The sequence below is a fragment of the Trifolium pratense genome, linkage group LG3, assembly GCF_020283565.1.
Source record: "Trifolium pratense cultivar HEN17-A07 linkage group LG3, ARS_RC_1.1, whole genome shotgun sequence".
NCBI lineage: Eukaryota > Viridiplantae > Streptophyta > Magnoliopsida > Fabales > Fabaceae > Trifolium > Trifolium pratense.
Genome location: NC_060061.1, coordinates 13,972,857 through 14,079,531, shown reverse-complemented (window position 1 = coordinate 14,079,531; position 106,675 = coordinate 13,972,857). Strand labels below are relative to the sequence as shown.

The 106,675-nt window shown below is 33.3% G+C and overlaps 17 protein-coding genes and 1 long non-coding RNA gene across 23 annotated transcripts; 15 read left to right on the top strand and 3 right to left on the bottom strand.

Moving 5' to 3' along the window:
• Positions 1 to 1,201: 1,201 nt before the first annotated feature.
• LOC123917769 lies at positions 1,202 to 2,215 on the top strand. The gene is made up of 2 exons (XM_045969591.1): positions 1,202 to 1,747; positions 1,861 to 2,215. The coding sequence occupies exons 1-2, from the start codon at positions 1,208 to 1,210 to the stop codon at positions 1,915 to 1,917; spliced, it is 597 nt and encodes a 198-aa protein (XP_045825547.1). The 5' UTR covers positions 1,202 to 1,207; the 3' UTR covers positions 1,918 to 2,215.
• A 5,140-nt stretch (positions 2,216 to 7,355) lies between these two features.
• On the top strand, positions 7,356 to 10,379 carry LOC123916198 (probable WRKY transcription factor 9). Its single transcript, XM_045967586.1, has 5 exons — positions 7,356 to 7,660; positions 8,159 to 8,299; positions 8,403 to 8,780; positions 9,106 to 9,219; positions 9,393 to 10,379. Exons 1-5 carry the CDS (start codon positions 7,448 to 7,450, stop codon positions 10,011 to 10,013), a joined length of 1,467 nt encoding a protein of 488 aa, XP_045823542.1. The 5' UTR covers positions 7,356 to 7,447; the 3' UTR covers positions 10,014 to 10,379.
• A 7,422-nt stretch (positions 10,380 to 17,801) lies between these two features.
• Positions 17,802 to 23,431, top strand: LOC123917412 (phenylacetaldehyde reductase-like). Of its 3 annotated transcripts, none has more exons than XM_045969115.1 (7): positions 17,806 to 17,990; positions 19,098 to 19,228; positions 19,355 to 19,524; positions 20,114 to 20,305; positions 20,936 to 21,098; positions 21,886 to 22,069; positions 22,863 to 23,431. In XM_045969115.1, the coding sequence occupies exons 2-7, from the start codon at positions 19,111 to 19,113 to the stop codon at positions 23,005 to 23,007; spliced, it is 972 nt and encodes a 323-aa protein (XP_045825071.1). In that variant the 5' UTR covers positions 17,806 to 17,990; positions 19,098 to 19,110; the 3' UTR covers positions 23,008 to 23,431. The 3 variants fall into 3 exon arrangements, with proteins under 3 accessions (XP_045825072.1, XP_045825071.1, XP_045825070.1); XM_045969114.1 differs by having other exon boundaries at positions 17,807 to 17,990; positions 19,082 to 19,228; XM_045969116.1 differs by lacking the exon at positions 21,886 to 22,069 and having other exon boundaries at positions 17,802 to 17,990; positions 19,082 to 19,228.
• An 11,453-nt stretch (positions 23,432 to 34,884) lies between these two features.
• LOC123914066 (mitogen-activated protein kinase kinase kinase 1-like) lies at positions 34,885 to 40,322 on the top strand. Its single transcript, XM_045965042.1, has 8 exons — positions 34,885 to 35,617; positions 36,555 to 36,639; positions 36,734 to 36,796; positions 37,451 to 37,608; positions 38,416 to 38,488; positions 38,602 to 38,661; positions 38,849 to 38,959; positions 39,062 to 40,322. Exons 1-8 carry the CDS (start codon positions 35,055 to 35,057, stop codon positions 39,263 to 39,265), a joined length of 1,317 nt encoding a protein of 438 aa, XP_045820998.1. The 5' UTR covers positions 34,885 to 35,054; the 3' UTR covers positions 39,266 to 40,322.
• A 42-nt stretch (positions 40,323 to 40,364) lies between these two features.
• On the top strand, positions 40,365 to 43,514 carry LOC123914065 (berberine bridge enzyme-like 18). Its single transcript, XM_045965041.1, has 3 exons — positions 40,365 to 42,762; positions 42,852 to 42,959; positions 43,380 to 43,514. The coding sequence occupies exons 1-2, from the start codon at positions 41,378 to 41,380 to the stop codon at positions 42,868 to 42,870; spliced, it is 1,404 nt and encodes a 467-aa protein (XP_045820997.1). The 5' UTR covers positions 40,365 to 41,377; the 3' UTR covers positions 42,871 to 42,959; positions 43,380 to 43,514.
• Positions 43,043 to 43,937, top strand: LOC123914067 (germin-like protein 9-3). The gene has a single exon (XM_045965043.1). The coding sequence runs from the start codon at positions 43,320 to 43,322 to the stop codon at positions 43,935 to 43,937; it is 618 nt and encodes a 205-aa protein (XP_045820999.1). The 5' UTR covers positions 43,043 to 43,319.
• A 5,161-nt stretch (positions 43,938 to 49,098) lies between these two features.
• On the top strand, positions 49,099 to 53,034 carry LOC123915887. Of its 2 annotated transcripts, none has more exons than XM_045967162.1 (3): positions 49,099 to 49,377; positions 49,961 to 50,016; positions 51,522 to 53,034. In XM_045967162.1, the coding sequence occupies exon 3, from the start codon at positions 51,542 to 51,544 to the stop codon at positions 52,658 to 52,660; it is 1,119 nt and encodes a 372-aa protein (XP_045823118.1). In that variant the 5' UTR covers positions 49,099 to 49,377; positions 49,961 to 50,016; positions 51,522 to 51,541; the 3' UTR covers positions 52,661 to 53,034. The 2 variants fall into 2 exon arrangements, with proteins under 2 accessions (XP_045823118.1, XP_045823119.1); XM_045967163.1 differs by having other exon boundaries at positions 49,104 to 49,514.
• A 7,053-nt stretch (positions 53,035 to 60,087) lies between these two features.
• On the top strand, positions 60,088 to 61,880 carry LOC123914432 (protein LIGHT-DEPENDENT SHORT HYPOCOTYLS 4-like). Its single transcript, XM_045965581.1, has one exon. It carries the CDS (start codon positions 60,863 to 60,865, stop codon positions 61,520 to 61,522), a length of 660 nt encoding a protein of 219 aa, XP_045821537.1. The 5' UTR covers positions 60,088 to 60,862; the 3' UTR covers positions 61,523 to 61,880.
• Positions 61,881 to 63,359: 1,479 nt separating this feature from the next.
• LOC123914431 (cell division control protein 2 homolog 2) lies at positions 63,360 to 68,893 on the bottom strand. 3 transcript variants are annotated; one of them, XM_045965578.1, is made up of 9 exons: positions 68,756 to 68,892; positions 68,638 to 68,680; positions 68,359 to 68,543; positions 67,568 to 67,688; positions 66,644 to 66,817; positions 65,436 to 65,599; positions 64,449 to 64,536; positions 64,315 to 64,368; positions 63,360 to 63,843 (listed from the first exon to the last, which is right to left on the bottom strand). In XM_045965578.1, the coding sequence occupies exons 2-9, from the start codon at positions 68,644 to 68,646 to the stop codon at positions 63,763 to 63,765; spliced, it is 876 nt and encodes a 291-aa protein (XP_045821534.1). In that variant the 5' UTR covers positions 68,647 to 68,680; positions 68,756 to 68,892; the 3' UTR covers positions 63,360 to 63,762. The 3 variants fall into 3 exon arrangements, with proteins under 3 accessions (XP_045821534.1, XP_045821535.1, XP_045821533.1); XM_045965579.1 differs by lacking the exon at positions 68,638 to 68,680 and having other exon boundaries at positions 68,756 to 68,893; XM_045965577.1 differs by having other exon boundaries at positions 68,638 to 68,891.
• A 1,021-nt stretch (positions 68,894 to 69,914) lies between these two features.
• On the top strand, positions 69,915 to 71,276 carry LOC123916130 (polygalacturonase inhibitor 2-like). The gene has a single exon (XM_045967509.1). The coding sequence runs from the start codon at positions 69,994 to 69,996 to the stop codon at positions 71,011 to 71,013; it is 1,020 nt and encodes a 339-aa protein (XP_045823465.1). The 5' UTR covers positions 69,915 to 69,993; the 3' UTR covers positions 71,014 to 71,276.
• A 1,706-nt stretch (positions 71,277 to 72,982) lies between these two features.
• Positions 72,983 to 74,237, top strand: LOC123916464 (polygalacturonase inhibitor 2-like). Its single transcript, XM_045967927.1, has one exon. It carries the CDS (start codon positions 73,068 to 73,070, stop codon positions 74,088 to 74,090), a length of 1,023 nt encoding a protein of 340 aa, XP_045823883.1. The 5' UTR covers positions 72,983 to 73,067; the 3' UTR covers positions 74,091 to 74,237.
• Positions 74,238 to 76,175: 1,938 nt separating this feature from the next.
• On the top strand, positions 76,176 to 77,415 carry LOC123917083 (polygalacturonase inhibitor 2-like). Its single transcript, XM_045968704.1, has one exon. It carries the CDS (start codon positions 76,207 to 76,209, stop codon positions 77,236 to 77,238), a length of 1,032 nt encoding a protein of 343 aa, XP_045824660.1. The 5' UTR covers positions 76,176 to 76,206; the 3' UTR covers positions 77,239 to 77,415.
• A 419-nt stretch (positions 77,416 to 77,834) lies between these two features.
• Positions 77,835 to 79,186, top strand: LOC123914613 (polygalacturonase inhibitor 2-like). Its single transcript, XM_045965810.1, has 2 exons — positions 77,835 to 77,889; positions 77,985 to 79,186. The coding sequence occupies exons 1-2, from the start codon at positions 77,835 to 77,837 to the stop codon at positions 79,019 to 79,021; spliced, it is 1,092 nt and encodes a 363-aa protein (XP_045821766.1). The 3' UTR covers positions 79,022 to 79,186.
• Positions 79,187 to 80,000: 814 nt separating this feature from the next.
• LOC123916316 (polygalacturonase inhibitor 2-like) lies at positions 80,001 to 81,198 on the top strand. The gene has a single exon (XM_045967750.1). It carries the CDS (start codon positions 80,032 to 80,034, stop codon positions 81,058 to 81,060), a length of 1,029 nt encoding a protein of 342 aa, XP_045823706.1. The 5' UTR covers positions 80,001 to 80,031; the 3' UTR covers positions 81,061 to 81,198.
• Positions 81,199 to 83,049: 1,851 nt separating this feature from the next.
• On the bottom strand, positions 83,050 to 94,534 carry LOC123916345 (alpha N-terminal protein methyltransferase 1). Its single transcript, XM_045967783.1, has 8 exons — positions 94,241 to 94,534; positions 93,996 to 94,140; positions 93,833 to 93,891; positions 92,236 to 92,355; positions 90,167 to 90,268; positions 89,269 to 89,323; positions 87,637 to 87,734; positions 83,050 to 83,578 (listed from the first exon to the last, which is right to left on the bottom strand). Exons 1-8 carry the CDS (start codon positions 94,478 to 94,480, stop codon positions 83,462 to 83,464), a joined length of 936 nt encoding a protein of 311 aa, XP_045823739.1. The 5' UTR covers positions 94,481 to 94,534; the 3' UTR covers positions 83,050 to 83,461.
• Positions 94,535 to 97,246: 2,712 nt separating this feature from the next.
• Positions 97,247 to 97,833, top strand: LOC123917086. Its single transcript, XR_006812353.1, has 2 exons — positions 97,247 to 97,535; positions 97,618 to 97,833. It is a non-coding gene; the product is annotated as an uncharacterized LOC123917086 (long non-coding RNA).
• Positions 97,834 to 98,530: 697 nt separating this feature from the next.
• LOC123918179 (probable serine/threonine-protein kinase PBL28) lies at positions 98,531 to 100,880 on the bottom strand. The gene is made up of 2 exons (XM_045970153.1): positions 99,623 to 100,880; positions 98,531 to 98,923 (listed from the first exon to the last, which is right to left on the bottom strand). The coding sequence occupies exons 1-2, from the start codon at positions 100,878 to 100,880 to the stop codon at positions 98,607 to 98,609; spliced, it is 1,575 nt and encodes a 524-aa protein (XP_045826109.1). The 3' UTR covers positions 98,531 to 98,606.
• Positions 100,881 to 102,785: 1,905 nt separating this feature from the next.
• Positions 102,786 to 103,547, top strand: LOC123916215 (DNA polymerase delta subunit 4). The gene is made up of 2 exons (XM_045967617.1): positions 102,786 to 103,035; positions 103,125 to 103,547. The coding sequence occupies exons 1-2, from the start codon at positions 102,873 to 102,875 to the stop codon at positions 103,316 to 103,318; spliced, it is 357 nt and encodes a 118-aa protein (XP_045823573.1). The 5' UTR covers positions 102,786 to 102,872; the 3' UTR covers positions 103,319 to 103,547.
• The last annotated feature ends 3,128 nt before the right edge of the window (positions 103,548 to 106,675 follow it).

Here is a 106,675-nt window from a genome sequence, read left to right as displayed (position 1 = left end):
CATGCCACAATCAATATACAATATATGTTTCAAATTTTCAATGTGTGATGATAGTATTTATTTATCTCAAAGTTGAATTAATGTCAAATAGTGTGTTTTTCAATTTCTAGGTTTGATGGAAAATCACTATGAACTCTTGTGATATTTTGGTAGAGATTGGAAAAAAGGCTAAGGAAAACTTGTTTAACAAGGATAAACTGTATCTTAGTGATGAGTGTAACAATCACAATTCTGAATATGTAGACAATACATTGTCCAATAGATTTGAGAATGAAGTTTTAACAATGAATTGTGCGATATTGAGGGAGAATTGGTTTGATGTAAGCAATCCACAATCACAAATAATCAATGGAAAGAGTGTTGTTGATATAAAGCATACAAATTTTCTTGATGAGGAATTTCTCTTACTTGAAGCTGATGATAATTTCGACGATTTTGAATTCGAAAGAGTGTTCATTGCTAGCTCAAATACTTCAGCTGTGACTGTTAGCAACGGCTATCCCTCGGCATCGCACGAGGTACCTGTGACTGTCACGATTGGTACAAGTACTTCTATTGCTCCTTCACAAGTGAGTTTGATTACTTTGCATTCTATTACCTATGTATGTTTTGCTGTGCAGTTATCTGTTAGTACTCAGAAGCTTGAAGAGTTAGCTCTTAAGAAATCTAGCTAGGTTATTAATCCCCGTGACACCGTCTATGCCAAGATGCTGGTATTAATGTTTCTTTATTTCTTGTGCTTTTAATGTAATGTAGTCATGGAAAATTTCTTCTTGATTAGATTAATTTAGTGTGTTCGAAATTATGTGTCGCCGTGCATATGTACACACTCGATGATCTTATCTCCCATTTGAGAGTATACACTGGTTTTGAGTGCTATAGATTATTTTGGCATGGCAGTGGAGAAAACTCTCACTCAAATATTTTGTGAAGAGGGTCAAATTTCATAATTAAATCTTAAGGCAATACAATTAATGAGATATGCTGCAAATTTTTAGTATAAGGCTTGCAAGATTTATGAACTCACGTTTAACCAAAACTTAATCATAGTCTCGTAAAGGTTGGTTAAAAAGAAGTTTTTCTTCGAATATTGTTAAGATATGTATATGATTTGAATTGTTCAATGAATCTAAAAATGTAAAGTGTCTCTTATAAAGAGGATCGGAAGGAGTAATTGTTTTGGTATATCTTGTAGGCTGCTAGCCTGATGGAGAAATCAAAGGTCAAGACAGAGTCGCTTTGGTATCCCTTTTCACATATTGATAATTCCCATGATATCATCACTTTGCGAGAGTTGAATGGTGTCTCTCCAGCATCCACCCCTATTTCCACTCCCTCTAGTACAAGTGATTCAACCAAGAGTAGGAGTGATTTCCTTAAGAATCTCTTAAGGAAGAGTTCCTCAACAGGCCCGTCATGTGCATTGAAGAAATCTAAAGAAGCCAGCACAAGGAATGACACTAGTCGTAACACTACAAAATCTAGAGACGCCCCTTTGGTGGATATCTCGGATGCAAACTCTTTGACTGAGCACAGGTCCAATATAACTAATCAAAATGGCAATTTTACTGGTGAACCGTTGAAACTTTCAAGCAATGTAGAGCATAAACATAAAACTAAGCCAATTATCCATTCAGAGGAGGAAGAGATTGCATTCTTGCGTTCACTTGGGTGGGAGAAAAATAGTGAAGAAGATTATGATGATGGAGGCCTTACTCTAGAGGAGGTACTAGACTTCTATGACAAGGTTTGGAATTGTTGATTTTTCTGTAATTATTTCGAGTAATGCTTATATTTGATTTAATTTTTGAATGATTGCTTCTTAAGTTCTATGCATTGATTTGATTGTTTTGTCTGCAGCATGCGAAAAATTGCAGCTATGATCAAATATTCTCCAAACTATGCATCAAAACATGATTGCATTGCCACTTGACTTAGATACTAGGGGATGCGATGGAGCAGAATCGGGCGGGCCTGAGATCATATTTAGAATTGTTTTTAGATCAAAGAGTTATATTTGTTCTCCAATTCTTACTGATATTTGCTAAAGAGCCACAGTTTCAAGTCAAGTTAGACCGTAGAGGTTGCTTCCAATCTTTATTGTCATAAGATAAGATAAAGAACAAAGAAAAATAGTTTTGATAATTTCCTTACCTTTATCTGTTCATCTTTGTTTTTGTTGTGGCAATTCACTTATTGGTATCGTATCAGTAAGTATTCATGATGACATTACATTATTCCTTCTAATTCTGTTTTATTCATTTTTGTCTATTTTATAAACAATATGTCATGCACTACCTTCTCATAATTTTCCTACAATTACCATAAAACAAGTTTTCATGGTGGTTAATTTTTTTTGCTTACAATCAGTTAATTATTTTTCGAGTCAAAGTTCAACAATTTTACATGATAAGTGATTATGATAGATCAGAGTTGTGAAAAAGGGTATAATGAATGGTTTAGGGACAACTTCATCTGGTATTTAGAGGCTCATACTTTTGAAGGTTCACTTGTTGATAGTATGTATAGATGACGATCTTGGGAATGGGGGAGGTGTCAGGAACCCATATTTAACCCTTCAGTCATAGACTTAGAGCCGGGCATCATGGATTTGGCCCCGGGCGAAGAAGATCGTCCCCACCTTAGGGTCGGTCTTCACCAAGTGGGAAGGGGATTCATCCGTGGTTCCGTGACCAGTACTATTTGGTGGTACCTTGGAGTCCCTCTGCACACCGACATTTATGTGCCCTTGTTGGTGTAAATGATGATGAAGCTTTCCCTAGCTCTTTTGAGAGTTCCATGATTGTGTAAAGTTAAATCTAAACTTGAATAGCCTAGAGATAGAGTCCTACTGAGGTCCGATCTTTAGTTGTTACAGATGTTATGAGAATTTCTACTCTGTGTTTGATCTTAGTTTAATATTCTCTCGAGTCTTTAGGTCCCTTTAATTTAAAAATAAAAAATAAAACTAAGACAGTTGATGAGATTGACAGTTGGACAAAATGAGTATTAGAGGCCCCATTATTCCCCCATAAATCAATTAGGAAAAATTGAAATGAAGAAAAATGTGAGCATGGAAAACGGAAAGTGGTGGACTTATTTTTTTGTAAGTAAATAGGTTTACATTACAATGACATGTGAGGCATTTATCATCGTTCATCACCACAGCTCACCACCTCGTGCATGCGTGGACTTATAGCCAGCAACCGGCGCCGCAGCCATTTCTCATGTTTTGCATTATTCATTCATGAATCATATATTTAGCTAGCTACTCATATATAAATCAATTAATTAAAATCAAACAAATCGGAGGGGTATATGTTTATAAAATCATGTAAATTAAAAAAATAAATAAACAAGAAGAAGCAATCCTATATTTATCTATTACTCATGTCATGACAGACCATATATTAGTTAATTATCTTACAGATTCCAGATATATAGACATATATAAATCTAAAAATTCCTATCTTATTTCATTTTTTCAACAATGTATTTTACTATCTTATTTTGACCAGTACTCTTCATAGTTGAGTATATAATTTTTCACTAGTACTCTTCATGGTTGAATATATATATATATATATATATATATATATATATATATATATATATATATATATATATATATATATATATATATATATGGGGAGGGATCAAATTACACCGGTGTAATATTTGAGTAATGTTACACCACTCAATAACGCTTTAACGAATACAAATTTTACAAAATCCACCGTTTGATTGAAAGTTTATATCATATAGATCATCTATGTTAGAATTTATAAAAATCTAAAATCGTTTGATATGTTATTGAGATCGATCAAGATGAATGGTATTCAATAAAAACGCATAATCCATTAATCTTGATTGGTTTCAATAACATACCAAACGATTTTAGATTTTTGTAAAAATTAATATGGATGATCTATACGATATAAGCTTTCAATCCAACGGTGGATTTTGTAAAATTTGTATTCGTTAAAGCGTTATTGAGCGGTGTAACATTACTCAAATGTTACACCGGTGTAATTTGATCCCTCCCCTATATATATATATATATATATATATATATATATATATATATATATATATATATATATATATATATATATATATATATATATATATATATATATATATATATAGGAGGGATCAAATTACACCAGTGTAACATTTGAGTAATGTTATACCGCTCAATAACGCTTTAACGAATACAAATTTTACAAAATTCACCGTTGAATTGAAAATTTATATCGTATAGATCATCCATATTAATTTTTACAAAAATCTAAAATCGTTTGGTATGTTATTGAGATCAATCAAGATTAATGGTTTATGCGTTTTTATTGAATACCGTTCATCTTGATCGATCTCAATAACATATCAAACGATTTTATATCTTTATAAATTCTAACATAGATGATCTATATAATATAAACTTTCAATCAAACGGTGGATTTTGTAAAATTTGTATTCGTTAAAGCGTTATTGAGCGGTGTAACATTACTCAAAATGTTACACCGGTGTAATTTGATCCCTCCTATATATATATATATATATATTCCATCTCAAAAAAATACTCGACCAAAAAAATAATATACTCCATCTCAAAAATTTCATTCACTATTAAGAACGTACCACTAATAAGTGAAAATTCCGAATTCAAATTGTGATCATTGCAGATAAAAATGTGATATCTCTGTCGTCATGAAAATAATTTGTATTTTATTACAATAGAGTCTAATTAATTTACAATGAAGAATATGTCCAATCTTGTACCAAAAACAATAAAAGAAAATGTCAGATCTATTTTTATTTTTTTTTTATTATTTTGCACATAAAAGGGGCCTAAGCAACAAAAAAAGAAACTACACAAAAATAACACACAATGTAGAAACTCTAAGCATATTAGTAAGACACAACTGCTCAATCTCAAATGAGAAATTTTCCATGAAGAGAACCCCGTCAAACTCACACCCTAATTAAAGAAGTCAAAGCAACAACAACTTTGTTTGATTCACGCTAAATGTGATGAGTTCCAACATTCCAATCTTCCTGCAGCACACAACCAATCTTCTAAATCAAACTCCTACCCTTAACACTCCAAATACCCTTCCCCTTGAGACTCTAAGCCATACCAACAAAAAAAAAACAAACCACCAAACCAATATTATTACCTGGATTTAAGTGTAGCTCTCTTTTGGGTTCGGACCCTCTTTAACAAAAAAAAAGTATATATATTGTTAGTGTAAAATTATTTTACACATATATACAATACTATATTGACACATAATGTATTGTATTAAAAAATACATGATATATTATATTCATTAAATGATGTGACAGTATATCTTATTTTATGCACATAAATAAAACTAACAAAAAACCTACCAAACCAATATTATTACTAGTATTATCCCAATTTAATTTCTTCCTTTGATTTGTTCAAACGGTACGGGGGTACGGTGGGAGTGGGGGTGTATAGTAATCCCTTCAATTACACTCAACTTATAGGGATCAATCCATTGCAAGAAAATGGGAGAGATAATAAAAGCTAGTTAGCTCATAACTATTGTGTAGTAAAAATTTGTTATTACATAATAGTTTTCTATATAATAATTTTCATTGTCAATGAATATTAAACTATAACGTGAGAGGTAGTATAGTAATAGTAAATGATAAAATAAAAAGTAGGAGTTGAGAGATGCGTGGGCTTTTGTGGTCTTGCAGTTGACATATTCAAGATCTGATCCCAATGTATTCTCTTCTTCATATGGGATTTCGTACGGGGTTCATATTCCATTGTAATACATGATGTCACATTATCTATATATTACTATTATAATCACCTAAGCATGTTAATCCTTCTTGGAATTTTTATATAAAAATTCGAATGAATCTTGTCGAATTGTTCTCCATTAGTAGGCACATGTAGCACGAGTGCTTTCATTTAATTTTCAACAACAAAAGTGTTCTCTTTCTAAGCAAAATGACAATATTACTCATTAGTCTTGTAAAGAGAAAAGAAAAAGAGAAGCATGCATGCATTTTGTATGTGCTAGCCTATGAAACAATGTGCAACAATTAAGAGTTTGCATTATTATCTAACAAGTGTGCGGGAACGAAGCATTAAACTAAGTTGTTAGACGGCCTAATTAGTAATTATGTACTCTAAGAGGATAAAAAAGCCTCCCCTATTTATACTATTTTTTTCATAAATTTTCTCTACTACAAATTATCCTATCGGTTAAAAAATATTATCCTTTGTGAAATAATTTTGATTTTTGATTTTGAAAATTTGTGTTAATTTTACTTGCTATCAATTACATAATAGACTTTTAACTGTGTACATTTTTCAAAAACAATGAAAATATCATACAAAAAATAATGAAAATATCATTGAAAATATTTCTTCCGTAATTAACATTTCATGTTATCTACTACATCACATCATGTCATGAGACTCACATTTCCTATTAGCTAGTTAAAATAAAACATTTTTTTTAAAAAAAAAAATTTCACAAAATAAACAAAATTAGAAATATCTCTCAATCAAAATTCAAACAAATAACCCATATATCGTGAGAGTTTAACCTCTTCTGTCAAACCTAACACCGTTCTTAAAAAGCCTCCATATCTTACTATGCATATTTCAAACTATTGAAGATGATGATGTGATGTTTTTGCGGCTCATTTTCTTTGTAAAACCCTTATTTATTTTTTTAATGATAAATATAATATTATATATATTCGAAAGAGATAAGAAATACTACGGAGTAAAAATATGTACCAGAAGTATTCACAACTAGAATCCACCATATCTAAACCAGGCAGATACACAAACAACAGTCAAGAAAAAAACAAACGCACCAAAACCATCACATGAAAGAAATTAACATGCATAAAAACTTCAAAAAAGAAAAAAGAAAAACACCCATCACCTCAACCACGAAGAGACTCGTTCCTCCCAAAAAAGAAAGGATCGGCCACTACGACGAGATAAACAATAAAAGGGCTTCCAACCGGCCAGAATCATCGAGACCCATCTCCACACCAAAAAAAATACCCTTATTTATTTGTTACTTACACAAGGGGTAATTAAAGAGGTCAATGGCCTATGATGAAATTGACTTGTACTAATGGTCATTTTTGTCTTTTTCCATGACGAGAGGGCCAAAATAATCAAATAGTATAGGGTGCCCACTGCCCTCCCTACACTTGTTAATTTTAAAATAGATATTTGTAGACTCTAATTTATTTAATTAGGAGTTTATTAAGAAGCTAAATAAAGTCAAACCTTAGATGCGTCCAAGTGTGTCCAAGATAAGAAATAGAAAACGTCTTTAGGTTTAGGACGAATGCATTGACTTTGGTGCCTTAAAAGTAGCATACTTTTATTTATATATCACAAAAGAGGACAAAGGAAAGAGATTTTTTGTTCACAATGGGGAGAGAAGAAGAATCCAAAAATATGGAAATTAATCTCTCTTTGAAGATAGATAGTGATGATGATGAGCAAGGAGAAGAAGTAGAAGATCATGATCAAGTGAAAGAGGATGATGAGAAGGAAGAAGTTCATGAAGCTACAGCTGGTGAAATTGAAGATGATTCATCGGTGATTCAACTTTCTTTGCAAGATAACACAAAAACAAAAGAGGTATATATAGTATAATTAAGTTTTCATTTACATCAAGTAGATCCAAAATCATCACCATTAATTGATATTGATATTTATCCACAATTGCAATCGGGAGGAGTCTGAAACCACTTGATGTCAGAACTGACTCCTGAACCAGATTAGGAAGGTCAATGGGCCAAATACTGGTGGTGGTGAAAACCCAAAAAATAAATTATACTACAAAAAATAAAATCTGCTACGAAAATTGGTGACCGGTCGATAGAGATGAATTTCATGTTTTTTCTTTCTAATTTTTGTTTTTTCACTAGATCTACCAATTTTTCACACTTTTTTCTCTAACATTTGTGCAATCTTGTGCAGATCCTAATTTGTATTATTTCATTGAATCCATGATCTTCTCTTTCTTGATCATAATTTTTTTGTGTGTGCTTATATATGTATGCATGCATGTATAACTCTTAAAGTCTCTTGATAATTTAACTTGCTTGTGAAATGATCTATGTGTATGCTCTACAGTTAAGTGCCTTAGAAATGGAGATGGAGAGTATGAAAGAAGAAAACAAAGTTTTAAGGAAAGTGGTGGAACAAACAATGAAAGACTACTATGATCTACAAACCAAATTTTCAGTCATCCAAGAAAATAATATTAAAAGAAAGGTAAATTAAATTTGAATTTAATCTAATTTATATATATAGCATCATGATTCATTGACTATTTTTTTTTTTATATAATTAATAATTGATGGAGGATCTCACTCAGGATCATACACTTTCTCTCTCACTACAAGACAATAATGCAACAAGTGGTGAAGGACCATCAAGATTAATTCATGAAATCTTTAGTGAAAAATTTGAAAGAACTCCTTCTCCATTACCACTAAACAATATTGATCATGATAGTATTAGTGATAGTGATTTGGGTTTATCACTAAGGTTGCAAACAAGAACATGTGAGAAAGATATTGAAGAAAATAAAGAAGCTGGCAAAAGAGAACAATTGGCAAGTTTTGAAACAGTGCAGAATAAATTTCAAAGAGTACATGAGTTGCCAGCTGGTATTACTACTCATGCAGCTGCTTATACCCCTCCTAATAGAAAGGCTAGGGTTTCTGTTAGAGCAAGATGTGAAACTGCCACAGTGAGTTCAAAACTCTCTATCTCTAGTAATACTCTGGATTTAAATATAAATAAATAAGTATATGTATCTGATCTATATTTAATCTATGTTTGGTACAATGAGTATGTCAGAATAAGGTAATTCACTGTAATTTTCAAAAACTACATAGTGTAGGTTTTGAAAAATCACAATGGACCACCATGATTTTGATATATTTATCGTATTACTAAACATATACTTAGATACATGTATTTTTTTTTATTTATATTTAAATTTAGACGAAATGTTAAGTATGATTTGATTGAGATTTTTTATGATAAAACTAAATTTCGTGATTTTGTGATAGATGAATGACGGATGTCAATGGAGAAAATATGGACAAAAAATTGCAAAAGGAAATCCATGTCCACGAGCTTATTATCGTTGCACCGTAGCTACAGGTTGTCCCGTTAGAAAACAGGTATATATCAATTCAATTGAATCTTCTGCTGCGACCGCAAAAATTTTGAATCAAAATGCAAGTAACTAATCTTGCACTCTGATCCAACAATCTTGTGGTTGTTGCAGTTTATTTCTTTATTAATTAATTCAATATAAATTAAACATTTTTTAATTTCTTGTTTGTATATATAGGTGCAAAGATGTATAGATGACATGTCTATACTAATTACAACCTATGAAGGAACACATAACCATCCACTACCTGTTGGTGCAACTGCTATGGCATCAACAGCATCAGCAGCAACATCATTTATGTTACTAGATTCAAGCAATCCTAATTCGGATTATGGTTACACAACTCAACAAACCTTTAATAATCCTTACATTAATAATACCTTCCACCACCCATTAAACCAATCTTCAAATATTAGAAACATAAACCCTAATGATCCATCACAAGGCATTGTTCTTGACCTCACCAATAACAATAATCTCCACGAACCGCGACGTTTTTCGACTGCAGGTAGCTCTAGCTCAACTTCAACTGATCAACATCAGTTTTCTTGGATGCAAAACAAATACAATCAACAAAGTAGTACTAGTAGTAGTGCTAATATTGCAATGAACAGTTTTTACAAACCATTGGAAATTCATGATAGGAGTTGGAAACGTGATCAAGAAAGTAACAACAATAACAACAATGTGACTGCAATTGCATCAGATCCTAAGTTTAGGCTTGCTGTTGCAGCTGCAATTTCATCACTCATGAATAAAGAAAGCAACAACACTACTACTAATGGTAGCAACAATTGAATCATTGATCAATCTTTTTGGGAATGGTAAGCCCAATATTTGATTTTTTATTTTATTCGCTTTACAAATTAGAAGTTAAATAATATTAATAAGTTTGTTTTGAGGACAAAAGAAGAGTGAATTTTAGTGATTATTGGTTAACTAAGTGATAAAGCATTAGATTTTCCCGTCTTCATATATAAATAATCATAATATATATTCCTATATAGAGGGGGGCTAATTACTAGCTAATTCTGTTTTACTTGTAATTTTTTTTTTGTATACTGTTGTGAAGAGAAGTTTGTGTCTTTGTAATGTATTCATTAGAGTCAAGTTGATAATCATGCAAAGAAGAAATATATATTAGTAGTTTATTTTCTTTTTGTATACTATTTCTTCATAGGAATTCGATTTACTTTATAATACATGATTATGCATTTATTTTCTTGAAAAAGAAAAATAAACAAATAGAAACTAATTCAAGCACAAGACGTGCAAATATTAGATTATGTTGTGATTCAGAAGATAACCACATCAATAAATCATTACGTGGAGTAAATAAATAAGCAACTAAATTAAAATGAATGAGCAATTAAACACAAAAGTTAAAACAAGTAAAAGTGATAAAGAACACGATGAAAATTGTTTACTCAGTTCGGTGAAAACCAACCTACTCTAGGGGAGAGAACCATCTCCGTTCCGCTATCAAACTTTGTGTTGGGGTTGATTGCAATGTAAGTCCCACTTTACTAATGAAAGAAAAAAGGTCAAGAAAATTATAGTGGAGAAGTCCCACATCGCTTAGAGAAGTGAAGCAAGGGGAAGCTCAAAGCTATATATAGAGACCTCAAGTTCCTTGTTTCAATGCACCAAGTGGTAGTACTTGTAAACACTTTAAGTTTATATTTGTGTTTTTTTTCTTTTCTGTTGTGCTCTTGTTTAAGAGTATTTGAGATTTGAGATGTAGTTCAAATATTTACTTTAGAGAGTGTGGGTGTATTGGGTCATGTGGGTTGTTGAGAGTGAAGTCTATGTGTTATAACAATTTCCACATAGTGTTTTTTCTCTGGTTGTTGGTTTTGACAATGACCGTGGTTTTTTCTCCGGTTTTGGAGTTTCCATGTTATATTCTTGTGTTGTTGGTGTTGAGACAAAATCCTATTTTGATGTTTTAAAGATAACAACCCTTAATTAAATTTTAATTTGATTCTGATCATTTTGTGATCTAACAAGTGTTCTTGAGTGATTTAATTTAAGAACAGATGCAATGGATTAAATTAACCTTGTTTCACTCATAAGAAAAGAATCAAACACGTTTTAGACAAATCTGCCTCAGAGAATGATCTCAGATTGGTCTCCAGACTCACATGTTCAAAAGCATAAGCACTTATTCAAGTCAACTTGGTACAAGACAAGAATGAACTTTTAAGTTGGACTTATTAAAAGATCATAACAGTGCAAATAAGTCATTTAAGACAAGGAATTGATTTTGGTTATTGAACTTACTTGAATAAGCTTCTTTAAGGAATAATAAATTCACATCTTGCAACAAGGCTCTATGTTCATTCTTGCAAGGAAGCTTATCTAGACTAATGAGAACTCAACAACAAGTACATCATTAAAGAACATCATTAAAGAAGATAATCTAGACTAATGAGAATTCAACAACAAGTACTAACAGCTTGCAAGGAAGCTTCACATCTGATCCAAGTACAAGTTTATGACATGGGTAGCTATATTCTCCCATAAAAGAGTACTCATTTCACTATTCATGTGTCCTTTGAAGGACAAGTGAACAGTTGCTACTCTATGCTTTTGTTGAGTGTTTACAGTTGTTTGACAACTTGCAACAACTCATAAATTCGTTGGACCTTATCCACACCACTTCAGAGAATGGTCTCAAACATCCTGGAGAATGATCTCCCAGGTTTTTGCACTTAGGTGACAATCTTATCCAAATGCATTCAAATCTTATTTCCACACATGGGAAATACATTTGCAACGGATATACACTCAGAGACAACTCATTGACAGTTGGTTAAAGAATATTTCTAACCAACAAGTACAATATGACAGTCAGAGACCATTAGAAGAATTATCTCCTAGAGCATCTAAAGGACAAAATCACATGGACTGTTTTGTTTCTCTCACAACGGTTATTTCTCCACTCACAACGTATATGTGTGATGTCCAAGCAACATATATGTTTCTCTCACTACGTTGATTTCTCCACTCACATTGTTTTTTAAAATCTCATTTTAAAAGATATTTTATAATTTTAATAATATATACAAAATAATTACTAGGTTTTGTAGGGGTTTGGGTAGTATGTTATAAATCCTGGGTTCGATTCCCAGTTCATTGTAAACAAAAAAAAAATTACTAGTTTTTTCCATAAATATTTTTTTTACTAAAATTAAACGATATTCATTCATTCAAATTTAAAGAGTACATCGATGCAGTACAAATTCAAATTCGCTAAAAACAAAAGGGATGAATCTGCGAACAAACTCGCATCATCCATGTTAATAGCATAAAATGGCGAATTACATAAGCCTACGAATATGCCTATATTGAAGTGTCTGGAATGTTCATGCCTCCAGATCTGTAGCGTTGATAACACAAAAGTCCACATTTAAATATGGATTTGCACCTGGTCGAAACTAATCCTTCAACCTGAAACAAATGAACACCGCACAAAGACGAGATGACAAAATACATCGCACAACGATGGGACAACACCACACAAAGACGGAACAACAAAATACACAAAAACAAACAAATATGTGAAAATCACATCTTTTATATTATAAGCTTGTATACACAAGCAAACCCTAAACCGTATTTTGTTTTTCCTGTTTTCCCTCCATTTTATCTTACAATTTTTATTAAAAAATAATACAATTTTATCTTTACTAGGATTCGAACCCGCAACCCTTCGGTGCAAGGTGCAATATTTCCAACCACTATGGCAAGTATACCAATTGTGATTAAAATTATGTGCAATAATTGATAAATACCATCAATTTTAAAAGTATATCATATCAAAATTATTGTTGACTATATTATTCATCACGAAATATTTTTATGTCTTTCCTGATCAATGATTTTTTTTTACCAGATCATAAATTTAGAGAATAATTATCATGTGAGATTTGGAAAGTTATTATCAAACTCAATTCTACTAAATCAATTTTTTTTGCAATACAACCAAACACAACCATAGTCATGTCACTAATCACATTCATTATTTTGATTTTAACATTGCAGATTTAATATTAACCGATGATCAATTGATACAATATGCACTAGCAGATATTGAGATGATGTTACGTAGTTGTGGGAAGAGTTTAAAAGATTATCCTCCAATGCCTAGAGCAGACACATCATTAGTTTCTGATATACAAAATAGTTTAATACACGACGAATTGAATTATAACAGACAATCATTAGCTGAGGAACATGTTAGATTGATGTCAACTATGACTTCAGAGCAACGTAAAGTATATGACACAATCATGACAAGAATTAACGAAAACAAACCTGGTGTGTTTTTTCTTTATGGTTATGGCGGTACAGGGAAGACATTTATCTGGAGGGTCATGTCAGCTGCATTACGCTCAAAATGTGAGATAGTTTTAACAGTTGCCTCAAGTGGGATCGCTGCATTGCTTATACCTAGTGGTAGAACAACACATTCAAGGTTTTGTATTTCTCTAAATGTTGACGAGTTTTCAACATGTACCATAGTTCCTAAAATCCCTTTGGCGCTATTAATACAAAAAGCAAAGCTCATTATATGGGATGAAGCACCAATGATGCACACTGTTTCGAAACTGTTGATCGAACTTTAAAAGATATTCTCAAGTCTGTTGATGAAAAAAATAAACACATTCCCTTCTGTGGAAAAGTTGTTGTTTTTGGTGGAGACTTTAGACAAATTCTACCAGAAATACCCAAAGGTACAAGCTCAGAAGTTGTTCATGCTACTATTAATTCTTTGGTTCTTTGGAATTTTTGTGAAGTTTTAACATTGATTAAAAACATGAGGCTTCTTGGTGGTGCTTCGAGTGCAGACGTTGAACAAAAAAGGTTGTTTTCTGAATTGGTTTTGGGTGTTGGCGATGGAGAAATTGGAGATGACAACGACGATGATCTAGAACTTGACATTCCATCAGATTTATTGATTCCAAATTCAGGTGATCCTCTTGCTTCTATCGTTGAAAGCACCTATCCCCAACTTTTACAAAACATGAACGATATAACGTATTTCCAAAATAGAGCTATACTAGCTCCTAAAAATTCAATAGTCGACACAATAAATGATTATACGTTGGATTTAATTCCTGGTGAAGAAAATACATATTTGAGGTATGATACTCCACTCACACAAAATGTAGACGGTCAAACAGTGGATGATGTTCATACTCCCGAATTTTTGAACACGATTTCTACGTCGGAACTTCCAAATCACAAGTTGAGACTTAAAGTTGGAGTTCCAGTTATGCTATTAAGGAATTTGAATCAAAAATTAGGATTATGCAATGGAACAAGACTTATTATTACGAGATTGGGAAAACGTGCTCTTGAAGGAAAAATTATTCCAGGAAGTAATATTGGTGATCAGGTTTTCATACCTAGATTTTCTCTGACACAATCTGACGTGAGAATTCCTTTTAAATTTCAACAGAGACAATTTCCTATAATGATTTCTTTTGCGATGACTATTAATAAGACTCAGGGACAATCTTTAAAGCATGTTGGGATATATCTTCCGTCGCCAGTGTTTTCACATGGTCAGTTGTATGTTGCAATTTCAAGAGTTACTTCTTGAAAAGGATTAAAAATATTGATGATCGATGACAACGGTGAAAATACGACTAAGACTTCGAATGTGGTCTATAAGGAAGTCTTCCGTAATATAACATAATTTTCTTTGTATGAATATTTATCCAAAATTATTGTTGAACTACCGTTTAATGTTACTCCACTTTTTTCATATACCTTACATTATTGGAATTATCATATTTTATTTAATCATTATATATCTTAGAGCTAATCAGACCTGTGCACCGCACGGGTCGATGTTCTAGTTTATTTAATATAACGAGAAAGAAAAACAATTTGGAGGGGTGATTTTAGGTCAAGATTTGACCTGAAATCACCCATCTTTGATAAACTAAGAAGAAGAAACGGAAAAAGTGATGACGGCTAGAGTTTGAAAATGAGAGGAAAAGAGAGGAAGGAGATATGATAACTATTAGTTTTTTCCATAAATAAAATCACTCTATGTTTGTATTTTTTTTTACAAGAAATCACTCTATGTTAGCAACTGGTCTATTAGACAACAAAAAAAAAACTCTATAATTTATACTATATAAATTCACTACTTTGTAACCAATTTAAATAAATAATTTTTTTTAAATGTATTTTTTATTAGGAGCCTATTTTTATTATTTGTCCCGATCTCCAAAATCCCGAGACCGGCCCTTGTAACATGAGTATTCAACGGAAGAACATCATTGGTACACTTAGAGGAAAGAAACCATCATCAACGTTGTCACCAATATATCCATGGCATGCTAATAATAACCATATCCCCATTATTCAATCCTTAGCTTTTAGGAGGTGATTTATAATATTGAAAAAGGGGCTGCGGCCATTATTATTATTTTGGGAACATGGAGTTCCATTTTTGCACCCGTCACATACTTGCTAATTTAGGTTTATTTTCACTTGAGTCAATATAGCTCCTTAATTCCACTGAATTTATGATAAAACATAACTGACCCAAACTCAGTGAGGGTAACGGCTTTTTTTTTTTTTTTATTTAAGAAAAGTCAAATTGGAAACATTGGGCCTTAGAGTTCATATGTATGATGTAAATTTTTACGAAATTATTAAATAATCACGTTAACTTGTGCTTTAAGGGCACGCGATAAAGTATCTAAATATATAAATTTTGTATTAAACACTATAGTAAAAAAAATTAATTTTAAAAAAGTTGAATACACAAATTTCAAAATATTATTTCTACTTTTGGCTTAGAGGCATATGGTATATAGGTGTATGAGTCAAATATTGCATTTCAAATTATGTATAAGTCGTTTTGACCATTCCATACAAATTAAAAAAATGTAATTAATTTTGTATGGAAAAGAAAAATTACGAGTTTATTTGACAAGATTATTGTTCCCTTATGATATAAGAAAGATGAATTAAATAATTGAAAGAAGATGAAGTAAATTAAACATAGGATAGGCGTTTTTTAATTCATCTTTCGAAACTCTTGATGTAAATGAGATACTTATAAGAAGATATGTCTTTTACACTATGTTTGGATGCCAAATAGATAGTGAAGAGGGAAATAGTGAAGAGAGAAATAGAAAAGAAGAGAGATAGAAGAGAAATTGGATAGAAATTTTATATGGTTTGGATGAATAGAAAAGTGAGAAGAGAGAAATTAATAAAAATGGGAAAATAACAAATTTACCCTTTTTACAAGAAAATAAACTAGTTAAATGAGGGTATTGTTGTAAAATTATTTATTTCACTTCTTGACACACAAATCTCTCCTAATATGGAGAGATTTGTTTTTGGCAGTTACTAACTGTTACATTTCTCTCTTTCCTGATTTATCTCCTCATCCAAACTATAGAAATAGCCTATTTCTTTGCTATCTCTCTCTTTCTTATTTCTCTCTTTTGTAAATCAACCTAAACAAACACAGTGTAACACACATGTAAATCTTCTCTCAGTAAGTTTAAAAGACTTTTCTTTTACAATCAGGAATGATAAATCAATATAAACAAAAGTCATGATTGAATACCACAAGATTTTATCATATAAACAAAAAGTCTTTTAAAATCTCTTAAAATTCTAACCAAGTCCCTTATTTTGCTTTTATAAAAGTCATAATCGAATACCACAAGATTTTTTTAACGCAAAAAAAAATCTTTTAAAATTAGTTAAAGAAACATATTTTCACATTTGGTTTAGACACAAAAATAAAACTTTGATCTTTTTATTCTAAAAACTAATCTTTGAGTAGTAAATTATTTATTTTTGGAATTTTGAATCATTTTTAATGATACAAAATGACATTTTTTTATTGGTATGGATATCCAGCGTTACTTATTATTCATATTTTATGTGATAATTTTTAATTTTGTAAAAAAAATGTTTATTTTTAGTCACATATTTTACCCGTGCCTCGGATACTAGTTTAAGAAAAGTCAAATAGGAAACATTGGGTCTTAAGCAAAATCTCACTCACAATAAAAATGACAATTAATCAATAGTAAAAAATAAAGTGTGCTCAGCGAGTGAAACTTAATTTATTTATTTTCTCAAATTACTAACCAATATATTACAACACACTAAGGACCCGGAATGAAGCTCAATTTTATTTTCAATTCACACACAAATGTGAATTTTGTTCTAACAATTACTCCCTCCGTTCTTTTTTACTTGCCGTTTGATGATCGTGTAACACTGTTCATATAATTCACTTTAATCGTAATTTTTTATTAATATATAAAAATAAATATTAGCATATAAGATGTTCAATTTATCTCGACAAGTATTTCCAAAATATAAAATTTTCATAATTTTTAATAATAAATAATTAAAAATATTAGTAATCAAAGTCGTGAATTGATCATCTGTGCATAAATGTAAAATCATACTTCCTCCTAATACAATTATAAGCAAAAATTACTTTTTAAATTCATCGTAAAATAATGCATGGGAAGGAGTAATTTTGTGAGTGAGTGTTCTAGTAGACAAAACTTAGTTGTACTTGAAGTTGAAAATCTGTATTATAAAAATGGAACTAATTTGTCTTCTCCATTTGTTTTGTGAGTTATAAAAATGGAATTTCCCAAGAAAAAGATCATCGTAACAAACGGGTAGCATCTTCCTTTGTTTCATGTTCTTGTTCTTGCTTTGACTCACTCTCAGAGACACCAAATTTTCTCTTGCGACACTTGACATAAGGTAAAACAATTTTTTTTGAAGCAAGGTAAAACAATTTATAAGTTTAGTTTTCATCTAAAAATAAACACCTGTTTAATTTTATCTAAATAATTTTGATGTATTGACAATTATGAGATTTTCTGGTTATTAATTTTGTATTTATTTATGGCTTCACAATACACTAATGAACCAAAACTTATCTTGTATTTTCACTTTAAGTTTATTAGGAATTTTGTATTTTTAAATGTGTTGATTCCTTTTGTAGATCATAATGAATAATTTCGTATGAATTCCTTGTTTATGCTCACTTTTTTAGTGTTTTTAGTTGTTTTCCAACTTAATTAGTAGCTTCAGGACGTAGATATGTAGTGGCTCACCCCCGTGAGCTTTAGCTTAGTTGGTAGGGATATTGCATTATATATGCAGGACCTTTTAAGGTGAGATTTCTAACCACTGGGCTACTCGACAAAAAAAAATGTAGTTGGCTCAGATTCGAACCTGGGATTTCACACTCCTCCATATTTAAAATTTATGAGTAGTGAGTCTAATATTTCTCACTACTTTTAAGCGAAATAAATAATACTAGTACTCTCTACGGCCTCATGTATAAGCAAATTTTCACTTTTTAGATTCATTCAATTATTAATTTATGTGGTCATAATATTGATCAGATACATTAATAATTGAATGAACCTAAAAAGTGAAAATTTGTGAGACTGGAGGGAGTAGAAGAAAACTGAATCATTGATACATAATGTTGCAAAATGTATTACATTGTCTTGTAAAGTATGTTACTACTTACTAATACTTGAATCAATAAAAGTTTTATTTTCTTTTTTGTATTAGATAAGATTAAGGCAACTAATTATAGTTGAATCACCTACCTTATTACTGCCATTGTTTATAGGCCCAATTCCAATTACAAGTAGTTGTAGAAGCTAAGTAAACGGTCCTTTTGAGCTTAGCTCAGTTGGTAGGGACATCACATTATATATGCAAGAGTTGATGTTCGAATCCCGGACAATCCATTTATAAAATTCTAGCCACTAGACTACTTGACAAAAACACAATCATATTATTAACCAATCTCTTAATATAACATTCAAGTTCAGACCAAATTTTTTGAAGGAGGACAAGGAAGATGAGTGGGGAAGGAAAGGTGGTGTGTGTGACAGGAGCTGCTGGTTTCATTGCTTCTTGGATTGTTAAGTTCCTCCTCCAACGTGGTTACACTGTCAGAGGCACTGTTCGTGACCCAAGTAAGTGCTTCTTTTTTCTTTCAACTTCTTTCTCCTTATATTATAAATTCATCAACACTCTTGTCCTTTTAGTTTCAGTTATTTGGTTTCCCTAATTATGAATATTGGTTTTGACTGTGTAAGCAGGTAATCCAAAAAAGGTGGACCATTTGCGTAAGCTTGATGGTGCAAAGGAGAGGTTGCAGCTCTTTAAGGCAGATCTTTTGGAAGAAGGTTCCTTTGACTCTGTTGTTGAGGGTTGTGATGGTGTCTTTCATACTGCTTCACCTGTTCGTTTTGTCGTAAATTTTCCACAGGTTTGTTCCATTCTATTGTTTATATAAATAATTCAATGTGGTGTGCTTGCTGTGATTAGGTTTTATTTTAGGCCTAACTCGTCCTTAGACTCTGATACCATATTAGACTTAAGTCATTCTTACAAAATGTGCGACTTGAGTTTAACTCATCCTTAGACTCTGATACCATATTAGATTTCATATTGGACTTAACTCATTCTTACAACATGTTAGGCCAACTCCCGTGTCTGCATAATGTAACATGATGGATATATTTTTTTTTTGAAGCAATGATTGATATACTGAAGCAATGATGGATATATTGTTAAAATTGCAATTTATCTATTTCCTTGCGAGGGTTCGTCTTTTACTTCTGAGAAAGTTTAATTGGCTTAGTGACAACTACACTTTCTAATTGAAGTTCCATTCCTTTGGTGCCTGTTATTGGTGATTATATAGTTGACAACTCATGTGATTAAGGATAAGCATACCTGCACTTTTTTTGAGATGGTTGCTCTTTTTTGAAAAGTTAACATTACGTTTTGTTGTCTTTGCAAAGCAGGTCAGTTGCTAGTGTATGCACTGTTAACTTTTGATTTCTTTATTTCAGGCTGAGTTGATTGATCCCGCACTGAAGGGAACTCTTAATGTTCTTAAATCATGTGCGAAATCACCATCTGTGAAACGAGTTATCTTGACTTCTTCTGTTTCTGCAGTTGTATTTAATACAAGGCCGAAAAATCCCGAAGTCGTTGTTGACGAGACATGGTTTTCAGATCCAGATTTCTGTAGGGAATCAAAGGTCAGTACTGTTTTTCTAAAAAGTTAGTGAGACTTAAACTTGAAACTCGTGAAGCTATGATGTGCAATATAGATAAAGCCTTGGATGATATTACAAAAGATAAAATACCAAACCTTATTTATTCTAATACCAGACTCTTGATCCTAACTAAATAAGGAAACAATCATAATATATAAGGAAATATGGAACTCAATCCAAAGGAACAACCTATGATACCCTATGGGTGCGTTTGATCGCTAAAAAAATAAGGGACTGGACATGATAATTTCATCTGTACTGTGTTTGATTTTAAAACTGTTCGTGAGACCGGACAAAGTGGGGGCCAAGAGACTAGACAAAAACTGAAATTCTTGTCCCCCACTGAACCACGAGACAACTTTTTGTCCTTTGCACAAGTTGTTTAAAATACCAAAATAACCTTTTGCGTACCAAACATCGTACAAGACAAAATTTGTTCAATACCTTAAACTTTGTCATGTGATGTTTTGTCCTGTATTGTTCTGTCCATTACTTATATTTTGCAGATCAAACGGACCCTAAATGACTCTAAGATACAATTAATTAATATCATAAGATACTTTTTTATAAATCAATGCTAATTTTGTTACCAACTTCTATTTCTGTTTTCAGTTATGGTACACACTTTCAAAGACTTTGGCTGAGGCTGCTGCCTGGAAATTTGCAAATGAAAACAATATTGATATGGTTGTTATTAACCCAACAATGGTGGTAGGATCTCTCTTGCAACCGGAGGTTAATGAAAGTGTTGAACCAATTTTAAGGCTAATAAATGGTAATTCTTTCAAAGACTTGCTAACATTTTTAGTTAAAGCTTAAGGTATGTGCATTTTTATAATCGTTACACTTCTTGTCATGCCTAATTGATTAGTAGTGTTTTGTTGTTATTCATTTGATGTGTGCAAGACAAGATACAATATATTAGCAAATATGTTTTTATTAGTTTTCATTGATATTATTAGATAAGATTAAGGCAGTTAATGACTAATGAATCTTCTGATGCATTTTTACTGCTATTGTTCATAGACTTGGATTCCCTTTGGGTTTGTTTGCATTTGGAATTGTATATAAGAGAACCAAAACATGAACAGATCCTTATGGCTAATAGAGAAAGCCCTAATTTTTTTTACATTTTTCTTGGGGGTTGGGGATTCAAATTATAGACAAGGGCTTTCTCAATGTGATCTTTATGGTTAATTGCATTCGATAATTTAGTGTATGTTTTGTTTCAAGGAAGATGTACGCCTCCCGTTTAATGTGATACAAAGTACAGTCTTTAACATTAGGTTGAAAAATTTACTCTAAGTTATACGTCAAACATGCTTTTAGAATAAAAACATCTAAACATAAATCACTTTACTTCAAGCTCAATTTCATTGGAAATCACTTCTGTCAAATTTTCACCCAAACACATACTAAATATGCTTACGAAAACATGGTTTCCAGAAAAGAATTTACTGTGAACTTTTGCAATGTGTGACATATTAAGTAATGTCGCATGTATTCCAGAAAAGAATTGTCCTGTTGCATAATAGAAGACCTCTTCGAATTTTTAAACACAGGTATACCTTTTCCAAATAAAGCTTTTGGATGGGTCGATGTGAAAGATGTTGCTCACGCCCATGTTAACGCATACGAGATTGCTTCTGCTAGTGGAAGATATTGTTTGGCAGATAGAGTGGTACACTATTCAGAAATTGCTCGGATTTTACGTGATTTGTACCCAAAATTACAAATTTCAGACAAGTAAGTTCATTGCCATGCCTTCAAGAATGCATATAAATAGTGAATTATTCAATGTATGTTGGAATTGAAACTAAGAAGATTTTTCCATTTTCACAAGTATGTCTATTGATTAAAATTAAGACCCACATTTGCTAGAGATATGACCAAAATAGAGCTTATAAAGCGTAGACAATCCTCTAGTTTCCTTGAATTGTCGACCCAAATAACAAATTGTGAAGTTTTAACCCTTTAAATTATGAGGACTTAACTTTAAGACTGCAATTTAATACATCTCTCAAAGCCCTTCAAACAAACTTGGTAGCGAAGTTTAAACCTTTAACAAAATTTCTGAACAATGAGTTTAATTTCGATACAGTCAACAAATCACAATCAATCATATGTGTGACTCGTGAAGTTAGAAGTAGTTATGATTTAAGTCAAACATTTTTAATGGTCTGACGTTTAGGACTGATTGATAGTATAAAAGATCTTTACACCGACGGTGTATTAAATCCTTAAACTATTTAAGAGTAATTCATCTATTAATTTGTCCCTGCACATTGTTGAGTTGGGGCTTACTCTACTTATTCGCATTGCCTTGCCCTTAAAGTTCTGGAATCAATTAGACTCTAGTATTCCTCATTTGATTCTACAGAGTACAGTGGAGTCATAACTCATGTTACTTCAATCATATATTAATATAGACACAATTTTATGAATAATTTTGTTACATTTTCATGTGCTCTGGTTTTAAATGGTTATTTTTTTTTATTTTTTTTTTTATTAACATATGTACTCTCTACAATTTTATAAGGTGTGAAGATGATGGATCATATATGCTACCATATCAGATTTCCAAGGAAAAGGCTAAAAGCTTGGGAATCGAGTTTACGCCTTTGGAAGTCAGCCTCAAGGAGACTGTGGAAAGCTTCAGAGAGAAAAAGATTCTCGACTTTTAATCTGTCGTGATATCCCATTTAATCAATAAATTCATGACAATATATTACTGTCATTTCTTCCATGAAGTGAAAGTGAACCCCATTTGGTAGAATAACATTTCTGATTGTTGTTGAAAAAATAAATGATGACAACATCAGTGTTCACTTTGTGATTATTACTTAGTTTTTATTATTTAAAGAATGATAAACTTAGTTGAAAAATCAATAGAAGTGAAACATCACAAGTAGACAAGACTGACTCTCACTCCTGCCGTAGTGGAGTCGCATAACGTGGAAAAATGTCCATGTGCAAGCCCTAATGTGGCTACGACCACCACTAGTCCTGGGCTACGGCTGTAGCCACTCGTCTAATCAATTTTCGTCAGTATGCTTCTTGAATGCTAGTGGTTTCATGTAATAATCAATATTGATTTCTTAGTGGTCATTGAATGCACATAATTATTCCTATTAGAGGCTATATAAGATGCTTGTAAGCTTTAAGTTTATGATCATCCATCAATATTCTAACTATCTAAGATGTCTTGTTATTTTAAAAACGCCTCCAAAGATTGCCACTCTTTGTAGCCAATTCTTATTCCCATCATCCTTCAAGAAGAAATCATCTGCTATATAAAGCATAGGTGGAATAATATTTTCAAATGGAATAGGAAAATAAAGAAATTCTTTCAATCTCAAAAGTTTTACGAAGATCCTAAAACAAGAAAAATTTCAAAGATTGATTGATAAACACAGTTAAACATAGCTAGCTACCGAGTAAACAACAAATACAATGGAAGGGTGCATTTTCATTTTCATAAAGCAGGTTAGTGACAAAAGGCTATAATCAATCAATTGACACCTACACCAACTTGAACTAAACAATGCATATCTACATAGTACATGGAGATCCAGTTGCAAGAAGTGTATATGTTTGTTTCAGAAGGTGCGCATTGTTCTAAACCTAACAAGGTTTGCAAGCTCTCCTCAAATCATTGTATGGTCTAGAGCAAGCTAGTAGGAAGTGGTATGAGAAGTTGACATCCACACTTTTAGCTCAAGGTTATACTCGAGTTCAATCTCATCATTCCTTGTTCACCAAGCAAGGTACCAACACCTTCACAGTTCTACTAGTTTATGTTCTAATACAAGAAGGTCAATAGTAGGCATGTGTTGTTTAGGTTCATCACTCATTTCATGGAGGACAAAGAAACAAAACCACAATCTCAAGATCCTCTAGCGAAACTGAATATAGCTATAATTGATATAAGAAAGGGAACAATAATATTTGTAATTGAAAATATGAAGAAATACATATTTGACATGACAGATCTACCCTGCTGATTGTGATCTACCCTGCTGCTTAGCATTGCTCACCGTCTACATATATAGTACGTTGCAATAACCCGCCAAATCAACACAACAAATGCAATTAAGCCGATAGTAATGTCAACAAACATGGTGTTTCCAAATGTAGGGGATATATATATATATACCTCATCGAGATTAGTAAAGCTTATGACCGGGTAGATTGGCGGTACCTAGTTAGAGTAATGGAAAAAATGGGTTTTTGTGATATGTGGGTGAAGTGGATTAAAATGTGCCTCGAGTCAGTCCAATATTCTGTCTTGGTTAATGGTGAAAATGTAGGACCAATAATACCAGGGAGAGGCCTCCGCCAGGGTGATCCATTATCGCTGTACTTATTTATTTTATGTGCTGAAGGATTATCTGCATTAATTAAAAAATATGAGGGACGAGGCGATATTCATGGTGTAAAGGTATGCAGATGATTGTTTTTTGTTCTTCAGAGAAGATGTGCGAGAAGCCCAATATATGAAGAAGATCCTCAACGTTTATGAGAAAGCCTCTGGACAAGCAATTAACTATGCAAAGTATGAGGTGTATTTTAGTAGAAACACTCCTAGTAACATTAAGGAAAGTATATATGATATTCTAGGTGTTACAGAAGTATTGGGAACCGGGCGATATCTTGGGAAAATACGGGAAGAGGTATTCACTAGTTACGATGGGAAAAGTTAACTATGAGGAAAGAACATGGAGGTATGGGATTCCGTCATATGTATGGGTTTAATTTGGCAATGCTAGGAAAGCAAAGTTGGAAACTTGTTTCCAACCATGACAATATATTATCTCAAGTCTTCAAAGCTAAATACTATCCTTAAGAGAGATTTCTTGATGCTAAATTGGGTCATAATCCAAGCTATGTGTGGCGTAGTATCAATGCTTCACAGGTGATTGTTAAAAGAGGCCTACGATGGAAATTTGGTAGTGGTGCGAAAGTTCATGTTTGGAAACAACCTTGGTTACGTGAACGTGATGACATAAATGCTTTTGTTACAACTGCGATCATTGAAAATAGAGCATATATGAGAGTAGCTGATCTCATAGATTATAATACGGGGATGTGGACGAATGAATTTATTCAACAAGCCTCTAGTTCAAGAGATGCTGATGAGATCATGAAAATTTCACTTAATTTGCTATAGAATGATGATATTCCTATATGGAGATTTAGTAAGAATGATGTTTACTCGATTCGATCTGCATATTATCAGCTCATGCAAAATATTATAGACAACAATCATCTTAAAGTGGAAGGTAATTGGAAGAAACTTTGGCAATTGCAGGTACCGAACAAAGTCAAATTATTTTTGTGGCGAGCACTGCGTGGTTGTCTTTCGGTTCAGGGCCGTTTAGTGAAGAAAGGAATACCATGTAATAATAAATGTCCTCATTGTGATAGCTATGAAGAGAATGAATGGCATTGCTTTTTCGGTTGTTTCACAGCCTATGAAGTGTGGCTGGAAACTGATGAAAGGCAGCAGATAAATTACTTCATGACTGACACGAGAGGATTTGTACCAATGATGTTTGAGATGATTGAAAAGATTGAACTTGAAACCATGTCGAAAATTGCTATGATGCTTTGGACAATTTGGTGGAGAAGAAATAAAAAATGTTGGAAAGATAGAAGTCCAACAATCTTTGAGGTTAGGAGAAGAGCAAAAGAGAATCTGCATGATTGGTTGAAGGTACAACAACAGAAAAATACGAGTTATAGAAACATAGCACCGGAGGATTATAAGTGGACAAAACCATCTCGAGGCACGCTTAAGTGTAACATAGACTCTGCGTGTTATATGGAGCAAAATATCTACAGTGTTGGATGTAACAGCCCCTGATGTAGGAGGATTTCTTGTGTATATTATTATTTTAGTTAGATTTAGTTTTATTATATTTTAGGTAGATTTCTTATTTTTATTTAGTTAGGTTTGTTATTTTCTTTTACAATCTTTTAGGAGATTTGTTATTTTTATTTCTCACTCCTATTTAAACTAAATTATTGTAGCCTTGAAGGCAACCTTTTGATTCAATATAAATATTCGAGTTTTATCTCAACTTTCGGTGGACTCCGAAACCCTATTTTGACAAGTTTGTGCTTGCGGCTTGTCTTTATCAATTAGGTTTAGCGTTTTGCTAACCTAGCGCTTCCGTACTGCGTCAGCCCCCGGGCCCCATCATGGCGATCCCGGTGCTTTACCTAACGACCTTCTCCACCCCCCTCTCTAGTGGAGTTTTTGCCTTCCGTGGGAATCGAACCATGTACCCTGGGGTTCAAGTACATGTTCAATCCATTCCCACTACCAATTGAGCTACGTGTTACAAAAAAAGGCGCCTTTTTTGTAACAGTCCGGGCCCCTTTTCTACGTATTTAGTAGGCAATCCCGGCTCTCACCTCACGATCTTCTCCACCCCCCTCACTAGTGGAGTTTTTGCCTTCCGTGGGAATCGAACCACGTACCCTGGGGTTCAAATACGTGTTCAATCCATTCCCACTACCAATTGGGCTGTAGCCCAATTGGTAGTGGGAATGGATTGAACACGTATTTGAACCCCAGGGTACGTGGTTCGATTCCCACAGAAGGCAAAAACTCCACTAGTGAGGGGGGTGGAGAAGATCGTGAGGTGACAGCCGGGATTGCCTACTAAATACGTAGAAAAGGGGCCCGGGCTGTTACATTGGAGCATGTATTCGTGATGAACAAGGACAATTTGTACAAGCTTACGCAAAGCAATCTGCAGGCTGCCCAAATATTGCAGAAGCTGAAGCCATGGGTCTGCTGGAAGTATTACACTGGCTGAAGAGTACAAATAGAACAAGTACACCAATTGTCATTGAAACAGATTGTATGCAAGTAGCAAAAGCGATTCTAGCAAAACTAGTAAACAAGACTGAATTTGGTAGCATAATTGAGTTGTGTCTTAGAATATTAATTGAGTTTGATAACTGTAATGTCAATTTTGTTAGGCGAGAAGCCAATCGAGTAGCTCATGAACTCAGGCGACTCGTATTTTAGCTAGTCGCCAAGTTTATATGTTCTGGTGAAGAACATAAGGGGGTTATATTATTGATTAACTGGTGTGATTACACTTGGTTCAATTCCAACAACCCTGGGAGTTTTATAAGTCAGATGAAGATGATCAGAACATAGGGGGTTTGTATTATTCAAGATTGATAACTGATACATGTATGTCAGAGAAAAAATTGATTCTCTTTGCAAGAATGAAGAAATTGTGTAGAATGAATCAACTGTCTATGTAGAATCAGTGAAAAATTATTGTCCTCTTCTTCTCTTGAAACAGACCTTATTTATAGGCAAAAAATCTCCCTCTTGTTGCTTGATAACCGCCTTGCTTGGAGAGGAATTCATGGGTAGTGGGCGGTTTCTTTTCCTTCTTCTCCAAGCTTCTTCCTTCTTCTCCAAGTTTCTTCCTTCTTCTCCAAGTCATGGTGGATCATGCTTTATCATGTGTTTTTCATGGTTATTTTCATGCTTCTCCTTTAGATGCTCCCATTGGGCTTTTTCGTATTAGGCCTTAACAAATCACACCCTGGTCCATGGCCCGGTACACAGCCCCCCAAGCACGAGGCTTCAAGAAGGCGAAGTGCTTTTGAATGAAGTAACTTGGCGATTATTATGTCTCGGCGTGGTTCTATGTCGCCTATTTGTTGCTGACTCATACTATTTGTTTGCTTGTCGCCTTGTCCTTCCTTTTGTTGTTTGCATTTCTTAGATGATGTATATCCCTTTGTGGCTTTTGCATTTTTCTGTGCCTTTAAGTACTTTTATCCTTCTCGCTTTTGAAAATTTATCATTAACTTTATACCTGCAATAACTTGTTGGTTTTGGGTGGATTTGAACGAGTTGGCGTTTGTTGGGCCTCGCCTTTTCTTTTGTTTTTGCATTTTCACGTTAGCGTTGACAACAATCTCGCCCTTTCGTCTTTCGCGGTTCGCCTTTCCTTCTTGAAAACAAATTGAAACTTTGTGGCTAGTACCTTTGTTAGTCTGTACTTCTGCTTCTTCTACTCAACGTGAGTTTCTTATTTTCTTTTGACATTCTATATTTGAAAATTGTAAGTAGTCTGACGTAACCTGTCTCGCCACTTCTTTGTTGTAGTTGATTTTTGTACTGTCAGGCTTGCACGCCTTATTTTGTAACTTCTTGGCGATTTAAAAAGAATTGGCGCTGTCCGGAGTCGCCCTTCCACTATATTTTGTGTCTGGTGTTGAAAATAATCTCGTCTTTGAAAATTTTTAACTTTGCACCTGCAATGTCTTTAGCTCTTTTTAAATATAATTATATATCCTTTATGAATAACTTTATACCTGTTGCCTTTTGGCGATTGTAGCTGGTATGGCGATATGTCGCCTAGTTTCGCTGCATGACGAACGGTTTGGTTGTGTCCTTCTTGCTTTTAGAATCTTATGGCTTGACGTTATGGTGAATCGCCTTGTTTTGACTGTGTGTAAGCTTTTCCTGTTGGTGGTGTTGATAATCCTGCCTTTCTTCGCTGTATATTTTCTTTTTCTGGCGCCCCCTACTCGTAAGGTTTACAGGTAGCGCCAAGGCCTTTCAACCTTGTTTTGTTTTCTGTTTCTGACGCCCCCTACTCGTAAGGTTTACAGGTAACGCCAAGGCCTCTCAACCTTGTTTTATTTTCTGTTTCTGACGCACCCTACTCGTAAGGTTTACAGGTAACGCCAAGGCCTCTCAACCTTGTTTTATTTTCTGTTTCTGACGTCCCCTACTCGTAAGGTTTACAGGTAACGCCAAGGCCTCTCAACCTTGTTTTATTTTCTGTTTCTGACGCACCCTACTCGTAAGGTTTACAGGTAACGCCAAGGCCTCTCAACCTTGTTTTATTTTCTGTTTCTGACGCACCCTACTCGTAAGGTTTACAGGTAACGCCAAGGCCTCTCAACCTTGTTTTATTTTCTGTTTCTGACGCACCCTACTCGTAAGGTTTACAGGTAACGCCAAGGCCTCTCAACCTTGTTTTATTTTCTGTTTCTAACGCACCCTACTCGTAAGGTTTACAGGTAACGCCAATGCCTCTCAACCTTGTTTTATTTTCTGTTTCTGACGCACCCTACTCGTGAGGTTTACAGGTAACGCCAAGGCCTCTCAACCTTGTTTCTTCTTTTTATTCAGAGCCCGTAACTTAATCAGGTTGACCTTTATTGACGCAAATATTTTGACTGTGAAAGTAAACATGTGTAAAAAATAAAAAACTACTGAAATTTTGAAATTCAATGAGCCTCGATAAAAACCCCTGTTTGCACAGGGGAAAAGAGTGTCTCATTGCTCCTTTATTTTCTGCAAACAAACTTTGATACATTAAAAGTTCAACAATAATAATATATGAAAAATAAGACAAACAAAAATGATACCGCCATGGGCGGTTTGTTGCGGCGCTCCTCGCCTAGCGAGAAAAGCAATTATGTTTTGGCGTGGCGAGACTGAGTTCCATTGCGGTAGTCATCGCGGAATATGCTTCAACCTGAAATATTAGTCGGCGACTTCTTTCTCACCGAGTGACATCAATATTAGTTGGCGACTTCTATCTCGCCGAGTGACATCAATGATCAATTGCTTGTATTTTAAGCTCACCTCTCAAAAAGGCGTTGCGCTCAAAGTACTTCAAACTTATGTAAGAAAAGTACAAAAACAGTTATGAGAAATGGCTTTAGAGATATATAAGTATCCTAACTATAATTGAAAATTCAATATCAGGGTGCGACTTCCAGAATTAGTTCATTCAATAATAACAGGATTATCAAATGAAAAAAGAAAAACGAGCACATCTACACATTCAAAGACATGGTTCTATGTTGCCAAATATAAGTAAACTATCTGCTAATAAAATTGATTCTCAAATATACTTTTCAACATAAAAAGAAAACACAGATACCAAATAACCTCTCTCCAATTATGCCGATTTAGTAAGACACAAAATGATTTTTTAATTAAAGATCCAATTCCTGTAATCTTGATTTAATACTTATTCAGATAGTTTGAAATTAGTAAAACGTAACTCACACCTTCTAGATATATTTGATAATAGTCTACTTGTAATAATCAAATGCACAACACTCAAAGTCATCACCAAAAAATATGTAACTGTTTATTGCACATAGTTGTATAGGAAATAGTTTTTCGTGAGTTAACTGGTTTATAACTTATTTAGCAGTTTCTTTGTACTTACCAGTAATTACTGTTATTAAACTCCATTGTGCATGTGCTACAATATTGTAGCAAACTATCAGCGCTTAACACATGGTTAGTAGTATTTCAAACTAATGAAAAAGATTAATTAACTTCTATTTAGATGAGATATGTTTTGTTGCTTTAGCTTTATGTTATAACACTCTCTATTATTTGAAGTAACAGTGATAATCATCCTATTTGAACAGGCAGACTAGTAGTCCAACAACAATTTCAGACACCGACTGCCCTATACACTAATTTCAGTCAATAAAATTATGAGTAGCTAATCTACCACTAAAATCGATTACCTTTAGATACATATATAATAAAAGGGTACTTTTATATAAATGAATTATACAACTTATGCATTAACTGTTGGGAAATCGCTTCATAAAACACTTTTATAAACGCAGCGGAATTTTAAAATTGAAATTTCCCATCAACGGATTCTTGTGAATGAGCATGATCAGGTCTAGAATATTACCTTTGAAGAACAAATTTGTGGCCGCCTTTCTTGATCACAAGCACCGCACTTGCAGCACCTCCACTTAGTCCACACGAACAGGAACCTTCGATCTCACAGTGCTAGCTATTCTTGGATGAAGGCTGAGGGAATTTTGTGCGGTTTAGGGTTTAGAGAAATTCAGAATTTCTCTAAATTCGGTTAGGGTTTTTAAAAACATGACTTCTGAACTTCATAAGGCTCTATTTATAGAGTTTCTTATGAGGTCTTTAGTTTACACGAAATTGGGCTTCTCAAGCCCAATAACCGTTTGTCACTAACTGCACCCCGCAATAAGTCTTACTTATTTTTCCCTTCTTAACTGTCCTTATGTGTGTGACCCTGTAGGTTCTTATGACGTTGGCAATAATATTAATCGTAATATTATAAACAGTGAGCGGTATCTAGCAACACATCACTGTTACCCAAGTCACAGAAATGTCACGTGATCTGACTAACCTTTTCGTGATAAATATCTTGTGCATAATTACCCTTTTGCCCTCATGTCTATATTGAACACAAGGCATAGTATGTCATCCTTGTCTAGTTCAATATTGGGCCCATAGACATATCTCCCGTTATGTAGGAGGGACAAATTTCATCTAGGTCACTCATGTCCCTCAGCATGATTCGTGGGATACCCATCAACCAACTTTATAATTATCCAGTTACGGATAACGTTTGAATGGCAACAAGGTATTACACTCCTGCATCTAGGGTACATAGTGGTTTCAGGTCGAAGGGTGGAATACACCTTTTATCACTATGAGAAAACTTATGACATTTCATAACACTCTATGTAGTATTCTCATGGTGGGTCAATCCGATATAAAGTTACCCTTAACATTTATATCTATGTGAAGACTTGATAACTCATTATCCATGATCAGTGAGATATGATCATCAGTCTACCAACATAATAGTCTTTATGCTTTATCGTTATCCCATTTCACAATAAAACTTGACTATGGATATGTTTAAGAATAGTGTTCTTATATTTAATGGAATCTCACGATTAAGTCATACTTAACGTTCCATAAGTGAACTGACTATTCTAGGGATTTTATCATTTTAACATATATATAAAATTAATAAAGAAAAGCCTTTTATTTGATAAGTAAATTATTCAATACATTTATTATGCAATTATAAATAATTGGCCTCTAGGGCTTACACCAACATTAACACATATCACTCAGTAACATTAAATTCAAAGAACCCACGTCTTATCTAAATAGAAGTATGTGGTTTTATTTTATCATCACTGAACACGACCTTTCTGCAAAGTTCGAACTTACGGTTATCCTTATCAAAATTCCGATTTACTTTCCAATTCATTATTACGTGCACCACCGACTCTGTTAAAAATCTTAATCATAAGTTCACTGCACAACTTTCATTTAAAAGTGAACAAACAAGCAGATGTAAAACCAAATTTTATTTGAATAATTCAAAAACGATTTTGACAGCAGCAACAAACAGGGGCAGTGATTTTTAGTAGTCAATCTTAAAAACATAAGTACTAGTTGGTTCTCTTCTCGTTTACTCGTTAATGAAATTAATTTCTTGGGTATCGATGGCCATAAAACATGATTCATAAACTATAAATCAATCATGTTGAAACCGACAATATATACACATGTACAAATAGCATGTTTGTTAAAATAGAACTAGTGAAAACTATATGATTAAATAGTAGGTTAAAAGAAAAGAATGTTAACACCTGATCGAGACAAACAGAACGACCGACGGTGAGATGGCGATTCCTCCATAACCGACCGCGGCGATGACAATTTCTCCACAACTGACGTCGGAGGCGATTTCTTAACGAATATAACGGCGGTGATAGCGACTTCATTGTTTCCGCCTGGAGCTTGGCCAACAGCGACAACAACGAAAACGTATGAATAAAGCCTTCTATCTCAGTGATGCACAACGTTGGTGCTGCAGAGGACGCGTGAGTTTTGGAACAAAACACGACCTGGCGATGCGAAGACGAAGACGCGATGCGATTCTCTGTATACACGCTTCTTTCTTTATTGATGAGTGGAGCCAAACAAAATCCGGATCCAAACTATAATAATAATAATAATAATAAGAACATAGAGATATATCCAAAAGAGATGTCAAGTTTGTAACGTCTGCTTCTTTCTCATCTGCCTCCCAAGATCGTCCGCCATGGATGAAAAACTTGAGGCCTGGGAATCGTTTTACCGAGGCCCCACGGTGGGCGCCAAAATGTTCCGGTGAAGAACATAAGGGGGTTATATTATTGATTAACTGGTGTGATTACACTTGGTTCAATTCCAACAACCCTGGGAGTTTTATAAGTCAGATGAAGATGATCAGAACATAGGGGGTTTGTATTATTCAAGATTGATAACTGATACATGTATGTCAGAGAAAAAATTGATTCTCTTTGCAAGAATGAAGAAATTGTGTAGAATGAATCAACTGTCTATGTAGAATCAGTGAAAAATTATTGTCCTCTTCTTCTCTTGAAACAGACCTTATTTATAGGCAAAAAATCTCCCTCTTGTTGCTTGATAACCGCCTTGCTTGGAGAGGAATTCATGGGTAGTGGGCGGTTTCTTTTCCTTCTTCTCCAAGCTTCTTCCTTCTTCTCCAAGTTTCTTCCTTCTTCTCCAAGTCATGGTGGATCATGCGTTATCATGTGTTTTTCATGGTTGTTTTCATGCTTCTCCTTTAGATGCTCCCATTGGGCTTTTTCGTATTGGGCCTTAACAAATCACACCCTGGTCCATGGCCCGGTACAATAATTTTTGTCCACCTTGTATTGAACCTATTATTATGAATGAAATGCACTAAATTTGTTTGCGAAAAAAAAAAAGTCAGTTATTCTTTGTGAGTTGAGATCATAGTTTTAAAAACCGGACCGGACCGGCCGGTCTGACCGGTCCGGCCGGGAACCGGTAGCATGAGCGGTCTGGATAAGCTGCAGAACCGGTTCTGCAAATGACCCGCGGTAACCCGCCTTGAACCGGTCAGTTCATCGGTTGAACCGGGAACCGTTGAAACCCGCACGCGAACCGAACCGGTTTTGGGGAGAGAATAAACATTAATTTCAAAAATATTTCAAATATGTTGCACAAGGGAATCGAACCCAAGCCTTTTACATAGGAAAACATAACTAGAACCACTTGGCCACATGAATTTATGTGATAATTTATATTATTGAATTATATTTAATATTATTTAAGAAACACCATGACATGTATTAATAAATGCATTGATCATTTTTTTCCTTGTTATTTTAAATTTGATTTTCATACATATATATATATATATATATATATATATATATATTCATCATTTTATTTTAACCTAATATATTATGTTGTTCTAACAAAATTATGATATAATAATATTTTAATTTACTCAATAAAATATTTTAATTTATTTAAAATATTATTATAGCATAATCGTGTTTTTTCTTTTAAATACATGAAATTTTATTGAAAACAAGTTTCAAAGGAAATGTTTTTTATTAAATTTTATTTTATGAAATTGAAGTCAATATATTTAAATTTTTATTATAAGCCGGGCCAATAGTCATGCGGTCTGACCAGTGACCCACTGGTCCGACCAGTAAACCAGTGACTCAGTGTCTTGGCCGGGTCGATCACCGGTTCTGGTTTTAAAACATTAGTTGAGATCCTCTCTATTTTCTATCATTTCCATAAAAAAAATAATTATGTCGATGAAAAAAAAAAGGAAAAAAGAAATTATGCAATGATTATCACTCCTTTAAAAAAAATGGCAATGATTACCAGAAATAGCAAGTAAATAGAAAAAAACAATAATCTGACAATTAATCCAAATGGCAATAGCACAGACAAACAAACTAGCTGTAAAACAAACGCAAAGATAAAATAAAACCAATAATCATAATTTCTTCGATTTTGCTTCCTCCAGCAGCCACAAAAAACACTGACAACAAAAGAAACTGCAAGGAAACAGCACCAACAACAATGGAGTGGATGCGAAAGACCAAGACCAAAAAACCGCCACGATTGGAGCGATTGAACGCCAAAAAAAACATCAATTACCAACCCACCACCGTCGCCGCCGCCGTTACTTCTCCATCTCCAATTCCATCTTCCTCCGACGAAGAAACCAGTCTCCGTGTATTAGGCATCGATGGCGAATTCGATCGAATTTTTCAAAGTTTGGGTCTTTCTGGACCTGAAGATTTTGCTATCCCAACTCAAGATTGGGAAGCTAGAAAGGTTCGCTCTGTTTCTACAATTTCGGTTGCTGATGATGTTGCTGTTGTTGCTGTTAGAGATTCTCCTTCTTCTTCGGGTGAACATGGTGTTAGGGTTGTTGTTGATCCACTCATAAATGGTGAAAGGAGTGTGCTTTTTACTGATTCTGGTTCTTTTACTACTTCTCATGATTATGATAGTGATGGTGTTGCTGAGAGGAATTTGTTTCCTCCTTCTGGATGGATTAAACCCACTTTTTCTTCTTGGCAAAAAGGTGCCATTTTGGGAAAGGGTTCTTTTGGAACTGTTTATGAATGCTTCACTGAGTCAGTATTCTTTCCTTTTTTGGTTCAGTTACACAATTTATTTAGTTTTTTGTAGTATGTTTAATGCATAATTTAATTTATCTCGCTGTTTGAAAGGAAACATTGATCATCTGATGAAAAGTATGCCCATTTGGCAAATCTTTATAAGGATGGTTTTAGAGCTGTTTAATTTAGGGTCTGTTTCTATTATAGCTCATTTGAGCTTATCTATTAGCACAAACACTTGCGAGACTGTTTGGGAGAGCTTGTAGAAACAACATGTGACATGTTCATAAGCTGTTTTCAGCTTATTTCCATAAGCCTTCCGGATAACTTATGAAAACAACTTATTGCTTATATGAAAACAAATTGGCTTATTTTATCTTTTGTTATAGAAATAACTTATACCTAAGCACTTATCCAACACTTAATTAAGTTGTTTATCCAAACAAAGCCTTAATCGGTAGGATCTTTGAAAATTGTTTGTGTGTACCACATGGACTCGGGTTGTTAGTTTCATTATGTGTTCTATAACAATGAGCTTGGAGAGTTTCTCCTCAATAGATTAGTTGTAACTTGGAAAAATCTCTCTAGTTCTGCTAGTGGTTTATTCCATTTTGTTTTTGAGAGACGGAAATGATCTGCTAGAGTGACCTTTTATAGTTGGTATTAAGATGGGATTATTTAGAATATAGCATTGGAGTTTAAAATATTGGGAAGTTGATTTAATTGTATCTTCCTTATCTAAGTATTGGTCGTCGGTTGGCTTTGATTTTCTAGTTTTATTTTTGAAATCTACAGTAATGGAAGTCGTTTCTATGTATCCATAGCTGATAAAACATAACATCCAATTGTTTTATATCAATCTTATTCTAATGACCATTAAGTCAACCAATTTTTTAACCTTTATAATATTCCTTGTTTTGACTGACGAAATATGCTTTTTCTTTTCTTACAGCGATGGATTCTTTTTTGCGGTCAAGGAGGTGTCTTTGCTGGATGATGGTAGCCAGGGAAAGCAGAGCATTTTCCAACTTCAGCAGGTGGGACTTACTCTTCCAATTCAATCTTATGATTTGTTCATTCCATCTTATGTTAGTATTTTTTTATGTATAATCTTTCTGAACTTCCTTTCAGGAAATATCTCTTTTGAGTCGGTTTCAACATGATAACATAGTTCGATATTATGGCTCAGACAAGGTATGTTCTTATCTAGTGTACAAGCATATTTTATTCTGCCAGAGTTTCATTGCATTTTTATTACTGAGGCATTTGAATTAAGCATTTTCCAAGTTTGATGGTATTTTCTTTGCTGAAAAATCACTTTCGTCATTTAGAACCTTGGAAATTATGGTAGGCGTTATATCACATTATCTTTTGTTTACTGTGATGGGAAGGTGAAATGATATATCTTTGTATTATTGAATGGATGTAACGAGATACCAGAGGGCTACTGGAATAAGATAGCATTTAGTTATATATTTTTCCTTTAGTTACACATTTTTCCTGTTTGTATTGCAAATTGTGCTTATTGAATAATACACAAGTCTTTGTTTTGCTATCCACTCTTTAATATAGAGTAAATTCCGGTTTTAGTCCTCAAATAACAAATTTTTGACATCGAAATAACTCAAAAGTTATAGTTTTAAGATGTCATGCTATGATCAAAATTCGTTTGAGGACCAATTTGATGTCACTAATCTTTTGTAGACCAAATTGATATCGAAGTATCTGAGGACCAAATTAAGGATTTACTCAGTCAAATTATCATTTTTGTCTAGTTCTGATCAAAATTTGTGCTTTCTTATATATATATTTTTTGTTATTTATATATTTATATTTTGGATTTCTCAGACTGAAAGCACACTGTATATATTCCTCGAGCTTGTGTCAAAAGGGTCGTTGGCCAGTCTTTATCAAAGCTATCACCTAAATGATTCTCAAGTTTCTGCATACACAAGACAAATTTTAAATGGCTTGAAGTATCTTCATGAACGTGATGTGGTCCATAGGTAACATGAGAGATTTTGTTATCATGATGCAATTTAATGACTATGTCTATGTCTACAACAATAGCAATTTTATTTCTCAGTATTCCACTAAGTTAGTCAGTTTGGTTTATGTTGTTAGTTGTTACAATTAATTGTGGTAGAGGAGGTTCTTTACAAGTTTTTTAGAATCGTATTCCAGGTAGAATCTGGATGTCAGGGGATATCTTACAGGTTTATGTTAGGATATAGAATTAAGGAAAATTTGAGTAGTTAAGTAGTTATGAGTTGTTATAGAAGTTAGTGAGGTATTTGTTTAGTTAGAGAGTTAGTGAGGTATTTGTTTAGTTAGAGAATCTGTATAAATAGGGGAATACAATGATAGAGAGGAGATTTTGAATATCGTAATTGTGAATAGAGTATTCTCTCCTATTTCTTAAATTAAGCGTTCTTTCTATTCCAGCTTCTATAATTTGTTTGTACCTTATTAAACTTTGTGTTGCTCATGATTTTCAAAGTATATTTATATGTAGAAATTTTGGTCTTGTGAATCCTCTTTCTTTTTTTTTTTTAAAATTTTTTTTATAAGCATTCTTGTGTATCCATTTGAATTTAAAACTACAACAGTAAATCTTTTTACCAAATAATTTGCATCCAGTAAATCTTTCTGCAGTGATTTTTTATTACAATATGAAAAGTGCGCCACTTTGAACCACTGCAAAAAAAGATGAAATTTGGATGCGGTGTTTGTTAATTGATTTCTGATTTATGTTGAGTTTGTATTGACTTGCTGCGCTCTAATCTTTTTAATTCAAATATTTCATTTTAAAGGGATATCAAGTGTGCCAATATACTGGTTGATGTAAATGGGTCGGTCAAGCTTGCAGATTTTGGATTGGCAAAGGTAATCTTCGACAAAACTGAATTTCTCTTTTTCGGCATCTTACCAGTACACAGTCCAAATGCTGGCTGCTCAAAATCATATAATTCATAATTCTAGTTCTTATACATTCTCAGGCAACAAAGTTGAATGATGTTAAATCAAGCAAAGGCTCCCCATACTGGATGGCCCCTGAGGTATACCTCTGCCCTTGTACAATCTTTTCTATAATGCCTTCAAAATGATGAACTAGAATGAAATAATATGCCTATCTAATTCATTTACTGTAGTATGTACTTCCATTTATTTTCATGATAAACGAATTTTTATGCAAGTGAGTTTTTAAATTTTGACTCGTTTAACTTCAATTTTTTTTGACATTAGGTTGTTAACTTAAGGAACCAAGGTTACGGGCTAGCAGCTGATATATGGAGCTTAGGGTGTACGGTTTTAGAGATGCTGACAAGGAAGCCACCTTACTTTGATTTGGAAGGAGTATGTAACACTTATTATAATCTTCTTGATTTGATACTTCTCAAATTGGACAATGGGTGGTAATACTAATAATATGCACATTATATTTTTATGTCACTACAGATGCAAGCAATATTTCGGATTGGCAGGGGTGAACCCCCACCCATTCCTGAATATCTATCTAAAGATGCCCGAGATTTCATTCTTAAATGCTTACAAGTTAACCCAAGTAAACGCCCAACTGCAGCTCAGCTATCGGATCATCCATTTCTAAGGAGACGATCAAGTTCAGGTTCTCCACGTATTAATATTATTATTCGGCCTTAAATGCTGTTGATCACTTCCTATATTGGCACTGAGAAGGTCAAATTTATCCTCTATTTCTCAAGTTAATACATACACATCTTGGGTTTAGACTGGTGGAAAATATATCCATGAAAAGCAATGTTTGTTTGCATATATGTACTGGAGTTGAACCTCACTGGTTTGTTTATATCTATCACCTCCTGTATTGCTCACCATGTTGACCCCGTGTTGAAGATAAATTCACCAAAAGGCAAGACTGCAGTAGCAAGAGTTCCGCGAAGCTAAAATTTTTACCTTTATGCCAAACGAGAAGAAGCAATGACTTCTTATCTTGCAAAATGGATCTTCTGGAGTTGGCTTCTCTAAAGTGAGAAAATCAAGGGTTGATATTGTAGCCACTCATAAAGTGAATTGCTCACTTTAGAGGAGCCTTGTCTGAATCTTGTGATTGAAGGAGGAAATTGGAGAATTAAGGAGACAGACTCTTCCATTCCAACCAAGTGCTCTTTCCTGTCTAAGGAGGTATGCGGCCAGCAGGAGATTGTAAATTTGCAATGGGTGTGCGCAGTTGGTTGATCATTTGGTGCGGAGCTGTTGAATTTTTCGGTCATATTGCTTCTACCGTTGCTTTTCAAGTTATAATTCTAAAGCAGTGGTTATTGGAGTATCTTCCTATATGCTCACTTGATTCATCAGGAGATCATATTCATGTAATTGTTATTGCAAGGAAATCCTACATTCACCAGAGTTGCAAGGTGGTTGCTGATACTTGGTCATGAAAGGTGCTGCTGTTACTGTACAATATTGTGTTATGTTGTGTTATCTATGCTATTAGAGCATGAAATTGTGCATGATTTTTGGGTGCAATTAAACTGTATATAATTTTTGTATTTGTTTCTAGGAAACTACTATAACTTTGTCTAGTTTTTATTTTGTGAATTGGTTCTTGTATCTTTAGAATGGGTAGCGTGCTGTATTTTTTCGTTTTCAAGATTGGCGAAGCTTAGTGACATGTGCTTGTTATTGTAGCTTCATGTTCTGGTTAATATTATATTAATTTGTGAATCTAACTTTGTTAGTGCTTTGCTTGCTGTTGCTCATTTTTCAATATTATACTAATTTTTGCACTTTATTTTATTTATTTGTTTATTGCTAGAAGCTTTTCAATATTATACTAATTTTTCCACTTTATTTTATTTATTTGTTTATTGCTAGAAGCACATGTGCCTCTGGTCTCTTGAACTAAATTATTGGATACATTACTCTAATTGTGAGCTGGTGAATCTCACCACCAACCACATGAATTTTTAGATGGCCACTTTTCTGCATGAAATACTGAATTTGGATTACCATATCTATAGTTTAAGAAGATAGTGCCACACAAAATGATTATCACAGAAGTTTTCCTTTTCATTTTCTTAGAAGATTCAGGTTGAATAAATAATGATGCTTTCACCCTAACCACTATCAGCTTTAGGCTTGAAGACCTGATAATAGTTGGTCCAAGTCCACTGATCTATAATATGTGCTTTATAAGTTTTAAGCAGATATATATTATTATTGCTGTTTATGTTCTAATCAGGTTCAGTTATTAAATATTTAGAGTCAGCTTAATGAGTTCAACTGTTCAAGGTTTGTCTTGTTTCAAAGATCACGGATCTGCTGTAGCTTAAACTTTTTTAAGTACAAGAGTTTAAAAAAAGATTATAAATCTCATGCATGTTTACACACCAACTTTTGGATCTTAAAATAAGAAGTTGAACTCTGACATGGCTACTACAACTTAGAGACTTGTTATTTCTCAATTTACAAACACACACACACAACACCATCATCAACAAATATGCCTCTAACCTCATATTTTACTGTTGTTGCAATTGCTTTGTTATTTTCTTTTACTGCAGCTGATAATCATGAAAACTTCATTCAATGTCTTAAAGGTTATTCTAGTCATAACTCCACTCAATCTCTAAGTTTGTGTACACCCAAACACACTCATACTCATCTATGCTTCGGTTTTCCGTTCAAAATCTTAGATTCACATCTAACACAACTGCAAAACCTCTTGTCATTGTGACACCTCTTGAAGTACCAGAAATTTAAGCCACCATAATCTGTTCCCAACGCCATGACATGCAGATTCGAGTTCGAAGTGGTGGACATGACTATGAAGGTATGTCCTATGTTTCTGAAGTTCCATTTGTTGTCATTGATCTCATAAACTTTCGAGAAATCCAAGTAGACGTAGAAAATAGTAATGCATGGGTTCAAGGAGGAGCAACTGTTGGCGAACTTCTGTACAAAATTAGCCAACAAAGCAGGACTCTCAGCTTTCCTGCAGGTGTTTGTCCTACTGTTGGTATTAGCGGACTCATCAGTGGCGGCGGCTATGGATTCTTGATGCGTAAATATGGTCTTTCGGCCGATAATATACTTGACGCTCACATAATTGATGTGAATGGTAGGGTTCTTGACAGAGAATCAATGGGCGAGGATTTGTTTTGGGCTATTAGAGGTGGTGGAGGAGCAAGCTTTGGAGTTATCATAGCATGGAAGATAAAACTAGTTCATGTTCCATCAACTGTGACATTGTTCAATGTTTTTAGGACACTAGAACAAAATGCAACCAATCTTATTCACAAGTGGCAGTTGGTGGCAAATAAGCTTGATGGTGATCTAAACATTAGGATCATTCTGGAGAGAGTAAATTCAAGTGCTCAAGCAAGGAAGCTAACAGTAAAAGTCACATTTGAATCCTTGTTTCTTGGAGGTGTAGATAGACTTATTCCCTTGATGCAAGAGGAGTTTCCAGAACTTGGTTTGGTTAGAGAAGATTGTACTGAGATGAGTTGGATTGAATCAGTTCTCTACCTTGCTGGATTTACAACTGGTCAACCACTTGAAGTTTTGTTGAGTAGAACTCATAGTGGTGTGTTGTTTTTCAAGGCAAAATCTGATTATGTTAGAGATTCAATTCCTAATATTGGATTCGAAGGATTATGGCCAATGTTTTACGAAGACGAGGCGAAAAGGGCAGTGTTGATACTCACTCCTTATGGAGGCAGAATGGATGAGATTTTAGAGATGGAAATTCCATTCCCACATAGAGCTGGAAACATTTACCAAATTCAGCACTTGGTTTTTTGGCATGAAGAAGGTGATGAGGTGGAAAAGAGGCACATCAATTGGATTAGAAGGCTCTACAGTTATATGGAACCTTTTGTTTCAAAGTCTCCAAGAGCTGCATATGTGAATTATAGAGACCTTGACATTGGAGTGAATAATAACAATGGATACACAAGCTACAAGCAAGCTAGTATTTGGGGACTTAAGTATTTCAAGAACAACTTCAAGAAATTGGTCAAGGTTAAGACCAGTGTAGATCCTCTAAACTTCTTCAGAAATGAACAAAGCATACCTTCTCTTTCTCGTTTTGATAACATAACAATAGAGCATAATACATTGCCTTGTGTAGAAGGGATGCAATTAGAATTCCCCGGAGCAGGACATGCCATAATGTAAAATAAGTTGCTTTCTGATTTCTCTGTTATATGTGTATCGAATTTGAGAAATTTATGAATCTTTGTCTTAACTCTCCGATTCTCAGGGGAAGGAAACTCGGGTAATTCAGAGTTCGGATAGGAGATAACTAAAGTATGACAAAAAATTGTTAAGTAACCATGACTTACAGAAGTCCCGAGAATATCTTTAACAGGTCAGCAATTTAACCATGATTTACTAATAGTTATATTATTGCCCTCCCGAGAAGTTCTTTTCTTTTATAGATATAAGATTTTGGATGTCTGTGTATTTCCTAGTAGGGAATGTCGTTCCCACCTGGGGCCAAAATTCTGTGGTGTCTTTTAGTGGCTAAATGGCACAAGAAAACGGCTGCAGATAGCAAAAAAAAAGTTACCTTGAAATCTCCATACATGTTACAATAAAAATTGGCAGCATATATGCAGAAACCACTATAAATACACCATTCCGGAAGTTCAAACAACACATCTTTCATTCATTGTTCTAAGTTTTCCTTAGTAACCTCATTTGAAAACATTCCATCCAATCATAAACTATGTCTTCCACAACTTCTAAAATCCTCACACTGATTATATCTGCATTTACCATTGTGCAGATAACATTGGCTAGTGATCCAGACATCCTCACTGACTTCATAGCTCCAAATGGAAGCCAAGTAGACGGGAGCTTCTTCACTTTCACCGGTTTCCGTGTCCTTCTTCCACCAAACACACAACCCTCAACTTTCAAGGCATTGAAAGCAAGCAGAACAGAATTTCCAGCTCTGGATGGACAAAGTGTGTCATATGCTGCTCTTGAATTCCCACCTGGGAGTATAAATCCACCACACACACACCCTCGTTCCTCCGAGCTACTTTTCCTTGCTAAGGGTTCCCTTCAAGTTGGATTTGTGGACACAACCAATAAGCTTTTTACTCAAACACTACAACCTGGTGACATATTTGTGTTTCCAAAGGGACTTGTGCACTTTCAACACAATTCTGATACACAAAAACCTGCTTTGGCTTTTTCTGCCTTTGGTAGTGCTAATGCTGGAACTGTTTCAATTCCTAATACATTGTTTAACACCACCATTGATGATAATGTCTTGGCTTTGGCTTTCAAGACTAATGTTTCCACCATTCAAACTTTGAAGAAAGGCTTTGCTTCTTAAGAACATGCATGCAAACTTTATTTCAATATTAAATTACATTCTCTTTTCTTAAGAAAAGGCTTTGAAAAGGTTTGTGAGATGTGAAATGGTTGATAACTTGATATAACTATTTCTGTTATTGTATTGACCTGAAATAATATAAAGAATTTTTGTGTTACCGTTTTCCACTACATCAATATTGTTGCAAATTTTAGATCAATGTGGAATATTTGTGTTTTTCGAAATTAAGGAATGTTGTATTTCTTATGTAGAATATTTGAGTAGATTGGGCTAATTTGTATCTCTACTCTTGGAAAAGTTTTTTTTTATACACCCTTACACAAATTCCCACCTCACATTTTACAAAAGTTTTCAATTTTAAATTTTCAAAGTCTTGTGTTGATAACTACAAATTTGAGATTTTTTGACATAAATTTGGGATTATTTAAAAACTTAAAATCTGAGTTTTCAAGATTTATTACTATTTTTTTAAAAAAAAGGTTAAACGTTGTTGTTCTCATCGTCACAACAACCAGTCTCCTGTGTTAATATTGTTGCAATAGGGATTTTACATATTTATATTGTTATTGAAGCAAGATTTTTTTCCCAAAGAAGAATAAATATCAAAATATTAGTGTCATGTTTTTTATTGAAAAATATACTCCCCCGTTTCAAATTACTTGACTTTTTAGAAAACAACAAGAAATTAAGAAAATGTATTTTTGCACCTTATTTTTCTATTATACCCTTATTTTAATTCGTCAATATTTTTTTTTTTGCACATACGTTCTCTTTCCAATAAATTTAATATGTTATGTATCAATTTTTTTTTTAATTAAAAACAAACTTTTTTTTAAAGCTTAAAATAAAAAGATACAAAGAAGTTTAGTAAAAAAAAATACAATAAAAAGATTTAAAATAAGGAGGATATAATAGACAAAATATAACATAAATTATCAAAAAGACAAGTAATCTGAAAAAAATTAAATTTTCTAAAAAGTCAAGTAATTTGAAACGGGGGAGTAAAATTTTTGTTATTTTCGATGTTTGTGGATCTTTGCAGATATTGTGGGGATGGAAAAAAATAATAATCCATTGTGGTGGGGAGCAGAACAGGGAACATATTTAGAGTGAGACTAGAATTAGAGGAGCATCTTTTGACCATTCTATGTCCTGTTGACATCTCAACTTCAGATCAATTTTGCAACTGGCCGATCGGATGAGGAATGACTTTTGTTTAACTTTTAACTTAAAGACTGACCGCTATAATGAAAAGAGGCTTGCTCGAAGACCTGCACTAATAAGACAAAGAAGTGGGGAGTCTATGCCTTTTCATAAAAAGCTTTCGATCCATGAACGAATCAGTAACAACAAATTCGTGGAATGAGGAATCAATAAACTCAACTTTAGATCAATTTTTATTTAATTTTTTCTTTTTTTTAATATTAAGATGCAAAAAGGCCCAAATCTTTTTGGATCACGGGTTCAATACAAATAGGGAGTGAAAATAGATACTAGTAGTACTATCTTTCGAATTTTTCTCTCCTGACCCCCCTCATTTCTTTTTTACCCCCCAAAAAACCCATTTTGCCCCTTGCAGTATGAAAAATTTTTGTCAACAAACTTCGGTTTATATAAACCGAAGTTTTTAAACATAGAAAAAAAATTCGGTTTATATAAACCGAAATAACATATACCCCCCCCAAAAGAAGGAAAATTTATGTGAAAATTCGTGTAGAGCTACCTGTGATAAATTTAGCATATCTCTCTGACTATAAGTCGTATGCTAATGATGTTTAATCAAGTGTAAAGAAGACAAAATTTACTACAGGATTGACACCGGAATTGTTAAATTTCATTAAGTATAGTATGAGAAACTCTACCTGCAAGTTTGAGAAAAGTTTATGCTCTGTTTCTGTACCAGTACCCATTATTTGGTCAAACTGAACCAATTGAATAGTTAAACCTCAAAATAAAAATTATATTTGTATTCTTGACACCCTAAGCTTTCCAACGAGTGGTCATTTGCTCAAATCGGACATCATTTAGTATTTCAAATAAATTGTGGAAGTTGTGGGTCTCATGCAAAATTTATGAAGGAAAGCTGGAAAAAAAATTGGAACACAATATTTCGGTTTATATAAACCGAATTTTTTTAGCATGACAAAAAAATTCGGTTCGTATAAACCGAAGTACCCTCAAGGGCAAAAACGAAAATTCAGGGGATAGAAAATAAATGAGGGGGGTCGAGAGAGAGGAGTTCCTATCTTTTATTAAGATATTTTTTTAGAACCTGTTTCTCATTAAGAGTCTGTTTGTTCAATGAAAAAAAAAAGTTGAAGAAAATAAAATTACGCAAATTAATGCATGAACTTGAACTAAAATTAGTCTAAATTCATGCATTGGTTTAAGAAATTTTCTTGTTTTCTTACTTTCTTTTCATAAAACCAAATGAACAGTAAGATTGTTTATCGCTAATGTAGCCAACGCATGTACCTAATTCCCTGCTCTTATAATAAATAAATGTAATTTTTTTTTTTCTTTAGGGACTTAGAGTACATATTACAATGTTTTATTTTACTCGAATTTGGCATGGTAAAGAAAAAGTAAACTTTTTGAATGAAGGAAAGGAAAAAATAGAGAGAGGTTGTGATTTGATGCATTTCATGAGTCCATCCAACGCCACTATGACAACACTGCGGGAGTTCCGTGACCGTGAAGTGTTCTTTATATTCTTTTTTTTTTTTTATAGACTTTATATTATTTTTTATACTTTCTAAGTACAATATGGCAATATACCAAAATTTCACATTATAGTTCTCAAATCATACGCCTAAGAAAATACTAGTAGCTATTCAATTTTCAAACATAACATTTCTTATCAAGTCAACTATCGGTATAAAGTTATTTTGCACATGCATCCAATAATATACCAACACATCATGTATGATAATTAAAAATACATGATGTATCACATTCATTAAATTATATAGCAACGCATTATTATATATGTGAAAAAAAATTTACACTAACGTTGCACAACAATTAAACTCAATTTTTAATATAAAAAGATCAAAAGAAAAACAAAACTAAATACATTTTTATTTTTAAAAAATTGAGCTCTGACCAATTAGTTAAAATATAAACAAAAGTCATTTACACTTAAATCAATCTATTATTGCTTGACTATTTAGATATCTTACTATAATGCAAAGTTTTAAAACCCGGACCGGTGATCGACCCGGTCAAGGCACTGGGTTACTGGTTCACTGGTCAGACCAGTGGGTCACTGGTCAGACCGCATGACTGTTGACCCGGTTTCATTATAATAAAATTTAATATAAAAAAATTTCTTTCAAACTTTTTTCAATAAAATTTCATATATTTAAAAGAAAAACACAAAAGGTTAATATTTCATCATTGTTTATATTTTGATTTACATATCTATCATGTAACATATAATATTATAGTTTTAGTAAAAATAAAATAAAAAAATTATTATCTTATACATTTTAATATATATTTTGTTAGAATTTACTTTAGAACAACATAATTAATATCGAAGCACTTTTAAAAAACAGTCAATATATTATATATATGAATGAAATTTAAATTACAAGAAAAATAAATTATTAATGTATTTATAATTATATGATATGGTGTTTCTCTTGTCAAAAAAAATGATATGGTGTTCTTAACTAAAATTAAATATATTTAAGTTTCACATTATATCACATTAATTACTTTGGCCAAGTGGTAGTGGAGTTGTTCCTCAATCCAGCTGACCTGTGTTCAATTCCTTCCTACCACAGTTTTGATATTTTTATGAAATATTCATTACCTTAAAACCGGTCCGGTTCGCGCGCGGGTTCATCCGGTTTACGGTTCAACCACCGAACCGGCCGGGTTGCAGCGGGTTTCACTGGGTTTATAACAGAACCGGTCCTGCACACAAATTGAACCGCTCAGGCTTCCGGTTCACGGCCGGACCGGTCCGACCGGCCGGTCCGGTCCGGTTTTTAAAACTATGCTATAATGGGTAAAACTATCTTGTTCAAGACAATGGTACTAATTATAATGCAGCCACAAGTGTTTATCCACAAATTTATCATTTATGTATCATCTTTGAATAATTGATAGACTATTAAAAATAGTGACAGTTGATAAGATAACTTAAAAGCAAATGAATTTATTGTGAATAATTTATAAGGTACTCCCACCGTTCCAAATTATAAGGGAAAATTGGTCAAAAAAAGTTGATATATTTGGTTAAGAATTTGGACTAAATACATCAATTTTGGTTGACCAATTTTTCCTTATATTTTGGGACGGAGGGAGTAGTTTTTAGCTTGAATAAGTTAATTGATTAGATTTGTAGTGTTTAGTATAATTAGCGGTTGGATAAATATAAACTATAAATTTATAAACTACTTGAAATATCGTTCGAAAAATAAGCCATAAACTCTTTTAAAAAATTGTTACTAAACATGTCTTTTGTAACCAAATTAACTTATAAATTATAAGCTATAAGTAACTTACATGTCTTTCCAAACAGTACCGAAATTTTATGTAAATACAAACACAAATAAATAAATTTTGTTTTCTAAAATTATTTATCAAAATCTAACATGCGCAAAGTCATGCCATTATTTTTTTTATGAGAAAAGTCATGCCTTTATTAAAATTAATTGTCACAGTATTTATTTATTAATCATCAAGTCTTTCATTCATAATTTTTTTTTTTATAAAAAAGAGTAAAAAAAAGGCTTTCTTAAAAAATGGAATAATACTGTAATTGATGTTTTCTTACGAGAAATTCTAATTTTTTTTTTTTTTGAATTCTTAAAGTTTTATTTCATTATTATTAATTTATTTTTGTACTAGTATAAAAAATGGAATAATAATAATAAATAATCAATTTTATAATTTGAAATATAGAAGTTAGAGGAATTTATAAACTGCACGATAGAATATGCTTTAATGGATACGTAGGTTTCGGGAAACGAAAGCACGTGAACACCCACTCCATGCCACGTCATCATCCATTATTCATCTTCTCACGCCGCATCAGTTACAAAAAAAACACAAGAGCGTGTTACTAACTCCCCACAGTCGCGCGTGAAAAATGACCAGTAACAACAACACCAACACCAACACCAAAATGTGTGTGTAGTGTTAGTGTAACAAAGCAAATCGAAAAAAGAAGGGTGTAGCGTAGAAATAACTCCAACTTCACAAACCGTAACGTTTTCTCTCTCCAAATTTATCAAGAAAAAGAAACTGTTTCTCTCTCTACCAACCACCCTTTTCCTTTTTCTCTCCCTCCCAATTTCCCTCCCTCTGGATTCCATCGCTTTTACTTTCGAGATCAATCGAACCTTATTCCTCTCTTCCTCTCTTTTTAAATTCTCTTCATTTTCCTCTCTTTTCTTCTTCTTCCTAATTCCTATCCCTCCCTCTGGTACAATCCTCTTTTCCTACTTCATTCTATTCCTATTGCTATTGCTAATTCAGTTTCCCATTTTTCTATGTGTAACGCACTATTACATTCTTCAATTTTACTAACCCTTATTTTCCATTTTCCCCCAATTTTTTAGGGTAATTTCCCGTCAAAACTTCAATTTTCAAACTTTTTTATTTTTTCACCTGTTTAATCGGTTTCCAAGCAGATGGCATCTTTGTTTTTATCCACATTTGATTCTGGTTGATTAATGATTTTTATTATTTTTTAATTTGGAAATTATTTTTATTTTATTTATTTAATTTATAATTTATTTATATATAATATAATATTAGGTTGTTGATTGGATCTAAGATGGATGGATGGATGAAGCTTAGTGAGACATGTGCTTGTTATCTTTGTTTTTTGATGTAACATGTGTTTGTTATCTTAGCTTCATGTTATGGTTAATATTATATTGTATTTATCTGTGAATCTTACTTTGTTAGTTGTCTTTGCTTGCTCTTCTATCTAACCACGCTGCTTCCTTTTGACCGACTTATATCAATCTTATGCTTTGTTGGTGTGTTTATTTATTTGACAGATGCACTCTAATCTCTCCAACTAAATTGTTGGATTCATAGCTCTATTTGCTAGCTGGTGAGTTTTTTCTTATCCTTTGTAATGCTTAGGTATATAACATGATTTGTTTACAGCATATAAGAAATTGAGGTTCTTTTGTTTGTAGAATGAAGCTATTTCGAGGAAATTGTTTTTCTCTTAATTTAGTGTTTACATTGCATTCAATACTTAGTACATTGTCTTGTGTATGTAATATTCGTCTTCTGTATGTTCGTAGTTATGATTGACCTGTTTTCATTTCGCGACTGGCATGAGTTATACAAACAAACAAAAAATGATATATTTTTTTTAACTTCAATTACAAGCAATACACATGTCCTCTACTTATACAAATGTTCTCATTATTGTGTTGGGTCTATACTCAACACTCAACTAGTTTGTTTTTTTTCAGCCTTTTTGTATATTCGCATTTATGATATTAATAATAGATTGGATGTTCTGAAGTCTGAACTAATTTTTGTGTTTAGAGTAGTTTTGCTTAAATGAATTTTGTAATGTGATGATGCACCTGTTTAGTAGATCTGGCTATAAGTTAATCTTCTCTTGGTATGTAATCGACCAAAATTCATAGTTTAGACTTTCAAAATGTACAAGAGTATTTGGTATATGCTCTTCTTCTATGGGTTATTATCTTAGCTGTTATAACCTATCGTATTACGCACTCATGAACCTCTGAGTTGTTTTCCAAGTGTAACAATACTTCTAAAATAGACAAATGAATGTTGTTTACTATGCCTGCATCTGTGAGGAATCCTCCAAGTGCAACAATAGCATTTTGTTCATATTCTGGCTATAGCTGCTATTTGAACAATACATCTATGTATTTATGATCAGCACTTTTTAATATTATCTAGATGCGTGAATAAATTGACCTTAAATTGACATTGTTGGCCATTGCATCTATGCTATAGCTGCTATTTGACCAATAACATTTCTATCTCAACTGGTAATAACAGTATTATTTTGATTGAATGTTTGCATCGAGCCTCAATAGTTCATTGTCACTGATTAAATAGGTCTGTTGGTAGATTCATAGAAATATAAGAGTGCTTTGATGTTATAAACTTCTGAAGTTAAATTGTTTGAGTAGTTTGGACAATTGATCTGAGATTGTGATTGAGGGTCAGTTAACTTTTTTGAGTGAGGGAACAAGGTACATGTTTTGGAACCGATTATTTCCGCAGAAGTTTCCTTTTTGAAGTACATATAAAAATGGTGTTTTTCTGTTCATTCTTGTTTTTCTTTTGTAGGAACTTGAATTCCTGTTTTGTCTGCATCTTTTCTTTTTTTGTGGAGGATGAATTTTTAATTGGTCAACATTAAACCTCCAGTTTCTTATCATGATATTTTAAAAAAACATTTGTGCAACATTTGCAATTTTAGTTTTGATTTGTAAGTCTGGTGTCTGAATTATTCCAGTTTTCACAATTCAAGTATGTAAATGCAATGGTAGTTCCACAACATGATAGTTAGGTCCCTGAAATCATAGTATTCTTTTAACATTGTTGTGGTTTATATTCCAGGTTCTGTTGGTATTTTGAAAATGGCAAAAGGAAGTAGGGGACGATCCAGGTTTGCTTCTCGTCAGTACCGACTGACTCCATACCCACTGGCTCGATGCAAAAGGGACATTTGTGAGGATATGTGTCAAAAGAAATGCTCTAAGGCCCTGGATAAGAAAGAGTGCGAAGATGTAACATGTTCTGTGTGCATGGAGTATCCACACAATGCTGTTCTTCTTCTTTGTTCTTCTCATAACAAGGGTTGCCGTCCCTACATGTGTGGAACTAGCCTTCGTCATTCCAATTGTCTTGATCAGTACAAGAAAGCTTACACCAAAGTAATTTCAGTACGTAATGGACAGCCCGTGCAAGGTTCAGGTTCAATTGATAATCCATTTGTGCTCCATGATTTGAACTCACCTCATGAGAAGAATGAAGTTACTGAACTTGCTTGCCCCCTATGTAGGGGTCAGGTTAAAGGTTGGACCATTGTGGAACCTGTGCGAGACTACCTCAATGAAAAAAAAAGAAGCTGCATGCAGGATGACTGCTCGTTTGTCGGGAACTATAAGGAGTTAAAGAAGCACGTGCGAGCAGAGCATCCTTCTGCACGCCCAAGGACAGTAGATCCTGATCATGAGCAGAAATGGAGATGGCTCGAGTGGGAGCGTGAACGTGAAGATGTTATCAGCACAGTCACATCAGCCATGCCTGGGGCAGTGGTGTTTGGAGATTATGTTGTAGAAGGTCGCCATAATAATGACATTGATTCCGATGATGAGGAGGGTGCTCTTGATGCAGGCAATGGAGATAGAAATGGTAGATTTCAGATGGGTATGGAGGCTATGAATTTCTTCCTCCTGTTACATGCAGTTCGGCAGGGAAATGATATCAACAGCTTAAGTAGACGGCTGAGGCCTGATCTGGGCCCTGATAGGTTAGCAGATCGGAATGAGGACAATGAGTTGGATGTCATATTGGATGTCTCGGATGACGATAATGATGAAGATGATGATGATGGTAGCTACAATGAAGGCCATGATGAAGGTGTATCTTTGGCTAGCCGGCTCCGCCGGCAAGGTGGTGGCAGAGTTCTGCTGAGTCGTTCTGGCAGGAGGCGTAGGCGCAGAGAAGCACATGCGACAATGGAAGGAAGTTGATGGTGGTCATGCTTGCTGGAGGTTGGAAAGGGACAAGTTTCTTAGGTATATATTAGATCAGAAAATTTAGCACCATTTAGTGGTTTGCTTTAATAACATTTGAAGGGTTTTTCTTTCCCAACAAGAAAAACCAAAAGATGGGCATTTTTATTTATCTTGTTGTAATTTCTCTTCCATGTACATGTACATTCCTTACCTTCCTCCTACAGTCTTTCTATTGCTTTTGCACATTATAATGTGAAATTCACTCATGTAAACATTTGATTGTATTAAAATATTAGGCATGAATTTGATTGCCATGAAAGGGTCTCAGGATTGAACAGTTGTAAATTGGCTGTTTCAGCTAATATAACCCAGAAATTCTGAGTGGTAAACTGTGTCATAATCAGTGCCATACCGCACATGTTGTTACAGCACTTACACTACTGCTGGCTTTTTCAAAATCAAATGTTTTACCAATAAATTGTGTTAAGGGAGCTTGTTAACATTTTCCAATGTTTTACCTATGATAAAAAGCACAATGGTTCAAGTTCAACCTCTTTTCACTGACACTGCCATTGCAATACCAACTTTTTCTTTTATTACATTCTAATTATCTGTTTACCAATAAATAGATCTTTATCTGTTAACTATCAATCATTATCCATTTGCAAAGATATGATATTATATGTTGTTATTCTAGAATCTTGAAAACTACCTATGCTTTGTCTTTTGTTTTTGGCATAATCATAAAATTCATAATGTGCATTTGTGATATTGGTACGGCTGTACCTGGCCATGTTTCTTTAGAGCAGTTTATATACGTATTGTGATCTACCCATATAGATTCCCATGACGTTTGATTCAACAACTATGTTTATTTTTGTTAAAAATTCCATTTTTTAAGGTGAATAAGTAGATGTATCATGCGTAAAAAAAATAAAAAGTAGATATATCATGGTTTGAATTCTGGTTTTTGCATATTACCATATTACGTGCAATGTTCTTATCAATTGAGTTCTTCATACGAGGACAAAAATTCAACAACTATGTTATTTACATATAACTAGTATAACTTACCCGTGCATTGCACGGGTTAATATTCAAGTAAAAATATAAATTATTAAAAATTTATTATTCTGGTACCAAAAAAATAAATTATTATTAGTGTGCAAAATTATATTAGCATGAAATTGAACAGGGAGGAGAAGTGTCTCCCGCTTCCCGTGTTTTCTCTTTCATTCCCGTAGAAATTTTGAAAATTATTATTTTATTGTATAAAATTATATTACTATGGAATTGAACATGGTGGAGAGTGAAGTCTCGCTTCCCGTATTTTCTCTCTCATCCCCGTATAAATTACGGAAAAAATTATGGTAATGTATTAATATATAAATATATGTCTCATGTAAATTACCAAAAGGTTATGCATGTGTATTAATATATGAGTATAAAATTTTAGCCACATAGGAATTGAAAAAATAATATGATACCATATAAGACTTGGATCATTGAGAGGTTGCCACTTATGAGTTGGACTATGAGAGAGAAACTCTCAAAAATAGAATTTATGAATTTAAAAAACATGACTAAAAAGGAAATTTTGAAATGTCGAATAATTAATTATTTTTCTTACAGTACGGACTAAATAGTTACATACATATTTTTTTTTTGGATTGCAAATGGGGCTAGCGCCCAATACATACAAATTATTATTGGGTCTAATTTTAGTACAAATTTAATGCATTTTGAATAAATATAGAATGCTTTTAAAGTCACATACATTATCTCTTTGTTTAGTTAGATCTTGTGTGTGATTTATTTCATAATAATATGCACTGAATATGGTTTATATTTCTTCAGATCGTTCTAACATTGAGCCATTCTTTACAATTAAAAGGATAATAAATTTTCATAATATTGATTAAAACAATATTACAATATATTGTAAAGACGTTACTTACTGAAAGAAATGTTTGAACATGCAAAATATTTCTCTAAAAATAAGCTACATACACATATGCCGGTTACAAAGTAATTGATATACATTAAAAATAATGAGTAAAAAATAGAGTACAATATTTATCAATAATAGTATAATTTTTTTTTATAAATATGATTTAAACCAAAAATACATATATGAATAACAATTTTTTTTTAATAAGTAAACTTTATAATTGATAAACACCAGCAAAAAAAAAAAAAGAATAACACTTGATTATTTATATTACAAAAATTAAAACAAACTAATTATACGATCAACACATATTTCCTCATAACAAATAGAGTATACAGGATCAAATCGTAAATACATGTTACAAAGATAGATGAATGATATTTTGGCTTCTTTAAAAAAATAGTTTAAAAAGAAAGATGAATAATGTTTGACTTTAGAGAAAAAAATGATTTCTCTTTTTTTTGGAATAACACTATTATGGAAGTGCACCGTCCCGAAGTTGTATATATTCCTGCAAAAAAACAAACAAAACATTAGTCAATTATGCTTTAGGATGAAATTACAAATTAAGTGAGAAAACATGCAAAAAGAAAAAAACTTAGAAGGAATATCAGAATGATGTGAGGAATGTTGTGAGTTGTAATATTTATAGCAAAAAATACCATCAATCTTATCAAATATTTCTAAAATTAACTAATGAGAATTAATTACAATTCTTTTGGACTTGATAATGTAACTTTTTTTGTTTGACGTGATTTTTTTTTATTCCAATATATTTTATTTCTTATTATGATAATGATGCTTTTATAATACATTTATGAAGAATTTTAATAGTTTGTTGACCAATATTTTTAAATATGTCTATATATGGAGATGTAATAAAGTCTATTTTTTATTTATTTATAATCATTTGCATGATTTTCCTTTTTTAAGAATCCCCTTTGCATTGCATTCAGTCAAAGAGAGAATCCCTTTTTCATGATTTTTTGTTTTTGGTCATGACCCTTTTCATGACTTCTATTTCTTATTTCTTATAATTCTTTAATTAGATTTTTATAAATCATTCAAATTAGACTTTTTTATTAATATTTTTGAAATGTGAAAGATTTAAAAAATAATTTTTTTTTACTAATTTTTTTGAAAATATAAATGTTATACTTGATTATATATTAATTATATATTCAAAAATAAAACATTACCTCCCATAAAACTATTATAAGTGCTTATTATATTACCTCCTATAAAAATAAAACATTACCTCAATAACAATTCATAAAAAAATTTCTTTACATTATTTTTTATTTTGCTTATTTTTTAATATATAGAATAATACAATATTTTTAAATTAAATTATAATACGAATTTTTTAAAATAGTTCATCAGTTTATATACGTATTGTGATCTACCCATATAGATTCCCATGACGTTTGATTCAACAACTATGTTTATTTTTGTTAAAAATTCCATTTTTTAAGGTGAATAAGTAGATGTATCATGCGTAAAAAAAATAAAAAGTAGATATATCATGGTTTGAATTCTGGTTTTTGCATATTACCATATTACGTGCAATGTTCTTATCAATTGAGTTCTTCATACGAGGACAAAAATTCAACAACTATGTTATTTACATATAATAAAGCAGGATAGTATTGTGTTTTAAATTGGCAAAGAAACTACTTTTTAATTTCTGAATATACAATTTTTCAATGTATTATTGTTTAAAATGTCAAATAAACAAGAACCATAAAGAAAACAAATCAAAGAAATAACAAATGAAAAATATTTATGAAAGAGCATAAGATTCAACATATTGATGACTCTAAAGGTTATACTTTTGAATAAATATTTTATTTATGTTTTATATGAGATGAGATCTTGGCACCATGAGTCATGCCTAATTGGAATGAAGTTAGATCACATAGATGGCCCTTTTGAGGGATAAAAATCTACAAGATCACATAGATCACATAGATCACATAGATGCCGCCTTGATTGTCAAAAGGAGGAAGAAAGTTTGAAATAAAGTCTTCATTGATCAGATTATTACCATTATTTGTGAGATTGGCAGCATTAAATGGTGGGACTTGACTCGTCGGTTGATTGAAATCAACAATAGGTTGATAGCCAAATTCCTGATATGTCAAGCTATGATCAAACGTTTGCCCTACAAATCGAGAACTGCCGCCAGACTCTTGAAATGATGATGAATTGCTTTGAAATGGCATAGGCTGAAATCGCGAGTTCTCCTGAACTGATGAGTGGCGAGTTGGCATCTGCGGCACGTATCGTGCGTGTTGCTGATGAGGATTCGAGCTGGCTTATGCTGAGTGGCGAGCTGACATATTTTGGGAGTTTTGCTGTTGTGGTTGGGGTTGTGAAAATGTCCTTTGGACAATTAACTCAATGTCATCCCTTGCTTCAGCTCAGAGCTGCGACCTCATTGTGTCGAGATGAGATTGGAGCTGAGATGCAACCTCGGCTTGAGCCCGAGCATCATTGTCAGCTTTGAGTCGGCATTCCATCTCTTCAAAATCGACAGCTGCATGAGATCGAGCGATAGAACTGCTCGAGCATACATTACTAAAAGTGGAGCTAGGATCAAGTCTATATCCTATCGGGGTCCTTATGACCAATGAAGATGCATTGTCTTGCCCCCTAAGATGATTTCTTTGCATCCTGCCAGCAACTTCGATAAATTGATCCAGCACTATTGTGTCTCTAACCTCCTCAGTAGCCCGCTCACTAGGTGGAAGAGCATTTTGTTGAGCATTAAAAGCTTCCTCGAATTCATACATCTCCCTCTACAAAATGAAAAGGTTGGGAAACATAAAAGCTGCTAAAAAAAATACAGCAAGACAAAAATACACCGGCAAGTCCACAAAGAAAAGCCAAACAATAAGAAAGAAAATACTTGCTGATTCAAAACCTGCACACCAGTAAGTCCACAAAGAATTTGCTAATATTATTTGCCGATTCAAAAAGATATACAAGTCTGCAATTATAGCAGCCAGCAGCGGACCTAGGGGTGGGCTGAGGTGGGCCACGGCCCACCCCCACCCCCAAAAAATAATTTTTTTTATATGTAGGATATTAATTTAAATGTATTATTAATTATTTTAAGTCACCCGGTATATATATATATATATATATATATATATATATATATATATTAATGTAAATATTAATTTAGAGTATATTATTGATGATTATAAGTAATTCGGTACACATATTAGTTCAAGTATTAGTGTAAATGTTAGTTCATAATTAATTGAATTTATAATAATAGATAAAATTAACAGTTAAACTAGCATATATAAATATGAAATGACATAAAAAAATATGTTTAATTAATATTAAATTTTTCAAGTCCCATATTTTCACATTTGTTGCAATTTTAATCCTAACTCAATATTTTTTTATTACTTTTTGCTGTAAAATTAGCGAATTTTAATGGGAAAAAATTGTGAATTTTGGTCTCAAATTTGATATTTCATCTTTAGATTCAATGTTGGAGACAGTAAATCACATTTATAGCCAAAAATCACAATTTTTAGAGTAAAAATATAGTTTGTTGGTACCAAAATTATAACATGTGAAAATAGAGGAGCAAAAAATTCAAATTGAAAATAGATTGACTATTTTTCGGCCCACCCACGATATTTTTTCTGGATCCGCCACTGATAGCAGCAAGCCGAATCAGAAGCAGCAAAACAAAAGAGCCACACCTAGATTACAACATAAACACAAGCTGGTAGCAAGGAACACACAAAGAAAAAACAACAGCAAAAAAAAAAATGCACCACAGCAGTAGCAGAAACAACAAATTATTGCAGCTTCTATACCAACATTAATCCAAAAACATTAGCAAATTTTTTGAAGCAAGACCCACCTAATAGTATTTAATTATATTTGCAATTCTTTGTAGACTTGCTGGTGTGCAGGTTTATATTTGTTGGTTTTAGAACAACAAAAAACTATTATATTAAAACAAAAAAAAATGAGTTTTTTTTTTTTATCACCTACGTATTTTTATATTAGAAAAATACTATTATAATTAAGTTTTTTTTTTTGTTTTAAAACCAATATCAATAATGAAAAAATTTTCAACTTAAAATTAGTCAATAACGAACAAATAACACACAACCAAAATTATTCAAAAACTTTTCAACTTAAAATTAGTCAATAAAGTAAATTCTATATTACTTTTTAAAACCAATATCAATAATTATTACACTTACATAATTTATTTTAAAGATTAATTAAAATAAAAAATAATATAGAATTTACTTTATTTTACTTACTTGGTATGCCGAGTAGAGTCCGACTTCACGCTTTACCAAATAACTCCGAACCACGCAACGAAACCTCTACCATCCGAATTGACTCATATGCCAACGAACACTCCTAAATTAAAATCATAAAAAAATATTAAGAAAATTGATTATTAAATTAAAATTACAATAATAGATAAAATATAATTATGAAAATTAATAGACTAAACTTTCTAAAAATAATACACTAAACACTTACCGAGAATATATGAATTGAGTTGTTGAACTCAAATGATAATAATAGAGAAATGAGAAAACGAAATTTGAGGTGAAAAAATATGATATCAAAATGAGAAAAAAATTAAGAGGTTCAAAGATGTTGGAGTGAATTTAGAGACAAATTAAAGAGAAATGGAGATGTATATATGTAATGAAGAAAAGAGAATGAGTATTATTTTTTTGACAGTAAAGAAGAATGAGTATTGAATTTATAGAGGGGAGGAAAAACTATCTGTTGCATGCTCTTAAGTTACTGGCGGAAATTCAAATTTAGTGGCGGATTTCAAAACAATGACTGATTTTAAATTTTGTTTATAAAACAAGGTTTTGAAATCAGTCATTTGAAATCCGCCACTAACTGATTTTAAATTTTGTTTATAAAACAAGGTTTTCTTATAGTGATATATAATTTTTGTAAAAATAAAATAAAATAATTTGCTCTAAGTGTAAAACCTTGATATTGTACGAAATCACAATATTGTACAAAATATACTTTGATATTAAATTTAAAATTGCTGAAACTGTTAGGTTGAACTCCATGAGCAGAAATTATAGCCGACTCCTTCATTTTTGTGTGTGAATTTCTAATGACTATTGTCTTTTCTTTTAGCTACCAATAAAAAAGTTGAAAATTTTATTAGATCTAAATGGTTTTTACAAAAAAAAAAATCCAAAATATATTAAATTAAATATAATTTTGTGCGATTTTCAATTTTTCTAATCAATTTTAAATTTGTATTTAAATCGGTTTAGATATAAACTAAACACTCTTATTCAAACTCTTTAATCTCAAGTGCAAATTGACAATTTCCTGTCCACTCCAATTTGTGGTGTAAATTGTATTTGTACTTGCTTTACTTAAAGAGGTAGGCCAAAACAAAGTTAATTTCCCTAACTTTGTTTTTTTCTCCACTTCAAAAGCATTGAGAAAGATATAAAGAAAATTAACAATCAATGATTGTGATAGACTTATTGAAGTGATATTCAAACTGCCATCACTTGCTCTCTAATGCATGGACCCCTCTTTTGTCTCCCTATAGCTAGGAAATTTGCTACCCCCTATACCCTATAACCTCATCCTTACCCTCAAATCTTCCTTATATTCTCATTGCTTACTCTTCTTATTGCTTAAGTTTTATAAACTCCTCAACACCAGTCCTAAATTAGATTCACTCCACAAGATTGAGTATAATACTTGTTAACAAGGCCAAGAATTTCAACCAATTGTCATCTTCATTACAAGATCAATGAATCCATCCATAATCCATCTTACCAAAATCATACCAAACTCCTATCTCTTTCCATTTGACCATAATCACATGTCATGAATTCCAAACTCAAAAACCTTTTTCAAATTCACCCAAATTTCCTTTATTAAAGCCAGCTAGGAATTTGCTTTAGACAAATCCTAACCAAACCCACCTGAAAAATAGCACCTTTTTAAAGAATAACAAACCACAATTCAACCTATATATATACACACACACACTCATATATGTATCCCACCAAATACAAAAACATCTTGTGCTCAATCTCATTATAACACACACACACACACACACACACATATCCTAGCTCAAAATTGTGTCTCACAAGATTCGACAGTTGCGTGCAGAGGATATCTGATTTACTACCAAAAAAAATAAGTAAGGGTAAAAGATAAGTTGCATCACAATCCACAGCCATCATTCATCAGAACTTTGAGAACTTTTTGACATGTCAGCTGCCGTAGCTGCCGCGGCCTCTGCCGCAATCTCCGGCTACAACAACTCCTCCTCAAGCAGTACTAGCAACCATAGTGATGAGTTGTTAACTTCACAAAGAATGCAAGTTTCTGTTACTCCACCACTAAGCAGGTATGAGTCACAAAAGAGACGTGATTGGAACACTTTTGGTCAATACTTAAAGAATCATCGTCCACCATTAACACTTTCACGTTGTAGTGGTGCAAATGTTCTTGAGTTTCTTCGTTACTTAGATCAGTTTGGAAAAACCAAAGTTCATACTGAAAACTGTGCTTATTATGGAAACTCACATCCACCAGGTCCATGTCCTTGTCCTTTGAAACAAGCTTGGGGTAGTCTTGATGCTCTTATTGGTAGATTACGTGCCGCTTTCGAAGAGAATGGTGGTTCATCAGAGATGAATCCTTTTGGAGCACGTGCTGTTAGGTTATATCTTAGGGAAGTTAGAGATGTTCAAGCTAAAGCTAGAGGAATTGCTTATGAGAAGAAGAAAAGGAAGAAGCTTAATCAAAATCAACAAAATGAGTCCATGGTGAATCAGGAACATGATGTAGTGCATTCTTCAGGGTATGTTCATGGTGGTGGTTTTGTTAATCAGTACTCAGATTTAAATGGGACAGCTAGCTTCTAGAAATGCTTATGCTGCTGAAGTTTCTTATTTTTCATTATAGTGTGTTCAAGATATATATACTTTAATTATTTATTTGTGATGCACAATTTTTTTTTATTAAGTAGCTTAATAGCTAAATACTCCTCTTTAGTTGAATAAGTGAGAGATCTTGTGTTCGAACCTCAACCCTGCATGGGGACATGCACAATATTCTATTTCATGCATGTGTTGGTTGAAGATGTAAAATCATGATATACAGATTCTATGATTAATGTGGTAGGGGTCAAGGATGTAATAAGGGTGTGGTCATTATTAATTTTAGCTTATTATTATAGTAATGTAGTGTTCTAATATTTAACAGTGAAATTTCATTCTATTATATGATTTGGATTTTAAGGGTAAGGGATGATATTTTCTCTTCCCCCTCCCATGAATCTTTTATACCCCCAATATTCCAATTTTGCCCTTGCAGAAACATTCGGTTCGCAGAAACCGAAATTTTTCTAGTGCAAATTCAGAGTAAATTTCGGTTTTTAGAAACCGAAATTTGTTTTCAAGGCAAAAAAAAACTTTGGTTTCTACGAACCGAAGTTTTTCAAGGACAAAATTGGAAATTCAAGGGGATAAAAGATTCATGGAGGGTGGGGAGAGAAAACATCGTAAGGGATAAGAAAAGTTTAAGTTGTGAACTTGATTAATGGTATTATCTTGTTTTTTTTTCGTACAAATGGTATTATCTTGTTTATCTTATTTATTTAGAGAAATGCATGCCATACATCCATTCCTTTGAATTAAATCTTTTTAGCTCGATTTTTTATCATACACAAGATAGATGAAAAAACAAAAGGCATATAAATAATTGATATCTTGTAAAAAAAGTTGTGTCACATTGTAAATTATATTTTTAGAATTATTAAAGAATTTTTTTTGTTGGACAAAGTCAATGCAGACTTATTCAATGAATGTTATGTATTCTAAGAAACTTAACTCGTTACCGTAAAAAAAAATAAAAAGAAACTTAACTCGCAGTTTTCAAGGCACATATAAATTCTTCTAGTTAACGGCCATATAAGCAACTTCGGTAACGATCACCTAAACATATAATGACATGTTACTTTTGTTTTTCACTAAAATGACATGTTAGGTAAACGGTCACATGAACATTTTTGTAATGAATAATCATTAAAATGATAACAGTATAATCTATTAGAAAGTTAAAAGATCGATTTAAAACTTAAAAATCTAAAAGTCTAAAAGGATTGATCAATTATAAATGTTGAACGCAAAGAACCCCTTAATACATTCTGCAAGAATATATGAGTGTAGGACAATATTTAAAGTTCAAGAATATATGAGTATAAGACAATATTTAAAGTTAAAGAGAAATATATCCAAATTTTCTTTTTGTATCATATCTTGAATGGATAACATTTAACTACGAGGGAGTTCTTAGTTTGTGGTGTTGAGAATCAATCCGTCCCATCTATTGAATGGTGAGGATTGTATCTGACTTTACTGTTTTCCCCCATTAACTTACGGTATTTATTCAGAAGAATCAAAATTTGAATGACCCGCACTAATGAAAAGCTTCCACTGCTTCATGGAGAAGATGGTGAAGTGAGTGTTATGCATAATTCTACCTGTTTTTGGAGTGGGGTTTGCAACAATTTTACTCACAATTTTTGTGTTTATACTTGTACCTTCAAAATTTCCAATCAAGTAGTGCAAAAACATCTAACAAATTAATTATAACGATGATTTAACAAATATTAAATATACAATGAAACTAAAAAGTCAGTTTTGAGTGTCACGGAGGGAGTAGTTATTACTAATTTTAAAGAGACAATAGTTTAAGTGACCTTTAATCTCCAAAACACTCTGATAAGAAACTAAACACCATTTGTTCCACAACCATCATTCAGCAACTTACAGACAAGGAACAAATGTCAAATTTACATGCTCCATGCCAGGAGGAGTAACCATTTGTTCTACAACCACCATTCAACAATGTCTATAATATTATACATCAAACAGAAAATCTGCTGGTTGCATTGTATTGAGACTAAGACATTAAAAAGATAATAGGCAACACTCAAAACTGAATCTAAATAGTAAGAACCAATAAATGAAATATTACTCTGTCCAAAATATTGAAGAAGGTAGCAAGGATAGCACGCATTTCTGAGTCAAAACCCATATATGCTACAGACATAATAATATAGACACCTCTTCCGTGAAGCCAAATAACTCGGGGGACAAATTTATTTAATGTCTTTGAAGTATTCATGCTCAAGTGCGCCCCTGGCAGTAATTCTTCTGCTTGGATCCAAGCGAAGCATACTCTGGAATACAATACAAATACACAACACATCCACAAACTATAGTAAGAACCAGTTAAAATCAATGAAAACAATTTTAAGATATAAAACAAAGTGGTAAACTCGTGACTGATGAAGTTCGTTATAATTGGCTAAAAGGAAAATATTTGTGACCTCATCTCACCATTTTGCATGGTTTTAACCTTTCCAAAGTCCAAATAGTGAAAGATCAGCTACAAACAATCAGTCATTGTTTTGCCAAATAAAGGTAGTTTAATCTAAAACCTTATGAGAAGCATTACCAACTAATACTTGTGCTTTTTTAATTGCTCCGAAATGTGGATTTTTAGTTTTATCCCAGTTCTAAAATAACAGAGATAGTACTTCATCTTCATTGACAACAAAACACATGTAACCTTTGGTTTCACACCATAATAGAGAAATATTTCCTTTGTTCAGTATTTTAAGAATATCATATTTGATGGTATCACTTACAGATAGAATATCAAGACCAGCTGGTTCAAGATTTGGGACTAGAGTTGCCAGGTCCTGCAAAATACAAAATAAGGTTAAATATGGCAATAGAATCCTAACATTAATTTATGCAAGTTAAAGAACTGTTTAATTACCATAGATGGCCACTTGGGAAAGGCTGATTTAAAATCAGGCAATGAAGTCACTCCAGGCCATGTATCTTCATTTGGTGTACCCATGATTCTTCATATAAGGAACAATGAGCAAAATTATAAGCATACATTATGTACTATTTATTTGTTTGTTACAAGCCTGTTTGGAAGTAAAATTATATCGGTTGCACTACATAGATTGCAATACCAGCAGTATAATGGTCCATGACTAATATTTTGAAATGAGGGAGTATATACTTTGATCACAAAATACTGACGGAAAATTCTAGTAAAATATGTAGCAAAACTCCTCCTATGTTCCTGCATTTTTTGTGACAAAGCCCTAAACTGGATTACTAAACATTTCCCGAAATCCAAATTTATCGTCATAACTATAAACCAAATCCATATGGCTGAGAAATGTTAATGTCAAATACGATGCATCGGATAGTTCATGCCACCTACATATTATTTGCACCGAACTATCAAAGTACTGCACACAGTACTCAAGTTCAACAACAGTTGGAAAATCCCAGTATACATCTGAGCCATAATTTCAATCAGGGGCGGACCTTTCTAGGGCAGGGATGTGCCATGGCACCCCTCCAAATATATATTGCATCAAGAGTGTTTTTATCTATATATTATATTACAAGTTTCCCGGCCCCATATATTGTCAATTGTATCTATTGGCGTAGACGCGTAGTGGCAAGATGTATACTGGTAAAAAAGGTAGTGATTTCACCACTATGCCAAGATGCAAATTCGTTCTTTACATTAAATGTTAATACTTATTATAAATATGGGGTGTTAAAAAAAATTATTATAAATATGGCAGCCACTAAAATTTCAACCAAGATCCGCCACTTATTCCAATTTAAGTGTAGAGACATTTAATGGACTTGGGAGGCATTCTGTCAAATTCTTATCTGACAGAATTTACTATGATTTCTAATGAACTTTAAAACTTATGGCAAAAAAACTACGTACTTGAATATTTTAAACAATTCATCAATCTCTGAGTCCCCTGGGAAAAGTGGTCGTTGGTTTATCATCTCTGCAAATATGCATCCCACGGACCAAACATCAACTGGGGTAGAATATTGACGAGACCCAAGCAATATTTCTGGAGCTCTGTACCATAGAGTCACCACCTAAAAACAATTCCCAAATCCACAATGCAGAAAGAGGAATAAATATTATTTTTTAAAAGCCCATCTATCATTATACTTATTGACAAGATTTTCATGTTCTTAAAGAATATACTCCAATAAATCTTTCAGTTTTAATAATTTCAATCAGTTGTATGTGAAAGAAATAAAGACTATATAAAATGACTGACACAAAAACAGAGCAAAAACCAAAAAAAAAAAAAGAAAAAGAAAAGTGATGGACCAAGTATTCTTGCTTCTCATGTTGGCTTGTAGATCTCACTAACTTGTATATTTCATGTATTTAAAATTTTAAATTTATATATGAATGGCAAAAATATCAAAATTTAGTTAGATGGATAACATAAAACAGACCATATAATTTCAGAGTTCGCACAAGACAATTTCTTCAAGTTAATTTGCGAGTTAAATTCAGGTTATCTCTGTAAAGAGAAGTTAAAATTAGCAATCCATTAGGGGGAAAGACAAATAATACATCAACAGCAGCAAGCATCTAGCCTTCTCCCAGTAAATGAGTTGACAAAATGGGCCAATAAATGGCATAGGGCACTATCAGTAACCATTTCAGTAAATACTCGTCTCTACTAAAACCTTCTTAGGCCTCCCTTTACAACTTTCAATCGAACTATCCTCCATTTGATTGACTTTCCTCACCAGTCAGTGGCCTAATAGAGCACCATTCATCTTATTCTCAAATGACCAAACCACCCTACTTGAGTTTCCATAATCTTTTCCTTAATTTAAAATAATAAAAAGATGAACAAGAGGAGGATCCAGCACGTGACAAATTATAGTCAGGGAGAGAAATTATAATCTGACAGATCTTGTCTTCAAGATCTATGCATTGCTTTAGCATTATAAACCAGTAAGATTTTCGACTAAATTTTTTAGTTCAAATTTATTCAAACATTAAAGTTAAACACAAGTAATTAATTATTTTCTTGTACATAGTCCCACTAATATCAAATTTATATTATCACCATAGATGACCAAATTCCAAAAGCAAACATAAGGTAGCAGACAAACCTCATGTGTAAATGTCCTAACAGGAATTCCAAATGCCCTAGCTAATCCAAAATCTGCAAGCTTTAGCGAATTAGAGCTGCGATCTATCAACAAATTTTGTGGTTTCAAGTCTCGATGAAGAACTCTATGAGAATGACAGTAAGCAATTCCACAGAGAATTTGATAAAGGAACATCTGCAGAAAGCATCATTAAACAATTCAAATTCCAAATTAATCCGTCTTCGCCACCATCAGATCTCTTTTTCAATCCGTGATAAAATACATTCATATTAATGGGGCATGATAAGGTACAAATATTTAGTCATGAACAAAATGCACAATAAATTTCCATGTAAAGATACAAAATCTAATGAAATGAAAAAGATACAAATTAATACGACATTTTTATTGCCATGTAATGTCTTGCAGCAACAAAGAGTTCCATGTAATGCCCATATTATTGTTTCTCAGAAACAGAGAATTTCCACTTAAGCACCTTCCGTTTCATTAGGCAATTAAAAGCCCCAATCAAAATGCTAAAGGCTGGTTTATCTTTTGTTAAGAACCGAGAATTCCACTTCATTTTCAGTAAGCACTAAACATCCCCAATCAACACGCTAAAGGCCAAACTTAATCAACCTGTCACTCGTCTTCATAAATAGGAAACTGTTATGGACAAAGTCATACCAATCAACTCCAATCCAACTTGTAATTCATCAAAAAATTCATGAGACATGCATAATATATAATTATGTATGGACCTGCATTTTGACAAGCTATAGTTATGTTGCCAAACATAATGTTATTTAATCATCATCAACTTTCATATTTGATTTATTTAATATTTGGATGACAAAATCCTTCAATCGGTGGCTGAGTTGTATTTCTCGCTCACGAAAAGATAAAAAAATCTCCAAAGAAAATAGAAGTAGAGACGTCGCAAACCTTTATTTGTCGTGGATCTTTTGAAAATTCTGGAGATGAATCCATATGCTTCTTTAGATCTAAGTCAAGGTACTCAAAAACCAGATACAATCGCTTCTCACTATGCACCACATCCCGCAGCCTGCCATCAGCCAACCATAACTCATAAGTAAATGGTTAAAGCAGAATAACATTAGGACAGTAATGTATGTTCTGTGAGCTAATCAAATCAACATATCCAAAGGAACTGAAATCAACACTCAAAAGGTTTTCCGGTACTATCCAATCCAAATTTTAACAGTATAGATGGAATTAGAGTATCACATTGGCCACATGACACGGACACAATCATGAACATGGATCACACAATAATGTAGGTAGTATTGCAGTGGCGCACATATGCAGCATTGTGTTGACCAGGATAATACAAACACATATTCAATTCGCAAGACATAAACTATCAGCAACATCATCATACACTAGTTTAGCCATGCCAGAATAATCACACAGCTAACTCGGACAGCACTATCCATATGCAGCACCAAAATGACTAGGAACATACAAAGATTTCTTCAATTCACCAAGGCATTAACCATCCTTTTTAATCTATAATCATATCTTAAATGCCAAACATTAATGTTCTAAGCAGATCTATAACTATATCATCAATGTACCAATAACAGCACAAGATAAACACCGCATTGAGCCGCTAAGTTTCAAGCCGAACATTAATCTTCCTAATTTCAAACATAATGCATCAATTTCACAAATGATAATCAGAATATCCAACACATTACTCATCAAAATACTACCTAACAATGTTCCTATGCTGCATTTCTTTCAAGAGTGAAATCTCACGAATAGCGGTACTAGGAACTCCTTCATCTTCCTGCTCGAGACGAATCTTCTTCAAAGCTATTGTCTCATTAGTGAGACGGTCACGAGCCTTGTAAACGACACCGTAAGTACCTTCTCCTATTTTCTCAACCTTCTCGTACTGCAAAATATTGAGAAAATGAGAGAATTAATCGGAGAATATATTGGTATTTGCAACGAGGAAAATAGAAGTAGAAGTGCGTTGTTTAACTAACCTGTTCCATGAATGAATGAAGTTGAAAGCGATGTTATAGTTTTCTAAGTAAGAAGAAAGAGAGAAATGAAATTAGAGAAGACAGTTGAAGAAGAAGATCTGAGCAGTTACTTACTTACCAGAGAAAGAGAGAGGGAAAAGGAGAAACGGTTACACAGACAGCGCGCCGTGTGGGTGTGGTCTCTCTCTCTCTCTCTCCAGTCTCATACAGTTCAGTCTCAAGTCTCCGCCTCTTTCTTATGCCTGGTCTTTCTCACCCTCTTTTATTTTACTTATTTATTAATAAAAATAAAAAATGTTTTTAAGTTTTTATTTATTTATTTTCTTTGTTTTTTATACAAAATGACAAGTAGTCTAGGAAGCACCGACACTCCTCAGATTAGGCGTGTCCGTGTCGGACACGTGTCGGTGTTCGTGTCTGACACCGACACTTATGATTACACTAAATTATGTTATTTTTCCAAATTTTTATCGGTGTCGACGTGTCAGTATCCTGTCATGTCAGATGTCCGTATCTGTGTCCGTGCTTCATAATCGCTCCCTCCATTGCATAATTGATATATTCTTTTTTTTTTTTGGTAGAGAGCATAATTGATATTTTCTATTTATATAGATCAGATACATCAATTATGTAATGAATCTATAAAGTCAATTTTGTTTATTTTTGTTATGAAGGAAATATGGTATTTGTTATAAAAAAAAGTTTGGTTTTTAGATTCATGTTTAATACATTTGGTTCATAATATTGATTACATACAATACATTACACATTATATGAACTTAAAAAATAAACTTTCTCTTATAATAAAAATCAAATGGAGTATGTACCAAAAAAAATAAAATCAAATGGAGTATATTGAAATCTACATGTACAACTATGATTCTATGAAGTCTTGTATTGAAATTACGGATGAAGGTGTAAATGGAAAACTTCATTGGTAAATAAATAGATACAAATAGAATATTGATTAGATTGTCCCATAAACTTAGCTCAGTTGGCAGGAACGTTGTATTATATAATGTTCGGGGTTTGAATCCCGGTCTGACGTATCGCAAATCCAAACATAATCATAATCGTAGATATTTTTTGTAGTGGCAGGGAGTCCACAAGCATTTGCTACCTCTATAGGACTCTACCCATTGTGTTGACAATGGCATAAACATTATAACGTTTGTATTTATGAGTGTGTACCACTTTAAGGTTTGAGTTGACTGCAAGCATGAAATATTTGACCAGTTCTTTTCAAATGAGCTGTCACAAAAATCTTCATTGCAACATCTAATAGCTATACTTCATAAAAGCCTATAAATATCCCTCCAAATCCAGCAACAAACAAATGAAGCAAACAAGAACAAAATGATATCAACCATGCAACAATTCTCCTCATGCATATTACTTCTCCTAATGATCCTAACCGCACATAATTTCATTCCTGCTAACTCAGAAAATTGCAATCCAGATGACAAAAAAGCCCTTCTCCAAATCAAGAAACAATTTGGCAACCCAACTCAACTCTCTTCATGGGATCCAACCACAGACTGTTGCAACAGCACATGGCTAGGTGTAGATTGTGACAACTTCACCCCAACTTACCGTGTCACAAACCTCGAATTCTCCGACCTCAACCTTCCCAAACCTGTCCACTTTCCACCCTCTATAACTAACCTTCCTTCCCTTGTTGACCTCTCTCTGACCCGCATTCCCAACCTTGTTGGTCCTATCCCGCTCTCCATTGCCAACCTCACCACACTCCGGTATATCACCATCACCCAAACCAACATCTCCGGCGAGATACCCTACACCCTTTCACAGATCAAAACACTTGTAACCATCGAGTTCAATTACAACAAACTCATCGGTCCCCTCCTCGCCTCACTTTCAACTATCCCTAGCCTTGTTGGAATTGGCTTCAACGGCAACCAACTCACCGGAACAATACCTGAATCGTACGGCTCATTCCCGCCTCTCTTTACAGGGTTGCTTCTCTCACGAAACCGTCTCTCAGGGAAGATTCCGGCTTCACTCGGGAAACTGAACCTTGCTGACTTGGACTTGTCACGGAACATGTTGGAGGGTGATGCATCGATGTTTTTTAAGTCGAACATACTTACTTATACTATATCTTTGGCGATGAACTCATTCACTTTTGATATTGGGAAAGTTGGGCTGTCAAAGGATTTGAATAAGTTGGATATAAGGAACAATAAAATCTATGGTAGGCTACCTGAAGGATTGGCGAATCTCCGGTATCTGCACAAGTTGAATGTGAGCAACAATAATCTGTGTGGTCAGATTCCAAGCTTAAGGTTTGACGAGAGTTGTTATGCTCATAATAAGTGCTTGTGTGGTTCTCCTCTTCCTGCTTGCAAGACTTGAACTGAATTAACATATCCTACAAAATTTACATATATGTGTCTTGAATAAAGAAGATGGTGGTCTTCAATTTCATTTCTATTTCTATTATAATACATATAAGAAAGATGTATTGAAAAAATGAGATTAATTTTGATACATTGTAAATAGTTTTATATTGTCCACAAATTGCTACGACTCATATGTGTTGGGGAGAGATGATATATATGGACATTCAAGAAGCAGAATTAAAAAAATTATGTGTCAATCTTATAAGCAATATTTCACTCACATTGCTTACAACCTAAATTCTCAACTGCATCTAATTTCTCTTATTTAAAATGTGCCAATGGCACTTGCAAGGCTGCAAGATTGACAGAAGATGGATTTTTACCAATTTTTCGTAATTACATTCAACTGGTTCATGTTGTCAAATAGATATGACATAATGAAAAATCTATATTAAGCAATTTGAACCAAAAGCTTACAATCCAGATAGGGTCAATATCTGTAAGATAGATGTTAAACTTAGAAATGTCTTACACATCGATTCTCCATTTATAAAATGTTGCAAAGATACATTGATTCTCCATTTATCTTCCAATTCAACCCTATCAAGGCTTTAATTCTCTTCATAAGTGCTCTTCCAACAATGCTACCCTTTCTTCCATGTAACAAACCCAAATAACCACTGTTGAGTCCATCTGAATCTCCAACATTTCAATACCACATTCCCTTGCCAAACATAAACCTTCATATAAGCCCCATAGCTCTGACATATAAGCTGTAGTATTACAAAGGAACTTGGAAAAACCATGAATCCATCGTCCACTATCATCTCTAATAACTCCCCCACATCCGGCACACCTAGAAGAAATCTTAGCCGCTCTATCTGTATTAAAACTAAACCATCCCTCTTGCGGAGCTTTCCAACTAATAATAACATATGACTTTCTTCTAAAGACCTACTATGATTCTCTTGGTCTCTTATATAGGACGTAAGAATATTAATCACCCCCAAGGTTCAAAAGGAATCACAAAATTCGGATCGTGAACTCATTGATTTCTCCGCCTCCATAGCCAATAACACATTGTCGCCCAACTAGCATTCCACTGGATATTACTTAGATGTCCTATCTCCTATTCTCATGGCCCATATTATAATCTATCCAATCTTGCAAACCACTAAGAAAAGAATATGATCTTTTATCAGGCACAATTAAATGGCGCCAGACAATTGAAGTTAATGGGCAGTCGCGAAGAACATGGATGGTCGTTTCTTCCTACCGTCCACAATAAGAGCAATAAGGCGTCGTGTCATACCAACGAGCCAATCTTGTATTAGTGAAGATCCTGTCATGTCGAATTAACCAAATAAAGGTATGAACTTGTTCCATCGAATTAATTTACCAAATGCCGCTGTCCAGCCTGCAATACTGCTATATGTGCTGTTGACAGTAAATTTACCGGTTCTGTCACTGGCGCAAACCTGAATATCATCCCATTATTTGTGCATTTCCTTGTCTTCAATATTTACCTAAAAGCACCCGACTCCAAAGATTGTCTTCATCTTTCAGTAAAGCCCAACTCATTTTCATCAAGCATACCTCATTCATATGAAGTAAGTTTCTGAGACCCAAACTTCCAAACTGTTTCAGCTTGGTCAAAATATTCCAAGCATGAAATAACGACGAATACAATTTCAAAAGTTAAAAGTTAGATTTTTTTAACCACTTGAAATCAATCACTTCCTTCCCAAATATCAATTTTTACCATAGTAAATATTTTTTGTAGTGCTAGGGAGTCCAACAAAGCATTGCTACCTCTCTATGACTCTATCCATTGTGCTGTGACAATGGCATTAACGTTAATGTTAATATTTATTAGTGTGTACCAGCATATATTAACGTGAGTTGACTTCAAGCATGAAATATTTGACAATAAAATATAGTTGTATTCAAACGAGCTGTCACAAAAATTTTCATCACAATTCATAACATCCAATAGCTATACTTCATAAAAGCCTATAAATATCCTTCACACAAACACAACAAGCAACTGAAGCAAAGAAGAACAAAATGATATCATCAACCATAAAACACTTCTCCTCATACATATCACTTCTCCTAATCCTAACCACGCATAACTTCATCCCTTCACACTCAGAAAATTGCAATCCAGATGACAAAAAAGCCCTTCTCCAAATCAAGAAACAATTTGGCAACCCAACACAACTCTCTTCATGGGATCCAACCACAGACTGCTGCAACAGCACATGGCTAGGTGTTACATGTGACAACTTCACCCCAACATACCGTGTCACCATCCTCGATATCTTCGACCTCAACCTTCCCAAACCTGTCCACTTTCCACCCTCTATAACTAACCTCCCTTCCCTTGAAATCCTCTCTCTCACCCGCATCCCCAACCTCGTCGGTCCTATCCCGCTCTCCATTGCCAACCTCACCACACTTCAGTATGTCACCATCAAACAAACCAACATCTCTGGTGAGATACCCTACACCCTCTCACAGATCAAAACACTTGTAACCATCGGCTTCACTTACAACAAACTCACTGGTCCCCTCCTCGCCTCACTTTCGACTATCCCAAGTCTCGCTGGAATTGCCTTTGACGGCAACCAACTCACTGGTGCAATACCTGAATCCTACGGCTCATTCCCGTCATTCTTTACAGGGTTGCTTCTCTCGCGAAACCGTCTAACAGGGAGGGTTCCGGTGTCACTGGGGAAACTGAACCTTGCTGACTTGGACTTGTCCCGGAACATGTTGGAGGGTGATGTTTCGATGTTTTTTAAGTCAAACATACTTACTTATACGATATCTTTGGCGATGAACTCCTTCGCTTTTGATATCGGAAAAGTTGGGTTGTCGACGAATTTAGAAAAGTTGGATTTGAGGAACAATAAAATCTACGGTACGCTACCTGAGGAATTGGCGAATCTCCGACATCTGCACAAGCTGAATGTGAGCAATAATAACCTGTGTGGTCAGATTCCAAATTTAAGACTATTTGATGAGAGTTGTTATGCTCATAATAAGTGCTTGTGTGGTTCTCCTCTTCCCGCTTGCAAGACTTGAATTGAGTTAATGGATATCCCACAAAACTATGTATGAGTTTTGAATAAAGATGGTGGTCTTCATTTAAACTATTAAAGAATATGGGACCTTAGAACTAGTAAAACATTTTAATAATTAGATTATTATGATGACTATGATATATGAATTAAATCCTTAAACTAATATATGTATTAGAAAATGTGTTTATGTAATAATATTTTTCTTTTGCAAAACCAAAAGAGAATTTTATATATATATATATATATATATATATATATATATATATATATATATATATATATATATATATATATATATATATATAATTAATACTCAGAAACACAAGAGATGCTAAGTAATGGAAAATTACATCCATAACAGATATCCTAATCCAACTCCAACAGGCAATGGCTCAATGCAGAATAAAATTACCCAACTTCAAGTACATAAGTAACTTGAACACATTCATCTATTCAAAGTTCCAACTAACTAACCAACATCTCCGGTGAGATACCCAACATCTTCTTGCAGGTCAAAGAAATAGACTTACAAGATATTGTTGGCAATGAACTCGCTGGCTTTTGATATAGGGAAAGTTGGGCTGCCGAAGAATTTGGCGGCATTGGATATATGAGTAACAACAAAATCTACGGTATGCTACCGGAGGGACTAACAGAGCTCAAGCTTTTGGATAAGTTGTGTGGTCGGATTCCACAATGTGGCAACTTTATAATGTTTGATGAGACTTGTTGTACTCATTAAGTGCTTGTGTGGTTCTCCTCTTCCACCCTGCAAGACTTGAATTGATTGATGGTGGCTTGCATTTAAACTTCAATTCATAAGAATAAATGTATTGAAAAAAGATACTATGTAATTCTTAACGTGACCAACAATAATTAGTATATTTAAAGGTCTGAAGCTATTGAATAATTTGAAGTAACTTTGTTGCAATCATAAATAAATGCTACATTGCCTCTTAACTCTGCAAAGATGTTCAATAAATAATAACCATCAAGCTAAAATAAAGAAACCAAGTATTCTAAGGAATTGTCAATTACTTTAGATCTAAATGTAGCAACTCTAAATGCTACAAAGCTCAACATGTTAAATAGTTAGTAATAGCTATATAACTAAATCACACAATAAATGTGAATATGATGACATGCAGGCAAATGCAATATGATTTGTTTTTAAAATTCAAATATTGATTAAAAGAATGTAAAGTGTTGTTTTGATGAAAAGTACTCCTTCATATACTCCTATGTGTTTCTTAGACGATGTTTTAAAATTCGGACCAGAGAACGAATCGCTGAAAAGTACATATCATAGTTCAAGAACGGTTCAATTGCAGAAGATGTTTAAGTGGGAGCATCAGCAAACTTGTTGAACAAGGCAAGCTGATCAAAGGAAACAGGGAAATCAGGGTGCCATCGCATATCCTTTATGCAAATGACATCTCATGATCTTCTGCAAAGGGAAGCCCTCTAATATCGAAGCCCAAGCTTCTGGTCAGGTTATCGGTGTGGAGAAAGTCAACAATATCTTCCCAGGTTGGACCTAAAACACATGAGAGCAGGGCATTTGGTACAACCTAAGGTCGGAAGAAACAAAAAGAATCGGTTAGATGGAAGTTCTAAGCCGAAGCTATGAAAGTAATTTTGCTGTACACAAAAGTAAATAACCGAAAATTCAGATTCTTAGCTCTCTCTCTGTGACCAAATGTTCTTCTTGGCATTGTAGTACTTAAACAAAAGATGCTATGCTACACAAACTTTCTATTAGAATTGTGGCACTGGCACCAAAGAAAACTACCCAAAATAAGCATCAGTTGATAAACCAAGAAAGAATAAAAGATACTTGGAGAGACCAATTCAAAGACTAAATATATGGCAATGCCAAAACCACAATCTGAAACCACCATTGCTATTTCTACCCATTGTTATGTTTTCAATGCCATTATTTAATGTTAGTTGACTTCAAGCATGAGATATTTGACAATGAAGAATACTTTTCAAATTCATGAGCTGTCACAAAGAATATTATTCAATATTAATGCAAGATCTTATCCTCTCATAGACACATCTTATAGCGACAAGCCTATATATATATGTAACAAGCAAATGAATTGAAGAACAAGATGGTATTATCAAACATGCAATTCCCCTCATGTATATTACTTCTCATAATCCTAACAACGCATAACTTGATCATACCTTCACGGTCAGAAAAATGCAACCCAGATGACAAAAATGCCCTGCTCCAAATCAAAAAACAATTTGGCAACCCAACCAAACTTTCTTCATGGAATCCAACCACTGACTGCTGCAATGGCACATGGGAAGGTGTTTCATGCGACACCGATACACAAACCTATCGCGTCAACGACTTAGATCTCTCCGATCTCGACCTCCCTCAACCCCTTCCAATTCCACCTTCCATCATAAACCTCCCTTTCCTCTTCTACCTTTCTCTCTCCCGCATCCCCAACCTCGTTGGCTCAATCCCCTCATCAATCTCCAGCCTCTCCAAACTCCGATACCTCTACTTCAGCCACAGCAACATCTCCGGCGAGATACCCAACACCCTCTCACAGATCAAAACCCTTGTAACCCTAGATTTCTCCTACAACAAACTCACCGGTCCCCTCCCCGACACCATCTCGTCTCTCCCTAACCTAGTCGGAATCACATTCGATGGCAACCAACTCACCGGAGCAATACCAGAATCATATGGCTCATTCTCAAATCTCTTTACATCGATGACTCTCTCGCGAAACCGCCTCTCCGGGAAAATTCCAGCATCTCTGGCTAAGCTGAACCTGGCGTTTGTGGACTTGTCACGTAACGCATTGGAGGGTGATGCATCGGTGTTGTTTGGATCGAATAAAAACACTCAGAAGATAGTGTTGGCGATGAACTCATTCTCTTTCGATATTGGGAAAGTTGGGTTGTCGACGAATTTGAATGGTTTGGATTTGAGGAACAATAAAATCTATGGTATGCTACCTGAGGGACTCACTGAGCTCAAGTTTCTGCATAATTTCAACGTGAGTTACAATAGTTTGTGTGGTGAAATTCCACAAGGTGGAAACTTGAAAAGGTTTGATGAATATTGCTACTCTCATAATAAATGCTTGTGTGGTTCTCCTCTTCCCGCCTGCAAGACTTGAACTCGATTAATTTATACTCTCCGGTCACTGTTATAAGTTTGTAATAATAAAAGAAAAAATACTACGAAAATAAAGGTCAAATATTGACTTGTTTATAAAAGTCAAATATTGATTAAAAGAATGTGAAGTGTTGTTTTGATGAAATATATGTTTGATGTGAACAGATTTGTTGTTCTAGTTTTAGATACAAATTATCAGTAATTAAATAGTTTGATTCAAGTGTTATTAAGCTTAAATTCAAGTTGAATTGTCGGAGTTCTAGATTATGACGCAAGATTCTCTTAAAAACAAGAAATTTAAGAAGGAAAAAAAAACACAAATTAATAAATTCTTATCACAAAATCTCATTCACTGCAAGAATGAAAGACTTGTAATTCTTCCATGTATGCAATGTAAATACTAAATCTAACAAACCTCATTGAAGTAACTTACTAGTAATATATTTATGGTATCCTTGCCAATGCCAGAACCAAAACCTGAAATTCAAGAAATTGCAAATAAAATATTCCAACCAAGGAGACCAATCTCTACTTGTTAATTATGATGACAATGACATTAATCAACAGAAGTTGAATTCAAGCATGAAATATTTGACAATGAAGAATACTTCTCAAATGCATGAGCTGTCACAAAGACTAGTAGTATTATTCAGTATTAAACTATTAATGCAAGATCTTATCTTATATATGCTCTCCTATAGCTACAATATATATATATAAGCCTATATATATCTCAGCAACAATAAGCAACTGAAAAGAAGATTATATCAAACAGGAAACACTTCCCCTCATCTATACTACTTCCCCTACTAATCCTAGCTACACATTACTTGATCATACCTTCAAACTCAGAAAAATGCCACCCAGATGACAAAAAAGTCCTCCTCCAAATCAAAATACAACTTGGCAATCCAACAAATCTGTCTTCATGGGATCCAACTACCGACTGCAACCGCACATGGTACGGTGTCGGATGCGACACCGACACACAAACCTACCGCGTCAACTACCTCAGCCTCGACTTCGTCAACCTCCCTCAACCTGTCCCCATTCCACCCTCCATCACAGACCTCCATTTCCTAACCTTCCTCTTCATCTACCGCACCCCCAACCTCGTCGGTCCTATCCCAACTTCCATCTCCAAACTCACCAAACTCCTCTATCTCACCATCAGCAACACCAGTGTCAATGCCAACACTCTCTCACAGATCAAAACTCTCTTAACCATTGATTTCACCAACAACAAACTCACCGGTCCCCTCCCAGACACTCTCTCATCTCTCCCTAACTTCGGTGGAATATCATTCGACGGAAACCAACTCACCGGACCAATACCGGAATCATACGGATCATTTTCAAATTCCTTTACAGTGTTAAGTCTGTCAAGAAACCAGCTCTCCGGGAAGATTCCGGCATCTCTGGCGAAACTCAACCTTACGTATGTGAACTTGTCACAGAACATGTTGGAGGGTGATGGTTCGGTTTTCTTTGGGTCCAAGAAACAGACTACTGAGATAGTTTTGGCGAAGAATTTGTTTGCTTTTGATATTGGGAAAGTTGAGTTGGCGAACGATTTGAAGCAGTTAGATTTGAAGAGGAACAAGATCTATGGTACGTTACCAGAGGGACTGTCGGAGCTGAAGTTTCTGCATTATTTTAATGTGAGTTACAATAACCTGTGTGGTCAAATTCCACAAGGTACTAACTTGAGAAGGTTTGATGAGTATTGTTATGCTCATAATAAGTGCTTATGTGGTTCTCCTCTTCCTGCTTGCAAGACTTAGGTCAAATTTGTTAGGCATAATAAACAAACACAATGGCTTATACTGCTACGAATCTGGCCAATTCTTAAGCTAGTCACCATGTTGTGAGTTTTATTCCTCATTATATTGAGTACATTTTGATTAATGATATGACTTAATTTTTTTTTATAAAGTAAATAAATCAAATGTTGATTAAAAGAGTATGAGAGATACACCAGAGCCAAACAACATATAAACAACAGACAACTAAAAAAATCAAAGTTACAGAATATAATATCACCAAACTACTTAGGAAACTCAACACCAAATCTGATCAAAGACCATCGACATTCGACTGCAAGATACATCACAAGTTAACTCCATTTTGATGTCTTATGTCAAAAAAAAAGAAACTCCATTTTGATGTCATCATCAATGCCGCAACAATAAGTTAGGATCAAGTGCCTGCTTAATCAAACATTTATATCCAAATCTAACAAAAGCAGCATGGCAGGGTCAGCAGAAACGATAAACCTGCAGCTACAAGATTAACAGCCAGAATTCGATCGCAAATTTGAAACTAATCTCACTAATTTGCAACAACTAATATAGATTAATTCTAACAAGAGCATCCTATGGTGGTAAAGTAAAACAAACATGCTGAACAAAAAGTAAAAAAGTAACTTATTATATACCTATGCCACAGGTAATAACTCTTTGCCTTCTTGAAAGTAACAGGTAACTTGTTACTACAAACTGACTAATGTGTACTAACTCATGAAACTAAATTAGTTCATTTTGACCATTAACTCTTTTTATATATATAATTCTTACCAATTAACTTTTGCATTCTCTCAACTATGTGTACTACTACTAGCAGCTTCTCCATCTTAAATCTCATCCACTGATTTTTTAAGCAATATATCTATGGTCAGGAATCCATTTGCTTATGGTGGACAAATTAAGTCATTTCTCCACCCTAAAACCCACAATATATGCCTATATATGTAGTACATTATATCTCAATAGCAAGCAAATGAATTGAAAACAAAATGATATCATCAACCATGCAACACTTGCTACTTCTCCTCCTAATATTCCTAACCACACAACACTTCATCATACCTTCACTCTCAGAAACATGTAACCCTCAAGACAAAAAAGCCCTTCTCCAAATCAAAAAAGAACTTGGTAACCCAACTGAACTCTCGTCATGGAACCCGACCACAGACTGCTGTGAACACCGCAAATGGGCAGGTGTCTATTGCACCGAGACAGGAACCTACCGCGTCCATCACCTTGATCTCTCCGACCTCAACCTCCCTAAACCCCTTCCAATTCCACCCTCCATATTCACTAACCTCCCTTACCTCTCCTTCCTCTATATCTCCCGCATTCCCAACCTCGTTGGTCCTATCCCGCCGTCCATCTCCAACCTCGCCAAACTCCAGTACCTCTACATACACCACACCAGCATTTCTGGAGAGATACCAAACACCCTCTCACATATCAAAACTCTCTTAACCATAGATTTCACCCACAACAAACTCACTGGTCCACTCCCAGAAAGCCTCTCCTCTCTCCCTAACCTCTTGGGAATATCATTCGACGATAACCAACTTACCGGTACAATACCGGAATCTTATGGCTTGTTCTCGAAACTCACATCGTTCACTCTGTCAAAAAACCGTCTCTCTGGGAACATTCCACCTTCTCTAGCTAAACTGAACCTTGCATTTGTGGACTTGTCACGAAACGCGTTGGAGGGTGATGCTTCGGTGTTTTTTGGGTCAAAGAAAAGTACTCAGAAGATATGGTTGGATAGGAACTTGTTTGCTTTTAACATCGGAAAAGTTGGGCTGTCGAAGAATTTGGAGGCGATCGATCTTAGGGACAATAAAATCTACGGCACGCTACCTAAGGGATTGACCAAGCTGAAGTATTTAAGTAAGTTGAATGTGAGCAACAATGATTTGTGTGGTGAGATACCAGTAGGTGGAAAATTGCAAAGATTTGATGAGTCTTGTTATGCTCATAATAGGTGCTTGTGTGGCTCTCCTCTTAGAGCTTGCAAAGCTTGAAATTTGAATCCAATCTCACAACTATGTGACTAGATTTAAATAAAAAAGATGGCGGGTTCATTGAGTTTTGAATCCATATGACCAACTGTAGTGTGTTGATGTAATTTTGGATGATTAATTACTAATCCCTTTGTCTCATATATTATGTGTGTCTAGAATCAAAATGGAGTATAAAACTCTTTTAATATATTAATATATGTTTTGTTCTGCGGCGAAAAGAATTGATTATCAAAGTCGCATGTCTCAGCAACACAAAACAAGGGTTTCGCTCGTTATAGGATTTGACCAAACATCTCATGACAAACTGACGTGCAAAAAATTGTTTTGTGACTCACCGACTCGGCTATTTGTTCAATAAGAAAAATGTTATTTGAACAACAATTTTCAAACAAAAATATGACAACTTATATATTCATGTCACTTTTTAATTTTTTTTAATAGTTTTTGCACGTTTCGAAAATCGTTCATAGAGAGAGGTAGAATACGGTTGTGGTATTTTTGTCCATATAAAGTGATCATATAACAGCTCTTATACTATATGTAGTCATTTATTGTACCCTTAAGTCAAGAAGCAACACTTATATAAAGAAAATAATACAAAATTTACTACAATGCCTTTTGTATTATACCTTGTTGAATACAAGTAGTGTTAATAACAAAATACAAGGAAAAACAATTCAAGAAAACAGAATCTCATAATAGAAAATAAATAAAATATCAATTTCAAGTCACATGAAATAATGTCTATTGTATTTAATTTTCCACTTTCTTCTACAATAAGCTAAAAATGAATAAAACAAAAATAAAAATGAAAAAGCAAATGCAGAAATAACATTACATCAAAGAGGTACTACTAGTGTGGACCAGAGGGAACGGAAAAAAAGTAATTACATTGCATCATACTTAGAGAGAGGTGCACGTGAACGAAGGCAAAAAGGGAAGAAAATATTAAAATAAAAATGTGAAAAAAGAGCCAAATATTACACAGAAGTAGAAAGAAAACTCAAATTAGGAAAAAGCAAAGAAAAAGTTCTTGCTGCCCGAGATGAAACGATGAAGAAGACAACTCCAATAGCCACAGTGACAGAGTTGTGAAGAAAAGGGAGCAGAGTTTTGAGAGTACAAAAATAATAGAGCATGGGGGAAAGGAATACTTACATCATTATCACAAATATTTGGACATTAATTTGATGACACACACATAATTGATTTTTTTTTTTAAATAATATACATTTTTAAAATAAATAGTAATGATTAATAATTCAATTCAATATTGAAAAAGAGTTTGAACTTCTTTTTTAGTCAAAAAAATAGAGAAAAGAAATTGGATTGCACTCACCATTGAAATTTAAACTTTTCTCAAGTCTAGAAGAAAATAAAATGTCCACAAACCAACCCGCCCTGTCCCATCTTTTAAACGTATTAGGTGGAATGAGCCAACTCAAAAACCTCGGCCCAGTCCGCCAAAAATGACAGGCTAAATGGGTCAACCCAACAGATCCATCCGTTTTGCCACCCCTACTTATTTGTTTATGTTATGATTTTTTATTTGTATGTTTGAATTGTTGAAATTATGTTTGGAATATACTTAGATGTACACTAACAGTTTCATAGTGAGGTGAAGTGAATAGAGTCACTTAACTCAAAAATAAAAAATAAAACTTAATTGCAGTTTTAGTATGCCTATTTTAACCATTTTATAAAAGTGATCCCCCTATTTTAAAATTTGATATGTTTTAAACGACGTAATATATAACCTAATGATGGAAAATACCAACATCAATAAAAATGTAAGAAAATTTATTTATAAACTTAATTTAAAACATGTCGTATCTTCATATTTTAGAAAAAAATATTTGATTGAGGGACTAAAACTGACAAATTTTAAAATAGGAGTACCATTTATGCAAAATGGTGAAAATAAGAGGACCAAAACTGCAATTAAGCCAAATAAAAATGGAAAACTTATTTACAATTGAAATACAAAACTGAAACTCAAAAATCACAACTGATTTTAGTTTTTGAAAATTTCAAAACAAAATATAAAATCACCCCAAACGGGTCCTAAACTAAACCAAACTAAACTAGAATACAACATGAAAACATTAGGAAGCAACTTTTCTCACCCCTAAAGTCACTTTGACAGTACACATCCAAAAAAAATACTTGTGTATACTTCCAAACAAAAATATGATTCTCTTTTTTTTCAATTTGGAAGTAAGTAGACTTTTTTTTGACAAAAGAAGTAAGTATACTTTTAAACACATGATTTTCTTAAAACATGGAGGGTGGATAAAGTAGCTCTCAACAATTTATAAATAAAAAACTAAGAATACAACATGAAAAAATGGACTTTTGACAAATACTCAAACCCATAAGACAAGTTGATCACATGATTATCCTACCTAGGTCTATTAGATTTTGTTTTAGATCTAGTGTGATGCACCTTCTTTGGAATTTCTGTAGTTAATGCATACATCTTCACAGCAAATAATTCATCAGGGAATCCTTTCTGATCCTGATAGAACAAAAAACACATGTTCAAAAATCAGAATCAATGAAACTGAAAAGGATGGGTAACAAGTGTACTAAGTTTTATGAAAGGACGTCAAAGAGAAGCATCCTATGCTACACAGAACATTGAGATAAGGAAATATTGTGTGAAGTAGAACAACATGCTGCACAGACAGTAAAAAGTAACTTTCCCTATCATATTGTAAATATTTTATGCAAAATTTATTGTCAATATTTCAACCTAACACAAAAAAATATGTTTTTATCGCATCTGGTTAGCGAAAAAAATTGGTGGCAAAATCAAATCTATCTTCCAAACTCTGAATCTGTGACAGGAATTAAGTATCAATTATTTTAAATAATAATTTATCTTATGTCATTTTACTATTTTAGCCCTTAGGGTTGTATTTAAAGGCATTGTGCCTCACTTTGAAAAAACAATCAATCAATGAATGAACAAATTATCTTCTTCTCTAAAAATAACTCTCAATTTATCTTTACATTTCTCATTTGTACCGAATTCTATTCAATTTATTAGAATTCCTACTTTGAGACTCGATTCTATCGGTTTCGTCCCTAGAATCTATTTTACCCGTTACAATTGGTATCTAGAGCCTTCGATTCATCGCGGATTATGGGTGCAAAGTACAAATTGGTGAAAATTTGTAGTGTTGAGGAAGCAGAAGAAAAGATGGAAATGGGTATATGTTTTATATGCGATAAACCTTTTACTGTGGAACATCAATTGCTTCATCACACAAATATTCAAATGATAGTGAAGGAAGATGAAGAAGAAATTGATCTGGATAGTGAAGGTTTCATAGAGCAGAAGCAGAACGAGGGACCTGGTGTTACCTCTACAGAAGTTTATTCTCCCAAAATTGATGGTGTCTTTGTAGCTCCGATCAACTGCACAACACAACAAACCCTGAACTTAACGTCCACAATCTTGAACCAGAAGATTTCTTATTCGACTCCAATTTTCTCTGATTCAATGTTGCCTGGCAATGAGGACACAAAGAAGACACATGTTGAAGCCAAAGTAATTGTAGATTCAAATTCAGAGATGAAGAATATTGCTAGGGACTCTTCTTTCTTAACTGGTTGTAATGTTGTTCCGACACCGTCAATCAAGGAAGGTTTCACTGCAAAGCCAAGTATTGATGCCTATAGTTTGCTGCAACCTGCCCTTCAAGTGTTTGATGAAATGTCCATGAAGAAGATGAAAGCCACATCTTTAAACCAACTAGCAACCATGACAGCATCTGTTCCAGTTATGGTTCGACAACTAAAAGTCCTTCTAAGCTTTGACAATCTCAAATGTTTTGATCCCGGTGGATTGCTATCGCTCTCGTTTCCGCCAACTTATTTCGTTCCGTTTCTATCAAGAACGACACCCTCAAGTGAGTGTCCATTCTCTTCAATTCCGTCACAAACGTCTCCAACAATAACCGAGTTCCAAACGATGCAATCTTCACCTGGACAAGCTTCAGGCTGGCCATGGGTACCAAAAATCATCATAATCCAAAATAGATATAAGATTTTTAGTGAAATGTATCAAAACACAGTGCAAAAGTTTTCTGTGGGGAGGAAGGGTTTGTCGGATACAATTTTCCTTTCATTCTCTGTAGATCGGAGAAAGAGCAAATCAATTGGAAAAGCTTGCCCACACCATGTTGAGGAAGATGCGTGGACCTTGAGTATCCCACTTGTAAAGAATGGCAACATCATACACAATCACTCAGCAAGAATGCCGTTCACACATGGCAACAATAGGACTCTGTCGTCAGTGCCTACACCACCAGATCAATATCTCCGGTGGGCAAAAGCAATATTTCAGGTTATTCACTATAATTTTCTTAGTAAAGGTTATGATTCTGATTGTGTTTGGATGTATTATGATGAAATAACAAAATGGCTTTTAAGATGGATGTGGATTTATATACTGAATTTTGTGGAGACAAATCATTATCCACTTGAAGACCCTAATTATTTCATCCAACTGTTTGATCAAATGTCAAAGTACCTTGTGGTTGTTTGGGATGCTATCTTTAGTAGGTGTAGAGATCTTGAGTCAGAAAGTGTTTCTCTTGATTTATCCAAAGACCTTCAAAGGGTGGATATTAAGCTTGTTGAGTACACCATTACCAACATGTTGCATTGGAGTTCTTTGAAGTTTTTTATCTATGGAAGACTGATTAATTATGCAGATATCAAAAGAAGACTTTTTGTTAGGCTTTATGTGGTTAATTCTCTCAACACAAAGTGTTTTAATGTTAGTGGTGTTTTTGTTGCTTATGGTTTGAAAAAGTTCTCTGCAATACCACCAAGGAAAATTATTCTATTTTGCAATGGTTTGGTTGCTACTCGGCAAACTCATTTTGGAATGGAGGAGCCATCAACATTTTGTTCAAATTTTTTACAGGAACTAAAGAAAATTGGACAAATGGTGGAAGGTTATTCTTACTATGTCATTGATTATTTTTCTGGTGATACACAGTTGGTGTTTTGTTTGTATAACTACATCCATCCATTTATTCTAGATATCAAGGATAGTAGTGGTAATTTAATCTGCATGGATACAAACGTTACTAGCATGGTTTGCATTGTTACTAGCATGGTTTGGAATGCAGTAGTTCAGCTAGATGTGGCTTCAATATTCAAATCCACTACATCTCACAATTTAGAGACTCATAACTTGTTCCATGTGCTTGGATTGAAACTTTTCACAACCAAATATGTTGCTGCCTACTCTTCACCAGAGAGATCTCGACTAGTTCTAAATCAGTTTGCTTTTGTAGCTGTCTTGCACAGGAAGATGATCAATAGGGGAAGTGTTCGACATGCTAAAGTTCTAAGCAAATGGAAAGCTTTGCCTCTTAAACATGGCACTTGTGATTGTTAATCCTTGAGGACAAGGATGTTTGAAGGGGAGGGTATTGTGACAGGAATTAAGTATCAATTATTTTAAATAATAATTTATCTTATGTCATTTTACTATTTTAGCCCTTAGGGTTGTATTTAAAGGCATTGTGCCTCACTTTGAAAAAACAATCAATCAATGAATGAACAAATTATCTTCTTCTCTAAAAATAACTCTCAATTTATCTTTACATTTCTCATTTGTACCGAATTCTATTCAATTTATTAGAATTCCTACTTTGAGACTCGATTCTATCGGTTTCGTCCCTAGAATCTATTTTACCCGTTACAGAATCCAAACACACTAAGATATAGATTTCCTCAATCAGTATAATTTTAGATTTGGAGGAAGAAGCGTATTTGTATCACGGAGCATGGAAGATGTATTAAAAAACTAAAAACAAAGTTATTGATGATATCATTAGTTTTTTACATTAAAAAAATTCAACAAAGTTAATGACAGAAGAGATTCAAAATCATAATCAATGAAACTGAATATGGTAAAAAAGTGTACTATGACAGAAGAGATTCTCAATAACAGTGAGAGGGGCAATCAAATATACATTGTTCAGACAATAAAAACAAGCAGTACTATAATAAAATGATGTCAAAGATATGTATTCTGTGCTGGTTAAAAACACAAGAGCCAATGACTCATGAGGAAAAACTATATTTTAACGTAGTAGAACTTCCTCGGTTTTATCCCATTAGGTTTTCCTGGTAAGGTTTTTAACTATATTGGGTTTTGGCCTAGTCCTCTTTTCCATTGTAAAAATTTGGTGTCAAATTTTCAACCTAAGACAATTTGTTTTATCACATCTGGTTAACCAAAAATTGGTGGCAAAATCATTTCCACGTTCCCCATTCTGAATCCAAACACACTAACATATAGATCTTCTTCAATAATTATAATTTTAGATTTGGAGGAAGAAGATTAAAGACGTATTTGTATCATCGTGCATGGTAGATGTATTAAAAAAATTCAACAAAATTGTTGGTTATACTGATCAAAAGTAGAGTACCCCCAATATAAATAGATAAAAGAAAATTAGAATGTAAGAGATTTCATAAAGATCAGCTGCGGTCGGTTGAACCTTGTCTGGCACTTATAATCTTTCAAATGAAAAGACAGTAAATTACCTTTGCTTTGTAAACATGCAAGCCACACCTAGAAAAGAGTTCTCTGAAGTATTTATCAGATCTTGTAACGCTTCGGTCTTCATTATCAAGCACAAATCCTGCAAGGAACAAAGCATTAATCCAAAACAATAAAGTTCAACTTACTGGAAGATGCACAGATAAGACAAATTTAGGGAGCTTACACCTAATTGAACACCATGGATCACAATGGAATGAATAAATTGGGGAGGAGAGGGGAGTGGAGTAAATTACAGATTTAACTCCCAATATAATCCTTTCTATTTTTATCGTTTACTCCATTACTAATCATTAAGAGGAAATTAACAACACACCTTTTATCAATGGGTGGTATTCATGTGGATCTTAATAATTATGGAATGGATCCTACAAAATAGGAAGTGACCCACATAAAAATCGGTCTATAATAGTGTTTTGGAAAATGTGTGTCAAGAGTTTATTGCTAGCATTACTCACTTTTTTTATGTATACCTTAACATCTCTAAAGATAAAAACTTTAGTAACTTTAGTTTTTATCTTTATAAGCCACCTACAATTATAATGTAAAATAGAATTTTAACTAAATATATTTTTAGTGATACAAAAGACAAAAGTACTAACCCTTATTTATACAAATAGAAATTCTGAATCCGCGGCGGAAATATGGAAGCTATTGAGATATCATCTAGGATAATCTAAAGACTAAACTATTCTAAGATATAGTCATGGTATTGAGAGATATCCTCTGGATATTTCAGAGGACATGATATATGACAGAACATTATGGCGTCGTTTAATCCATGTAGCCGAACCTACTTAGTGAGATAAGGCTTGGGTGTTGTTGTATCCTCCGAATATAACAATTTACAACACCACCCACAAGTTCATGCTTGAAAAGGAAAAGTAACCAGACAATGCTCCACGAAACATAACTGCAGAAACTCATGGCTCTGCAAAACCAGAGCTCCTCTACTACTGTCTTGATAGAGAACAGTTTTAATAAGCTCTATTAAAAAAAGTTTATGACCAAATACCTGGTCAATAATCTTTAAAACAACCATGATTTTCCCCCACAACTTAATTAAAAATGAGAACCGCTATTTAGTACGAGGGGAATGCATACGAAAACTCACGAACCATTACGTGTTGCACTCTTATTCAAGGAAATGTTTAATCACTTGATACTGAGCGGAAAACACGGAAGGTCAAAGTATTAGTTGACCAAAAAACAAACTTTGTCTTTTTGCGTGAACTTCTCACTCGTACCATGTATCATTTCCCATTAAAAATTTAAAACCAGAAACACTAATTAGTTTTGAATGTGTGGTTTCTCTTTAACTGGTCTAATCCCAAGGAAGTTTATCTTGTGGTACTGTCCTAAGTTCCTAACATCTCAATATCCACTTCTAAACATGAAATTGTTGCTCCAACTTCCATATATTAAAACTTTATTTTTCATCACTCTGCTCGGCACTCTGGATGTTTGAGGAGCAATAGGAACGAATGAACATACAGTTTAGACTAAATACAGTCAAGTTGGACATATAGGTTTCAAAAAAGCGACTTGAATGAAATAAAGGGAGTAAATCATTCAATATTATTGGAAAGACAGAAATGCAACAAAGAGCAAATTACCAGATCTGGCAATGTTCTCCTTCAGGACAAATAGTCCACCTGGTTTGAGGCCAACCTGTATTAATGCCATGAGTAAAAACAAAGGACAAAAGTGAGACTTTTCTGTGACTTAAAATTCAAGTTAGAAAACAATAAAGGTAGGAAAACTCTGCATACTTTTTTGAATTACCAGAACAGAAGGAAAGAAAGAAATTGACTTCAGTAATCAATTGAGAGTTATAATAGTTTGAATTGAACAAAAACCATCACATGGTTAAGACTTAAGATTAACCAATAAATATACTATAAACTATCAACCCTAAGAAGTGCTAAGCTTAATTACACAAACTTCCAGAATATCAAACATTTCTGTATACCCAAATAGTAAGTGACAACTTTTTGATAGTCTAGAAACCAAAAGATTTCTGTACAGTTTCTTCTATGACCTAATCAATTTTGATTTTGAACATTTAGTGTTAGTGGCAACTTTTTGATAGTCTAGAAATAAAAGATTCCTACATACTGAAAAAGTTGTATATGTTATACATATTTTTAGAAATGGTTGCTGAATTGTTATCATGAAATATCATTCAGTATAATTATGCAAGACTTGCAAGTTAGCTAGCACCAAGATAATACATCATTTTAATTTGGTAAATGTGAACCAAAACAATTCAATCATAGAAAACCCCAGATGATGAATAAAATGGATTACATCATCAAGATCCAATAATACATCATTTTAATTTTGAAATATTGGTAGATAAAGCTGATCTGCTGAAGCCTTACATAAATCCTTAGTTCTATAGAATATTTTTATATCCAAAATTGATTGTTTTAAATGTATTTCTTGACACCCAATTAACGAATACCCTGATATGCATAGTCATAAATATTAATCAAATAAATGAGGACTTACCTTTGCTCTCTTGAAAAATGTAATAAAATCATCATCTGTGAGATGACCGATACACCATTGAATCCATATTACGTCATATCTTCCGATATCTGGCGTAAAATCCTACATCAAGAAAATCAAGAGGTGCTCAATAACTTAACTGAAGAAAAGATTAAAAAAGTGCCAGAGATGCCAAATTAACTTGAACATTTCTACTAAATGCTAACAAACAAATGTACCAATGGCCACATAATACATAGTCACTTGTTTATTCTGGGAACAGAAAAAGGAACAACCAGTGATTTGGTACTATTATTGTAGAATGTCCCCAAGAGTATTTGAAAACTAATATGTATAGCTATTTACTTGCTAAAGTAAAGAAATCAAGATGTCCAAAATTTTGGGAATTGTCAGTTACTTGAGGTCTATGATGGGTTTATGAATTATGAAAATGAATGAAACAGTAATAATGAAGTAGAATGGAAGAAAAGCTTGCAATTGATATTAATGGAGTTTCAATTACAAGGTAGAAGATAACAGAATGAAGGAAAACAAACTATCAGCAAACGCTAACAGCCCTGTAAGCACAGAGTGCTCCCTAAGTCACAATCAAGTGACCCCACCCAAAATAACTGTATTCTAGGATAAAGATAATTCTTCTACTGACACTACTATATATAACCATTCTTCATACATGCTTTCCTTCACTACTGTGCCACGTCACACTTCACAAACCTTGCCTTTCTTTCTTTGATACACTCTCCAAAACTCTTGGTTTGGGCCCTATCTCAAGGCCCACTTCTTGATCCACATTCCTATCAGTCTAAATCCACACACAAGGGGGAGAGAGAGAGAGAGAGAGAGAGAGAGAGAGAGAGAGAGAGATGGAGAAAGAAAACAGAATAAAATAGCCAAAGAAACACCAATCAAATATCTGATAGTCAGCTAAATCAAATATACTAGACGTTTATTTATTATATCCATTCATTTATCGTAATGTCCCCGTATTGTTTAACACTACTGAAGTCTATATGCTGTTTTCATGCAATTCAATATGTATGAGTAAGACAAATATAAAGGGTCTCTCTGCATGTTTGATCGGAAAGTGGGGTAATCTCTGTTTGCAAAATATCATGTTACTGTTGTCTAAACAGCATTCACAGTGACCATTTTTTATCTTATCACTCCTACTATGTGGGTAATAAAAGGCAGGGAGATAGCATGTTTAAATGTGAATTCCACACTCTATTCACAGAGGGAAACTTTCCTCTTCAACTTTAAATAGTGTGGTCACAACTCTAAGACATCAATTTTGGGAACACCCAATTAAAAACCACACATCATTAAATCATTACAAAACAAAACTGAGTCTTTCCTTCTCAACCTTCAGCATAAACTATCTCTCTCTCATCAATTAAGACAAAGTCCATTTCAACAGCGTCTCGACAAACCACCATCCCTGTAAACCAAAAAAGCTCCACAGAATAAAATTTCCCCTTCCTCTCACAACCCACCCACCCACCCCTTCCCAATCCCATGTGCAAAAGAAAAAATTCTGTTTTTTTTTATCTAACAAGTTTCTATGAAGCGCTCCTTTAAATCAACAAGAAAATAAAATGAAGAACAAATTTTAAAGGAACTGGGAAAAGCACTGCAATGGATGAGGTTGAAAGAGACCATAGCCTTTAAACAGATTCGGACCTCCGAATACAGTCAAAATTCGCTGCTTTATATGGCATCATTTTGGAAATTAGGTTGCCACCTTTGATAATCTACCATATAGTATATCACTCAAATACAGTGGAAGTTGGGAAAGCTGTTAAGTACGCCAGCAATATTGGTGTCGGATGAGTTGGTCAGAGAAAACAAAGTTATAAACATGAAATTTCAGCAAACGGAAAATAAAATATGTATCGTATGTTTTCTTAATACGTGTATCTTTTTAAGTGGGTGTGCCCATAAGTAATGCGTTCGGCTTGTGAGGACACAAGAATTACTCCTATTCACATTCGATATTCTCTCAAGTTCTTATTCATCTAACCTGATGAAAATAAAATACTGCCATTTATGTGAAAGTGAAGTACACACACCTGAAGAGGCACACAATAAAAATTAACTGCTTTGTGCATATCTGAATTTGTGTAATCTCCAGAGGTCAACGTTTCACGTGCAGCCTCTAAGAAATGTGATACTGGCTCAAGAAGATCAACCTGAATTTAAAAACAAATAAGAAATAATCAAAGACGATTAACTAACTTAAAAGTTCCAAATTGAGGCACACAATATTTTTTTTCTGTTGCATGAAAGTTCCAAATTGAGTTTAAAGAAAAAATATTGTCGACACATGTAATAGAGGAAGAGGACGCGTGCATATAAAGGACATTGAAGATAACAAAACAAATAAAAGCCAGACCACATCTCTAACATGTCATGGTAAGAAAAAAGTTAAAGGAAAAAATAGGAGCAAAGGAAGACACAGAGATGCAGAAATTTGCATTAGGCAAAGCCACCAGTATCAGAAACAAAGAAGCAAAACAGATCACTATCCATGTTAAGTAGTTGGTAATAGCTGCAACTAAATCATGCCAGTTAGTATTTATTCATTAACAGAACAATGCTGTATAAAATGCTCAACCTGGACAGGCTAAATATTTTTAACTCATTGGGCTTGACCTAAAAGGTTACAGGCCAACATGCTCTGTTTATAGGCTATCGTCCACTTATGAAAGCTCCATATAAGTTCAACACAAACCTCTATAACTCAAGCCATGTCAAAAATTACTGCTGCTAATTTTATATACTTTCTAATATTACAATCTCTGGTTATCTACCTTCCCCTTTTCCTTTTGAATAAGTTATTTGCTTGATATCCTGGAAGCTGCTAAGTAGATTGCACTGATAGCTAATATAAATATAGGGCTGGTAATAAATGTACTCAGTATAAACCGATGTCGGTAGAAACAAAAGATTCTCACAGAAAGTTTTGAAGGAAAAGAAGAAAAAAAAACTTTTGAGAATTCCCTACAGCCTGTTTGAGCCCCAAACCAGGGTATGCATTAAAAAAAATCGTAAACCATCGATAACAAGACGAGTACCACTGCCACCAATAAAATGCTATTATATGGTCAAAAAAGCTTCAACCCACCACCTTAAAAGCAAAATGCTTCTAAAACACATTGTATTTCAGTTTCACAACCACTCGAAATTAAATACAAAGGAACATGATCATGATCCAACTACATCTACATTTAGTTTGTCCTCTTCTCCTCAGTAACTCTCAAACATGCCAACATTAAATCACTTTCAAATATGAACAATTAAACATGATCTCAGAAGAGAGAAATAACTTTTAGGAGAGACGTATCGTATCCTTGTTCAGCTTATGAACCGAAGCTTAACTTTTGTTAGTTAGTCACATACCAGATAACTTAGCTTCTTTAAGTTAGTTATAGCTCAGCAAACAGAATCAGTTAATTGTGCACAAAAGTAAATAACATAAAATTCAGATTCTTAGTGAGCTCTGTCTCTATCTCTCAAAGCTAACTATTTACAAACTTTAACAGTAACCAAATATTCTTAGCATTGCAAATACTATCAAACAATCGATACATTACATACTACACAAACTTTCAACTAGAATTGTGTCACAGGCACCAATAACAACTACTTAAGGTAAATCTAACAAACCTCATTGAAGTATCTTATTAATAGATTTTTGGTAACCCTACCAATGCCAGAACCACAATCTGAAATTCAAGAATATGCAAATCAGATACTAAAAAACAATTTGTACATTTGCATATTGCATTTAAATGAAAGCAAAAAAAAAAAAAAAAGAAAAAAAAAGTACCAAGAACAACTAGTGGTTGGGTTTTAACATGAGAAGAAAAACGTTCAGATAAGATAATCTTCAAGAAATCATCACTGCAACTAATATCAGGTTCATTCACATGTGAAAAACCTCCTAATACTCCATCAACAGTTGCATTAACACCCTGTTCTTACAAACAAATTGAAAATAACGAATCATCAAATTCAATTCAATGATTCTTGAGGTTCTTCAAATTTGATTTGGTGAAGAATGTAATTAATTACCTCCCAATAGGAAACGCCTTGACGATACCATACATTTTTCTTGCTAAGGTCACCGGTTTGTTCGTTCCACATCTCGTCGGCGGTTTTGTATTCGCGGCCATTGGAATCTGAGCCGCCGAAGTCCATGCAGCTTATTTTATTATGTCGGAAAGAGAATGGAGGGGTGTGAAAAGTAGAAGCACTGAGCTTGCAAGTACTACTCGACAGAGGAGAGTGAAAAGGAACCCAGCAACACAACATAACCCAATCTCTAATTAGGTTTTGTTTCCCAGAAGATCGTAATCATAACCGAATCTGTTCGCTGAACCGGTTTACTACTGATACAAAGTTTAACCGGAAGTCAAATCATGGTTCAATCGAGTCAGTGATTTCGGTCCGGTTCCGGCCAAAAATCACTAAATCGATAAAAACCGCAACCATTTAATTTGGACTCAATTCCGACCGTCTATATCTTTGGTTTGTTCGGGTTCGGGTCATACGGGTGACGGGTTGAACGGGTCGGTTATTACGGGTTAGATCGAAACTTTGTTTACATCTAAAACTCCTCCATTATTCAAAAATTCCTAATTTTCGAATAGTTTAATATCTCGTGCACAATGCAACATAAGATAGACGAAGTAAATTAAAAAACAAAGATGGTTAGATGCAGTTACTTTCTTTCAATATGTAGATCTAAAGACAATAAAATATCAAGTAGAAGAGACGTAAAAATTAAAATAGATTTATAATATATATTACAATATTTTTCCCACCTTCTTTATCACCATATTATTAATTATAAGCTTTGTAAAATATAACATTTTTATCTTATATCAAAAATGGATAAAAATAACCGAGAGAAGAGTATATTAGATTGAAAGGGAGAGAAGGAAAAAAATCAATTTGCATCTAATGGTTGTTCGGTCGATTTCCGTTATGGAGAGATAGAATTTTAGAGATCCGCACCCGCCCGTATGCAATCATTCATGCCCAGTTTTTCGCAATTTATTGACCTGAGACCAGACCCGCACCCGACCGAATGCTTCAATGTGTTGTCGGTTATATCGGTTTCGAGACGGGTCTCGAGTTCATGCTTACCCTTACTCAGTGAGACTATTTTTAAGGACACATGTACGGTGTGACAAGAACAGAGTAGTTCTTATTGTGTCATAAGTATTTTTTTTTTTTTTTTTGAAGGAATCATAAGTACATTGTTGTTACTGTGTTAGATACGGAAATAGTTATTTTTTTAAAAAAACAATTTTTTTAATTAAAAAACTACTTTTTATGAGAAGAAGATATTTAAAACAATGCATAAAAGTTTTGTTTTATTTTTTATTCATTATTACGGCTACATTTTCATACTTGACCGAACCGGAAGTAAGTATGGTTCACGATTAAATTAGTCAAACTGATTACTCTGATTCAGTTAATCACTTTTTTCACTCTTAATTTTACCCTTGTCATTTTATTTGAAAATTTTAAATATTCATTAAATGTATTTTTTACGTCATTTCTTTATAGGTCAATTCAACCACTAATTTTTTTTAAATCAAAGATATCCTCCGCGCGTAACGGACCAAATGGTTAAGGACTCAAGTATCTACCACTTGTGTCACACTATGTTGGTAATTAAACCGATAATTTATCAAGGGTTAAATACATTTTTGGTACCTATAAAATGAGGAGTTTTTAAGTTTAGTTTTTACTTAATTTTAGGCCCCATTTGACCCGACTTATTTTCTACTTTTTTACTTCTCTTTAAAAGAAATAGAGAAGTAGAAATTTGTATTTGGCCATATTTCTTCTTAAAAGAATTAAAGAAATAAAGTAAAGAAGTAGAATATAAGAAGAAGTTGGGACAAACGCAATTTTTTACCTCTTTACTACTTTTAAGGAGAAGAAAAAAAGTATGGTCAAACGGGGCCTAAAATTAAGTAAAAATTAAACTCTAAATTTTTTGAATGATTTTTTATAGGCATGTTTAAAATTTCATATAAAGATTATTTGCTAAAATATAATTTTCTTTATCTTTTTTTTTTTGACATATTTATCATAATATGAATTAAGTGTGAATTTTTTAAACGGAAAAAGTTCAAAATAAAAAGTAGCAAAAATCATGACCTAAAATTTAAATTCTGGGCTCATTTTTTCTGAAGGAACCTTTTACGATGTTTTAAACATACCTACAAAAAAATCATTCAAAAATACATAGTAACTTAATAGTATGAATCAAAATTGAGTGCATAATAATTTTTCATGAACTACAAATTTAATAAAAATTTAATAAAAGGTCACCAAGATCAAAAATATATTTAACTCTTTTATCAACCACTGAAAATTCAATCTATTAGTTTATTTGTCAAGATGTTTTGAGAAGGTGCAATATTTGAAAGATTATTATCTCGAATATTATAGTGAAAATCTTACAAATCGTGAGGATTCAACCATCACACATTGAATAAATCACTATAAATTTTATGTTTCTCAATATTTTATCACTTCTCTTTATTTATTTTTTTAACCCAGCAAAATTAATTCAATTCATCAACTAATAAATGTTAAACACATAAGGAAATAATATCAAATTTATGGATATTAGCCCCAACATTAGTTGCCCTAACAAGATCGGTATAAGCAACCAAATTTGTTTGTCTCCTAATAAACTTAACTTTAAAGTTTACAAAAGATGACATAAAAAGAATAATGTCATCAACAATTATTAAACTCCAAATTACTTCGTCTTCTTAAATGAATAGCATCAACCACCAACTTCGAATCGCTTTTAAATTGAACTCGTTCAAATCCACGATTTTTAACCTCTTTCATAATATACTAGTGTCCATGTTTCGCCTTCCATTATGGAGAAAATAGGTTGTTATTATTGAATTAAGTCAGCCACAAGATGTCAAATGGTGTGGCTTTAGCTAAATGGGCAAACATGTCAAATTTAAGAATAAATGTGTTTTATTATTTTTATTTCAGTTTTTGCCCCAAGATGTCATAAAAGGATAGAGGTCAAAGAAATTGAAAAGCACCGGAAGACTGCCCTTATCCATTGAGCGAGCTAAATGGGCAAACATGTCAAATTTAATAATGAATTTTATTCTAGGAAGTTTTCTTAATTGGGAGATCTAAAAGTGAAAAAAAAAAATATTTATTCAATCAAATAAACTAAACATAGGACTTTTTTAAAGTGATCAATAAATTTCAATTTGTTATAAGCTTAAGAGAAAAAATATGTCTCAAATTATTAAGTTTGTTTATTTCACCCTCCTCTTTATTTCCTTGCTGCTTGTTGTAACTCAAGTTGATGGTAAACCATTTTCATATCTTTTGAACTTTCTTGATCTTTCATCCATTCTAGTAATATTTGTTCTTTTTTTTCCATATCGCAGCACAGAGTTCGCCGGATTGCGAGAAGGATTCTGATTGTCCACCCTTGTTGTGTCCAGATTCTTATGTTGCAAAATGCATTGCTTTTATGTGTATTTGTCTTTCATTTTCACAATGATATTGTAATCTCAACGGATATATAGTTCAAATATCATATCATATACATGAGACAATTGTAAAAAACTAAAATATATAGTCATTAGATACATTTTTTTTTATGGTAGCCTAGTAGTTAAAATTTTAGTTTTTCTTGACCAAAAAAAAAATAAAATTTCAGCTTTTAATTTAAGGTGAACGTGTCTACAAAAATTCGAACTCTAATCGTACATATTACATGTAATATTCCTACTAATTGAATTATGTTCACGATAACTCATTAGTACATTGTTATTAATAACAATTTTACATTTCCCAATATATATCAAATGACCGTAATTATAACCATTAATTTTATTTGGTTCTAGCAACCAAAATAATATAAATAAAATTTTTATTTTATTTGCTTCTAAGTCTACAATTTATTTGTATGTTGTTACTTTTATAAGCATAGTCTTGATTTATTTATAAGATTCATAAAGTATGCTAGAATTGTATGATCATTTTCAATACAGTCTAACAAATGAATAAGATATGGGTCATGCTAACCGGTGCCCCCGGGGCACTGGTTAAGGAAACCAAAATTAGAAAGTTTTGAAAAGAAAATAACACTTTTTAAACTTTCGAGAAGTTGACTGCACAAATTTCAATGCCAAATTACTATTTTTGCATCCTTAACTAGTGCCCCGAGGGCACTGTTTAGCATTTTACATAAGATATTATGCAATTTGGATTATCTGCAACAAAACATAGTACAAGACATGCTTAAAACTTCTAAATAACAGATCAAAAATCAAAACATAGATAAACAGTAGTTCATGTGTAATTATATATCTTATATATAATATATGATAAATATGTAATCTAAAAAAATAAAATCCTATAATATTGTAACTTATCTGAACTGAACTCGTTTGTGTCCCTTAACAAGGTTAGCCTTATATGCCTTTGATACAATATTGAATATTTGTGCCAAGCTTGGATGCTCATTGTTTGATTGGTCTATGCACATTAATCCAAGGGATAAAGCTTGTTTAACTTGATGCAAAGTTGTTTCATTTAAATCCATTCTCTCATCAATCATATGTTGTAATTCTGCATGATGAAGGGTTCTCATGTAGCTAAGAAATCCAGCATCATTTCCATCAAACTCCTCTTTAATACTCTTGTTTAGTATCATCTCTAGCAAAAATACTCCAAACTTGCATATCTCTATAATATAATAGAAAACATTAAATCAATTACCATATAAGAGATTAAAACAAGAAAGGGTTAAATAGTGTTTACCCCTGCAATGTTAGCAAATTTCAATTTACCTCATATGTAATGTCAATATTCCGTCCTTTTATCTCTTCATTGAATATGTTGGCTTAAGATTCCGTTCTTTTGTCCTATGTAATGTTAGCGAATTTTGGTTTACCCCCCTCACTGAGCATGTCTCGTAATCATTTATGCAAAATCTTCGGTCAACGTATTTAATGAGGGGCTAAATTGACATAATCTTGACATTATAGGGATATAATCGAAAAAAATAATACAAGGGGATAAACCGAAATTCGCTAACGTCACAGGGGTAAACACTATTTTACCCAAGAAGAAAAGACAACATGTAGGAAGAAATTTTGATTGTGCGTGCTAATCATCAATTACTAGCGGTAAAGACACACGCAGCCTATCCACATTTTATGTTTTTTGTTGCTGATATAGTGTTATGAAGCACATACGCAAATAGTCAAACACAAATATCAAATACAACACCGACACATATAATGGTAACAATTTGAAAAATAGAACCAAATGTATAGGTGTCGTGACGATTTCAGACACCAGCACTATTGGACCCTGAATATACCTTCAACTTAAAGTGTCTGTGCTATATATAGATTGTTGTATAATTGTAGAGATTCTTACTTTTTCTACTGTTGTTTCTGTCTCCAACTTGAAACCTAGAAATCAATGGTTCATGATTATCAGATAACAAAACACTACTTGTCTTAAGATCATAATCAACTTCAGGCCATTCATCATGCAAATATAACATACATTCAACAACTCCCATCAAAACTTTCACTCTATGATTCCATGATGGTGCTTCCCTTAATAGCCACATTTCAACATTTTCATCTTTTGTCCATTCTGTTATAATAGCCCTAAATTTTCTACCTTTACACCACCCTAAAAACTTAACAAGATTCTTGTGGTCTAACTCAGACAATATCTGACATTCCTCAACAAATTTATGATAACTATCCCTTGATATATCATCCCAATACATCTCAATTTTCACTTCAGTTCCATCTCTTAACACCCCTTTATAGATGTGAACAATATCACTCTTACCAACCAAATTTTCCTTCGAAAAACTGTAAGTTGCCGCCTTTAGAATCGCCGGCGTAAATTTAGACCTACTATGAAATATTCTTGGAAGAAAATCAGGCCTTTGAAAACAAATCCATGCCAAGAAAATTACCATCAAAATAACAAGAATAGGAAAACCAACCAATAAAATGATAGCTTTTATAGTGAACTTTTTATGATCAATGAGAGCACCAGAATGAAGAAAACTAGAAGAATTAAACTTTTTGAAGAATTGTGAATCAGGAACTTCACTCTCAGAAAAACAGTTATAAGAGAGGTTAAGAAAAGTGAGATTAGTTAATGGAGAGAAACTTTCAATAGGAATTTCACCAGAAAATTCATTGAGACTTAAATCAAGAGACTGAATTTGAGTGCAATAAAGAACATCATTTGGAAAACTACCCTTCACAGAATTGTTAGAGAAATCAATAGACAGAATAGTCAATGGACAATATTTCCAAAAGAAAGTGAAAGACAAGTAAAGAGATGCAATGTTTGGTCGGTTTCGAAGATCGATTTTCGGGAAGGATTCAACACAATTGGGATTGTTGGATTCATTGCAAAGATGGCTAGCAACAATAGTGTATTTGAATATTTCATCAAGGTCTATCATAGGAGATGAATTGCAGTATCTGAGAGATGGGTTTTTGAGACAGTTGTTGAAAATTGTAGTGTTGAAATCTTGTGGTTTGTGTAAGTTTTTAAGGTCTTCTAGGACTGTTGCACATAATGTTGTTATGGGACATAATGATGATAAAATTATCATCATAGGAATAAAGATGAAGCAAGTTGGTGAAATGATGGTAGCCATGATTTTGGAACACCAATTGGCAAAGGAAACAATTAGGTGTTGATATGGAATAACTGTTCTGTGTGGTTGTTGCAGGTTACAAATCAACCGGAACCCGATAGAGAACCGCAATGACTACACAAACTCACAGTATTTGAAATTTATTTTTTTGATGAACATATTTGTACTTCAAATCAGGGGCGTTGCCAGGAACCTGAACTAGGGGGTTAAAACTTTTTTTTCCAGTCTCAGTCCATCTACTGAATCGCCTAATTTGCAGGTTCAAATTTTAAAAATTTAATTAATATTATTGAGCGGTATAACATTACTCAAATGTTACACTGGTGTATGACACCACTTCTTATATATATATATATATATATATATATATATATATATATATATATATATATATATATATATATATATATATATATATTTGCCTTTCAGAAAAATAATAACGTTTTAACAAATACAAATTTTATAAAATTTACAGTTGGATTGAGAGTTTATGTCATATAAATCATCTATATTCAATTTTACAAAAATATATAATCGTTTCGTATGTTATTTGAGACCGATCAAGATTAACGGTATTCAATAAAAACACATAAAGCGTTAATCTTGATTGGTCTCAATAACATATGAAACGCATTAATCTTGATCACTCTGAATAACATATGAAACACATAAATTGTTCAACGATTGATGTAGCAACGGACAAAATCATTGCTAACGTCAAAAGTTGGTAAACTAATCAATAAAAAAATATGTCTTTTAGTTTCAACCAATTTTTTGAAAGATCACTTGCTCTCTTTAACGATGCAAATTCAATACTCATACGCATATAAACGATGTAAGTCTCGAGTTAATTATCAAGCATCACGAATCTAGTTGAACAAAATTGACTTGAATAAAATTTTACAAATTCAATCAACCTTATCTTATCAAATGGGTGAGTTAAAACTTGTTTAAGTTAAATTTGGTCAATGGTGCAATAAATAAAAATGAGGGGATTCAAACTATAAATTATATAGAATCATATGTGTATTTTTTTAAGTCTAGGGCATTCGGTTGAACCCCCTCAACTCTATGTGGCGACGCCACTGCTTCAAATTAATAGGAAAAAAATTCTTCTACACGGACAATCCCAGATTAATTAATATTTAGGCGCTCACGAGTCACACACAAATTAGAAAAATTAAATTATAAATAATTTAGTCGGTAGTCATGCCATTTCATATTAGTATGTTAATCTCAAGGTTTCATATTTGATTATCTTTAATGTCAATTTTGGTAGGCTAGTTCATACAGAGTTAAAAAAACTCTGGCTTTAAATGTCCCCCAGCCCCCCGGCAAGTCAGGGATGGAATTAGTTCACCCGAATTAGTTGGTTCTTGGCCCGCCGGATACCGAGTTTACAAAAAAAGAGTATTACTTTAAGGAGAGGAAACAAAAATTAGGTAAGATTTATTTGTCGAAATAAACAAGTGATTGAACTCAAGTGGTTAATGAATTTTTCTAGGATGAAAAGTTCAAAAGAACTTAAATTCAATCATTAAGAGAAACAATTTTTTATTAGACTTTACTTAATTCACGATCAAATGGGTTGAAACCTAGAAAAGAAGTCACACACCCGTAAAAATTTAAGTATTAAATTAAATCAATATAAGAGAAGTACATTATTAATATTACCCGTAGAAATGTCTAACAAACGGGTACGGAACGTGCCCGTTTTTCATTTTCCAATGCATATTTATTTTTTCTCTTAAAATGGTGTAAAATCATTTTGCAATGCATATTTATTTTTTTTACTCTTAAAAAAATGTAAAAACAACAAATAATGATAAAAAAAAACCTTGTGTTATTTGACTTATTTCATCCGATATGGTAAGTGGACTCTCTATTTAAGGGGTGGGGATCCTTCTTTAGGAAACTTGGAGAGTTTGTTTATTCATTCAGTTTTCAAAATTCAAAATTTGAAATCACATCACATAGAGACAAAGAGAGAAAATGTCGTCGGCGAATATGAAGGGTTATTACAAGCAACAGAAGAAAACCCCCGCAACCACCAACAAACCACCGTCTAACTCCAAGAAACCTCCCATTCACACTTCCAATGTCCCCCAACCACCACCCGCCGTCGCATCCCGCAACACCAATCAAGATCTCCAAGGTTCTACTCATTTTCCATTTCCCTTCATTTCTAGGGTTTTCTTTATTTTCTTGTTTTTGTAATCTAATTTAGGTTTTGTGGATTTACAGAAGAAAACGAGAAGAACGAGAAGATGCTGCAACAATTCGACATGGATACGAAGTACGGTCCTTGTATTGGGATGACGAGACTGGAACGCTGGGAACGAGCTGTGAAGTTTGGTATGAACCCTCCTGAAGAAATTGGGAATCTCTTGAAGATTGGGAAAGTTCAGAAAGAATCTTTGTGGGACACTCGCATTTAGAAATGCTTAACTGTAATCACTTTCTCACTTCAGACTTGTTTCTTTAGGTTTTCGTTAGGGAAATCAGTTTCTGGCTGTGTTCCTTTCCCCTGTTACTGTTAGGGTTTCGTTATGTGAATTTGAGTATTTTAGGGTTTTGTTTGTTAAGTGTTGAATGTTGCTGATTGACATAGATCTCTATGTGTTTAACTTGTTTCAATTTTAGATTTAAAAAACTTGATTTGTGAAATGTGTGTTTTTCTGCATCATTTTGTAGTTTCTTTAAAGATTTAGATTCAGTTGTTTTAATCAAGTTTCGGCATTGTTTTGCTCTGTTTTTGTATACTCATACTGATGATGAAGCTATAGCAAGATTGTTCTGATGAAGCTATAGCGAGGTTTCTTTCGTATGTTGTTCTGATGTTTTGATCAAATCTTATCATTGTTTTGCTTCTAATTTCTGTTTTTGTGCATTATTTTATTGTTTCTGTATACTTTTGATCGTCGTTTTGATCAAGTTGAATTGGTTAGACTCTAGAGGGAAGCAACTAAGCAAGCAAGAAAGAAACATTAGTGAATAGATTAATTTTGATTATGGAAATAGTTGACATTATTGATTCTGTTTACCATCTTGATCAATGATGTAAATTAGGAAAATGATTTTTTCGAATAGTTTAGGCAAGTCTTGATGTTGTGCTATTGCCAATGAAGTAGGCACCCAAGGAAATTGAACCATGAGAGTATGAGACCTTGTTTTCAAATCATTTTGACTGATACATAAATAGAATGTTTAAAGAGCTTTAAACCAGAAGATATAAAATCAACTGCAATGTTGAGCATTGATATAGGAGATGTTTAATTTATCAAATAGAAATGATTGTAAATAGAATGGGGCTGCTGTTATCCAATCTCCCTTCTGGTGGATGCAATGCAGTTCTTGTTGAGGAGGAGATGTAAAATATGCTGCTGCGGCTGCCTTGACAGAGTAAATTTGAAGTCAGATGATACTTGTATGATGATTATTGACATGAAATGAAATTGAATGGAAACAATATCACACCTTATGATTACATCAATAAGACTGTTTGTGAGTCTTAACTAGATTCTGGTTAGAATTTTTACTAGCTTATTACATGCACATTGTTAGTGTTTTTATTTTGTAAGAGACCTCATTTTACTAGCTTATGTACATTATTAGTGTTTTTTCTTTTTGTAACAAACACGATTTATAAATTGATCTTCAAATCATCTTATATCAGATGTGGAACTCTTGACACCCTCCTCCCTATTTTAAATACACCTGCACTGAGGCTGCCTAGAAAATTTAAGTTGCTGAGGCAGAACACAAAAGAAAAGTATTAATAATCACAAAATTTGGATTGTTGTTTGACAATTTGGTTTATTGGTCAAGTTTTTTATTATGATTTTTTTTTTTAATTTAAAATTTTGGGATTTCAATTCCTTAAATTCAGAAAGGCCTATCTACCCACCACATTTTCTTGGCAAACTTTTGTTTACAAGTAAATTTTTTTTTCATTCACAAATTGTGAGTGTAATGTAATAGTTACAATTAAACTCTATATTTCTTTTTTGGTACAAATTAAACTCTGTATTCTACTCACCCGTTCCTTTTTTTATTTTTAAAATTTAATACAACAATAATGTTTTTTTTTAACCCTTTGATTTTTAGAAGAGGTCTCGATAATTTGAAATTCGACTGCGATGTAAATAAAATTTTAATTTGTAATGCTTCTCACAAATTGAATTCAATTTTTGTTTTGTTTTCACCACCAGTCCGGTCCACTAGACCGTCTAATTTGATTCGGAGTCAGTTCTGACGTCAAGTGGTTATAGCCCCTCCCGATGGCAATTACAAGGGATCGAATCGTGGTTTTTTCTACCAAGTCCAACATCAATCATCACTAGACCAACTAACAATTGGTAAATTGAATTCAAATGTTCTTCAATATAGAAAAAACACATTAACTACTTGAACTTAGCGTCTGTTTGGTTTGGAGTTTCACAACCCCAAACGTGAGTCTTCTTTTTGCAAATGCGATTCTGCAATTTAATGGCTTGTTTGGCTAAACTCAAAATTGGATCTCTTTCACGCGATTTCCTTCCCAGACGTGAGTAAACTTGAAACATGATTCAGACTTTTTGGGTGGCAGGTATTCTTTTATTTATTACCCATAAATTCTTCTTAATTTTCCAACACAAACAATTACTCATGGAAAGAAACATACGCGTCTTCTTCCTCCTTCATTACTACACATCAACTCAACTTCAATTTCTTCTCTGAGAAATGATTTCTTTCCGTATGTTTTCAGATTTGGTAAATCTGCATATGGCCTTTTATTTATTTTTGCCAACTGCTGTCATTACTTATGTTAGATTGATGTTTGTTGGATGAATTTATTGCTATTGTTTCTCCTCTATATATATATATTTGCAATCCTACGTCACATGCCGAAGTTCAAATATGAAACACAAGTTCAAATAGTAGTCGAAACAATGACAATACACAACTTTATCATAAGAATTGTTTAAGTGGATAGTGATTTTAATCTTTATGAAGACAGTCATTCACCATGATGAAATTCATAGATCAAATAACTTGGATCCGTCACAAGTTTTCAATGTAGCTTCTTCGTCAAAGATGGATCATGTTCGAGACTTAATTCGTAATCAAATTATAGAGTCTAGGTTAAATAATTAGTTTGTTATAATGTTGAACTTTAAATTATATTTATCTATTTGTAATTTTTATTTAGATTCTTTTTATTTAATTATTATGCTAATTTAACATTTTTAAGTATATGCCTTTATTTAAATATTATATTTAACTAATTAATTTTTGGTAATTTTTGTTTTATGTTTTATGAAAAAATACACTAAAATTCAATTTGGTAATTATAGATACAAAAACAATTTTGTTTCAAATTATCCAAACAACATCAAATTTTGAGAATCGTTTTTATATTAATGTATCCAAACATAAATCAATTCTGTTTAACTCAATTTTACCAAAATCAATTCTGTTAAAATCAATTCTACCAGACGCAGAACCAAACATACACTTAATCACTTAATTACATCAATGATTGTTTTAAATACTCTTATTTTTTTTTGGATTACCATGTTATTATTGGTACGAAGTTTCCACTACTATTAGCGATGACTAATATTCGTCGGAGAACCTGTGGGGCATAAAAGGTGGGTTCTCAACTCTCAGCCGAATTTTCGTCATACACATGAACCCTTGACCACATGCTTAATTATCCAGCCTTTTAAATTTTTGAATAAGTATTTTTTTAGGTACGTTTATAATTCAATATACGAATTTTTTAAAATTCAAAAGATATACTCAAAAGTAAC

What these genes read in the sequence shown, in the direction of transcription:
- LOC123917769 (XM_045969591.1), top strand. Translation starts at nt 1,208, where the DNA reads ATGGAGAAATCAAAGGTCAAGACAGAGTCGCTTTGGTATCCCTTTTCA. An exon ending in TACTAGACTTCTATGACAAG is followed by an intron (nt 1,748 to 1,860) that starts GTTTGGAATTGT and finishes TTTTGTCTGCAG; the next exon opens with CATGCGAAAAATTGCAGCTA.
- LOC123916198 (XM_045967586.1), top strand. Translation starts at nt 7,448, where the DNA reads ATGGGGAGAGAAGAAGAATCCAAAAATATGGAAATTAATCTCTCTTTG. An exon ending in CAAGATGTGAAACTGCCACA is followed by an intron (nt 8,781 to 9,105) that starts GTGAGTTCAAAA and finishes ATTTTGTGATAG; the next exon opens with ATGAATGACGGATGTCAATG. An exon ending in GTTGTCCCGTTAGAAAACAG is followed by an intron (nt 9,220 to 9,392) that starts GTATATATCAAT and finishes TTGTATATATAG; the next exon opens with GTGCAAAGATGTATAGATGA.
- LOC123917412 (XM_045969115.1), top strand. Translation starts at nt 19,111, where the DNA reads ATGAGTGGGGAAGGAAAGGTGGTGTGTGTGACAGGAGCTGCTGGTTTC. An exon ending in TTGTCGTAAATTTTCCACAG is followed by an intron (nt 19,525 to 20,113) that starts GTTTGTTCCATT and finishes TCTTTATTTCAG; the next exon opens with GCTGAGTTGATTGATCCCGC. An exon ending in AATTTTAAGGCTAATAAATG is followed by an intron (nt 21,099 to 21,885) that starts GTAATTCTTTCA and finishes TTTTAAACACAG; the next exon opens with GTATACCTTTTCCAAATAAA.
- LOC123914066 (XM_045965042.1), top strand. Translation starts at nt 35,055, where the DNA reads ATGGAGTGGATGCGAAAGACCAAGACCAAAAAACCGCCACGATTGGAG. An exon ending in CAGATTTTGGATTGGCAAAG is followed by an intron (nt 38,489 to 38,601) that starts GTAATCTTCGAC and finishes ATACATTCTCAG; the next exon opens with GCAACAAAGTTGAATGATGT. An exon ending in CTTACTTTGATTTGGAAGGA is followed by an intron (nt 38,960 to 39,061) that starts GTATGTAACACT and finishes ATGTCACTACAG; the next exon opens with ATGCAAGCAATATTTCGGAT.
- LOC123914065 (XM_045965041.1), top strand. Translation starts at nt 41,378, where the DNA reads ATGCAGATTCGAGTTCGAAGTGGTGGACATGACTATGAAGGTATGTCC.
- LOC123914067 (XM_045965043.1), top strand. Translation starts at nt 43,320, where the DNA reads ATGTCTTCCACAACTTCTAAAATCCTCACACTGATTATATCTGCATTT.
- LOC123915887 (XM_045967162.1), top strand. Translation starts at nt 51,542, where the DNA reads ATGGCAAAAGGAAGTAGGGGACGATCCAGGTTTGCTTCTCGTCAGTAC.
- LOC123914432 (XM_045965581.1), top strand. Translation starts at nt 60,863, where the DNA reads ATGTCAGCTGCCGTAGCTGCCGCGGCCTCTGCCGCAATCTCCGGCTAC.
- LOC123914431 (XM_045965578.1), bottom strand. An exon ending in AAGATCCACGACAAATAAAG is followed by an intron (nt 66,818 to 67,567) that starts GTTTGCGACGTC and finishes TGCTTTCTGCAG; the next exon opens with ATGTTCCTTTATCAAATTCT. An exon ending in TTCCCAAGTGGCCATCTATG is followed by an intron (nt 64,369 to 64,448) that starts GTAATTAAACAG and finishes TGTATTTTGCAG; the next exon opens with GACCTGGCAACTCTAGTCCC.
- LOC123916130 (XM_045967509.1), top strand. Translation starts at nt 69,994, where the DNA reads ATGATATCAACCATGCAACAATTCTCCTCATGCATATTACTTCTCCTA.
- LOC123916464 (XM_045967927.1), top strand. Translation starts at nt 73,068, where the DNA reads ATGATATCATCAACCATAAAACACTTCTCCTCATACATATCACTTCTC.
- LOC123917083 (XM_045968704.1), top strand. Translation starts at nt 76,207, where the DNA reads ATGGTATTATCAAACATGCAATTCCCCTCATGTATATTACTTCTCATA.
- LOC123914613 (XM_045965810.1), top strand. Translation starts at nt 77,835, where the DNA reads ATGAAGAATACTTCTCAAATGCATGAGCTGTCACAAAGACTAGTAGTA. An exon ending in AAGACTAGTAGTATTATTCA is followed by an intron (nt 77,890 to 77,984) that starts GTATTAAACTAT and finishes AGCAACAATAAG; the next exon opens with CAACTGAAAAGAAGATTATA.
- LOC123916316 (XM_045967750.1), top strand. Translation starts at nt 80,032, where the DNA reads ATGATATCATCAACCATGCAACACTTGCTACTTCTCCTCCTAATATTC.
- LOC123916345 (XM_045967783.1), bottom strand. Translation starts at nt 94,480, where the DNA reads ATGTTGTGTTGCTGGGTTCCTTTTCACTCTCCTCTGTCGAGTAGTACT. An exon ending in AAGGCGTTTCCTATTGGGAG is followed by an intron (nt 94,141 to 94,240) that starts GTAATTAATTAC and finishes TTGTAAGAACAG; the next exon opens with GGTGTTAATGCAACTGTTGA. An exon ending in CATTTTTCAAGAGAGCAAAG is followed by an intron (nt 89,324 to 90,166) that starts GTAAGTCCTCAT and finishes GCATTAATACAG; the next exon opens with GTTGGCCTCAAACCAGGTGG.
- LOC123918179 (XM_045970153.1), bottom strand. Translation starts at nt 100,880, where the DNA reads ATGGCTACCATCATTTCACCAACTTGCTTCATCTTTATTCCTATGATG. An exon ending in CAGAAACAACAGTAGAAAAA is followed by an intron (nt 98,924 to 99,622) that starts GTAAGAATCTCT and finishes ATTATATTATAG; the next exon opens with AGATATGCAAGTTTGGAGTA.
- LOC123916215 (XM_045967617.1), top strand. Translation starts at nt 102,873, where the DNA reads ATGTCGTCGGCGAATATGAAGGGTTATTACAAGCAACAGAAGAAAACC. An exon ending in CACCAATCAAGATCTCCAAG is followed by an intron (nt 103,036 to 103,124) that starts GTTCTACTCATT and finishes GTGGATTTACAG; the next exon opens with AAGAAAACGAGAAGAACGAG.